The sequence below is a fragment of the Denticeps clupeoides genome, chromosome 12 (genome assembly GCF_900700375.1).
Source record: "Denticeps clupeoides chromosome 12, fDenClu1.1, whole genome shotgun sequence".
In the NCBI taxonomy this organism is placed as follows: Eukaryota; Metazoa; Chordata; class Actinopteri; order Clupeiformes; family Denticipitidae; genus Denticeps; species Denticeps clupeoides.
Genome location: NC_041718.1, coordinates 3,691,138 through 3,812,866, shown reverse-complemented (window position 1 = coordinate 3,812,866; position 121,729 = coordinate 3,691,138). Strand labels below are relative to the sequence as shown.

The following is a 121,729-nucleotide window of genomic DNA, read 5'->3' as shown; positions in this document are numbered from 1 at the left end:
ATATTTAAACTCATGTTATGAAGATAATAATTGAATATAAAAGTCACATTGCGTTTCATTTTTAAAAAAAGGCATATTTCATAAATGAAATGCCTCTGATGGCATTCACACCTCGAACAGCTTGAACCTGGACTTGGACCATGTGTGTACAGAGTTTACATGCTCTCCACGTGTTGCCGCTGGTTTCCTCTGGGTTCTCCCGTTCATCCTGGAATGGGCTTCGGCATCTGCAAACCTGAGTGGGAACCTGAGTGAGTTAGTGAGTGAAAGACGGGGTGAAAAGCCAAGTCTGCCAAGTCTCTAGGATCAAAAACCAGCCAACGCAACCAGTGACTCAATCTTTATTATAATCGTTTGAACGTTGGTCTTTCGAAGCATCTGTTACATTTCCCCTGATGCCAGGTTTGACATTGTATACACAGTTTCATCTATATAAGCCACACGAGTTCACTTTATCAGTAATGTGAAAAACACCATCCCTAAATGTACATTATAGACAACTTGAATCTACAGACAGGTGTAAACAGAAGTCAAGGCACAAACATACAGTAAAAATGTGGAAAGCAACTATGAATAAAAGAGGGAGAGAGAGAGAAGATTCTCGCATTTTAAATATTGGTCAAAGAATGTACAGTGCATATTTCCGGTGTGGATACCCCCTCCCCTCAAATCACAAACAAGTTTAAGGAATGTGAAGACAGCTACAACTAGAGTTTGTCTATGGGCCACATGCAGTACATTTACACAGTTTTAGCTAAGAGTGTAGAATTTAAGTGAACTAAAGATTTAGTTTCATTTTTTTTAACAAGCATGTTTATCTATTTGTCACTTTTTGCTGTGTCAATATACCATTACAAAATAAGCATTATATGCAATAAAGCTTGATAAAATTCACATCTGTTAAAGAAAAGTGAAAATACAAAAGTTTTTTTTTTCTTTTCTTTTTCGTCTTGTGATAATTAAAAAGAAATATCAGAATAAAAAACTGGTCTGTGTTTTAAGTCAACAGACCAATAGAGAAACAGCTTTTCTTTTATAATTAAATATATGACGCATGGAATGGAGAGAAGCCAAGATCGATAGGGTGAATTGGTGATAGTAAATTTTTTTTTAATGATGAGAATTTTAATTAGTCATATGTGTGTTACAAGGTAAAACCAGCATTATGTCATTTTCACATGTAACTTATGTGCTGTGTGTGTGTGTGTGTGTGTCTTAGAACAGTCCACAGTCCTTCAGGTTGTTTTTGATGATGACATCTGTGACGGCGTCGAACACGAACTGAACATTCTTGGTGTCCGTGGCGCAGGTGAAGTGAGTGTAGATCTCCTTCGTGTCCTTCTTCTTGTTCAGGTCCTCAAACTTGGTCTGGATGTAGCTGGCTGCCTCGTCGTATTTGTTCGCTCCTGTAGAGAGCGGATGAAACCGAAACGGTAAATATTGCTGCACTGGAGGTACAGGCGAAAGAAAACCCTACTGCTACTGAAATGATCTCACGTTGGACCGAAGACTTTTCACATCTTGGAAAAATGCATAGACAGTCCTACATAATAATATCATTTATTAACGAAAAATATCGTTTACATTTCTACAGCTGGACAAAAGATTGTTTTGGACCTGGGTATTCTGGGAAGCAGATGGTCAGAGGACTGCGTGTGATCTTCTCTTCAAAAAGATCTTTCTTGTTGAGGAAGAGGATGATGGAGGTCTCTGTAAACCACTTGTTGTTGCAGATGGAGTCAAACAGCTTCATGCTCTCGTGCATGCGGTTCTACAGAGGGAAGAATCGCGCCAACCAACGTCAGCAGAACATGTCTAACACAGAGGACAAAAATGTATTCCACGGCCTGGCCACTTGGGGGCGGTGTTGTTTCAGGCACACTGTCTGATGCAGAGCTTCAAATGGCCACGGAACCACAGACGATGAGGTGAAAACCAGCTACGATAAATGTGCTGAAACGAAAACTCTTTTGATGCCACGTCTCTCTCTTTCTCAGGAGTCAACTACATTGCTTCCTCTACAAACTGCTCCAATGAACAGTCTCCGTCTCCAGCGGACAGATAAATGCTGGAACTCAATTCTGTGAGAAGACCATTTTTTTTGTGGACAAGCGGCAGAATGAATGATGAATATTCCATCTGAAACAAATTAGCGGAGGAGGGTCGTGCTTCTCGGACCACTATCGTCTCATCATGAGGATCCTTGAGACCACACTAAACAGCGGATGGCGCTTCTCTAGTTGAGCTTTAAGTGTTCTGATTAAATTAAATGAATTGGTCAGTTATCCAGCCCTTGATTAAATAAAATCACTAATGATTCTTATGGAAAAGGAGCCATTTGTAGATGAATGATTTTGATAGAAGCGCTTACGTGACTTTATAGACGCCATATTTAAAGATGCAGGTAGTTGTAAAAGCACTCACCATCTCCTCATCCTCGGCCAGCACCAGGTCGTACGCACTGAGGGCCACACAGAATATGATGGCAGTGACTCCCTCAAAGCAGTGGATCCACTTCTTCCTCTCTGACCTTTGACCTCCTACATCAAACATCCTGAGAGGCAGAAATTATAATATCGCTAAGGTTTTACAGTCACACATGCATGAGTCTTTTTTTAAAGTTCTGAAAAGCACACAAACCTGCCAAAAAACAGACAGCTTTCTTTCTTTTAAAGCAAAATTATTCTGGACACTATTTACATGCTGAATATCAAGCCCTAGTTCATCTTCCAAACATTGTTAATCTTAATGCATCTTATTATTTAAAATGGAATACTGGCAACAATGAAGTTTTGAAGTTTTTTCATTGACATTCAAGCAGTTCAAGTTCAGTGAATAGCTTGGAATACAAAAGTGCTGGATAGTTTTTTTCTTGATTACTTAAATCAAATAAAAATTTTAACTACATGAAAGTAGTTAAAAAAGATGTACTTTCTTCAGCACTATTTGGACAATGCTGCACTGACGTAGAAGGTGTGTTGGTATAAAAATGCTGAAAAAAATGGCAATGAACAATGGAAAAGAAACAGACAAGTTAAAAACACATCAAAAGGCACTCTGACAGGAAGAGGTCCGGAAAGCCACAACAGCATCAGAAGACAAGTTTCTCAGTCAGCAGCTTGCATGATAGGTGGCTTCAGGCACAGCTTAACAGTGGTCGTAGTAAGCAAGTCTCAGTTTCAGCAATGAAGAGAAAACCGGTCCAGGAAGCCACTGCTAAGACGTCCGGATAAGAAAAAGAGTCTTGCCACCAAGGGACAACTAGAGGATGGTGTTATGGACTGATGGATGATGCAGAATTTTGTATGCTGCTGCGTAGGTACGAATGGTTCCGCGGTGTGTGACGTCAACTGTCAAACATGGAAACATGGAGGAGGACGTGCAATGGTCTGGGGCTGATTTGCTGGGGTTGATTTTGCCCAACGTTGAACCAAAAAAATCTCCCACAGCATACTGCAGCACCACGCAGCACCCGCTGGTATGTGCCTAGTTGGTCACAGGTTCATTCTACGGCAAGATAATGAAGCTATGTCGGAACTACCTTATGAGCAAGAGCAAGATGGTAAGCTTGAAAACATGGTGTGACCAGCAGAGTCTCCAGACTGAAACTCCATCAAGCTGGTTTGGGAAGAACTGGACAGAAGAGTGAAAGCAAAGCCACATAAAAGTGGCAGATATTTCTGTAGAAAGAAGTGTGTTCAGTGGTTATGTCTGCCAGAGGAACTTCCTTGATGAGTTCATTTTGGTATATAAATGAATGACATTATTTCTTTGTTCCTTTGACCAGGAGTATATTATGATGTTGGCAGTTTTGTCTCATAACATTTTTCAAAATGCCGATTCCTAGAAAGAGTTTGTGTTTGTTATGTTACACCCCAACTTTATTTAAATGTCCACCCCGAAAACAGATTACATTACTGATACACTTTACACTGAAAATATGTGTATCACTGTGCTTAAGAGGAGGACTTACAACAAACCTGAGCAAAACACCGTCCCCACACACTGCTCCCCGGGCACCTGTCATGGCTGCCCACTGCTCTGTTACACATATTTTATATTTTATGTTAAAGACATAAAAGTGTAATATTTGGTTATGTTTGCAATATTTGCATATTGGTAATCATTGTATACTTGCAATACTGTGGTCTGTAGCAGTCTCTAAAACATTTCACTGTATATCATACCGTGTATGACTGTGTATGTGACAAATAAAATTTGAATTTTATACAAAACAATACAAACTAAACTGAAACAGGCAATTTCTCATGTAAAACAGACACAGAAATAATAAAAAATTATGAATTAATCCATTTCAATTTGTTGTATTGGGAATATCAGTTTCAGCTTCATCAGTTTAGTGTAGTTTCCTTGGAAACGGCAAGCCGGACAAAAAAAAAAAACATTGATCAGATTTTTCATTGGCTCATGTATAATTCATCAAGAAAAACGACAGAGGGATTGAAGCTGTCAGAAACAGAGCTTCACTGTCTGCCTATAATGATTCAAACTCAAGACCCAAACGGCACCAAATACAGTACACACACACAAACACTGTACTCACTTAAAATGTAGGTCCTTGAAGGTAAAGTGCGTCTCTACAATGCCAGTGGTCTTTACTCTGGTCCTGAGAACATCCTGCTGTGTGGGGATGTATTCAGGCTTGGCTATCCTCTCCAGGTCATTCAGGTAGCTGCAGCATAAATGCGTAGAAACATATTCAGATTTATATAATAATACATATTTCATAGAATAATACATATTTCATTTCAATGTTCTTCAGGTATGCAAGGTTACTCAATGTCAGGGTGAACAGGGCTTGTTACCATGTTAATGGTACCACATGTATCACATCTGGTACCTGTATCATTACTATTATTTAAAAATATATATTTTTCACTATCACTATGACTATGACTGTGTATGTGACAAATAAAAATTTAATTTGACCAGACACGTTATACCATTTTCCTACAGTAAAGTTATGAATTTTTTTATCTTTTGAACATTTTATCTCACGCTCTTGTGCTGAGAATGCATTACCATCAGAGAGACAATTACAAATAGAAAATAATCAAATAAATTTGAATCGATGAGCAGCAAGGCTTTTAGTGGGCACACGTAGGCACATTGGAAGCCATTATATTACACTAACAATTACTATAACAGGTGGTAATAAACTTAGGAATGTGTTCTCACAATTAAGTGGGTATTTAAACGTAACATTACAGGTCATGATCCATGTAAAAGCCACATTGTGAAAACTTCCTCTCTCCTGCATTACTGCTCTGAGAGGGTCTAGAGGACAGTAAAACGGAGCAGATTGCTCACTCAGCTGTGAGGTCTGGCCCGACACTTCTCTAATGGACGTGGCAAATGAATATTTCTATGGCAACGTCGGCAATTCGATTCCCCATCTCACCAGAGGCGATATTTTAATGACGTCTATAAGAATCATTCGCGACCCTACAGCGAGGGGTGCTATCAGGGAGCAGCAATTCACCATCGGTTCACTGGGAAATGACCAGATGGCAAAAAATAAACTTGTGGGTATGAGAAGGCTTTAAAAATGCTCCTGTCTTGTTTTCCACACTTTAACCAGGAGTTCTTTAAAAGGTCGCCTTTCAGGACACCAGGACCTTCCTCAGTCTGTCCCGCTTCTAAAGCCACTTCCCACTGAGCGAGAGAACACAGCACTCTAACATTATTGGTTTGACATACGTACTTGAGTTGGGAGGATCAATTAATTTTAATACAACTAATATGTTTTGGCAGAAAACTGTCTGCCAATGGTAATTAAAAATGGCAGCTTTTTGGACTATCCGACAGTTCAAGCCAGAAATTCTCCCTCCGTACTGGATGTGTTGATTTTTGTCCATTTAGTGTTGACCCATTTAGTGTCCATTAGCCTTCAAATTGGCATTCAGATGGCTCCCAATCCTTTCTCCAGGGCCCTGATTTGTAGAGGTTTGTATTTTCATAAATCGTCCTTAAAAATTGGCCTTACTATGGAAGTATTAAAAGTGAGCCATCATATGCCTAATGTGTAACACCATTTCTTGCTTTCAATGTATTTTCATGCCCCACTTGAAATAACCCCCATTCCACTGGCCTAGACCTCAGAAGACTCCATTTTAAAACACTGAAGTTGAAATACTTACCGCATCCAATCAAGCTAGATTTAAAGACAAAAAACCCTGACCTGAATACCCTGTCAGTATTCACCAGATTACATAAGCATGTTACAACCAATACAGATTGCACAACATTATCTGCAGTTTGAACCTAACACATGAGATTCTACGGAGATTCTCTCATTCAGAGAGATTTCGACTGATGCTCCAAAAGGGTTGGAATTCCACTGGACATGACCTGATGCCGACTGGACTGTGATATTTAGATGCTGTACAAACATAGTCATGTTGTGCACTCTGGTTCAACGGGATAGAACAAGGAACAAAATACTCTGAAGCCATCCAATAACATTTCTAGTGTTCAGGAATAGTCTGAAGAAGCTTCGGAGATACAGATATTTAATCATCGGCATTATAGTTAACCGCATAAAACAACTGTTTGTATCTGGTGGCTGAAATGTAAAAGAACAACATAGCAGATGGCAGAAAATTACTACAGGAAGCCACAAAATGAAAAGAACTGAACTTTCACAGGATAAAAAGAGTTAATGGCCGACTCGCTTGTGATGGCAGCACTGGGAAGCTAATCCCACACAGAACCTCCTGCTCCACATTCTCTGCATTTGCCATAACATGCTGAATCCATCTGTCGTGTCCGCATCTCCTCCGCCTCGCCTTTCCACGTGAATTAGCCTGGATGCATTTCACAAGATCAAGTCTGCACATGCACGAAGGAACATCAAAGGTTAACGCTTAAAACAATGCTTAACTTGTCTTGCCACTTTGTACCTAGCGCATTGTGGAGACATCCCCTTTCAATTTTCCTGGATTTAATACAGAAGCACAAGACACGATAAAGCACCACCAAAAAAGGACCCGACACAGAACAGACATGAACAAGGCAGCTTGAAACATGCAGGCACAGGTGAGAACAATTTGGAATAAAGGGAACACAGGACGAACATGAAACTCCGTTCCTAACCCTGAACCCAGGGTATCCCCTTCCAGACCGGACCCTGACACACTGTATTTATTTCCTTGACCTGGATCCAGTTTACTTGTCTGTAGATTTTCCTGCCCCATATCGCCAAGCAGGATCACTCATCTGTCAGTACAGTAAATGTAAATGCTGTAAATGTAAATGTCAGTATGTTATTTATTGGTTTCATGTTGGCCATTGTGTAAGCGTCTGCGTTTTTCCAGAAAAAGAAAAAGATCCCCTTGTGACGACATAAGGGGAGAAATTCCAGACCTGGATGACTGAGCTGCCACTCTCTGAATGGCGAAGCACTCTTTACACCTATCACCATTTCCAGCCACTGCAGGACCATAGACAGGCTAGAGGAACTCGTATTAATGTTGAATACTGTAACAAAGTGGAATTTCATGTCAGGGGACCTTTAAGCTAAAGCTAAAACTAGGCGGTGTGTGTCTCAGCCTGTATTTTCACCAAAATATTGCATACACCAGTATATTGCCCATCCCTGTGTCCCTGTCTTGGTCAGAACAGTATCCCAGACGGAGACGCTTAAACTTGTAACTACTGGTTGCATGATGTTCTGGATGGAGAACGTGCATTTTCATTTTCAGCATTTATCAGACACTCTTATCCAGAGCGTCTTACGATCAGTAGTTACAGGGACAGTCCCCACTCAGGGATTAAGTGTTTTGCTGTGCTCGTCTGGTTCCGACCACCAATATTGAACATTAGAATTGTAGGCAGGAGCCTTTGTCATTTGTAAATAGTCTGATGTTGCATTTATAGTCACCCAGAGAGTTCTTTGTACGAAACTGTCTGTAAACCGACTAAAAATGCTTCTTTTTCTGTGCTACTATTTCGTGGGGGTGGGTTGGTCTCTGCAAAAATGTATATTTGGGTCTTTAGCTGAGAATGAGAATTGAATCAGCATGGTGTTAACATTTCCAGCCAGCTTCACTACCATAACAGGGTTCACATGGGCATTGGTCAATGCTCTGAGGAAGAAAATGATTACAGGTCCAAATTATTATCTGCCAAGCGACAAGTCCCAGCAGTAAAAGGCTCCTGCCTGGACCAGCCTGTTGGTCACAAAGCAAATTAAGATTTAAGGGGACTGACACTGTTCCTAAATCTCAGAGCAAGGAGGACTTGGGAGGTCAAGGTGTGTTGTGCAGATGAAAGCTTTCACAGTTGCTTTGTCGCCTGTCTGAGGCTTAGGGACGCTTTTCTCCAGAGGTGCAGATTAGTACGTAAAACCATGCAAACCCAAACTGCCCATCTGTTCGGCAAATGGGGAAAAGAAATTGGAAAAATTGTTCTCCCACCCGGTCCACTTGCAAACCAACTAGATGGTGAACTGCCTATCACGATCCATTAGGACACAAACCCATCGCCATTTGGCTCAGGCCTGATGAAGCAGCAACAACAGGAATACAGCGGTTCTAGTGGGGGTTTTTACTAAGTGCGCCACAATTCAACATAGTTTCATATGGTACACTGGTGTAATGCTTAACAGCAGTTTCAGTAATGCAACAATAAGTAATGCTTAGTCATACTAGTCATTAACACCACTGTACCTGAAAATCGCGAAAAGGGTCATCTATATTTTTTTATTCAAAATTTTAACCTTTAACCTTTATGCTGGAGTTACATTAGAGTAATTCATTGCTCAGCTGTGCAACAGAGACATAACGCAGCATGTCAGCGCCCAATAACCCCACCCCAAATCACATTAGCATAAGTGGTTCACCCACATTCACAGCATTTCAGGACACAGAAGGTTTTGAGTTCAAATCCCAGCTCGGACTTTGTGTTTACCTGCTGTTACCTGTCGATTCCGGGTTCTTGGTTTTCCTCCTGTCGCACTTAAGTGAGCTGGCAACTCTGAATTTTCCATAGGTGTACGTGTGGGAGTAAATGGTGTGTGTGAGTGTGTCCACCCTGCAGTGCTCACCCCTCCCTGCACCCAGTGTCCCAGGATGGGCTCTGGCAGCCATGACCGTAAAGCCGTTAAGGAAAGTGAGTGAGTGAATCATTAAAATAAGGGTTAATAACAAATGTCTTTATGGCTGATAAACTGACTTTAAAATCTTCTTCCCTGGAAAACTACATACTGACTGTATGAATGAATTTTTTTTTGGATTCATTCCCCACGTTACCTCTACCTGTCCTCTGAGCAAAACATATTTAAATTCACGTGTAATGATTGAAGTCTATTCTATTGAGATGCAATTGTATATATTGCTTCAGCAAACATAAATGTAGATTAATTTAGACCCTCGACTGAAATGAAAGCAGTGCTTCATAGTGGCAATTCAGTTGATATTGGATATAATGTCATGATAAGAATCCAGCGCTGTTTATTCTCTTACATGGTCAGCAGTTTGCTGTTAAGAGGGGTTGCTGTCAGTACGTCAAGGAAATCTGTCCCAAATTTGCATTTAGAGTGGTGAGCACTGTTTTTATCCAGATGTGAATTTTGTCTCATTGACATGCAGGCCACATACAGACAGATGCTCCAGTTCAGCTCATCTGGCCAAGCTGCGGAGAAATCCGGCCGCATTAAAGAAACTATTCCCTAGTTCCCTAGAGTGGGCACAACTATATTTCATATAGGCTCCCTCATATTAAAAAGGACTTATTCATTGCGTTTTATAGAAATCAACTGACTTTGTCACTGGCAGGTTCTGTTTTAAACATGTTTTGACCGTCACTGACTGAAACACATAAAAGGGTGACGCCACGCAAGCTTGAAATGGACTTTTTATAAGGCCTGCCTACACAGTTACACTTCCTCACTGTAACTGTCCCACAGACGTTCATTAACGCCACCCCCAGCCCTTCCAGAACGGAGCTGTGAGAAGTAGGTCATTCCATGTCAAATTGCCCGGCCTGACACTGATCTGGGAACTGATTCATCCGCTGTTCTGACTCAACCGTTTTTGATAAGTATGTTTTCGCTGAAAAATGTCTGTAAGATACAGCTCATGGCTTACCAGTGCATTTCTACAAGTCCAGAGATATTGCAGTTATTTTTGAATTGCATTTTACAACAGTGCAGTGATTCAAATGCCACTGGCTGGCCCTACACCTTCAGTCATTCGCTCGCTCGCTTACTCAGTACATCTGTGCACTTGCTCAGTCACAGAAGTAGAAAGGATCTGTGCATGCTTCACTTTGTTCCTCACTGCCAAACCCAGAAACTGGTTCATGTCGTTTCTTCTCTAGTTCCTCATTTCCTTTTAATTGTGTGTTTGCTTGTTTTATTTCACAGGCAAGAACTTAATATCCCTAAACTATAACAATGTATTGCTAAATGATTTATGACCAACATATGAACGAGGCGGTATCATTTGATGTTATGTAACACGTCGTCACGAATCCAGTGAAAGCAGGGAATGCTGGAAAGGTGTCAGTGTGAATGAATGATTGACATCTGCCTTACAATGGCTTCCGTCTCCTCTGCACTTCCCCACTCTCTCAGGAAGGCAAGCAGAAGCATGCCTTCTGGTTTAGGCTTGACCCACATTTGATCTTTCAGTCCCGTCTGTAATGTTCAGGTATCCCTGGCACTCCAGGTGGCACCGTCTCACTGTCTCTGGCATGTGATTTCCATTCATTTGTAATTAGGGTTCCGTTATATGTGGATTGCCTTCCCTCATTCCTTTGTCACTCATGATTTACATTTACATTTACAGCATTTATCAGACGCCCTTATCCGGAGAGACTTACAATCAGTAATTACAGGGACAGTCCCTCCCTGGAGCAATTTAGGGTTAAGTGTCTTGCTCAGGGACACAAAGTGGGATTTGAACCTGGGTCTTCTGGTTCATAGGCGAGTGTGTTACCCACTAGGCTACTACCTGTATGTATCATGATATGTACATACAGGGGATGTTCAGTGCAGACCTAGCCTATGTATTCTGCTTAAAGGCTCACGTGCCTATGTTTAGCTCCTCATGTCATTCACAAGTTTCACTAATACAGAATGTAGCAGCACGACTGGTTTTCAACCTTCCCAAATTCTCCCATGCTCTCTCCACTGGCCCCCAGTAGCTGCCCCCCCTACCTCACAGCCATTAGTCTAGCTCACACTGCACCTCGCACTCTTCAACCTTCTGCAAGTTCTTCTCACCTGATCCCTCCGCAGTGGCAGTGGCGGTAATCAGTGCATCACAATGACAATCACTTCACTTTCACTAGACTCTTCTCTGTCTTGGCCCCTTGGTGGTGGAATGAAGTTCCCCTCAAGGTCAGAACAGCTCAGTCGCGGAGTATTTTCAAACAGCAGTTTAAGACCTTCCTATTTAGAGAATACTTAGACTAACTTGTAACTTTCTTATAGTCTTGATTTATGTCAAGAAAAACTTCACCAGAGTGAATAAATTATTGTATTCATAGTTGTATTCACAGAACTGATTTCTTCACTGATGGTAACATGAAAGCACGTTGTAAGTTGCTCCGGGACCCCAAAATGTACACAAACCCCATGTTTTGTTTTGAGCACAGGTTGTGACCCTGTTCTGAAATAAATCCAGCAATTCAAATTCACTCTTCGGTCCTCATCGTCATCTAAGCATGTCAGAGGGGGTTTGGACTTCAGCCCTCCACAGCATGGGAGTTAAGAGCAGAAAACGTATAGCCTGTCAATGTGCCAATACAAATGAAAATATGGCAGCTGCATTGTGCAACAAAGTCAGTATAAAGCTGCTTCATGGCAAAGTGAAAAACGTCACAAAGCCTATCGCAGTCCCAGTGAAAGGTCAGTGGTGGCCTAGCAGTTAAGGAAGCGCCCCCGTAATCAGAAGGTTGCTGGTTCGAATCCCGATCTGCCAAGGTGCCACTGAGGTGCCACTGAGCAAAGCACCGTCCCCACACACTGCTCCCCGGGCGCCTGTCATGGCTGCCCACTGCTCACTCAGGGTGATGGGTTAAATGCAGAGGACAAATTTCACTGTGTGCACCGTGTGCTGTGCTGCTGTGTATCACATGTGACAATCACTACACTTTTAGGTCATTCAGGGGCATAGTAGTTCTTTAGGATGATCGGAGCAGATTAATGTATCATTAATTTTTTCCTTAACTGAGATTTTCTCCCTTAGAGTATTGGTAGCTCTTAATTGTGGATGCCTTCAATAGGTCCATTACCACTTCTGTGCTCAGTCACATTAAAGGACGAAATGTCTCATGGTCGTGAGCATGCGGCATGACCTCACTAAGGCACACAGGACCTTCCTGCTAGGTGCGACAGATGGAAACTGGTCATGCAGCGTGGACCTGGCTCTGCCATACTGTTGGCAACATTGGTTTACGGGTCCATGAAACATTATGAATGTTAATACTGTGTCCTGTTTATATTGTTTTTTGTAAGCTGTAAAATGACTGGTACGCTGGACTCATCAATAATTCAGCTCAGGTAGAGCAGAATCCAGCATGTGGGCTGATTAAAAAGCACTCAATATGCTCATATCATCCTCTACATGTCCTCAGCCGCAGAATGTGTCCCGGAATGCTCCAATTTATCAGTTCAGGAACAAAATGCATTTGGGAAAGAAAAAAAGTGCAATTTCCACAGATTGCACCACAGAGATTACATTTCTGCATTAAAAATGGGACCGCATTATGACTTCGTGCCAATTTATAGTGCCTCATTCCTTAGGACGTGGCTTATATTTCTGTCAAACCCAAACACACCATCAAGAGAGTAATAAACATAGACAACAATTATTTTTCTGAAGTTCATAACATATATTTTACAATACACTGGCCAGGGCATTGTCTCCCCAAAGCAGATGAAAGTCATTTTTGACTATTATGAACCCCCCACAGGGCGGAGATGCACTTTAGCCTTGTTGCATTCGCTACTTTCTGCTTTTTAATGACTCTGACACTATTGACGCTGACGCCACCGTGACCAAACGTGTTTCAGCATTTGTTGAACAAGTTCATATATTCTAATCATTTTATTAAGGATCACATGAACATGAGTGGTGTTCATATGTTTTCATGTTCATATGTCACTGGTGTGAGCGCCCATGAATCTGGTTCGGGATAAATGAATTCTGAAAGTGGGTGAGAATTAAATGAATTAAGTGTTGTATCTGTTTGCTACAAACCCCTGCTTTACTATTAACTCTGCATACCCATATTGCATAATTCCTGAATTTCTCAACTCTGATCATTTGGTTCTTCACTACTTGCTACGTGAAACAATAATGTACAAATGTGAAATACTTCCTGAGACTGGTCAGTACGTACTACGCGGCTGAATCGTTGAGCTGGTACTCTCTGGAGCGGCTGAAGCAGTTTTGGACGCCGCTGTCAGACCACAGGCGGCGGATCACGTTGGCCAGGTCATCAGGCAGGGCGCCCTGCTCCTCTGCTGTTGCAGAAAGGGCAAAGAGCTGCCGGGCGTCGTCCTGCAGAGATAGTGAAAAGGTGAGAAATGGCTTTAGTGTAAGTGCGCTGGTCTTACATTAGAGGAGCTGTAATATGAAATTGTGACCCCCCTAGCTGGTGTAATAACTAACAGGGCATCTGCTAAATGTCATAAAAATGAATGTAAAATTCATGCTTCAGTCCAAATACTGAGTTTCACTCTCATGTTTTTTTTATTCTAATTTTCTGTGGACTTGATTGCTTAGTCCACACTGAATAAAGAGACATGATTCAATTTTTGATAAAGTCTGTGGATAAAATAAGGTACCTTAATGCTTTGAATTAAGATCAATTTTAAATGGAAAAGCAAGTTGTATTTGTGCTTTTTTCATAATTCAAAATTAATTGAACCTTCTTCAATATTGCTATGATTGTTGTCAGAAATCTCAGAATCTCTACTAGATGTATTGCATTGTCCCTTTAAATATTAACGCAGTAACTGGCCTTTCTATAATACATTTGTCTTACGTCCACTTGAATATGATATAGAGAAGGGGGAGCTGCATAATATTGCTGCAGCCCTTTCTTCTAAAATGGACCCTTCAGTCAAATTCAACTCAATCAACAAAGCAGATGTATTATTTCCTGTGAGTTCATACTACCAGCCAAGCCCCTGTCTTACAGACTGAAGGGTGGAATGCAACATCAGTGACACTGAACAAAATGAAGACCGAGGGGCAAACGCATTTTGAAAATGAGTAAGGGAGGTCCGCACTCTCTTTTGAGAGTGTGGTATTCGACTGCATACAGAGTAGAAATTAGGATGCATATAACCTGAAAAACCCCTCATAAACTTCTAAACCAATAATACTGATACAGCAGCAACATTTCTTTTAATAGTTTTCAAGAGAGAAGGGTGAAGCACATGCTGTCCTCCGGCCTTACCGCTCGGGATGCCTCCCCGTAGTCTATCTTCAGGTTGCCCATGGCCTTGATGATGGCCATAATGGATTGGATGGTGTTGCTGTAAACCACAGCTCTATACTGCTTACATTCATCTTCTGAATAGCCATCCTCGTGGATAATCCTGAAAATAAGTGTGTGGGAAGGGAGAGGGAGAGCAAATAGAAGATTAGCAAAAAACTGGGCCAGTTCTTCAGAGCCTTCTTCATGACACTGTCAGGGTTAACTAAAGAGAACTCAATAAAAAAGGAGAAAACAGGTATTGTACATGTGGGGATCTGTATTCATACAAGAACATCTAGGAGTTTCAAAAAAGAAATAGGTTTAAAGAAATAGGATTTGTGCGACCTTTATAAAGGTAATATTATAGTCATATTCAATTATGGGTCTAAAATACAGATCATTGGAATTTGTGCCAACAATTCAAATGGAATTGCGATGAACAAATATGGGCAATGGATCAGATATGCTTTTGATTAAAAAGAGTGACGCTCTTCTGACTGCACTGGTCAGCAGCATCAGGCAGCTCTGCATTCAGTCCCACTGCACATGTGCAGCAGGATGGTGCTGCAAACCAAGGAAGAGCCCCGGAGGGCCCGTCCCCTACATCTGTCAAGAGCTCCTCAGGCCAGCAGATGAGTCTCACACCTCCTCCCAAAATGCTCAGCTGAACAAGCTCCTATGGTTGGAGGCTCTGTGTATTTATGGACTCAGTCCCACTGTGGTGCAGTTAAAGGTCGAGAGTAACGGAGAGGCTCTGATGGAGAACTGATAGGAAGCCCTGTGATATTAACGGTCTGAGAAGCTCCAGACACTTACTTCATCTGCTTCACAATGGTGCTCTTCCCCGACTCACCCGCACCTGGGAGGAAAGAGAAGAAAAAAGACCATCAGTGCCGAGCTGTGAGTCAGCAAACAACCTGCGGTCTCTAAAACAGGGAACAGCCATCGACCCATGTGACCTTTACTGGACAACTTCAAAACATTCTGGATTTTAGCTATATAACCTGATACTACCACAACCAAGACAAAACCTTCTGGATATAATATTCATAATAAACATGAATCATTTCGATTTTGGATGACTTGCGTGATCATTTTGTTTAGTGACGCACATCACATTTTTGTTAATTTCTGATTCAACAAAACCCCAACACATGACGACAAACTACAATTATGCATGAACACAAATAGATTTTTTCATTATTACAGCATGTTATTAAATGTACAACTGGGTCTAGACCCCGATTCCATGTCTTTGTTCTGTGCATTTACTCCACAATAATACTTATTGAATAATAAACAGAACAATAGAATGCCTAAATAAAATACACATATTTATATGTCCCTCAGAAAAGAGGAACTCAACTTAAACCTCAGATATGTTCCCTTAAGCTGCAGCAGAATGTGTTTGGTGAGGGGAGGGGTCCTCACTTCTGCACATATAGTTACAACTCGCATCGCTGCTGACATGAGTAATCTAGACGTCAGAGTTACATTCAACTGTCATCGGATCACGGGCACGATCAGGTTCTTTTGCAGAGCCGCATTCACCCCACTCATCTCTAATCTTCACATCTTGCCACGTATTGCTTCATTTGTGCGAAAACAATAAGGGGAGAGGAGATTGCATGCTGTGTTTCTGCTTTTATGTGTTGAGCACTGTGCGTCAGTGTGAGAAGGTCACACACCGCCTCTGAATATTGTGTGGCCTTAATAAAAGGAAGAAAGGAAATAAAAATGGGAACCCTAGCCACGTTACACGAACTCTCAATTCTTTGCCACCGAACTGAAAAAGCTCCTTTATTGGAGCTCCAAGCATGCAGTGCTGTAAACCTATTATATCTGCTTATATTTGTTTTTACACTTACATAATATGAGAACCAGAGGCAATAACGCCAAATTTGATAAATAGTGAATGATACTCCAGGGCCCAAAAGTGGTGCTATAGTTCCCACAGTCCACATGCACATACACAGCTCTGGGGAAACAACAGACGACTAAAAAGTTGTTAAAATTTTAACACCAATACACATTCTTCAATATAATGATCTACTGATTGGAAGATTAACTCAACCAAATCTCACCAAACAAGGAACAATTTGAGGAACAATTTGGACCCTCCTAATTCAGTGGGGCAGTGGTGGCCTAGCGGTTAAGGAAGCGGCCCCATAATCAGAAGGTTGCCGGTTCGAATCCCGATCCGCCAAGGTGCCACTGAGGTGCCACTGAGCAAAGCACCGTCCCCACACACTGCTCCCCAGGTACCTGTCATAGCTGCCCACTGCTCACTCAGGGTGATGGGTTAAATGCAGAGGACAAATTTCACTGTGTGCACTGTGTGCTGTGCTGCTGTGTATCACATGTGACAATCACTTCACTTAAAAATAAAAAAAAATTCATCCTGTTTTTACAGTGCATCTGTAAAAACAAATAATTTTATTATTTAACACTGAAAATAACACATTACACTGTGTTAAAATAAAATAATAAAGAATAAAGTGAAGTGATTGTCATTGTGAAACACTGCAGCACAGCACATGGTGCACACAGTGCATTGAACCATCACCCTTGGTGAGCAGTGGGCAGCCATGACAGGCGCCCGGGGAGCAGTGTGTGGGGACGGTGCTTTGATCAGTGGCACCTTGGCGGATCGGGATTCGAACCGGCAACCATCTGATTACGGGGCTGCTTTCTTAACCGCTAGGCCACCACTGCCTTAAAGATGTGCAGCGATATAACCGTTGAAGGGACATGTCCACCAGAATGATGTGAAAATTAATATCAGCTCTGACTATTGTTGTGCATTGAAGCCATGTTGGATTGTGAGTTTGCGAGCAGTACACACAACCTGAAGTGAAAGTGAAGTGATTGTGATGCATCACTGATGCACAGCACAGCATGCGGTGCACACAACGAAAAGTGCCCTCTGCTTTTAACCATCACCCTTGGTGAGCAGTCATAAACCAGACTTGTAGGAAGTCAGAAATTTGTGGACTTTTGAGTTTTACACAGACACGTGTCCATGGAGAAATGAGAAATAAATTATGTAAAGGCGTACATACGCAATGTGCGTCCAGACTGTATGCACACGCATGTAGAGACATGTCCCTATTCAGTCCACAGCGCTTGGGCCCCGGTAATCACTGCTTGCAGCTCTATTTCTAAAATGTATTTCTCAGCAATGAACAGAGCCAGCAGCATGCAGGCTTCACATAATTAATCATGAATAAATTCCACTTCCAGCCAGAGCTGCAGTTCGCAGCCACCGCCAGTCCATTCCTCTGCATTTTTAATGTGACTCTAATGGCTACAACACAGCAATGCAGCACGTGCTTCACTTGAGGATTGACCATGCGTGATTAAAGTACGTCAGCGGGATCTAAATCAGTGCATACTGATTAAACTGGGCGTATATCCCTGGCTGTCAGTCAAGAACCCAACACATTGCTTCCATTTACCTGTGGCTGGCATCCATAAACAGATGCATTTATTTGTGAATGAACAGTAAAGGTGGCGCTATATGAAGTGGGACTGGAAGACCATGTCACAGCCCCACTCTGTATGAAAACGGGAGCGCTGATCTGCTCAAGACCCCCCCCCCACTATGTCACTGTGAATTAGGCTGCTGTAGCTGTGACATCCCAGGGAGGCTGCGGACCAGGGTCAAAGCCTGCCAGTCGTTCCACACCTCGGCTGAGGGAGCTGAGAGGCCTGAATCAGAAAGGAGCAGAAACGTGGTTAAAGGGCAGAAAATGGGAACGCTGGCCGAGTGAGAGGAAAGATGTGAGGATGGATGGTCTTTACTCTTTCCTTCTCCCCCCCCAGCCCCTCTGCAGGATAGTATGGAAAGTGCTGAAGCCAAAGCACCATCTGCTAGACCATCGAACAAAAGAACAGCAGACATTCATCTCCCATGGCCGCTCAGCCGTTAAGGTGCTAGCCGAGCGAGACAGATGTTGTGAAGCGCCGCCATTGATCAGGGAGAACATTAAGTCGCCTGTCTTCTCTGATGTAAACAGAAAACTAACACAGAGGGATTTAGTTGGCACCTCCATGTGGTTATCAAAGCATGATTTGTTGCTTTGATATCCGCACGCGCCCACTTGTCTTTGGAATGAATAATAAGTGTTTGAAGAGGAACTTTTTCAAAAGTTGGAGCTGAAAGCAGAACACTAGCTCTCCATCGGTCAGTTTTACCTACTGTTGGCTTCAGTGGTGGCCTAGTGGGTAAGGAAACTGACCCATGATCGGAAGGTTGCCGGTTCGAATCCTGAGCCTCTATGGTGCCACTGAGCAAAGCACCGTCCCCACACACTGCTCCCCGGGCGCCTGCCGTGGCCGCCCACTGCTCACCAAGGGCGACACTGTGTCACCGTGTGCTGTGCTTGCTGTGATTCACAATGACAATCACTTCACTTTCACCTTTTTCGTTTACATACTGCTGGTTCTGTTGTACCATAGTGAGTTCTGACCTGGTGTTTTGTTGGCTGCAAAAGTTTATTGTTGCAAGAGCCAGGATTATATAAATTACTCCTTTTCTGAAAGGTGTCATTGCATTGCAGTGGGATTTCTATATGGGAAAAATGCTTTAGTTCTCTTCTGTTCAAGTTTTGTGGGGGAGTTGGTGGGGGGAGAATAACAGGAGCTGGGCTTTTGCTCATGAATATTCATGACACGCAAATGTATAACCTCTGATTGGCTCATTGGTGAGTTTATCTTTAGTTAGTAGTTTATGGCCCACATGCCTACTTGATTCATGTATGTTCTGTTTGCTTTGTTTAAATATCACCATGTCATTCATCTACTGTGTCGTGACAGTACAATGCACTGGATATTACTAGCAATACTTACTAATTGCAATTCGCATTTAGATTCTATCAACCTGTAGGCTGGCTGCCATCACCAATAGTGATATTGTCAGTAACACTCATGCATGTGAGCCTGTTCCTAATGAACTCTTAATACAGGTTTTACATTTTAAGTGGGGTTTGAACCTTTGTGGTCTTCTGGTTCACAGATAAGTGTGTTACCAACTAGGCTACTACCACCCGAGAATTCTTGAGTACCATGATAAGAAAAATTTGGTTAAGTTAGGCCTTGTCATAAATATTGAAAAATCCAGAAAAATATTGTTATGTGTTTAACCTGTTAACCATAATGTAGTGCCTAAACCGAGCGAATTAGAAGACATGTGAGAACCACAAACTCCGTGTAAGAGGGAGGGACTGAGACAGAGTGAGCTGGGGGACTGTTCAGGTTTTGTTTATCAGTTTTATGTCTGGGACGTAATGAATGGAAATGCGCAAATGCAATTTAATTTTTATGAAGCTCGCATGTCTCAGGAGTACAAAGCGCATCAATATTCCTCGCTCTCTGGCTACTCCCTTCTCCCATTTCTCCCTCAAGACGCCACTAGTGCCAGGCCTACAGTGAACAGCGCTGTCTGCAGCGTCAATTAATACAAGTAATTAAAGGTCCCCTAATACTGTATTTTAATTCTCTTTCTGACGTTTGTGGTGCAGAATTACAGCCTTTTAATCCCGTGCCACAATGAGATTTCCCCAGGACGCGTCGTTTCGGTGTCTGTAGCTTTAAATGCTAATGAGGAGGAGAGAGGCGGGACGAGCGGCCTATAGAAGTTGAGGGAAGTTCATTGTCACATGTGATACACAGCAGCACAGCACACGGTGCACACAGTGAAATTGGTCATCTGCATTTATCCCATCACCCTGAGTGAGCAGTAGACAGCCATGACAGGCGCCCGGGGAGCAGTGTGCGGGGACGGTGCTTTGCTCAGTGGCACCTCAGTGGCACCTTGGCAGATCGAGATTCGAACGGGGCCACTTCCTTAACCGCTAGGCCACCACTGCCCCAAAAACCGTGGCCAGTATGGGAATTCACCAACCAGGAAGGTGCAACCAGGAAGTCCTGTCTGCGTTTTTTTTTTTTTTTTTTTTAAATAAAAGTATCCCACTGATTCTACACAAAAATACATTTGTGCTCATTTTCACATCCAATCACGAGCAACTGCAATGCTTCACACGTTTGGAAGCCATGACGGTCGGTTACTTTTTTCAGGGGAGGGGTGAGAAATTCTCTGGGCGGACAAAGCATGACCGTCTGTGCTCTCTGCCGCTCTCTGAACGGTGAAGCAGAATGGCCAAAACACGCTTTACACCTATCGCCATGTCTAGCCACCATATGCGGGACCATAGACAGGCTCGGGGAACTCGTATTAACGTTAAATAATCTCACAAAGTGAAACACAGAGAAGGGCAGAAAGGAGCTGGATAGTGAAAGAGATAAATAAACCCTGTGGGCTGATTGCTCGTGATCAGTTTTATCCCTGGCACTGTCCCTTTTGATCAGTGAACCTGACAAAAAGTGATAATTAGGCAAGGTGTTAATTAAACCATGATTTATTGTGATAAAACACAAACTTCTGAAATCCTGTCACTTTACTGTTAGATAAAAATGACCCTTTCACTTAATGGAAAATAGCTGAAATCTAAAATGCTGTTTTTTTTCCAACAAGCCTGAAGCTAAAGCCTATCTGAAATCAGATACGCATCTGGACAGCGGCTGGGACACAGCAGCCTATATGGCTCTGATGGATGGGGTCACTGGCGCTTTATTAATGCAGCAAACTTAGCTGTCATAAATCATACGAAATTGATGTCACAAGAGCCATTTGTTAGTATAGCTGAATAATTCAAATTCAACCAACTCCTGTGAATTATGAGAGATCTTGCGGTACTAGGTGGCTTTAATTTTTATTATATATAAAATGTGTTGTTTTCACATTTATTTCCAACTTTTATGGCTACTTCCCTGTTATGTTCCATCTGGCTCCCTTACCTTTTACAAAATTCCTTTCATATCCACATGCCCATTTCAGAATCAGAATTACTATAGAGCAAAATCAGCTTTGCATGTGGCCATGGAAAAAACACTTAGTTAAAGCTGCAAACACAAAAATTAATGCCTTAAATCTTCATTCCCTGATGCACCCATTCCCAAACGGACCGAGAAGGCTAAATGTAGTCTCTGTGGTGTTCATCTTTACCCTTCTGATTACATCTAATGGGCAATCAGGAGACCTTATAATTAATGCCCCCAGGATTTTAAATAATACAGGTTAACTTGTTTATTCGGGGAGTAACAGGGGACCTTGCCAGGAATAAATGTGATCTGGATGTAAATTAGGAGGAGGCTGCAGGAAACTTTTCCTTGTTATTCCGTGTGCAGAACTTTTCAATTAACAATGTGTTATTGCACAAATCTTCCTCTAGGTAAGAATAATAATGAGTAATTAAACCCAGGTGGGACTGCTGCTATTGCACAGTTTTAATAAACAGTTTTACTGCAATTGTACCACGGTAGAAATGTCACTATTCATGAATGGTTATTGTTACAATAAATGATTTTAAAATGCATTGCAACAAACAATGGATTTAGCTCTCATGGTTCAATAGCTGCATCTAATATTCAGCAGTTATAAATGCTATTTTAGGTCGTTTGCTATTAAAGATGTCTTGTCACTTTACGGGGTAGAATAAGCTCTGTTGGAAAGGAAATTGAGAAAAACACTGATGGAAATACATTTACAAGTATTTTTTTCCCATTAAAAAATGATTTGAACCGATTTCTGATTAAATTTGAAATGTGTTCTCTTCTTCACTTACAAAGACAACTTGATTGTATCGTACACAACTGCACTGCGGAATCAAGAGTATTGTGATGTCATCAAAAGCGGAATCAGTGTTAACTGTTTCCACTGGATTTGCTGTGATTCACACCCTTAATACACAAGTGAGATTCCCATTAGTCATGTAGAACAATTTTCCAATTAGAAAGAATGTTTATATGCACATATTTTAGCAAAAGTCGCACATCTGAAGCCACAATCACACCTAAAAGGTACCTGCAATGGGTTGGAGGTCCCCACAGAACCCATATTGTTATGTCATTGACTGCAACAGTTCAAAGGATGACCTGGACTCTATGACACGTCACAGAACCTTGAATGACTAAAAGTGTGTAATTTATCAGAAGTGGTGAAAGAGCAGCATAAGCGTGACCAAAAAAAAATAAAAAAATCCTTAGAGCTCAGACTAGGCACAAAATGACGGTCTGAAATAATCCCTGCGTCTCTTATATTTGTCATATGGTTTAGGTCCCATGACTGGGCCATGCTTTGTACATCCAAGGCCTTGAACAATAAGTAATTAACCCAGCCCACTGGACCATTTTAATCATGTTTTGCTGCAGCAGGTCTGTAACAGGCTTATTATAGAGTACACCATGTCCTGAAGGTATGGTGGTTGTGTATGACCTGTTCTTCCTACAATGTTGTGATCAAAGCTTTGAAGAGTACAGGCATAGTGTGTTTCAAGTTCATTCTTGCATGCTTTTTAAAATGAGAGATTAGGACCAATTTTTCGCTTTATTACGTGTAGATTTATGGTTGGAACAGAGATGGGAATCACACACCCAACAGGACTGAAGAAAGGGAAAGTGGATCAGTCTTCCCTTCATGTATTTTCTTTCTATTTGTTTGGTGACAGAACTCCCATTGACTCGTCCATTTGTGTGTCATCTCTGAAAGGATCGCAGGGACGAGGTGCAGCGATGAGGCTAAACAAAGCACACTGTGTTTGCCACTTTGGCACCAGGGTCGGGGGGTACAAGCGGGTCCTGTTTGGTGTCTTTAGGCCAATAACAATGCTGTCTTAATGAGATCCTGGAGAGCCTCCCTACTCGCCACAGCAATTAGAAGGGCGAGGAGAACAGTGTGCCCTGTTTACCCAAATGGCTGGATTAACATGGCTAAGGCCAGATAGATACGATAGGATGTGCAGAGGCTGTGGGTTCGCAGAGAGGAAGTAAGAGCGCATTAAATGAGTATTAACCCTGACTGAAATATTTTTAAATTAAAGTAACCATCTGTGGTCTAGTGTCCATATATAAAATCATAAACATAAAGGAACATGAACAATGGCAACCATGACCTAAGGGATACTGACGTATGTCCACTGTAAGTTTCAATTGCATATTTGAGCATCCGCATTCATGTTTGATGTCCTGTCAAGTTACCAAACATGGGTCCTTGGTCTAGGGGGTCTAAACATTATCCTGGATGACATCCTTCAGCCTGATTATCTATCGATTGTTAGAATTGTACTTCCACGTCATCAATTTTTTAAACCCTGCAGGTCCATTAGCACAGCCGTGGGATTAAAGCCAATGATTTTCAGTAGCAACGGAGAGCTGACTTCGAACTTGTATACAGATGTTGTCTCATCTGAAACCTGCTGGATGTGTGTGGACTCTACAGCCTGTAAAATGCACATCCAGGTTAGGACCTCGAGGACGCTTGATTGGGCATTATAGGCCCAGTGGCGGCGCGATGCCTTGGCTGTGAGGGATGGGCTCCTCCTGCAGCTGCTCTGATTCATGGTGTGTAATTACAGCTGAACCCCGGCTCCGGCGTTTGCTGCGTTGGAGAAACGAGCGGCGCTGTCGCACAGGACTATGACTCACGTTTGATGAAGGATCACGAGAGCAGGGAGGGAGAATGAGGAGAGGAGTGGGAAGGAAATATAGATGTCTGGGGTGCGTTGGGGAAAGTAAAATGGAAGGCAGTAGACAGCACAAGGACGGGACAAATGGAAATAGACAGGAGGAGAAAATATAACAGGAGCATGTGTAGCCACATCAACCCGTCTGGATCAGACCAAAATGCAAACAAAGAAAGGCTGACACGACCACAACAGACCAACATGCATGCAAGACAATAGAAATGTACATTTCGGAGACCTATGCATCCAAAGCCAGAAGCATGCATATCATTAAAGGAAAAGAATTACTCCTTCATCAGATAAGAACAATTTTCAGGGGAATAAACAATGAGTTGAGATCTTGCTATCGTTAAAATGCTCTAGTAGAAAACAGGTCAGGGAGTATTAAATAATTCAAGGTCTGATTCTTGCTTGTGGGAAAAATATAGGTTTACTGGAAGGGTCTACATACAAGGGTCTACTAAAAATTATTAACACATGAAGCTTGATGCTTGATGCATAACAACTATCAAACAACCCAAATCTAAACTATCCTAAATTGCCATACGTGAATGAAAAAAACAGGCAAAATGACCTAGCAAGTGGCCAAAAGTGGTCCAAGGCCAATGCTGGAGGACGTACACAAACCATATACTTGAGTTAAAGTATAGATAGTAGTAGTAATTTTACTCCATTATAAGTAAAAGTCATCTCTTTAAAATACTGTTTTGGTATTTAAGTAACAAAAGTAAAAGTACAGTGCTATTATTATTTTTGTATTAGAGCTCTTAGGTAATTTTATGTGAAAAGAATCACTTTTGGCAGAAATAATCTTTTAACAGAATGTCTTTCATTTGCCTGACGTTAATTAAATTGATTATCAGCACAAAACACTAAAGGGAAACCATTAACATTCATCGAAACACAATGTCTATTGAATTAAAGGTTTAGAAAGAGTCAAAGTGAAGTTACAAGTCAGATTTACTATAATAAGATTTTTTTTTTTATTCAACACAGCATAGGTGATGTCAGGGGGCAGGGCTTGTGGTGTTTACCTGCTAAACATGAAGCCTTATCTTGAAGCTCCTTTTGTTGCTCTGACAAAGCATGACTATGTCAGCGCTATTCTGGCTGCATTTTTACACACTGCTGCACTGAACATGTGAGGAGTACCGCATGCACCGCCATGTTTAAAATTCAGTCTGTTTTAAAAAAATAAATCCTGTTAAATTCAGCGAGAGATTCAAGATGGAGCTGCACAGATTGGGAATAAAAAATAACATTATTAAGGGGGTTATGAGATCTCGCACAATGTAGTGGATTAAAAATATTTTTGAATATAATGGAGTTAAAGTAAAACCTTGATTGTGAACTAGAAGCGGATGCTGATACTGTACACTTGTTCGTCTTTCAGTTGCAGTATCTGGCCTTAAAATAAGGAATTTCCTATTTTGCTAAATTAATGTCAAAAAAGCTATAGAAAAGATGGGAAGCAAATACATGATTTACAGGTACAGAATGCTTATTGTAAGAATCTGTCATGTATTACGGATGGGCAATATGGCAAAAAGATGATCACTGAGATCGAGCTGAATTCAATTGCAATCATCGCTCAAGATCATATAATTGCATGGCATCTACATGGCATCTTACTGTATGAATGCTCAAATCATGATAATTTTATTCAGTGTTAGGATCAAACCAGGCCAAACCAGGATCATTTGAAAATGTGAAATGTAGCTCTTTCATAGCAATTCGTTATTAGTGTGTCATCGTCCTCTGAACGCATACACTATTACTAGGCACTACAAAAGCCGTCCCTGCTGACATCTGTGAAGGATACGCAGGATTCAGGATATATACACAAAGCACACTATCCCCGGGTACCGTAAAAAGCAGCAGTAGGGCCTGATTCTATCATTTAGAGCCTATGGAGCTACATAATACCCCAGTATCTCAACTAACCAGTCACATCGGACACATTTAGGCAAGGAGGAAGATAATTAGCATGTCCAAGGCTCGTGTAGATCCAAATTAGCCATAACACTGCAGATTAACCACCTGATACACGATGCCCAATCACGTCCTCGGAAAAAATTGACTCGAGCTCAATCAAGTAACAGCTAGAATGCGCCATGCGACATCAAAGAAATTGGCAGCTTGAAAGCTCTTCCCAACAGGCATCAGAGGATGCTTTGATGGGGCCTTTATTAAATATGCTTGTCTAATCAGAGTGGCATCTAAAGAAAGCAAGAGAATTATGACAGAGTGGCCTTTTTCATCTAAAGGCGTGGCTGGAGGCCGTAGACAAACTGCATTTCTGAAACGTATATTACAGACATTCTGTGTTCAGAATAAGTATGTCACATTAAGGAGATTTTCTGACGCTCCAGTCCCACGTGTTCCTGCCCGGAGTTTTCTGTTTGCTCTGTCTAGTGTTTCACTTATCACCTTGATTGCATTCCTCTGTTGGGATTAGTATAAATGTGTCCCTGCTGTGTCTTTGTTCTGTCTTATGTTGACTTCCTGTGGTTTGTGTGTGTATTTATTACATATTTATTTTGGATGTGTCCTTTCCCCGCCACACAACCCGGAGAAAAAGAGAAAAGTTGTATGAAGCAACAACAACTTTGCACGGGTCAAGTTAGCACAATTTAAGATTATGGGGCAACATATATTATTTTCAATAAAGCATTCTGTTTACAGTGACGCTGAGTCGTGGAAATATGTCTGGAGAGAGACACACTAAGAAACTGACACACTCCTTCTAAGAAACTGCAGTAATCTATAAATCTATTCAAAAAATGTGCACAGCTTCAGTGCATGTATGATCCACATCATTTATATGTGATTGCTCAAAATCGTGAAAGTAAAATATGCTGATTCTAAATTTGATTCAAAATATTTTGTAGTCTTTAAAATACTTTTTTAACATTCATTATGTCAACACCACCACTAATCTGTTCATCGAAAATGTTCAATCTTTCTCCTCCCTCTTTTCTTCCTTTTCCTATCCGTAGATCAGGTACTTCTGTTCTATTATTGTGAATTCCATTATATTCCCATTTCTTTTTTTTTAATCCACTACATTGTGCAAAACCAGTATTTCAGGTTTAATCATGAGTTATTACTTAGTGACATAACTGCTGCACAACTGTTTCTGATCTCAAAATAAAAAAATATTTTGTATTATTTATATGAATCTGTCTATGATGCTTTTTGTTCGCTGAAAGCAGGATTTCTTTTTTAAACATGGCTGTGAATGCGGCAATCCTCACATGTTCAGCGCAGCAGCGTGTAAAAGTGCAGTCAAAATAACGCTGACTTTGTCCGGACGCAAACTACTGACTTACAAACAGGGGGATTTAATAAATACTTATAATACACATCAACCAAACAAAACAGTCCAAATGATCTTTACACAATGATCTTATTAATTTACAAAACAGGTACAAAAGTGTATCGTGTTGGATTTATGTTTCTGGAAAGGAAGGCATCATCTCCAGAATCCCCCAAAGTTTGATTGTTTTGATGCTGGTGGAAAATGCTTAACAATGTCTATGGTTCATAATAATACTGTTTGATTCCGTCAACATGATGTTTAGCTTTTATTTACGGTGAAACATTCGCGGGCTCAGCAGGTGTCATTCAAACCGGTATCCTTCTGAAAGTCACCCCGGTTCACAACTTTGCCCCTTGTTCCCTTATAAATATTACTACATATAAGATCATTTTTCTCAGTATCCAACATAGAAAAAAATGCTAGGAGGTTTATGTCACATGATTCCATCCATGTGACCGAGAGCCACACTGAGATGAGGGAAACGTGACCCCTATAAATGGGCAAGATGGCCACTGCCAGCCGCTCAGTCATTGGCATTCGTCCACCTGACTCGGCTCCTTCTCCGCCTCAAACCCGTAAGAATTATCCTGATCATCTCCTCACCTCTGCACTCTTCCCTCTCATCCTGTCCCTTCCCCAATTCAACCTAAAACGCATCCGTGTGGTGTTGCGGCTCACGCCGGCTCTCGTTCGCATATTAAACCGGAGGAAACTTACCTGCCTCCTTGCGTCCAATCGCACCGGGGTTTCTCGATTCGTCCCACACGCGCTCACGTTCTGGTACTCACGTCCCGCGCTGGTACTCACGGATTAAGACGAGTCCCAGACTAACACAGTTTATTGCGAACTGAAGCTGATGTTCAACCTTTAGCCTTGGACTGCGCTTAATCCCTGACCCTATATGTTTATCAGATGTTAATCCTGGATATTACTTAATAAGGTGGAGTGGACTTGGCTGCTAAATCAGATGTAGATTCTTACTGCATTTTCCATAGGAGAGTTTCGAAGTATAAGCAGTGACTCATAGTTAGCCGACTTTATGGATGTGCCTATAATAAATGTGTGTGTTAAAAGGTTAGATGGATGTGGGTGATCTTGGCAGCACAGTAGACTGTTTCTGAATACAGAGGACTAAGACAGAGAGTGTGTGTGTGTGTGTGTGTGTGTGTGTGTGAGAGAGAGAGAGAAATAGAAATTACCCAGAACCTGCTGACATGCTAAACACCACATTGGAGAGTAACCTGTTCCAAGTATTATTTTATCTGTAGTGGCCAGTCCTGTTTTCCCTTCCTTCCCCTGAGGACGCATGTCTCAGTTTACAGCCAGGCAGAAGGGGGGGGGGATCTTCGGATTTTGGCTCCGGCCGCAGTGGCGGTTTCTGTTTAGATCGATTTGGGTGCTTTTTTGTTACCGAGGTGATTTTACATGAAGCATCCTTATTGCCAAATGTGTGATGAAGATGAACCTATATATGCAGCACCACAGATGAAGTGCTGTAGTTGTAGTGTCCCGTCACACCAACCACCAAAAGTCCAGTGACTAAAATGACCCCTAAGTCACTTGAAAGGGCTCTAATCTGTTATCAGGCAGTTAAGATTAGAGGTCACTTCACATCCTTGGAGAAACTGCAGGCTGCACAAATCCCAGAGTGAAGCCAGCAAGGAGAAAGTAGGTCGGGAATGTCCTGTGGCTTAAGAAAGCAGGTACACTTAAGGAAACGGTTGAAAGGGTAAAAACTGCTAGAGGGATGTGAAAGCGACAGAAAGGGCCACGTACACCCTCGTCCATATACACTCATCTGTTGGTGGTCAGAGTGTGGCGACTGAGCGTTTGAATCACGAGAAAAGTTCGTTCCTGCTGCAGTTTCCAAAACAGCAAAGAACAAAAGCACAATTGCGTAAGGTTGTGTACGGTGATTCAAAACCAACATTCATCAGTTCCTGCCGCTATTTGAGCTCGATGCATATTAACTCAATTTTCACTAAAACGACTGGACGGACTACTACCCCACTTTCACTTCAACTTGGAACCTGGTCTTGTCACTTAGAGAAGCGTTCTGTGTAACTGAAACACCCATTATGCCAGGCAAAAAAATACAAAATAAAAAGCCTAAACGTAATTTTTCTGTGACGTACGCTCAGTTTTGAAGCAGGGGGTCATGCCGACAGATCTCTATTATAAGTACAACTGAAAGGTATGACATTAAATGAAATGTACTGTGATTAACAATCATTTTCAGACTGGAGAGTTGATATGTATTGTGCACAAATCCCTGAGAAATCCACCACACACCACAGGGCGCGTTCGAACAGCATTAAGAGCTTCCAGTAAACCTTGTTTTTTTTTTTGCTCTGCGTGGCTTTTTTTTTTAAGGTAACACCACCCCACCCCCCTTCTCAAATAGGGGGTAAGGCCCAGCAGAGAGAAGCTCTAGGTAATCTGCTACCGCAGATGAATCACCAGCTCCCTCCTCCACCATTCTCACCACCGGCTGCTAAAAAAAAAAAGCTCGCAACACAAGCCCAGAGTTGCAAAAAGGAAAAGAACTCGGATAAACATGGAAAGAAGGAAACGGGGCAGCAGAGAGCGGAGTGGGCTCGTCTCCACATCGTAAACAGCAACATGGTGGCACCATCATGGCCACAATTGTTATGTATTTGTTCTTAAATTATAGTCAATTTATTTGTACAGGTTATTTACATCTTTCAAATTGACTACAGGCACCTTCCATGAAGCTACTAGAACAACCAAAGGTCTAACTAGCTAGTGTAGACCAGCGGAAAATTAAATAGTAAAAGATATTACTATTACATTCATATTGTGCCTGCCGTGTATCACAGTGACAAAACAATCACTTTATAAATCAAATCTCCATCCAGTTCCACAATTGCAATTACGCCAAGCAAGTACCAGTGTTAACAGCCTTTAGAAATTGCACATTTTAGACACTACAGGGCCCCTTTTGTCACACTGACATTTATCTGAAACACAACAGTGGATGGTGAGACGAAGCCCCAGGGGTTGTGAAACTTCAAGTGCTTCCATGTCTCAATTCTTTTCATTTCAGATTCCCTTTGAATGCCTTTTAATCATCCACTGACCTTGACAGGCATATCTGATCCACTCATCCCTGTCAGAACTCATTCATATTACAGGTAGCACGCACCTCACTGCTCAGCCAGGAATACATGGCAGCAAAAAATATTCTACATCAATAATAGTAACAATAAGAAAAAAAAAAGTAATATTATTCCTGGGTATGAAATATTTTCGAGGCGAGCCCTTGTCCTAGAATAGATGTAGAACACAATTGAATCACAGTTTCGCCACAGATAAATACCAGATTTGGCAGAAAGGCTAAGATGCCTTTATCTCTAAAGGCCTAGCAGTTAAGGAAGCGGCCCCGTAATCAGAAGGTTGCCGGTTCGAATCCGGGCCCGCCAAGGTACCACTGAGGTGCCACTGAGCAAAGCACCGTCCCCACACACTGCTCCCCGGGCGCCTGTCATGGCCGCCCACTGCTCATTCAGGGTGAAGGGTGGTAGTAGCCTTGTGGGTAACACACTCGCCTATGAACCAGAAGACCCGGGTTCGAATCCCGCTTACTACCATTGTGTACCTGAGCAAGACACTTAACCCTAAGTTGCTCCAGGGAGACTGTCCCTGTAACTACTGATTGTAAGTTGCTCTGGATAAGGGCGTCTGATAAATGCTGTAATGATGGGATAAATGCAGAGGACAAATTTCACTGTGTGCACCATGTGCTGTGCTGCTGTGTATCACATGTGACAATCACTTCACTTTCACTTTACTTTAACATGTTGCTCACCCCACAAATCACAAGGCATTGTATACATGAACATGATTATACAACTAACATATTATTTAAAATGTATGTCTTAAAATTTACTTTCATTTTCCCATTCAAAACTACACTCCAAATAGAATTCCAATGATGCATTTTTTTTTATTTCTAACAAACTCAAAAACAGAGTAGGAATATTGGATCGTATCAGTTATGTAATAACAAGAAAGGCACAGACAATACGATGAGGCTGTCAGCTGTTTGGCGCTATTGTATACGCGGTGTTTCAACATCATAAAACGTTAACATGAGTGTTAGAAATCGTAGAAATTGTGTTCCTAAGCGTGCAAGTCTGTGCATGAGTAGATTCAACCGAATTTGACGGGCCAATTTAACATCGCAGCAGATACCTGGGGTATGCAGCAGATCGGCTTATCATAAGAGCTTTCCAGGGGACTGTATGTTGGTGAATTCGCACCAAAAATGGTAACAACCAGTCAGATCCTAAAACTCACATTGAAATCAATTTCAAGGCTTTGGTTTCTTGGACAAACTTTCATTGAACAGTTGAAAACGTGACAGTTCACTGCTGATAACTGTTGGTTAATTCGGAAGAGAAACCACACAAGAAACCACACAAGTTTTCCTGTTTTGCCAACAGGAAGCTTGAAACACTTTGAAACATGTCATGCAAACAGCGAGAGAGCTGTGTGCATGCCACTTTCTGAGCGTAAACCTGTAAATAATTCGATGAAATCCCCTCTGATTGGGAATGGTAGTGACTTTGCACCGGCTACAGACCCGAGTCAGCCACCAGCAGGTGCAGACGTCCGATAAAATCTGGCCCCTGCTATTTCCCTCGGATCTGTCACTTGTCCCCTCCAGCATGGGAGAGTGAGGCACAAATAATGAGGAGATCTGTCGGGCAGCTGGGACTACATCAGCAAAGAATCTACTGTTCTCACACACACACACACACACACACACACACACACACTCACTTCCTGTCAAATGCCCAGCGACCAGTAACTGTGATTCTGCACTTCACACGTGACGTCAATCAATCACAGTGTCACACCGATGCAGACAGCAGATGTCGAGAACCCAGCAGAGACTCCCTGTACTGTTAGAATCATTTCTATTCAGGTCTATAAACTGATTTTTTTATTCCAGAATTTACTAAAACTGTAAATTAGTATCCACATGTTCCAGGGTTTAATGTAAATAAATAGGTATTCATAAGAACACAGTTCTTCTTTGTTCAGAAAGAGTATATGTAGGTAAGTGAAGGCCTAGCGGTTAAGGAAGCGGCCCCGTATTGTCCCCACACACTGATCCCCGGGCGCCTGTCACGGCTGCCCACTGCTCACCAAGGGCAATGGTAAATTAAAGACAACACATTTCGTTGTGTCACCGTGTACGGTGCTGCAGTGTTTTACAATGATAATCACTTTACTTTCACTTTGAGAAAAAAACCCACTAATTACTTAAGCCTAATTAAGCTTTTTTACATTTACGGCATTTATCAGACGCCCTTATCCAGAGCGACTTACAACCAGTAGTTACAGGGACAGTGTCTTGCTCATGGTCACGATGGTAGTAAGTGCGATTTGAACCTGGGTCTTGTGGTTTATAAGCGAGTGTGTTACCCACTAGGCTACTACCACCATGGTTAATGGTAAAATGAACATTGGTCAGTTATATTGTTAATTGCAATTATTTGCATGCCAAGTGCAAAATGTCATGGCATTGGCAGCATGGAGCCATTTTGAAGGTGTTCTGTTCATGTTGATGGTGACAGTGTCAGAACTGTAGAGGAAGTCCTGCTTCCTCAGCTGAGCCCACTCCGCACTCCTGTGTGTCTCCATGGCTACTCGGCCACAGAATGCCACTCTGCCCAATGAGGCGTGAGAGAGAGAGAGAGAGCTTACATAACACATACATGTATTCAAATGCACACATACACACACACAGAAAGCTTGTGAACTAGATCCAATTATCAAAGGTAAAAAAAAAATGTCAATTCGTTACCAATCGACAGTCATTAATGGACTCACAGGTAAAACCACGTCTCTCACCAAAGACCGACAGAACCAACAAGACAAGAGCGAACATACAAAATCACACACACACACTGAGAAAAGTAGTAATGATCGATGATCTACATCAGACAGGCCAGCTTAATGGTGCTGAATAAAATCGATACAGCGCACAGTGTAAAGGGAATCCATACGGTGCACAAATATGCGCTCTGGGGGGTCTGGGATGTCTTGTGCCCTCCCGGGTGTTAAAATCCCAGAACCACAGCTCCCTGTCTGACTTTCTAGCGGAGGATGCGGAAAGACGGCGCCAGCTGCCGCGCGATTCACGGATCTTTTTATTATTTACACGCGCCGCTTGGTGGGTGGAAATGACATTACTGACTCCTTTGACCAACCCCCCTTAAAAAAAAATGTATTAAGCAGTCAGTGCAGACTGCGAATGCCAATCACCCACCAGACACAGCGGAATTACTTATCTCCGGCTGAAAAGCATGAAATGAGCCCCAGTGTCAATTTGGCCCCGACGTGGCCCTCGGCTTAACGAGTTTAGCGCACGCCGTTGTTCGGGTGCGGCCGACTCATTACTGCAGGAGTAGGTGAAATGTTCCGCTGGCACACGCGACTCCTTGAATTCGTGTATAATCAGCTTCTCCTTGCAGTGGCCTTTGGCCAACAGGAAGTGTGCACTTTCAGGCAAGTGGGGGGGATGAGAAGAAGATCGAAAGCACTTCTCTTTTGTACACGGACAGCATGTTTCACAGCAAACTGGCATGAAAGTGAAGGTTTTTGTCATTGTGAAACACTGCAGCACAGAGCACGGTGACACAAAGAAATGTGTCCTCTGCTTTAAACAATCACACTTTTAACCATCATGCCTGCAGCCATGACAGTATGTGGGGATGGTGATTTGCTCAGTGGCAGGTCGGGATTCGAACCCACAACCTTCTGATTATATAGTTATATAAGTTACGTTTAGTATTTGATCTAATGAACACTGAATTACTGTCAAAAACATGAAACTATATATATATATATATATATATATATATTATAACAAAGCAGACTATATATTCACATATTTCATAACAGGGGGTGACATAAGCAACAAAAAATCCCTAGGTTTCAACAACAAAAAATCTTTTTAAAATTAGCATTACTGTACATGTTTTACATGTTGCTGTTGGTTGTTGTCTGTCAGGCCAACAGCCAATCGCTATAGCCAAAAAATAACAAATCTACTTATTTATGAATAACAAATAACCACATATCAATATATACAGTTCCTTAATCTTATACTGCATGGAACGGCAATAGTGCCACAAATCAGGAAAAACTCAGGAATGTAAGAATAATATGTATTAAGAGAGCCATGGCAGTGTCTGTTTGCCGGGTTTCAAACTCATCCTTGATACTCGTAATGGTGGGAATAGTGATTATTTCTTGGACAAGACACCTTGATCAACCCCGCTGAAAAAACTGGTCCTGCTGACGCCACTGCCAGCAGCCCCAATTAAGGTCACGGCCGGGAACCTTGGAGTGCCATTGACTTTTTTAAACTGTAAAGCGACTGAACCGTAAAGGCCCTCCAAGCATGGGGTCTTTGATGTACAACCTCTTCCCTTTCCCCTCCCATTCACAGCCACCAGTCAAGAGCTCTAATCAGGGACGGAGTTAAAATTTTTTTGTTTTTTTTTTTACATTTCTGAGCCTGCGCTTCAAAGGGCACTCCAGCAGAGGCTTGTGGAAGCCCTCCAGCGAACGGCCCTTTACCCTCCTGTAGAGACTGGCAGGCGTTAAGTGATCGTTTTGAGCCAGGCCACTGGCTTAAATATTGACGGGAGAGAAAGTGTCTGGATTATTTAAGAAACAAATTCGTTTATTCATAATCGACTGAGAAATGTACACAAAATTCTGAATACCCAAGCCCACATAATTAGATAACTTTTTGAAAAGCAACCTCCAACTGTTTAGGTCATAATGTGAACATGTGACTGTCCATCACACAGATGAAGGGAGACATCTGAGGATCCGATCCTGAATAGGATCAGTTCACTGGCGGTTCAGTGGAACCTCAGTTCACTGGCGGTTCAGTGGAACCTCAGTTCACTGGCGGTTCAGTGGAACCTCAGTTCACTGGCGGTTCAGTGGCGATTTTGGGATCCAATCGTTTCAACAGGCAAGTGGGCTACATTAATAATGAAGGACAAAAATCAAAACAGGTTAGAGAGGAGAGAGGTTGTGTCTCGACAAAGTGCTGCTCTGCCTTCCTCGGCGCCCCCTCTACCAGAGTAAATCAAATGACGCTGTGGACAGTTTACAGTAAAGAGCGAATTGGGCCATTAGGTGGCAAATCATCCACTTCTGAGAGGCATGTGTTCAGATTAATGGATCAATTTGCATAAACAGCAAAATGTACAAGACCCAAGTCTATAAAACTCACACATTGTCCACACGAGAGCTCAGTTAATGCAATGATGGATGGCACAGGGGCAAGTGTCTAAATTAGTCCTTTTGGGCGTACAAAGCAACACGAAGAGATTAAAGGGAACATACGAGGTAACGGGATACAAAATATGGTCCAAATAACCAATTATGCACCCCAAATATTATGCACAATTTGGGTCTTGGTGTCACAGTTTCAGAATAACACATATTTATTCACCGCCACACAAATCACCAGTTTTAACAGCAAAACATCCCTTTGATAATAATAAAAATGAAGGCCGTCAACATTAACTGAGCAGCATTCAATCATTGTTTCTCACTACAATAACTCCATGACTCAATTTACAGTGAATTTAATTAAAATATTTTTGCAATAGTATTACAAGGACAGAATTACTGAATGAACCATTCACTCACTTTGCATAAGACCTTAGTCCTAGTCAGCATCACGGCTGCGGGAGCCCACACTGGGTGCAGGGTGGGAATTCACCCAGTTCGGGATATGTTGCAAAAGCCGATTCAATTATTACTATGTCAGAGATTGGATTCGTTATCTTGATGCATTCCACAAGTTACTTCACATTCATTTTTTCAAATACGTCAGTGAGAGGAGAGTCACACAGTTTGGCTTTCCATAACACAGACGTCTAAACCTGGCCTGCTGTTCGTGGCATGAGGTGAGCGTCCATGTGGTGCTCAGATCAGGCAGCCACAGTCCCTACTGGCACTGCTTTTTAAGTCAAATTTTTATGCTGCTGCCAGAAAATCACCAAGCAACGTCACTATGATGTAATCGATTATGTTGCATCAATGCAGAATCGTCCGCGTCCGCATCATGATGCATTGAATATGAGATTAATTTCAGCACCCCTAGTGGGTTGGCCGTGAAACAATGCCGGATCTACACTGAAACCCACACCAGAACACTTTTTTTTTTTTTACTACAGCCTGTCCATGTAAATGTGTTTACCCAGACACGCTCACACGCATGTTCGGCAGGACACTGAAGGAGCAGAAATCTAATTACAAATTCTTAAATTCTAAAAAGAAATCCACAGCAGCATGGTCTGGGAGCGGTGAATGAAAAAATATGCTTTCACGAAATTCCACAGATATGCAGCAGAACCTTATGGTGAATGTGAAGGTCAAACCGAGATTTGAGTGGAGAGGTGGACAGGTTTGCCCCGTGGGTTGGGATTAAAATAATCTGCAATGTGGGTCACACAGTCGCATCAAAATTGGTAAAGAAAATTCCTTTCCGGTTCGGTCTCATACCGTTTTAATCATCACCATCATGGCTGATCCTAGATCAGTGATTCTAAATGGCATCTTTCCTTCATTCGCTACTGGTAGTAGCCTAGTGGGTAACACACTCGCCTATGAACCAGAAGACCCAGGTTCAAATCCCACTTACTACCATTGTGTCCCTGAGCAAGACACTTAACCCTAAATTGTTCCAGGGGGGGACTGTCCCTGTAACTACTGATTGTAAGTCGCTCTGGATAAGGGCGTCTGATAAATGCTGTAAATGTAAATGTAAATGTCTAAAAGCACAAAGTTGATCTTAGAATTGAAATGGTTTTAGAATGCGGACGGTACCACAGTCCGCATTACCAAGAAGAAGCCAAAAAAAACCCAAGATCTCTGCTTGGTTGGAACCTTTGTTTTTGACCGTTCTAGCTCAGAAAAACGTTGTTTGTGTTTAGTTAACAGGTATGCAAGACCAGGCCGCTCCAGTGTATCTTATCTTTGCGTTGTGTGAGGTGATGCGGTCAGACTAAACCAAAGCTCCGCCTACTCCGCCACGGCAGTGGAAACGAGGGAACGAGGCAGTGCTGTGTTCACAACTGAGTCCAGTGAACAAACAGAATAGCATCGGTAGTGTGTAGAGCTGAAGGTGCCATTGGTCCTGAGTGTGTGTCACCCTGTCACCCTACACAGACGCTCCATCAGATGCTACCCACCGCTCGATATAAAGTTGGGCAAGCTGCAGACGACCAGTGATGGCCAGATGCCATGTCGGTGTGAGCATGTCACGTTTGTGTGCTGATTTATTTATTTATTAGGTTTTTTTTAAGTGTGTGTGTGTGTGTGTGTGTGTGTGTGTTTCTCCACCCCCTCCCTGAAATTAGGGTTGTCAGCGCAGCTCTGTGGAGGCCCACGCCTGTCTCAGTGCAGCAGCTCAGCCGTCAGTCTCTGCCAGTTACCACATTTCCACCACATCTACCTCCATCAGTCACTCAGGCGCACACTGCAGCGCGACTTGTTTTCGACCTTCCCACTGCTCCTCTGCCGCGTTCCCTCCACGGCTTTCCTGTAGCTGCCTGCATCAGATTCAAAATACTGATGAAAGTGAAGAAGTGAAAGTGAAGTGATTGTCATTGTGAAACACAACAGAGCACTCGGTGACACAACAAAATGTGTCCTCTGCATTTAACCATCACCCTGAGTGAGCAGTGGGCAGCCATGACAGGCGCCCGGGGAGCAGTGTGTGGGGACGGTGCTTTACTCAGTGGCACCTTGGCGATTCGAACCAGCAACCTTCGGATTACGGGAAGGTTACCCGCTGGGCCACCACTGCCTACAAAGACAAGGAAGGGTCACACCTTCCTACATCAGATCTCTCATCACTCTGCACCTCGATATCTCCGATCCTCCAGCACCGCTCCACTGGTACCACCATCTCTCATTCGTCCAGACGCTTCTCTGTCTTGGACACCAGGTGGTGGAATGAACAGCTTCAAATGCAGAAACCTTCCTGTTTAGAAACTATCTGGACTAAAAAAAGCTCTTACGTACACTTTCAATATTTAAAAAAAAAAAAGTTGGGTTCTAAGTTGTTAAGCGAACGGTGTCTACAGATCGGCTCCTATAGTCAACCAAACGAGGGATTTCAATGATTTATATTTAAAGCACTTATGTAAGTCGCTCTGGATAAGAGCGTTTGCCAAATGCTGTAAATGTAAATGCAGACACACACTCACACACACGCTAAAGCTGCACAAGCTGCACAGCACTGTACACAAGCAGAACCAGACTACAGAACCATAAAAGTGCATTATTGGATCACCCACTTGAGTGTCAGAACCATGTAATTATATGCTAAACATTACATTAAATTAATACACAATTGCCTTATGTCTATAAGTAGAAATTTTATCACTGTTTGATGGATTACAATCAGACAAATGTGGACATGTTGTCAAAGGGTAAGGCCTGTAACCCTCACCCAGCCACATGATTGGTTCAGAGCAGGGCATACTCTGATTATGATTGGCTTTTGCAATTGACTGTAAAAAGTTCTGTGGATTTAACTCTGCACACAAGCGCTCTTCATTGAAAATGTTGCTGATTATCACTGTAAGTAATCGTACGCCATTTAGGGCCTGTAATCCCAGGCAATTGGCTAAAATTACGGTAAAATCATGTGAGCATTGTAAAAGAACCTTGCCCCGCCCCGCTGTTTCTGTGATGATGACAGTGGGTCTGGCTTTGGGCTTACAGTAATCCTTTTTCTTTCCTGGAATTGTTACTTGTGGACATACCCTGCCGCTTTTCCTGAACTCGGCCACACTGAGCTGAATTGCAGTTTTCCGTGTGGGGAACGACTGCCAGAAGTACCGCCTGCATTGTGCGAGACATGTCTGCCCACCCTCTGCTTGTCATCTCTGTCTAATAATGTGTGATGATGAGAGAGGGTCTCAGTAAAGCACTAGAATGGCGTACAGTGATTCTCTGAGCCCAGTTAATAAGAACAAATGAAAGTGTCGCACATCCAACGACGTTCATCCTGAACTTATTAACCCACACGCACGTTGAATCAGACATTTTTACATCTGAACAGCTTTCTGAGACCGCAGACATCTACATCAAGACAACAGACACATTCCAGCTGATCTTAGGCAGGTCTGGGCATGAAAGGGAATATAAGACATCACACCACACATTTGAGTTAAAAATGGATCGTATGGTCTACTATGAGGAAATAAATTATGAAAGTTGAACACAAATACGGGAAGTGATTTAGATTCACAAAGTGGCAAGGTTTCCATCAAATCAAGCTGTGGAGTGGCATGTGGAGGTCTTTGAGGTCAAAACTGCCATTTGCCCATTCCTGTCTAGCACTGTTCAGTCACCATTTACATTTACATTTACAGTATTTATCAGACGCCCTTATCCAGAGCGACTTACAATCAGTAGTTACAGGGACAGTCTCCCTGGAGCAATTTAGGGTTAAGTGTCTTGCTCAGGGACACAATGGTAGTAAGTGGGATTCGAACCCGGGTCTTCTGGTTCATAGGCGAGTGTGTTACCCACTAGGCTACTACCACCCTACTCACCACACATCACATGTTCATTAACGCATAAGGTTGACTGTCCATCGGGGAACCGAATATCATTTTGGTTGTGCTTAAACTTAGTATTCTGTTATAAGCACATGTCTGGATGACAGACCATGATGTCATATCTTTCATCATCTACAACTTATTGTAGATGATGATGTTATTAATGTTATTAATGTAAACAGTGCAATCAAGTGATTCATCCCTCCGTCCTATTCCAATTCCAGTAAAACCACTGTGGTAAAATCTTCAGCCTATGTCTGTTAGAAGCCTGAGCTGCACACGATTCATCACACCAGTCCCTCAGTCCACTGGATTCAGGACACAGAGTCCACAGATCCAGAAGTCCAGAGAGCTTCACTGTCAAGTATGAACATGATGGCCACGTGTGCAGGAGGTTTTTTTTTTTCCCGCACTGAGAGCATTTTGTTTAGTCTTCCCACACACTGAGCTGGCAGCGAAGAAACACTTACTGGACAGCTACAGTGGGCATGTGGCTGACGGGGTGACGAAAAAAGCTGCTGCAGTTCTGTGGTATCGGCATCCCTCACAGTGGTGCCACAGAAGGTTTGCATGTGTAATTAAAAGTCCAGAAAGGCACAATGTATCATATAATAAACTCTAGATGTTGTTCATTACCCAATAAATCCCAAGGATTTAATTTAATTAATTTAAAACTATTAAAAACGTGTTTCTTACCAACACATTTCAGTTTTTCATGGAGAAGTCTTTGAGTGACGGAAGTGTTGGTGATAAAATTTTGGGGCTGGCTGGATTGCTTCCTCCACCATCACAATGACACCATTTGACTTTTCAGAACAGTCACTTTGTTACCGTGGTTAAACATATTGAACAGTATCTACAATATACTATAATATTGTATCATGTGATTCTGGCCTAATAATCCAGAGTGCATCAGAATGCAATATTCATTATAGCCAATGAATTGCTATAAAAAAATTCACAGTGAAAAGTAAAGATGTGATCAACATGCAGCGCACATCCAGCTACACATGCAATACCTTTAGTGCATTTACATTAAAATCCACAACTTTTTAAATGTGACAATCTGACAGCCATTGGACAAGTTCAGCTTTGAATACTCATATATTATTTGTAATTACAAAGTCGATAAAACAATCCTGAAAATATATGTAATTCACATGTCTTTTATGTCTTTTCACCCATACAAAAGGTCTGATTGTGGAACATTTTCATGCTTGTAACTACTGTGCTGGTCCTATTGTTTTAGCTGGTTTACAGAGTAAGAGCTCTTCTGTCAAGAGTACTGTTGGGTTTTTGCACGATTAGAGATTGCTCTTGAAGACCCATTTAAGACAATCTTACACAATTACACAGCATCTACAGGAAAGTCATTAACACTTCAGCACTATTCGGAAAGATTTACATTATTTGATCATAACTGCTTATGATCCTAAGAAGTACAATTTAAAATTACCATTGTTTCAGTGCAATGTGCAGTACAAAATTATTCAACAAAATTATTCTTCCAATCAAAACTATGTTCCTATTAGTGCTGCACGATTAATCTAATCGCAATCGTAATCGCGATGTCAGTCTGTGCGATTACATGAACGCAAAAAGATGCGATTTAAATGATTAGTACATGGATTGGATCGGCAACATATCCGATCCATTCTCTCATTCTCTCCAAGTTTGCGAGTCTCACTTCAGTCGGATGTGACGTATTTGGTCACATGACTTTCGATTCTGAGACATATGGTTAGACGCCGCATGATGCGCTGCATCGTACGTCAACGTCGCCGCCATATTGCGAGAGGCTCTGCTGTGGTGTGAAGCATATACACGTCTATGGAGAGAAGTGCATAAAAATGCCTCACTCTTGTGCTGCTTGGGGCTGTACAAACCGCTGTATGCTCCAAACCAGGGATTACATTTCATAGGTAAGGCTGGACAATTGTTTTTAATATATTTGGCCATTATAAAATCCCCGTTTTATAAGTCTTAACCTTAGCTAAGATAGGCTAAGCTAGCGAAGCTATGCATTCCTGTGTTCAAGTCAGCCTCCAAACAACGTTTTGGCTAAACGTAGGCATTAACTATTTAGACTGTTCTTAGCTGTTTAGTTAACTTTTCTCAAACTTTGAAGGTTTCCTAAAGAAATTAACCTCTGTTTACAAATCTTAACCTTAGCTAAGCTAGCAAAGCTATGCATCCCTGAGTTCAAGTCAGCCTCCAAACAACGTTTTGGTTAAACATAAGAACTATAATATGGGATTTTATAATGGCCAAATATAATCAAAACAGTTGTTTAGCCTTACCAGGGTTTGTCGTTCAACAGTAATGTAAAAGAGTTTTTTGTGATTTATTTAATTTTGTAGAATATTGTATTTTGAAAGCACTGGGCATTTCAGGTTATGAGTAGTTTGTATGTTTATCATATCGCAATCGCATATCGCAATATTGATCTCAATAATCGCAATATGTCTTTTTCCCCAAATCGTGCAGGCCTAGTTCCTATGATTCTTAAGGTATTTGTTTTTCTCTCTCGCCATCATGGCACTATTACAAATATGTCTTTTTTGTGTTTTAGAGAGAAACTTTGTAAGACATAATATTTGTGTGTTACACTCAACAGTTTGATATATTTCCTGATTTAAGTTCACAATACTGCAGACAAATTATGAATGAAAATGTTCATAAACTGGGCAGAATAACATTTCTGGGCAGAAAAACATCTTATGGAAACAAAAATCGCATTTTATAACAAAAATACATTTAAAATTTGTTAAATTCAATTAGAATAAAATCCTAACCATAACCGTAAATGCACTAAAGGTATTGCGTGTGTAGCTGGATGTGCGCTGCATGTTGATCACATCTTTACTTTTCACTGTGAATTTTTTTATAGCAATTCATTGCCTATAATGGGTTGAACCAAAATGCTAAAAAAAAATCTGTAATTAGTTTTTAAGATGGGTACTCAGATAATGTGGAATATAATTTAATTTCAATGTATTTTAAAAAATTTAAACATGGTTACCTCTTGCAATGTAAAATTTCAATGAAATTCAAAGCAAATTATTATCATAACCCAGACATTCAAAGTTCACTTTATATTTGTTATATTGAATGTGCATCAGGCTTAAGTAAAAGTGAAGTGATTGTCATTGTGATACACTGCAGCACAGCACATGGTGACACAACGAAATGTGTCCTCTGCTTTTAACCATCACCCTTAGTGAGCAGTGGGCAGCCAGGACAGGCACCCGGGGAGCAGTGTATGGGGATGGTACCTCAGTGGCACCTTGACAGTTCTGAATTCAAACTGGCAACCTTCTGATTACTTAACCGCTTTCTTAACCACTAGGCCACCACTTCCCAGGCTTAATTACAATATTCATACAATGTACCATATTTTAACTCTTAGTACTGGCTATCATATGTTAAACTTAACAGCACTCATGTAGCTTTTAGACCAAGATGGTGTGATGCACAGGACGTGATGCAACGCTAGTTATGGGTATAAAGTAACTTGTGTTATCAAAATGCATCACGAAGAGAATAGGGCAATGGCTATAGAACATCCCACACAAATATAAGCATTTATATATATAATCAAGAGAGTAATGGTCTTCATAGGCATATTCATAGGCATATACAATTCTCAAATGAAGTTTTGTTGTGGAATTTGCCTCAAGCAAGATGATTTAGAGAGATATTTTGAGGAAATATCTCTTTGTGCACATGGTTCAGATCAATCATTTCTTTATGGTTCTTCGTATTTGGTGTCCTTGGTTAAACTTTGCCTCCTCTCTGTCAACAACAAATGATGAATGGTGATAAATGATGATTATGGAACTCATAAATCTAAATATGTGGCACAGTAATATACAACATGATGCATTGTTTTGTTTACTGATCATACAAATCATGTTTAATCATGTAGTCCTTTTATCAAAATCAGCATGATCATCATTTGGTCAAATCAGAATATGGACGCATTTGATTGGAAGTGAGGGTGTGGAAAGCCATGTTCTTTACAAATTGTAGCCTTCAGTGAAAATGTCCATTCAAGCATGCAGTCCAGTGCCACATGAACGTGAAAATGGAGCGGCTGGACAAAGAGTGAACTTCCACTTTCATGCTCACATTAGGCCTTGCGCTAAAAGCATGAGTTTGAGTGCATCATGACCACACATTTGTACACAGGAGATGTTTCCCATGAAATTACATAACAACCATTTTTTTATATTATGGGTCTTGGCAGCAACATACGATACACGTCCACTCAACTGAACATTTTTATCTCTCATATGTTTTCAGAAAGAAAATATATTCAAATATTATATAGCTCACTAAAATATGATTTATTTTTTATCTGTCCTTCAACCTTCAGCTTCAAATGCAATTCTACTCATGATTTAATAACAACAATAAACCAGTGTATCAACAATCAGAGCACAAACCTCATACTTTTTGTGTTCAGATTCTTGTAAATGTAAAAATAAATGTAAATTCATTGCCACAGCAGCCACAAGAATGTAGACAGGATCTAGGGAATGTTCTCAGGCCACAAAAATGGGGAGAATAATTCACACAGCTCTAAACGTTGAACAGCATTTGTGCAAGCTTCTAATGCAAATGGTGTGTGTGTGTGTGTGTTTATATATATATAAACACACACACACACACACACACCATTTGCATTAGAAGCTTGCACAAATATATATATATTTTACACACACACTGCAGTACCATTTTGGGCCATAGTGAGTCACTCAGTACATTTACACCACATTCGAAATATCTAATTATTTCGATTTTTTAAATAAGAGGAATTAACTGATGTCATTCTAAACTAAACTTGTCACACAATTCCTTCTCCAGACCATGAGTAACAGAGATGGTTGCACATTTGGAAAAAAAGTAAAGCACACAACTCTGTAAAGCTGTTCAATTCACCACTCGACGTGGCTCCAATTGATCTCTTGAAAAAGTGCAATACTAAGAAGCTGTAAGGTTCCATATTGCCACCTATGTAGTGGATTCTGACATACTTCTGTCAATAGGCAGCGGTTCGACTACACTGTCACACAAAGTTTGTTTTCAGTCGAACATGAGGTGCATTCTGTCTAGGATAGAGCCTTAGTTATATTTGTGAATGTGAATGTCCTGTATAGCCAACATTCCCACTTTCAAATGAATTTGTAATTCAACCATTACAAATTAAAATGCAGTTTGACATTTATCATTCATAGGAGGACTTATGCAGAACTTCAATGAGGTGAAGCCAAAGGGTGGAAATAATCTACAACCTGGGCACAGAATTAGCGTGGATATTAATTATCCCATTGTGTAGGTGTGTGTGTGTCTGTGTGTGTGTGTGTGGTATATAAAGCTGCCTAAACTACTCAGCATGCTAAAACCATGTTCATTTACTCAGTTAATTAAATAAGTTCATGAAACCCTTAATCATCATCCCTGCTATACACGAATCTGCAGTATTACATGTGCAGGATTCCTGGGGATCTAACTGTCACACTAACTGTCATGTTGAGGCACGTGTGCCGCAATCCTGGAATTCAAACACTACCGTGCAGGCTGTTACTTTCACTGAGGCGAAGAATTTGAAACCTGCCACCTGACTCTATCCCCCAGCGAATATGAAAACGTGTCCCCAAATCAAAGCAATTCCCCTGGATTGTATACTGTGTGTGACAAGAGTGTTATAGGCCAGTGTCCTGCGATGACTAATAAAATATTAACAAAATAATGACAAATGAAGCACCAACAGTGTATCAGAAAGGTATTTGTCATAAAAATGTGTGTGTGAGTGTGTGTGTGGTGAGTGGGTATTCTATGTATATGTGAGTGTGTGTAAGTGTGTGTGTGTATGTGTGTTGTGTGAGTGTATGAAGTGTATGTGTTGTGTGAGTGTGTTGTGTATGTGTGAGTGTGTGTGAGCTGTATGCGTAAGTGTGTATGTGTGTTGTGTGAGTGTGTGTTGTGTATGTGTGAGTGTGAGTGTGTGTTGTGTATGTGTGAGTGTGTGTGTTGTGTTGTGTGAGTTGTGTGTGAGTGTGTTGTGTATGTGTGTTGTGTGAGTGTGTAGGGTGTTGTGTGAGTGTTGGGTGTTTTGTGACTGTGTTGTGTGAGTGTGTGTTGTGGTGTGTGTTGTGTGATGTTGTGTTGTGTGTATGTGTGAGTGTGTGTGTTGTGTATGTGTGTGTGTTGTGTATGTGTGAGTGTGTGTTGTGTATGTGTGTGTGTGTGTTGTGTATGTGTGAGTGTGTGTATGTGTGAGTGTATGTATGAGTGTGTGTTGTGTATGTGTGTATGTGTGAGTGTGTGTGTGTATGTGTGAGTGTGTGTGTGTGTGTGTGTGTATGTGTGTTGTGTGTGTGTATTGGTGTGTGTTGTGTATGTGTGTTGTGTGTATGTGTGTGTGTGTGTTGTGTGTGACAGCAGGACAGCTGTATTAAAATACCCGCCTTACCCAGCAGGAGCAGCTTGACCTCCCGCGCTGCCTTCTCTCCGTCCTCTCGGAGGTTTTTGTCGATAATTTTGGACCGCTCGGCGGCCGCTTTATCCTCGGCGCTCACCGTACAGCCCATGGTTTACAAAAACGCGCACCTGCGATTTGCGCAATTTATTAGAAAAACAGCGCGTAGCTGACAGCGTCCGCTGTGGAGGCCGGTGCGACTTCTGCTTCTTTTCTTCCTCAAGTTGAAGGTACCGGAGCAAAAATCCCAGCGGGGAAATCCCTGCAATCCCGTCGGGTCGCCGCGGACTTCACTGATCCATCAGTCAGCTGTCACCACGGGGCGAAGGCGGCGGTTAAATACAAAAAAATGTCACTTCACGCTCGCGCCGTCCCGCGTCGGTCGGCCGATCAAAATCCGCACATCGATCCCGCTCGCGCGCGGTCTGATCGCGTTCCCGAGATTAAAACGAGGCGCGCATCGTCAGCGCGTTCGGGCAGATGCGGAGGCGTGTGGGTCTCGGCGGGTCTGCCTGGCTGCGGGTCTCGGCGGGTCTGTCTGTCTCTCTCGCTGTCTCTCTGTCTGTCTCTCTGTCTGTCTCTCTGTCTGTCTGCAGCTGCGGACACGCCCCTCTCTCCCTCGTTCCGCGGTGCAGAAGTTGGGCGGAATGAACGGCGGAAAATGCACAAGCGCGCGTCGATTACCTCCGATGCTGGGGAATTATGGGAAATTGAGTTTTTTTTTTTAACCTGTGAGGGTCGACTAGCAGTTTAACTCTTGCTCAGAGGGAGACAAGTCATTTAGTAGTAGCCTAGTGGGTAACACACTCGCCTGTGAACCAGAAGACCCAGGTTCAAATCCCACTTACTACCATTGTGTCCCTGAGCAAGTGTCTCCGAGGGGGACAGTCCCTGTAACTACGATTTGTAAGTCGCTCTGGATAAGGGCGTCTGATTAATGCTGTAAATGTAATTGTACCGTGGGTGCAGAAAGAATTCAGATCCCCTTAAAAATGTACATTTCTTTAAGCAAATTTTTTATTTAGCCTGTTTTAGTTTTACCTAAAAATCAGTTGCCCACAAACACATACCAGATCAAGAATAGTCCCATAGAAATGTAGACTGAGGTGAGATGATTTCTTTCCCTGAAAGTCTGTAATTATTACCAGTCTAATAGTCTAATTGAAGCTACGTGGACAATGTGTCTGTGGCGCCCCCGTGCGACCCACGCAAACCTCATTCAGTCTCTGGACATTGATCTAATGTTTGCTTCACTAGTTTTGGTGATTACGGTCTCCCATAGTAAAAATATGAGACAGCTAAACGGTAGATGAAAAAAACAACATTAAAATGTCGGTTTTATTAGTATTGTGTCTTACAAACACAATTCAATCAGTAGATACAGGGACACAATGGAATTATGATTAATAGTTATGCATGGTACCCACTACTACCACCCTTGTTGTTGGACTGTGTGCATCCTAGACATGAGGCCCCTGGGGAAGTGGTGGCCTAGCGGGTGAGGAAGCGACCCCACCAGGCTATCGTTGTCCAGGTTTGTCAACGGCATTTACATAATTTTTTTGGGTCATTATTAATTGAGCCAGCTTATTAAAATTCCAAATTATTATTTAGCATATACAATGTATTAAGATGTAAATGAATAAAATAACTGCAATGGACTGTCACAAAATCACAATGCCACAGGTTTAAAAACAATATGTAAATTTTTTATTGTCTAAGTACTCTGACCCTGATATAATCTACATAGCATGACACGTACAAGAGGGTAACACTAAACATTTATGTACATAATCCCCATAATCACAAAACAATATAATTATTTGCCGAAAAGCATAAGGAAATTCAGATTTTTCCAAAATTTGGCACTTAAAGGCTGCAGCAGAATTCCATAGTGAGGACCAATAGAAAACTCCCATCATGAACCACACTGCGGTTATAAATAACCAAACATAATAACAAGCCAACATATGTAGATTTGTTTTTACTTCTATCATATTTTTTTACATACACTCTCATTAAAAATGTAGAGTCATTTACTTATTTCCTTGTTTGGTTTGACAAAAAACAACAAAAGAATAATAAATAGTCATTGCCAAAGTTTGAAATAATGCAACGCTTCAGCAGATGCACTAGATTCTGTGCTAGTGTGAATTTGGCCAGTTTTATTGCTTCTTTAATCAGTGCAGCTGTTTCCAGCTACATTAAGATCATTGAAACGAGTTTTCAATGAAGTGTTTAAAGTAACAGACCTTAAAAGTCATGATAATGTTCTACTCAAAATGTCCGCTGATTTTCTCTTCATTAACAGTCATTTCTAAATTACCCTAAACTTTTGAACGTTAGTGTGTATAATTATAAAGAAATTTATAATGACTGTATAATTAAGACAACCTATGTTTCATTCTTGGTTTCTGTTGCCGTCTAACACAGACTGGTGTACAATTCCTACTGTTTATAAAAGACCTCAAATGTTGTCACTAATATAAACCGATTTGTTCTGTATAATAGGTTAATCTGTCCTGCATAAAATGTTCGCTGATAAATAATTATACAGGGTAACAATGCACTGGTGCTTAAGGTTTTGATGACCATTTCATTACATATTACATTACCACTGCAAATTACATCAGTAATAATTCATCATCTTGAAATACTTTCTCTGTAGCTCTTGGTGCCATTAAATGCATGGTTAATGTTTTATGCAAATAATCTGGCAAAACATCAGGATGCACAATGGGATAACAAAACACTGACAAAAAAATCCACATAGAAAATAAAAGGCAGCTTTGTAACCTTTATGGAATATTTCACAGGCACATTCTTTCCTAACGTATATAATAATCATAATATTGGCAGTCAGTGAAAAAAAGGTTCAAACCAGAACATATTTTAAATACCACTCTCTGCATATAACTTGAATTTAAAAACATTTTAATACATATTTAAATAAATACATACTCCGTTTTAAATGTTTAGGTTCTCCCCAACACGTGTGAACCAGCCATTAAGGCATTCCATCCTGGCCTAAGTGGGTGCAGGTTGAGACACTGTAAGGTTATAGTATTGGATTAGGTAGTAGCAACTACAGCGCTGTCCAAGAAGAAGCGACATTTACAACCCCCGACCGAGCCCTTCCTGTCCATTCATACGCAGCTCAGCTAACATCTCACTACACCTTATTACAGCAATGCCTTACAGTAATAAAATAATGCTCACACTAAAGCCTTTGTGCACATAAACGTAAAAATACCTTATCACAGCATTTCATTCATATCTGTGTGCTCCCTCCTCTGTATATAAAAGTCTACCAGGGTGTCAGCACTATTACTTTTAAATTACGCATTCAAACCCAAGTTTGTGGGATCAAGGCTCAAAGGAGGATCTGGTGGGAAACAAACCAAAGCAGTGCAGACCAGTGAGGATGGAAAAAGATGCCACTGAATATGAATATGTCCACTTTCCAACTGCTTCAGCAACATAAGACTGCACAAATGATTTCCACCGGATCAGCTCTGAGGACACTGCATCTTCTACATGATTAATGATTTATTGAGGATTATTCTTCATGCTCTACCCTACTGACTGTTCCACCAGGTCTAACACACTCATGTGCATTTACACACACACACACACACACACACACACATACACAAACAATCAAGAGCAGTCCCCAGGCCTAGTGGCCACCTAGTGAGTTGCTGCTTCCGGTTGTCCAGTCAATGATAATAAAGCTCAAGCTCATGATCATGAATATGAATCCCAGCCCAGCGAAACAGGCCGCCTGCAAACATAAAAGACATAAACCAACATGAAACTAACCATGGACTATAGTAATAGGCTACAGCCTCTTCCATACAATGATATCATATGACATCATATGAGTCAATAAGGTGTTTGACTGTTACCCACCAGGATTTTGGGGGTCGAAGACATAGGTTCTTCATCCTTGGGTACAATGCGAATATAGAAGACAGCAGGGAAGATAAAGATCAGGCATGGAGCAGATGTAGCACCTGCAGGAGCAAAGACAAGCATATAATCAACACATAATGTGTATCAAACCGTCACTCTTCTGAAGGAATGGAACATCATTTGGTATTTTAATGAGGAAAGCTTGTCTAAGATAAAGGACCTTGTCACACAGGCATTCTGATAGGTTTACATGTTTTGTAGCATTTATAGCAATTTTTTACTCATGAACCATTAAGTGTACAACATGAGTTATCCAGTCCCAGTAAAGAAATGTTTTTATTTTTTGATCACTGTTTTTCCTCCCAATTTTCACCCATGTACAGCTCTGGAAATAAATGTCCTCTTCTAAACAAATACCACTCTATTTCTATGACAGCCATTCCATGGTCTGACACAAGTTGTTCAACATAAGACCATCATGTTAACCAAACCTCACAAAACAATGAAAGTGGACTTACTTTTTGCTGTTGACTTTAAACTTAAATTATGATTATTGTATTATTTAATAGTGCATAGTTGTTCAGCATTACTGGGGAGGTGAGACATCTGTCCTCTCTAGGGTAACCACAGAGGTTCCACAAGGCTCTGTCCTTGGCCCCCTTCTATTCTCAATATACACTCGCTCACTTGGTCACATCATCCAATCACATGGCTTCTCCTATCACTCTTATGCTGATGACACTCAGCTCTATTTGTCATTCCCACCAGAAGATGCTACTATAGCAACAAAAATTTCGGCCTGTCTCTCAGACATATCGGCATGGATATGTCTGAGCGACACCTCCAACTCAACCTATCCAAAACCGAGATTCTGATCTTTCCGGGCAACAATTCCCCTCAGCAAATCCTCTCAATTCAAATTGGCTCACTACTGTTAACACCCACGGCATCTGCAAAAAGCCTTGGAGTTTGGATAGATGACAAACTGAGTTTGAACCATCACGTTGCTGCGATCTCCAGATCCTGCAGGTTCACTCTCTACAACATTCGCAAGATTAGGCCTTTTCTCTCGCAACAGGCTACGCAGCTCCTCGTCCAGGCAATGGTCATCTCCAAACTCGACTATTGTAACTCTCTCCTGGCTGGAGCCTCTGCAGTCACCATAAAACCACTCCAGATGATCCAAAATATGGCAGCCCGTCTCATTTTCAATCAGCCAAAATACACCCATGTTACACCTCTTCTTACCTCCCTCCACTGGCTCCCGGTAGCTGCTCGCATTGAGTTCAAATCCTTGTTGCTGCCTACAGGGCTGTAAATGGAACTGCACCCTCCTACATCAATACAATACTACCTAGCTACACTCCTGCACGCTCTCTCAGATCAGCAAATGAAAGGAGACTAAAAATTCCTTCTTCACGGGGTCTCCGATTCCAATCATCTCTGTTCTCCGTTGTTGTCCCTGGCTGGTGGAACAACCTGCCCTCCTCCACACGACTAGCCGAGACTATCACCACTTTTAAGAAGCAGGTGAAAACCCTCTTGTTCAAAAAGTATTACAGACAAATCTAACACTTACACACGCACATGCGTACACATTGCACAAAACAATACAAAAATGTATATATACATTATAATTTTTTCTTCGTCTAGCATTTAACAATCTCTGAGCATGCTCTTCGCTGACAAGTTGAGCCTTATCAGGGCTCTTAGTTTGCAAACTCAATATTCTATAGAAATTGAACAAGAATTGCTGGTGTCTTCCTCTTGTAAGTCGCTTTGGATAAAAGCGTCTGCTAAATAAAGTAAAGTAAAGCATTACTGATTCATCTTTACATTTGACCAATTTCAGCTAGTAGAATTTTTAATTGACAATTAGAATCTTGATTCAGAGGTAATCAGTAGTTCATTACAGATTATACATAATATGTTATATTTTACAGAGGCACAAAGACTGGAAATTTAAATGAGAAGGACCTACAGTAAAAATGACCTGTGGCCATTGTTTGAATTACTGGGGAACTATTCAGAGTTCAGCTCCACTCTCTGTTCCTGCTGTGGCATCCAGTTGTGACAGTTCTGTGGTCAAACTCATTCTTGAGTGGGCATGGAAAATAATTGTTCTTATCCAGTATTTTGGGTCTTTAGTAACAGTATAATGCTGTTAACATTAACCCTGTTATTTAACACAATGACACCTCCAATTTCTATTACATTTACCGCATTTATCAGACGCCCTTATCCAGAGCAACATACAATCAGTAGTGACAGGGACAGTCCCCCTGCAAGTGTCTTGCTCAGGGACACAATAGTAGTAAGTGGGGTTTGAACCATTGATTTTGGTTTATAGGTGAGTTACATACTTCTACCACCCATGTATGAGGGGACTCGTGACTTGTAGCCTTGTCTGTGACACTGTTATACACAGCAGTTCGAGGAGTTTAAATTCTAGAACTGTGATTTTTTATACCTGACCCATTAGCCCCTTTTCAGGGTAGTGCAGACCAGCAAAAATATTGACTCATCCCTTTATCTGCGTCAACATGTTCAGAACATGTTTTTTCAAGGCCAAAGAAGGAAAATTCATCATAAACACAAACACTGATGTCAATGAACCACAAGACAGGAAAACATATGAGATCATTAGAGGACAAAAACATTTCCAGAAACTTTAATCTTTAACCGGGCCTATCTGAAATCTGTTTTAATCAAGTCAGTGCTAATTAGAGAACTAGAGAACTTATCTTTGGTAACAATACCAAAAACTCACTGTATGACAATATCACAATAACAGGAACAGGGTATCATATTTAACACGATAAATAATATAGAGTACTAAAGCTATTACATTTATTAATTATTAAACGATTAATTATTAAATTATTTATTTGAATCAAAGTTTGGTTGGTTTTATAAAACTACACTTTTTATTGTTTGCTATAACCTACTCTGTGCCGTCCAGTACTCCAGACATGGACAGATGATGTAGACTACACTTAAGACTTTTCCACCACTACACTTGTTGGAGATTTTTTTCCCTGGACAAATCATCACCAACCCTGCACTGACACCAATTGTAGGCTCACTTGCCAATAATGATAAAAGTGTCTCTCTCTGTTTCACCATTTCCCAAAGTTTCTTCCTTTCTTTTTCTCTCTCATAGATTTTTTTTTCTGGAGTTTTTTCCTTCTGTGTAGGAGGGTGAAATGTGGGGGGTGTCAACTCTAGGGCCTGTCAAAGCCCATTGAGACATACCGTATGTGATTATGGGCTATATAAGAAATAAATATTGTTGTTGTTATAGCCAGTGTGGTCAGTATAGTGCAGCCACTGCAGTCGCATTAATCTGTGTGCAAACACCCATGGGTAGACATCATGCTTGCCAGAAAGGGCCAGTTGCTCTTAAATCTTTGCTTGGTCATCAGTTTCCACTTTTTCCCTGGCACTTGGTGGCTTTCTTTATCGCGATTTGTTTTAAATTATTCTGTCCTCAAATGCCTGCAGGTTTTGGGTATGGACTCAAATTTTGACATGAACCTCCATCTTTCACTATTCCCTAATCTTTCTTTCATAGATAATATGATGACAGTCAGTGTTCATTACTTTATTGCTCCCTCCTTCTGCTGTTCAATCATATGCCATGATTACAGCAATAATAATTGATACTACTATTTGCAGTATTTTAACGTATATATTATGGTTTTCAATATATCGTTACAGTAAGACAGCCTGCAGCATTAATAGGAAGAATTGAAGTTGACTCTCTTTTCCAAGGCAATCTCACTTACCAATAACACCAAATATGCCGAGGATGTTGGGAGCAAAAATGACAAGCATGTCGATGAGGGTGAGGAGGGTGACAGCAATGCCAATGTGACGGAACCAGCTGAATGTCTTATTGGGGAAGAGCATCTGTTGGATGGCCCTGCGAACCTGGAAAATACAAATAACAAAGACAGACACCCTTAAGTAATGTAGTTTAAAAAGAAGGTCATTTAATTGAAGAGACCAGATCAATAACAGAGCAATAAAGGATATCAAAATTCTAAAAACTTTCAGCATCATCTGGCTATATTGCTCCATTATTTCAGTATGCTGACCCCACCAGCCCCAAACTACATATTTTGGCTAAAGTAAAAATGTTTAGTTAAATATTTGTTAATACAAGAGAATAATTAAACTGTTAAGGTTTCTTTATAGAGGCATTTCTATGCAACTAGACAACCAGATGTGATAAAATAATTTAAGAACATAATCTCTACTATCATAGACACAATGCATAATAATGCTGGCCTGACACAGGAGTGTCTGCCTGCATGAGCTATATTATACATTTATTTGCTGCAACTAAACCCTAAAAGTTAGACTGTCAGTACTATGGAAAGCAACTATGCAAGTCTTGTAACATGCACATTAACATCCTGTCAAAAATTCAGCACTAAGCTCATAACTCATTTTCCAAACCTGTATTTGGCAACATGTCTAGAGCATGCAGTCAAAAATGTTCACCTCACCACATCACATGTCCGCATGTTTATGATTCACACCAGATCCTGTTCCACATTCTTTCACTGTTTAACACTCAAATCACGTGACAGGAGTGGTGGTCTAATTAATGAGCACTTCTGAGAATTCGATGATATCACACAGTACACTCCAAACCAATGCGCAATAAGGATGGGTTTAAATAGCACAGAATGAGGCTTCTGTGAGAGCTGTCAGTCCTCAAGCTCCTCCCACTTTAAACTCTTTTAATATAAAATGATTAAAGATTATGTTCTTGGTGACAGAAATAATTACACGGATATAAATAATTACGCGCGGATTTATGCCTTTGACCTTTCTCTAGTGAATAAGCCCCACGCTTAGACTGTAGCGTTGCACTTGAAAATAGTCCCCTAAGTTGCACAACCTACCACTCAAGAACAACTTCACCAGTTACCTTTTATCAAACTGCATGACTGCAACATGGGTATAGAGAACTCACCGGGAACAGCACGATTGGCACAGTCAGAGTGACAGCAGTAAGGACAGCTACTCGGACACACAGGATCAGTATATCGTATGGGTCAATGCGGCTGTACGTATGCAGAAGCTCTGGCTCCACTTTGCCTGAAAAGGTTATATGAGGAATTGTAAACCAGTTATAGGCCATTTACTTGAATCATAAAAACTGTGTAAAATCCACAGATCCTCCAGTCATCTGCAGACTCATGAAAAACTCCTTCTGCTGTGAAAAAATAATTGAGGTGCCGTACTTTTTGTAATTTTTTCACATTCAATTGAAGCAATGCATTTAACATGATGTCAGTATTAAAACCTACTAATCATCTGCTGTAGTTGCAGTAAAAGGCCATCTATAAGTGTTCAAATGAAAAAAGAGGAGATTAACGGTCATGCAGAATTCTCACCGTAGAAGGTCAGGTAGCCGAAGAGAGCTGCCATGAAGTACATGACATACATGATGAGAATGGAGAGGTTGGAGACGTGCTGCATCCTCCTCTGGGTTGCACTGAGGTCAGAGATTGGTTCAGGTTTACATCACCAGGGCTCATTAATCGAATATTAAGAAATCTCCTCTTCACAAAAACACCAGCATGAGCCACTGGGCTATTGCTTAAGAGACACTCACTCGCGCAGCTCTGTGTAGATGGGCAGGACTTCAGGGTGGCAGACAAAGGCAAAAGCCAGGATGGGGATGGTGTAGGCAGTCTGGAGACACAACCAATTGTGAATTTATTATTCCAACAAAAATCAGTAGAGCACAGGACCCACCACCTTTCTGTAATACATGGGTAGCACAGACTTTTACAGAGCAGTCAGTAAAATACTGCTGGACTCTGCTCTGTTATTTTGACAACGTTCTCTATAGTTATGCACAAATATCCCGAACCGCCAAGGTGCCACTGAGGTGCCACTGAGCACTGTCCCCACACACTGCTCCCCGGTCGGGTTAAAAGCAGAGAACATTTCGTTGTGTCCCCATGTGCTGTGCTGCAATCACTTCACTTTCACTTTCAAGTGAAATGCTGTAAGTGAAATATTTTAAAAATGTATATGAACTGTTTTAATGACGAGAGTATTATGTGAATGGTATGATGATTGATTTATAGCTTGTTAGACAAGTGGTTTGTCTAACAAGCCCGTGGAAGCAGAAGAGATGAGAGGTGGTTGCCGATTTTAGAGCGGTTGACTGACGTTTTATTATTTATATTTTAAAACTGTATTCATTGAGGGTTTTTAGAATATAATTTAATAACTGCAGTCCGCCTCCGAACAGCATCCACCATGGTGTCGTCTACCCTGCCACCATCACCGCTCAGCTTTCCTGCACAGGGGATCTTCGGGGGGGACCCATTACAAACTGTCATGTTTCCGCCTTCTGCCGCGAAGAGGACAGAAGTTTGTTTTACCGCCCGAACCTTGTTTACTCTGCTGCATGCCCCCACTTTCCCAGCGTACACCAGAGTGGCGCAGTCTGCCCACGCTCTGCTTATTTGGCTGCCCCCGCGCGCACGTTCAGCGCTGTCACCACCGCTCCTGCCTCCCCAACGGCCCAGGCAGCCCAGCATGCGTGCTGTGCATCTATCCTATAGAGCAGAGTCTGAAGTCTGCAAAAATAATTGCGGTTGTTGCGATTTATAAAATCGTTTTTTTATTATAATCCCGAGTTTGGTTAAAATTCAATAAATTATTCAGCCCTAATAAGATTCTTATTATTACAGAGTCAAGTAAATATTTTACCTGTGAGTTTATAGTAATGAAGCCAGGACTGCAGTGAGCATCATCCTCCACATGTCCATTGTGGTAGGCATGACTGTGATCGACCAATGAGAAATTAGAATGAAGATGCGTTGCTGTGGCATTCACAGCAAACTCCTCAAATGGGCAGGGGATCTGGAACTTCTTGAAGATGACCTGTGGATTTCAAATTTTAAGATATGAGGGCATGAAGACAGATCCTGCTGACCACAGCAAAAAGCTGATGAAATAAAGATGAATAAAAAATGTAAAGGCAATAAAAAATGACCACCTCTGCAGACGCAGGTGGCTGCCATGTATAATGCACAAATCCGTTTCACACAGGATTATCAAGAATGCCTTGATGTCAGAGCCAATCTTAAAATCCATTATGTCACTACACATCAAGTTGTGCCAAGACATCCTACACGCCTGTATCCCACCAGACTTGCCAAAGTGTGGGAGAAACACGCGAAGCATTTTTAAAGGCTTAACAGATTAGCTGGTAAAGTTAAGTAACATCTTTACGGTCATGATGTGAGGTGACAGTGAGGACGTACCGCACTAAGGAAGAAGACCATGCAGCTGAGAGAGAAGCCGCTGGTGTAGCCAAGATATCCTGAAAGATGCAAGCAAAATCAGAATGGAATTCTATTATATAGACCTATTTATTTCAATGAGATGAGGACAAGAGTGTGGATACATACCAAGTTGCTTCATCAGAGCGAGAGGCAGGATTATACCCATAGAGACCAGCACCACCAGATAATTACCATTCAGATACCATTCCCTACAGGAAGACAGAGAGATTCTCCTGACATCAGTGACGCTTTTCATTCAGTGTCTAATATAGTTCTATTTAGCCTGATTTATTAGGGGGAGAATGTAAGACATTTAAAGGTCCAATGGTAGGATTTAGGAACCAGGCACATTTATATTCCAAAAACAGAGGGCAGTATTTCCCCAGAAACCTGGTGTGTCCACCCCGATCATAAGAAACAAGGACAACCACTAGGGCTAATCAGAGGGTGCCACTGAGCAAAGCACTGTCCCCACACACTGCTCCCCGGGCTCCTGTCACGGCTGCCCACTGCTCACCAAGGGTGTTGCTGAATACATGGGACACATTTTGTTTTGTCACCGTATGCTGTGCTTGCTGTGTGTGTGTGTGAGTGCAATAGTCATTCATATTTAGCCATGCTCTCGATGATTTGTAGCTGTTCACCCCTTTGGCCCCCAGCACCTTAACCACGGTGCCAAAGGCAGTGTGCATGTCTATTCCCAGCTTCATTCCTCCCCCCAGACGCCAGCAGCAGGTTAGGCACCACCCCTTCTCTGTCTAATCAATATGTGGAAAGTCACACAGAACTACCATTCCAGAAAACACAATTTTTTAACAATACATACACAAGACTGAAACTGTACTCAAAACTACTTATATTTCATCATATATTACTTTATGATGATTTATAGGCTTCACGTCTGCCCTGAAAGTTGAAAGGGAATGGGAAACAGGAGACCATTTTGGCTGCCCTAAGTGCCTATTGAGCTGTGTAGTAGCAGCAGGCCATAAACAGACAGCACATCTGTGCTTATGTAGCGCAGGTAAGCCAGGTCAACCAGTTCGCAGTAGCCACAACACAAAGAAGACATGCTAGCTGCAAACCCACGCCATTTTAACTCTGGGCACAGCGACCTGGCATCAGTCTTAGGCGAGGTTGTGTGTGTAACAAATGTAACATTTGTGTGTCAATTCAAAAAGTACACCAGAAGTAGTGCTAACTATGACTTATGCAAATGAAGAACATCATTTGGAGTCTGGGAGTCTGAACCCATCATTTTTTCAAATGATGAACGGAATCAAGTTATACACGAACCAATCAAATCTGCACCCTCAAAAAATCTGAATGAGAATGTATTGGCCATGCAGAACATTTATTAAAAATGTTGAATTTAGGAAGCATGAACTTAGTTTTAAGTATGAACTATTACAAGTTTGACACTGGCCACTGAATCTCAACAATATTAATTCATTACCTTTTTGTGTATTGACATGTTGCTATTATAATATAAGGAAAGATGAATGAAAGAAGGCAAATCTACATTCATGTGAGAGAAATACACATAATCAGGTCCTAAACAGAAGAACTAGCAGTTTATGTGGAAAAATCAACAAAGTGGGCCACAACCTCATCTGGCTTCATCTCATTAAAGTCTATGGAAGAACGGAAAGTTACTAAACTCCCTTTCTCTCACACGTGGACGCGCTATTTTTGGTTTGTAGATAAACACAGCCATCTCCCATCTCTGAGGTTAAACCCAGAGCGGGCGCTCTGAAAGCTAATATCCAACACCTCTACCCCCTTCAAAACTCCCAGGTCACCCGATGCCGCCTTAACCTGCTGTGACTTGGGCTCGGTGTCCATGTTGTAAATTTCCACACAGAGCTACACACGGACACTGGCAGTCATCTGGGATAAGGGCTGCTGCTGTTAGGAGGTGATAGTGGAGCCACATGGCAGAACTCGCTGTTCAGCTCACGATTTGTTTTTAGACACGGGACACCGGAGGGAGGGAGAGAGAGACAGAAGGCAACCAGAACCAGGATTCCACTTCACCATGCCAGCAGGATCCACAGACACACACACATACACACTTAACCATCACAGTAACAACAGCATTGTTTCAAACAGCCTGGCAATAACGTTAGAGCATTTGAATAATTGTGAGCGGTGGTACAGTCCATGTTGACAATCCGCACCCTCCACACACCCGCTCTTCTCTTCCAATCAGTGTTCTCCACACTCCCACCTCCTCACGTGTCTGCTTCACACACCTGCTCCTGTGCCAGACCCTTATGCCAACCTTCTGTGCCAGGTCACGTTCAACACTGTATTGTTCAAGGACACTGTTTTCCCGGCTGATGTAAACTGTTGGTTGTTCTGGTTTTATCATCTCATCCTAATGTTGCTCTGGACCAGCAGGAATACTTACGTGGATGAGGGATCTGCCCTTAGAAAGGCCTGGATGACCAGTGGGAACTCTGATTTGACAATAAACATGTAGCTGGACATGGCTGTGGACATACGAAAGTGAACCCAGCGTAAATTGGTGACGGATAAAACCAGCACATAATACATATGAAAAAAAAAATGTAATACTATATTCATATTATACCATCACATGTTATACCACTTTGCTCAAGACAAGGGTTCCTCACCTCCGATGTTTTGCAGTGTGATTGCAATTCCGGCCGCCAGCTTGCCTGTCATTCCAAAGGCCCTGTAGCCCAGCTGCTCATAGGCCCTAATCCCTGTAGACATAAAGGCCATCTCAATTCCAAAAATCTGTAGTGCAGTTGTTCCTTCGTATGTCACATAGCATACTTGATATGACATGACCCATGCACTATATATATTACAGACTTGTCAAATTCCACCAGGAAATTTGATTAGAAATTGGCATTTAATTAAATGTGACATCATCAGAATATTTTACCAGATTTAAGATCATCAGCCTGAAAGTGTTGGGGTTTAATCTTTTAATATCATTAAAGCCCGGTATGAGCACCGTGCTAAGCCAATGAAAAGTCAGAATCTAATTCCAGCACCGCTGCTTGTTGAGTACTTTAGACTAAAGCTTACCTACAACCCCAGAGGCTTTGAGGAGCAGGTGGATTGAGTAACATGACAAAACTGCCACTGCTGTCAGGAGGAACCTGGGAAAAAACACACACATACATATAAAACAGACAGTCATCAATACAGATGAAAGGACTGAACTATAACAACATTGTACTGCATTTTTTGGCATCTGATATTATGAGCATGTGATGCTAGACATCACAGAGGCCCAATGGGCTATCACATTGGTGAAAATGAGTAGAGTGCCCAGTAGTAATGTCCCAGTTCATCATAACCTTCAATCCTGAGCTCTGTTCCAAAATAAAGAATCAGCGATTTCCCAAAGTCCTTTGTTCCTAGCACCCAAGTGCCAAAAAAAACTCAGCGAACGTTAACGTTCATTCCCCTAGATGATCCAGCCAGGGTGTTCAACACTTCTGGTGGAGTCTGGCACCAGAGTTTGGCCCATGCTTGCCAGCTGAAGACTTCTGCCTGAGGGATGCTGATGTTTGTTAGTGAAAACAAACTCTGGACTTCCAAATTCCCCTGGGCACTCACATGAGTGTGTGACCTTCGCGGTGGCTGGGGCACTAGAGGTGAGCTTTGGTATTATGCATCTGCATGTTCTGTTTGTGTTCTAGAATGGCAAAACCTTCTGATGAAGGCCTCTATTCATAATCTTCTCCACAGACAACATCTGCGGGTTAAAGGTATTACTGGTATCAGTTCTCAGGGTCTTTGCTGGCAGTCATGACATCATATAGGAACCCTGTGAGAAACCGAACTTGAAATTCAGCCTGTTACACCAGTATGTTGACGGGTTCTGATTTAGAACAGACACAAAACCCACAAATGAGCAAACCATGGAAATATTTTGACTGTTACTGTTACTAAAGATGAAAGGTTCATTATTAGACTAGGTCTTGCACCAGGAATAGCTAAAAATCTAGGCACACTAGTGGGTATATTGCCGAATGTGTTCAGAAATGTCAGATTCGCTAGTTCACCAATCAGAATTCTGATTATGCATTTCGTTGCCCTGCATTTTGTTGCCCGTTCGCTGCATTTCGGTGCCCTGTACTTGTACATGTGTAATGACAATAAAGTTGAATCTAATCTAAAAAAAAAATTAAACTGAGATCATGTTTGTGATGTGAGGCTCTGTGAACAAGTTTTGATATGAGCACAAATTGGCACTAAAACAGAGGAGGTCAGAGACTGGATCTTGCACTTGGTGTTGCCAGATTGCTAGTTTTGTATTTGGTATTTGGTGGGAAAATTACTTGTCATAAACTGTGCATTTTTGGATGATGTTGTGCTAGAACCAGGTGCCTGAAGTGAAAGTGATTGTGAAACACTGAAGCACAGCACACATTGCACGCAACAAAATGTGTCCTCTGTATTTAATCAACACCCTTGAAAGGGGGAGGGGGGTAGTGTGTGGGGACGGTACCTTGCTCAGTGGCACCTTGGCAGTTCGGGATTTGAACCAGCAACCTTCTGGTTACGGGTCCGCTTCCTTACCCGCTAGGCCACCACTGCCCCACTAAAACATGGTTTGCATAGGCTCCTCCCATTTTTAAAGAGCAGCACAAACACATCTTAGCACAAGGGGTATTACTTTGGATTCAAACATCCATCAAAATTCCTAAAGATATAAAGGTTGATTTAACACACACACACACACACACACACACACACACACACACATATATATATATATATATATATATATATAATTTAAATTTTCTTTACCTTTAATAATCAGGGACAGTAGCTGTGATGTCAATAGGAGGCCAACACATTAACAAAGTTAAACCCTGTAATATATCACCCCGCTCTTTCTCTCACTTCCTGTGTATAATAAAATTACGTCAGCTTTAATGGGAGTTATAACCTAACCCAGGGGTATGGGCTGGTTATTCTGATTTCATTTTGACTGTGACAGACATCTGGAAATATTGGAAATGCAATTCAACTAGGCTGCTATCAGCCAGAGGTAGCAGACGAACATGTGAGGCATGAAAAAAGTGAGTCTGTTTTACAAAATTCCCAACACTGGTTTACGCCGAATTGCCCACGAGACAAATAATTGAGCTCCAAGTTAAACAAGACTGGGTCAAAGCCCACAAACTCACTGCCCTCTCATAAAATGAGAAGGAATACTAGACTGGTTGGTTCTAGTCAGATTTAGTCTGAGCACAATTCTCCGGTTGTAAAGAGGCAACATTATACTTAGTTTAAGGAACGAATGGTCAGATAAATCCTACAAGTGCGGTCAGAAGTGAAAAACAAGACGTTGGTGCACAGGGTGGAATTGATGAATGGAACAAAATGAATGAATGAATGCCTTGAATTTCATGCTCATTAAACCTCTGACCACAATTGTATATCATGGTCCTTTACATAAATTGCTCACTCACTGGTGCACCAGTAGAGGAGGAATCTCCTCATGTATCAGCGAGGAGGCATGGCTGCGGCAGCTACTATTTTTACTGGCCTTGTCTGCGATATGAGGCCCTGTTCCCTCTCTCAACCTGCAAAAACTGCATGAAAATATCCCCACATAACACCCAGCTAAACAAAGCGAGACAGAAGGCTGGGCTTAAATAAGCAGGAGTCTGCATTTGGCCAGGAGGGTGGGTTTTTGATTGATGGAGCATAGTGATTGGTGAGATGGGTGGGCCTGGACTGGCACTAGGTGTCTGCCCTTTTTGGCATGACATTTTATAGGGCACAGCTTGAAAATCAGAGGTAACAGAGGTAACATAAATACAGTAGGATCACTGTCTTTATCATTCTGAACACTGATATACAACAAATATTGACATTGTCCATGAAATGTAAACAAGTGAAAATAAAATCTAATGTGACTTTGCTGTTTAATCATTTCTTCTGAATAGTACCTGATAAGAGCTTTGGTATCATCCAAGAAAATTCTAAAAATAATTTAAGAATCCTATCTCACTTCATCTGATGGTACATTAGGTTAGGAAATCCTAATTGATCCAACCAGTTTACTTTATATGTTGTCAGTTGCTCACCTTTCAAGGTTTAAATTAAACCTCTAATGCAGTCAAATGAGACACATGTTCATGTGTTCAGAGAATTTCATTAAGAGAGGAAACATGTTAGTAGTTGATATTTCTTCTATACCACAGTGTGTATATTCCAGTATATCATCCAGCTATACAGCATTTATTGGCAGGTTTAAGTAGCCACCTTTAGTGTAGTTCAGTGGAAGATGTTGTACATCTTTTCTTTTTTTTTGACATCCCTGGCTTGGGTCATCTAAGTCCTCTAAGGTGGCAGTGGTGGCCTAGTGGTTAAGGAAGCAGCCCCATAATCAGAAGGTTGCCGGTTCGAATCCCGATCCACCAAGGTGCCCCTGAGGTGCCACTGAGCAAAGCACCACCCTCACACACTGCTCCCCAGGCGTCGGTCATGGCTGCTCACTGCTCACTCAGGGTGATGGGATAAATGCAGAGGTCAAATTTCACTGTGTGCACTGTGTGCTGTGCTGCTGTCACGTGTGACAATCACTTCACTTTAAGAAACTTGATTCTCTCTAACCTCATTAGGTTGCTTGGGTAAACTGTCCATCACTCCTATAGCAACTCTGGTATTAATAGAGCAAGAGAACATGAGGGAACCTTGTGTCAGAATCCTCTGGCTACAGTCTACATTTATTTGGCAAGATTCAAAATTCAAAAGGTGAAGAGTAGCAATCAGTGTTATATAAGTAATAATAACTTGGGGGGGGGGGGGGGGGGGTCATTTATAATAAAAAGCACATCAGGTTTCACAAAATAGTCACAGTGTAAGATTGTAAATAAATATCACTCACAAAAAGAACATGATTCCAGTGTTTGCCATGGCATATGCCAGCCCCAGGATTCCACTGCCCATGATGGCATTGCCCAGATTGAACACAGACATGCCAAAAGAGGTCTTCCCCTCAAACTGAATTGAGAAAAAGGAAATTTGTAAAGTTAAACCTAAAAAGTCAACACAGGATACACACACACACACACACACACACACACACACACACACACTACTTACATCGGTGAAACGTATGGGCTTCTTCCCCTCTCCGGTGGGAAGGAACTCATCACTTTCTGCCATTGGGCCTTCAGGATCATCAAATCTGCAGAGCAAATTAAAATGGATTAAACAGCAACCCCACACTACCAGCCTAATACGTCCACGCTGTTCATGCCGTTCACATACCTGCTCTTGTGAGTACCATTTCTGAACACAAAAGCAGAGAAGACAGGCCATCGCCCAGAAAGAAAGAGAGAACATGCACTGAAACAAACACACTTAACAAACACACGCAAAGTCAAAACAGCATTCCACCGTGTATGAACCTTTCGTTACTTTGCATGCAATATCACAGTCATATGCAGTACACAAAAACAGACCAGTGCTAGTTTGGACAGATCACCCTTGTGATGCGGTAAGTTACAGGTCAGTGTGCTTGGCATGTGTCCATCTGTATTTATGGAAACATGCAGGAGATGTCATACACAGTCAGGGACTTGATTTTCCATGCAAGCTGGCTTGACATAGCGTGGTCAGAACCACTGAGTAAATTTATCAAATGCGCTTATACACTGGGCCATCGATCTGGTGCTTCTTACCACGTGTTCAATGGTAACCCTGCTAAAGTGCACACCGAGGGCCTGATCTACTAAAGGTTTGTCTGTGTTAAGACATCTACATTTATGGCATTTATCAGACGCTCTTATCCAGAATTGATAGCATCCACAAACAAATGTGCAAGACAATATAATAATGGTGGCCGCTGAGGATGGCACGTTGTAAATGTGACACACAGATCTTCATTTGTGTGTTACCATTAATACAATTATTCTCAGTTCCTTACCTGCTACACGGCCTGTAAGTCCATAGCCAGGATTCAACATGACAACTTGAATAGACAATAGTAGAAGAAAGTAGTCAGTGCTTACTGTTCCTCCTGAAACAAGGTCTTCATAGGTACACACATATCTTCTGCAAGATCATGACCTTTCCCGTTGGGAAGGATGCTCATCTCTGACTGAGCAGGCTCCATGCTCTAAGGAAGAAAGGCCAATATTCTGTGCACCACCGGTTCTGAGTCTGTAGCAGAGACAGAGAGAATTTCAACTAAATTCCCCAAAACTTTGAAAACCGGTACATCCTGACGTGTGTTTGCTCATGGCGTCCTATGCTTCCATGGAACAATGAATACTGACAAATTACTTTGTCATGGCCATTATGTGCACATACTAGAGGTTGGTCTTTGTCAGATCATGTCCAGGCATTGACCTCTGGATGTTTTAGGTATAAAGTGAAGTGAATAATCTTTGGGTCGCTTTAAGGCTTTAAGAATGGTGTGTGGCCATTTCAGGGTTATAATGCATTTGATAATGCATTTCATTTCACCTTTAAATGTGTATCCTACTCTCATTAAGTTTCCAATGCAACAAAAAGGGAAGCATGTAAGACAGAAATATGGGATGAAATTATTCTAATTGGGATGATGTTGACTACTTTGCAATAAACACAATATGAGGTATTATGGTTTGTTTTATTGTTAGTGTCAGGTTCATACAGAGAATGCAAGATGCAATAACTGATTTGAGAGTCTGGAAAAGATGAAAAAAGGGCCTGGTTGGTATTTAACTTAAAGGATCAAATAACAGCTACTAAAGCAAAATAATCCAGAAAGTTTTTCTCTTCTTTCTTATGAGAACACCAAATTCTGCATAATGCTGTTTAGTGTTTACCTTCACATTCTTCAGAACAGATATTTTAGTACAAGATTGGGTGCACTGTATGAATGGACTTCATACCAACAACTATCACACCTTTGTTTACCCATATCAAATATACAATGAAATTAATACATAATAGTATTCAGAGCACAATTAATTCTGCATTCAGAACAGGTGTCATGCACATGTCCATTGTAAAAGCAACTCTCACAAGACTGTGATGCTCACAGCAGGTGCAGATGCAGCAGATGAACGAGTCCTGATGAGATCAGCGGGCAGGTCAGCGCCAGCTGGAGGTGATCAGGACTCATCAAATACCATACTGCAGCGGTGAAGGACAGAGCTGTTCTCCAACACAAATTCCGAGGTGTTCCCCCTTATACTCCCCAAACACTGGAGCGGTCTGAGCCGTGAGTGTGTGTCGCCTTCGTGTGTAGGGGGTCCGCAGGGGGTCCCTGGGCCGTACGTCAGCGAGTGAACTACACTGAGCCCATCAACCCGTTGTGCACTGTGAGCCACACGAGCTGTCACTCTTCACTAGAGGTGTGAACCTACACTGGTCCCATGATTCGATTACAATGCATCGTGATGCATCCCATAAATGCCTCCTGCAATGCATCCCACAATGACAATCACATCCACATAAATGTGGATGCTTTGATTTGCAGACTGTTTTTCTGCTCATTGGAGAAAATCTAAGGACGATTTAAGACGATTTCAAAATTGATGGGATGAATCGGTAATCAAGGCATTGATGATCATGATGATCGAATCATAAGACGAGTGAAAGTTCACACCTCTAAAGAAGACCTCCTCCAGATACCCAGGACCAACCTGAGGACTATGGGAGACAGGGTTTTCTGTGATGTGTCCCACGCCTGTGGAAATCGATCCCTGAGATCCTGAGGGCTCCACAACCCACTGAATGTTTATAGAAATGTCTTAAGACAATGGGAGTTTTTTTTTTTATGTCTGCCCATTTTTCTCTTTTTAACCTGTTGACTGTTGAACACAAGCTAGCACCATACTGACTCATAACCACCAAACGTTAATTTAGTTAAATTAAAATAGTGTAAAATAGTATATATTTCTGTATATAGGTTTATTGTTTCAACAAATGCACATACAATTTATTTATTTACATATATGTTATCCCTGCAGCGTGAGAAGTTTTGCACACAAGAATTTCACTCATATGCACTGTACCTGTGTATCAGTGTCATGTGATTATGATTTGATTTCGATGTATTCATTAATTTTTGGTTTGTGTCTAGCCACACAGATCAGATGTAATCATTTAAACAATGTGGACGGTCTGGAAATTGGATTTAAAATAGACACACAAAGGCATGACCACTGTCAGAGCACAGAGTAAATTATAGCAATCAGCGGGTTTTGTTGCTTAAACTCCATTCACAGCAAAGTTGGCTTTCCTTCCACAGAGGGTGCTTGATGTCTATTATTATAACCCTAAACCCTTGCCGGTTCAAATCCTGAGGTGCCACTGAGTAAAGCACCGTCCCCACACGCTGCTCCCCGGGTGGCCGTCGTGGCCGCCCACTGCTCACCAAGGGTGATGGTTAAAAGCAGAGGACACATTTCGTTGTGTCACTGTGTGCTGTGCTGCAGAGTTTCACAGTGACGATCACTTCACTAAAACTAACAATTTCTTCACAATAAACAGACATGTTACAAACATCTACACAAATTTCTCGCACATTCACTCCTTATGACCGACACTCAAAGGGGCACCAAACCAGTTACTACAACTACACTGCACGGCACTCGGCTGTAAATCAGGAGCCATTAAGTGAGTCTCAGACACCATGGACAGGTCATAGCTGTGGAGGACATCCAGCTTGGGAGGTGACAATGACGGCAGCTGGTCAACACAGGCCTAACGCAGTCAGACCAAGGCTAATTAAACAATATTTGTATTAAAACAGTTGACTTTTTGACATATTGCTGCCTCTTTGTGTATATATTTATTTGCTGGAACAGTACTTTAATAACAATGCCTAGGTAACACTGTAACTAGTCCGAAGGCTGAAGACAAAGCTCAAGCAATTTTGTGTTTTCATTATAACAGAACCAAACTCTGGACTCTAGAAGAGGTCCAAAAAAGTATTTTTTCTAGCTCTATATACTGGGGTTGTGCACAGATCCTACTGTTTGCTGAGGCATTTGAGTTCTGACAAATGAGTTAATAGGTGTAACAATCGTGTTTCATGTTTATTTTTGCGGGTTAAATTGTGAATTCTGTTGATGCTGCCGCACCTACTGAAATGTCAGCACCTCCTTGTGTAAGCAGTCAGGCTGCAATCTCCACACTGACCTTACTTTCAAGCAAAACAGAGTTTGAGGCTCTACCCACTTCTCACACAAACCCTGTAATGCTGTCACACCCGTAGGGTCAAGCAGCTCAGGCCAGACAAAAAAAAAAAAAAAAAACGAACATTTTTCTTCTACACCTATGAAATGACAGTGACAGGGGTCGTTTAAGGTAAAGTCGGGCTGAAGGCCCTTCTGAGCCCAGGCTTGATCCAGCAGGACACTTAGCAATTACTCTACCCCTCCGAGGTGCAGTTAATTTTACAGAGACAGAAAACACCGCCTTCCACGCAGATAGATTCCTAAACTGCAGAGAAAAGAGCTTTCCAGCCACTGCATGGAGCGCCACAGCCTTCCACTAACCTCATGGCATATGAGTGTTAAATGACAGCGGCCATTACATTAATACACGGGCAAGTTTATATTTAGCCTTTATTACTAAATAAAGGATCTGATAGAAAATGCCAAAACAACAACTGTGCACGATCAGGGTTGTGCTAAATTACTCATTAAATGTGACAGTAGTGAATAATACAGGACGTCCCATCTAATACACTATTGGCCAGTCACATACCAGCACCAACATATTGCATCAAATGCATTCTAAAAGTATTTTAAAGAAGAAAGGAGTAACTGTATTTCAACTGTTTGGGATGTTTGTTACATCCCAAAACCTGTAGATTCCAAATGATCAGATGTATTTTGGCCTGATTGTCCTACTGTCCTTATAGATGATTTGAGGGCAATTCTTCCAGACGCTGAGTAATTCAGAATTAAAACCCTTCTGCTTCATACTGGTCCCGGCATTTGAGTTCCTGCTTCAGAGGGGCATGGTGAAGCTTGTTCATCTCAAATCATCTACCACAAACATGAATTACTCACACTACTTATTTAAACCACTCATGGCCCACGGTGGCTCTAATCCAATCGCCGAAGCAGGAACTCAAATGCCGGGACCAGTATGAAGCAGAAGGGTTTTAATTCTGAAATACTCAGCGTCTGGAAGAATTGCCCTCTCAGTTTTGAGTGTCAGGTTCGACCCAGCTAAGCATGTGTGAATGGCATCTGTCTTAGGGGCAGTGGTGCCCAAGAGGTTAAGGTTGCCGGTTCGACTCCCGTGCCGCCATGGTGAAAGTGAAGTGATTGACACACAGCAGCACAGCACATGGTGCACACAGTGAAATTTGTCCTCTGCATTTAACCCATCACCCTGAGTGAGCAGTGGGCAGCCGTGACAGGCGCCCGGGGAGCAGTGTGTGGGGACGGTGCTTTGCTCAGTGGCACCTTGGCGGATCGGGAGCGACCTTCTGACTTCGGGTCCTTAACCGCTAGGCCACCACTGCCCCATGGTGCCACTGAGCAAAGCACCGTCCCCACACACTGCTCCCCGGGCGCCTGTCATGGCTGCCCACTGCTCACCAAGGGTGATGGTTAAATACAGAGGACACATTTCTTTGTGTCACCATGTGCTGTGCTGCAGTGTTTCACAATGACAAGCACTTCACTGTCTTTCTGTGCCAGCTGAGATGCGAGGAGGTGCGTTGCAAAGAGACTGGGTCCGTCAGCCCATGACAAGACAGTGTGAAGTTCAGGTTCATATTGTGTTGCAACAATTTGCCAAACAGTTCCCGAATGTTGCACAAAATCCTGCATTTGACGTCACGGAGTCTAGGTGGGATTCCTGTAGCCCTGTCTCTTTTTTTCTGTTGATTTCACGGGCCACAGGCAGGTCAGAGTTTCACACACGTCTCCATTTACCATAATAAAAGAGGGTCACTTTAATAGCTGACTTCGCACCTCTTGTGCCTTTAATGCCCCTGACAATAAAACAACGATTAGAAAATTTTTGCCCATATGCACCGGGACGAACGACGTTATTCGTATGACTGGTATAAACGTGTCCATAATAGTGGAGACAAAAAAAAGCCGGCATACGATGGAGCGTCGGGACGTGACGCAATTTAATGAACGCACGCGAGACGGTGGGAAATTTCCACGTGGTCCCGATTCAACAATGAAGCCCTAAAACAGGAGCAGCGGGACCTGGGCTATAGGCAGGTAATTACTGAGACACTAGTTGATCCGTGACGTGGATCACGTCCACTACCACGATCGTGTCCTATCTATTCAAAACGCATTTTACGTTTAATTGGATGGTGGTCCTTAAAACAACACATTTTCACAACTTATTATTAAAACTGTGATAATTCTGATCCCCGGTGCGTAGGCCAAATAAACAGGTCAAGGGTTTAAACCTGAAAACTACGAATAAAATCACTGTCTAGTCACACAAAAAAAGTCTCTGTCGGTAAACAAAGCGCGTTCACGGAAACGTTGCGGCTCCAGCAAACAAAGTGGACATGAGGATAAAGCAAACTGGGACCAGTTCCGCTACAGAAGTCCCGTTAAAAGACGAAACACGCACGCATGGACCGTGTAATAATAAAAGAAACAATGATGACGACAACAATTCACAATTGGTTTTTAAAAAATGAAGGAAACGTGTAGTTTCACGTGCAATTGATTTCCTTTTCATCTAAAATGATGAACTTAATTACTCACGACTACAGTCCATGGCACGAAGTCCTATTATATGTATGAAATGTACTTTACTATGGTAAAGATAAGAGTCTTACCGTACAGGGGAGCACTGCTGTGCCACTCTGGCTGTAAATAAATTCCTCCTGAACTGCTGATATTTTGTGTTGCACCTTTTTTTTTTTTAATACAATAATATATTTTATGTGCTGTTTTTTTTTCGGTCCTTACTCGTTGCCCTCGAAGGCTCGTCTGTTGTTACTCTCGGGGCGCCGGGTATGGGGGAGGTCTATAACCGGCCTGTGGGGGTCGTTCCGTTCCCGCCCCGCTCTCAGCTGTGCGCGCGCGCGCACGCACGCGCGCCGCCGGGCGCGCTCCCGCGGCCAGACCCCCCCCCAGCGGGCGCGCTCCCGCGCTCTACGCGCGAATAAGCGGCGTTTGTACCTCAACGAGTTGCGACACAAGGTACGGGTGCCGGTGAATGAGCTTGTCACGGTGGTGTCCGCCTGTTTGTGGGACGTATTGTGTAACAAGTGAACATTTTGTCCTTCGTGTTGACGCGCTTTAAGCGGGAAAAAAAGTGGCCAGGTGTGACGTACCAGCGGCACACGAGTCCATTTCTGTCCTGGTCTGATCAACCATGTTTTCTTTTATAAAATGTAGATTTTTATATACTTTTTAGTGAAATTGTTAAGCAAAGCAAGCATAGCACACAGTGATAAACGCAATCGTTTGCATTTAACCATCACCCTTGGTGAGCAGGGGGCACCCTTGGGAGCAGTGTGTGGACACGGTACTTTGTTCAAGGGGACCTTAGTGGGATTCGAACCGGCAACCTTATGATTACGAGTCCGCTTCCTTACCTGCATTCATGTGGATGCAGGTCTCATTCCAGGACTCTGGCCACAGTGAACCCACACCAACACGAGCAGAGCATGCCAGCTCCAGGCCGGGATTCAGACTCACAAGGTGTGAAGCCAATAAATTTCACTTTACAGTCACTTTACGGGCACAGTGATTCATTCTATTATTAATATATTTTATTAACTTACAAAGGGAACACTGGGTGAAGAACTGCTCACCCCAAACTGTCCAGTTATTATATAGTCAAATGAACCTTGCTAGACAAGTGCTACTAGCTGTAAAATCTCAGCTGAATGAACCGGGTGGCACGGAGCAGTTTCAGTGACATCACAGTGACGTCGAGGTGTCAATATTTATTCATTCGGCAGACGTGTGATTCTTTTAAACTCTGTGTGTCATTTCAATGTAAACGGCACGGTCCTGGCACAGTAGCAACGGTTGTAGGCGAAACAGGAATTAATTATCAGGAAGTCAGAATTCAATGCGGGGCTGAAGACCGCGCTGGGGCCTGCAGGGTCCTGATTCCGTGTCCCGTCTCCAGTGCCTCTTCCCAGGTTTAATTTTAGCAGGAGGTGGGACAGTTCAAGCTGTGGAGAGGGGCAGAGGAGGGATGACAGATCTACGTAGAAGCTGCTCCCTCCTGCAGCTGTTCATCATGCCTCCTGCTATTTGTGCCAAGGAATGCTGCCTGCGATCAGCGGGAAGCACTGTACAAGTAAGGTGAAGACAGAACCCAGCCTGAGTGTGAACGTTACCCCTTTACCACCCTACCACTACTCTGCATTATGCATATTAAAATATAGCTGCATTCAAAAGTCTGGGCACCCTTGACATGTCTGTTACTGTGAATGGCCTGAACAGAAGATGAACTACTAGCCAAAAGGCATAAAACTAAAGATGCAAATCAAATGCAAAAAGCAGCTGAGCTTGCTGGTTTATTATGCATCATCTTTGGATGGGCCAGGTGATCCAGGGAACATTTCATTTGGAGAGGGGGAAGAATTTGAATAAATACCAGCCATCTGTAAAAATAAATAAATAATGTATTTGTAATGGGAATAGATTCTACAACAAGATAATGATGCAAAACACACCACAAATCCTACAATGGAATACCTTACATCATTGAAAACAGGTGGCTAGAGCTCGAAAAGAGCATGCATCCAGCACGGCTGAAGAATCTTGCAAAATTTGAAGGCTTCTGCAAACACAGATGGTAAGAACCGAAAAAAAGTTTTTAAAACTGTCATCTGGATTAATATATTTTAGAATTGTCTCATCTTTTGACTTGAAATAATGGTGGCCAAATCTTTTGCATCTCACTGTAGTGTTTGATTATATCTTAAATGTATAAACATCATCCTTTCAATGTATTACTACTATTATTTAGTATTCTAAACCTGTATTTATCAAAGTAATGTAATGTTAGCCATGTTTGTCTCTGGGCCTTGCAACAAGTGCTCAGTAATTACACCACTGAACTTGAGGAGGTGAACAGATGCATCACTGCTCAAGCCTTCTCGATAGGAAAAGAGCAGGAGAAGCATTGGGATTGTTACAAAGGAACCAGGGTCTCAGCAGCAACAAGTTATTTGTGAGAAGTATGCTGCCAAATATTGAGATTAGAGTATAATTCATTCATATAGTCTCCTGGAGTAATTCTGTTTAAGAGACTTTGTCATGGAAACTTAATTAATGGTGTCTATAATTATTGAGGTTAGTTCTACAATGGGCATGTGAAGATCGGAGCATTAGAAGAAGGTGGCCTGCTCTGATGAATCATCTTTTTTTCTCACTGCTGATGGTCGTGTGTGTGTACGTTGCATAACTTTGTGCAATATTCTGCTGGGAAACCTTACATCCTTCATGTGAATGTTACTTTGACATGTAACACTAACCTAAACAATGTTGCTGACCAAATAAACCCCTACAGTTAGAACCGGAGGAGAACGATGACTTCCAGATATGAACCAATGAGCTGGATACAAGTGCTGAACTTTAGGTACGTTTTGTTTAGCTAATTAATATTCAACAGTTTTAAGTAAATAGTATCTTACATACTCAACCAATTAGGGTAAAATGTTACTAATGTATTAGTTACATTATACATAATGTAATACATTATGTAATCTGAATATTATTAGTAAAGAGTACCTTATTTACAAAGTTAAGAAATACCTAAACACATCTAACTAACACTTATCAGTACATTTTGAAAGTAACTATTCATAGAACTTGAGTAGACATTATTTAGTTAAACCTTCTTAGCAACATTTACTAATAACTAATCTGTTTAATTTATTAGCCACCTAATTCAGGTAGTTTTAGATTTACCCCCCAAAAACTGTCAAACAGGCGATAATGTTAAAATCTTTAATCAATAAAATGAAAGTACATTGCACAATTAAGACAGGTATATTCAACCAAAGCCATAAAATAGTTTGGACAGAGTCCTTAAAATCATAAAGTAACAATCCCTGCAATCATCAGTCATCAACCCTTCAGCCAAACTAGCAATCAAACGGTGTGTAACCTCCCCCAGTAACCTCCGTGTTCGGGTCCTCCCTTCCCTTTCTCCAATGCTAACAGTGCAGTAATGAATGGTACTGTCCTCACAAACATCACCAACAGTAGGCGTGCACATGCAAATTAACAAACGCCCCACTTTTTACTGCTCTTACACTTAACAATTTGGGTAGTGTGAGTATGATTTACCCAATTATTTTAGATTTAGTTCAATGACTCATATAATTAAGTATAATTTACTCGAATTATATTTCAATTTTGAAATGCACCAAACTATTGAGAAGGATATGAGGATATTTCTAAATAGCCCTACACATTTTGTCAGGTGCAAACGTTGATCTGTCATTTGCTTGGAAACTTTGTCAATTTATGTTTTTGTATTTTTTTTTATTTTGTGGTTTATGGTTCTACTCTAAGGCCAACACCCCTAAGCAGTCACATGTCATCACAGAGACATGCTTTTCAAGGTCTGATTTAGGAGCTGGCAATAAAAGCGGCTCACCGTTCCACCTGTGTCAGTCTGACTTTCACAGAGTTATATCTGACCTTTCATGAAGAAAAAAACAACACACCGGAGCACATTGCACTGACACTGTTGCCTAAAGCAGATTTCACTACTGGATTGGATTTAATGCGTAAGGCAGGGCAAGCAAACATAAATATGATGGCCGGGGCTTGAAAAACCATAACCAGAATGAAATTGTTTATATCTGGATCAGAGGGGTTCTTGCCATGATTTATGACTTCAGTCATGGTTGTTCCCAATAAGAAACCGATTACCAGCTCCAAAGATATTGTGCCACTGTGGGCATTAATTTCACTTGAACTGTTAAGTATTTCTCTAAGTTAAAGTAAAGTGAACTGATTGTCACACGTGATACACAGCAGCAGAGCACACGATGCACACAGTGAAATTTGTCCTCTGCATTTAACCCATCACACTGATTGAGCAGTGGGCAGCCATGACAGGCGCCCGGGGAGCAGTGAGTGGGGACGGTGCTTTGCTCAGTGGCACCTCAGTGGCACCTTGGCGGATCAGGATTTGAACCGGCAACCTTCTGATTACAGGGACGCTTCCTTAACCGTGGCCTAGCAGATGAGGAAATAGTGCCGTAATTTGAAAGTTGCCGGTTCAAAACCCGAACAACCAAGGTGCCACTAAGGTGCCACTGAGCAAAGCACCGTCCCCACACACTGCTCCCCGGGCGCCTGTCATGGCTGCCCACTGCTCACTCAGGGTGATGGTTAAAAGCAGAGGACACATTTTATTGCAGTGTTTCACAATGACAATCACTTACACTAGGTTGTATAAAATGGCTTTATCTAATTTAAATGATCAGAATGATCAATGCCAGGAATTTTAAGACAAAACCCAAACATGACTGTAAACATTTACTTTGTTACAATTCTCTCATCTAAGTCCATTCCACAAGTTAATATTCTACATCCATTTACCTGTTGCCATGAGTCACTGGCCTCAACCCTTATGTTAAATTGCTGTCAGTCAAGCCCCCAAAGTTTGGTGGTAATTTGTGACATAGTTCTTCCTAGTCTCCAAAAATATCAGAATGTCAGTTAGAATATCAGTCCTTTGTCAGTGAACAGAATGACTGAATGTGGAAGTGTTTTTGTTCTGTTACCTTCCCGACCAAGTAAACCAACCAATGGGTGACCCTGTTAACATAGAAAAGAAAGTTTCATATGTGGAAACTTCTTTTTGAAGTTTTGAAGGCAGTGCAGTTACTTTTCAGTCATTTAATCAAGTTGTAATTGCTGTAATGAATGCATTTTAAATGGTTCAAGATCTCTCATTCCATGAGTGCTAGGACTTAATAAACCCCCAAGACTGAAAAACAGTGAACAGCAGCACTACGCCATGTTCCATCATAAAGTATTTATTTCCTCATTAAATCCCTCCATTTAGCAAAGTGACACTAACCAAGCTCGGCATCCCCTCTTTGTCCCACTACTTTAAAAGCGAACTCATGGGATGATGATAATGTGACCACTCAGCAGGTGACACTTTAATTGCATTGCATTGCTGAAGATAAACTGTTTCACAAAAACCATCTGTAACCTAAACATAATGTGTTAATGATCATACATTGTTCAAATCCATAATGTTCTTCCACGTCCTTCACCTGCCACACAGCCATAGGCTCATTTCTTCTACACTGTAGGAGTAGTTATATTATTCTAACTGATTATTAATTAGATTGAAGAAATTGGACTTGTCTCCATCTGCATAATAACTTCTTCAAAACATTTAAATTTTTTAGAATAATTAATTTGCCTAAACAGGTTAATTACATACATTACTGTGTGCCAGTCACACTGTGGAACTAAAAGTGGTAGTAGCCTGTTGGGGTTAGAATCAGTCAGTTGCTAAGCAAATAAATAATTCGGATGTACAGGAATTTTGTTTATTAATAAAAACTTCTCACCAGTGAAACTGCAAGAGTCAACTCTTGCTGCTGTCTGACTTGACTTGACATGCTGTCAGAACATTTTACAAAACAAAAGTTAGTTATAAATCATAATAAAAGTTATAAATCAATAATAAATGTGCTGCAATAATAACAGGAGCATAGAAACTATGTCTTAAAATGTCTGAGCTTTAGATAAACAGGCTTCCTGGGCCAGGTTAGAAGGGAAGACGAGGCTCAGGTACAAACTAACACAACCAATAGGCCGACCCTTTGTTGGAACCCACCATGGTTCCACATACTTGCTGTGAGCTAACATGGTCCACATGTGTGGGACATGTAGTCAAACCCAAAAGGTGTGTTAATGCTGGACCTGATCCAGCCTATATCACTTTCTGTCTGTTTAATTTAATAACAACCAGAGATGTGGGAAACTGTACAAGGTCACCAGAGATAGATTTCTAGAATTTGTGGAGGTGTTCATATGAAATGTCTTCTTCTTGTGCTGCTAGGGGTTGCTAGGCCAGTATGCAGAAAAAAACTCTCAAAATTTAAACTGAATGCTACAATAGGGTAAAGCTACAGATATAAATGCAGTAAATGTGGTATGTTTTGTTATTGATAAAGAATAATTTGACATTTAAATGTTTTAATAACTGATTAAAATACTAACTTGGGTTCATGTAAAAAATATACCGTTTGCCTTTTTTAGCAGTTTTTCTGCTGCCAGCGTTTCACTGCACTTTGTTCCAGTATTTTTTTCATTCTGCTTTTATAATTGGTCTGTGCTGTGAAGCAGTCTAATACATATAAATACATTACACCTGTAAACTGTATTGTATCATTACATACCACTAAAGTGCCTTGATAGCTTCCTTTAAGTGAAAAATTTACCTGCTTGAATATTAATATGAATCTTAAAGTGAAATGTGTGAGAGGGGTATTCTCCAAGTCATTGGGTCCAACTCAATGCTGCATTTTAATATCATTAGATTGAATTAGGGCTTGACACATGAACACAGAATACACAACAAACCAGACCTACCTTCCATGATCTACCACATCTCATTCAACTCAGTAGCAAAGAGAGAGGTTGAATCAGGTGAGTTAAATGCGGGTAAACCCAAAAACATGCAAGATGAGAGCGCTCCAGGACCAGCGTGGGTGACCCTTGGTTTGCTCAGAAAGCTAACTGTGCTTTAACAGAGGAAACAGTATGTCTGTCTCACTCAATTCTTAAGTAGTATTCTGAATGCCCCCTTTCCACAGAAACATATTTCAAAACATGTTGTGTTCTGTGTTCAGTTTGTACTGAATGTACCTTTTTTTGCAGAGTCCATTGTGGGTGCATGATGCAAGCTGTTTTGAAAGATCATGTGTTAAACAGATTTTTCACAGACTCAGATGGAATAAGGACGAAAAAGTTATTAAGAGTAAATAAACATTAATCAGGCCTTTAACATTCTCATTATTTTACTGAAGGACATTGTGACTGTGGAACCTGGACACAGAAGATACAAATTTAATTATAATTCTAAATTATTAATGCCTGAAATAAAACAGGAAACAATGTTCTAGATAAAAATAGGTAAAACCTCCTTATGTTCTACCTTAGAAATTACATTTAAATTGATTTTTTAAATTTTATTTTGTATTACAAGTTGCAGAGGAATGTCACCAGTTACAGAGGACAGACCAAATATGGAGAGCCATTTAGAGTGTCCTGTTCAGTTTGTTGTTAATGCAAATACAGTGGGTTGCAAAAGTATTAGGCCCCCTTGAACTTTTCCTCATTTTGTCACATTACAGCCACAAACATGAATCTATTTTATTGGAATTCCAGGTGAGAGACCAATACGAAGTGGTGTACTCTTGAGAAGTGGAACGAAAATCATACATGTTTCCAAACATTTTTACAAATAAATAACTGAAAAGTGGAGTGTGCGTATTTATTCAGCCCCCTTTGGTTTGAGTGCAGTCAGTTGCCCATAGATATTGCCTGATGAGAGCTAATGTAATCTAATGTCAGTACAAATACAGCTGCTCTGTGATGGCCTCAGAGGTTGTTTAAGAGAATATTGGGAGCAACAACACAATGTCCAAAGAACACACCAGACAGGTCAGGGATAAAGTTATTGGGAAATTTAAAGAAGGGTTAGGCTACAAAAAGATTTCCCAAGCCTTGAACATCCCACAGAGCACTGTTCAAGCGATCATTCAGAAATGGAAGGAGTATGACACAACTGTAAAGCTACCAAGACAAGGCCGTCCACCTAAACTCACAAGCCGAACAAGGACAGTACTGATTAGAAATGCAGCCAAGAGGCCATGGTAACTCTGAACGAGCTGCAGAGATCTACAGCTCAGGTGGGGGAATCTGTCCATATTAGTTGTGCACTGAACAAAGTTGGCCTTTATGGAAGAGTGGCAAGAAGAAAGCCATTGTTAAAAGAAAACCATAAGAAGTCCCATTTGCAGTTTGACACAAGCCATGTGGGGGACACAGCAAACATGTAGAAGAAGGTGCTCTGGTCAGATGAGACCCAAATGCAAAATGCTATGTGTGGTGGATAACTAACAACTGCACATCACTCTGAACACACCATCCCCGCTGTCAAATGTGGTGGCAGCATCATGCTCTGGGGGTGCTTCTCTTCAGCAGGGACAGAGAAGATGGTCAGAGTTGATGGGAAGACAGATGGAGCCAAATACATCTTGGAAGAAAACCTCTTGGAGTCTGCAAAAGACTTGAGACTGGGGCAGAGGTTCACCTTCCAGCAGGACAATGACCCTAAACATAAAGTCAGGGAAACAATGGAATGGTTTAAAACAAAATATATCCATGTGTTAGAACGGCCCAGTCAAAGTCCAGATCTAAATCCAATCGAGAATCTGTGGCAGGATCTGAAAACTGCTGTTCACAAACATTGTCCATCTAATCTGACTGAGCTGGAGCTTTTTTGCAAAGAAGAATGGGCAAGAATTCAAGTCTCTAGATGTGCAAAGCTGGTAGAGACATACCCTAAAAGACTGGCAGCTGTAATTGCAGCAAAAGGTGGTTATACAAAATATTGATTCATGGGGCTGAATAAATACGCACACCCCACTTTTCAGTTATTTATTTGTAAAAAATGTTTGGAATCATTTATGATTTTTGTTCCACGTCTCAAGTGTACACAACTTTGTATTGGTCTCTCACGTGGAATTCCAATGAAATAGATTCATGTTTGTGGCTGTAATGTGACAAAATGTGGAAAAGTTCAAGGGGGCAACCCACTGTATCATATCAGCTAATCACGTGGCAGCAGCTCAATGCATTTACGAATTTCAAACCGAGCATCAGAATGGGCAAGGAAAGGCAGTTTTTCTGAATCTAATCTGCTGGGATTTTCATGCACAACCAGCAGTAGGGTTTACAGAGAATGGTTGAAAAAAAGGAAATATCCAGTGAGTGGTAGTAGTGTGAAAGAAAGAGCCTGATTGATGTCAGAAGTCAGAGGAGAATGGATAGACTGGTTTGAGATGCAACAGCCTCTGAACACACAACACATTGAACCTTGAAGCAGATGGGCTACAGCAGCAGAAGACCACACCCAGTGCCACTATTGTCAGCTAAGAACAGGAAAGTGAGGCTACACAGAAGACTGGGGAAAGGTTGCTTGATCTGAAGAGTGTTAATTTAAGATGCAACATTCAGATGGTAGGGTCAGAACATGGCGCGAACAACATGAAACCATCCATCCGGCCTTCAACATGCTGGTAGTGGTGTAATGGTGAAGGGGGTATACTTTGCACACTTTGCGCCCATCAGAACCAGGGCCATTGTTGGCCATGTGAGTAGGTCCATAATCAGAAGGTTGCAGGATCAAATCCCAAACCACCAAGGTGCCACTTAGGTTCCCTTGAGCAACGTACGTGCCCACTGGGTTAAAAGCTGAGGATACATTTCGTTGTGTGTACTGTGTGCTGTGCTGCAGTGTTTTACAATGACAATCACTTTCACTTATGAAAGTGATTGCAATAGTGCAACAGAGCACTTTTTGGGATGTGGTGGAAATTGCATTATGAATGTGCAGACAACAAAACTGCAGCAACTGTGAGTGTCAATATGGACAAAAATCTGATTAATGTTTCTAAAATGTAATTCTTTGCATCATAGGTTGAACAAAGACAAAAGCAGTTCCATATAAATTAGTGAAGTGATTGTCATTGTGAAACACTACAGCACAGCACATGGTAACACAATGAAATGTGTCCCCTACTTTTAACCCATCACCCTTATTGAGCAGTGGGCAGCCATGAAAGGCACACTGGGAAAGGCACCTCAGGGGCACCGGTTCAGGTTTGAAACCCACAACCTACCGATTACAGGTCAGCTTCCTGGTTGTCCACCATTACCCCTATATGTATGATGAGGATAAAGGCGGTATCTAGTATTTTTTACTAGAATATTATTGCATACTATAAATCAGAACAATTTGTGCCTTGTTATGTCCTCTGGTGATTCCTCTGAAGAAATTCAAGTTGTGTGAGGAAGAAAGTTAAAATAGTCCCCAAATGGAAGTGAGGATATGAGCCAAAGACAACAATGACTCAGTATAAAAGAGTGGCACTGGCCTTCAGTGCAGAGGGTGTCACACGCCAGGAAAGTTCAAAGCACAGAGGAATTTTTCTAGAAGGCAGGTCAGAGTCTGGTCCATTCTGTCTGTCCAAACAGACAGGTAAAATTTCACACTAAGGGTCCCATATGTGAAAGGAAGCTTTCACTTGATTAGTTACTTATATATGACATGTATGATGGTTGTTTTAACAATTTGGATGTATGTATTATTTCGTAAGGCATTTATGTACATTATTCGTTGCATATGATACGTCCGTAAGTGACGTTCACTGGCATAAGTTCTTCTTATGAAACGTTTTGCTTCCCCCTGTTGGCTACACTAAGCATTGTGACATCTCAAACGTAAGATAGGCAATACAACAAAACACTGAAGGTGTGTTAACAGTAAAATCACTGTATGAATATGATTTATGGGTTCTCTTTAAAAGTAAAGTGTCAAGTGTCAGGTTTCACACAAATATCAGATACACAATTAGAATCAAAATAAACTTTTTAGTGCATAAAAAATGTGGATATTTAAATACATAAAAGTTAAGCTTGCAATCAAATGTGTTTTGCTCATCATTTTCTGTTTTCCAAACCGGCAGAGATGTAAATAATTATAGGAGAATATTGTAAAAGTCAGCCAATCATCATTCGTGGTCAGAACTGACTGTCACATAATGCAGCGTTTTTGTACAGTTGTTAAGGTTATTGCTAGAAACATTAAAACCCATGTATATGTATAACACAATATGCTTAATTATTAAAACATAAAGCTAATTTGATCAAATTCTTAATGTATATCAGGTTGTTTCAGGCTCAGTCGGGCGTCAAAACGGCAATTAAACAGAATGGGTGGCCGTGGTCTGAATGTTTGAATGGATCCTTGACATCTCCCCTCGCCTGCTTCCAAACACAGAGGAGCTGGACTCCACAGCAGGAGCCAGGCGAAGGGGCAAACCTCCCACGGAGCTCCACCACCAGGCTTCCCTCCTCAGGCCAAACCACCTGCCAAAAGGGCCGCCGAGGATCCTCTCTCTCAGGAGCTGCACATTCCAAAGGATAAACTGGGACGCAGGGATGAAGAGCACATAGAAGCAGAGGACGAAAAAAGCAGTCGTGAAGGGACGACCTATAAAGTCCAGCTCCCTGTAGATATAGGGCTGGCCGCTCAGGGTGGTGATGCTGGAGAGCCAGATAATCAGAGCGAAAATCACATAGAGGCTCCAAGCTGCCATCAGGTAGACATAGTGGCAGAGATGAACAGGAGTGGATGACAGGAGGATGTCCAGCGCTACTAAGCAGGAGTTGATGTAGTCCAGGTTCATGTTGAAGGCTCTGAGGGGGTACCGGGCGAGTGGGAAGTGGATGGTCCAGTAGAGGAACGAGACGATGAGGGAGAAGGCTGCGCTGACCACCTGGAAGAGCCACTGAGCACGCAGTGATTTGGCCAGGGAATCGGGGAACGGAAGAGATGCCCAATTCTCACGACTGCCTCCTGGTGGACACAAGAATCGTTATAAGAAACAAAGGCCTTTGGCTTTATGATTCTCTTAGAGTACAGAAAAAGTGGGACAACATTTATCAGCAGCTAATTCCCATTTATTCGTGATACTTTAGAACAAGTTAAATATTACATGCTGTCCATATATGACAAGCACAAGCAGTATACTGCGTTTTATGAACTATGACTGCACCTCATTTAAGGACACTGTTACATCCAAAATGCCATTTAAACAATGCCATTACTAAAGACTTATTTCAGATGCTGTTCAGACTCAGTCTTTATATTTAACATTAATCTCATACACACTGTGCAATCATCTGGTCTCCAGAATACATATATGTCAGGCCAAGGGGCCACTGGCTCATCAGGTGACACCCTTACCATGTCACGGCTTGTGTTGATTGTGTTGGCCCGAAGATTGTTCTCACCCAACCATAGTGTGTCTCATTAGCTCGGTTTCACATAGACCCTGGTGTTTCTGTTCTCTGGGTAGATCTTGCTGTTCTCTTGTGTTCTGTGTTTTCAGTCTTTGTTATATTGCTGACATTTACTAAAATAGTTTTCCCCTCATTAATGTGCACACATCAACCCATATTGACAGACAAAGACAAAAAAAAATCTGAAATATCACATGGTCCTAAGTATTCAGACCCTTTGCTCAGTATTTAGTAGAAGATCCATTTTGATCTAATACATCCTTTTTGGGAAAGTTTTTCACACCTGGATTTGGGGATCCTCTGCCATTCCTCCTTGCAGATCCTCTCTAGTTCTGGCAGGTTGGATGGTAAATGTTGGTGGACAGACATTTTTAAGTCTCTCAAGAGATGCTTTGATACCTTCGATATTATTAGCTGTGTGCTCACTGTCTGAGGTCCTGCATACTAGTCCAGCATATTTTATTCCAGGAAATCCATGTACTTCCCTTTACTACATTCATCTTTATCTCAATTACTACCTGTCGTCATGTCCCTGCAGCTGCAAACCTCCCCCACGGCATGATGCTGCCACCACCGTGTTTCACTGTTGGGACTGTATAGGACAGGTGAAGAGCAGTGCCTGGTTTTCTCCACACAAACATCTTAGTTCTATCTTGGTCACATCAGACCTGAGAATCTTATTTTAGCAAACTCCATGCACGCTTTCATGTGATATTTCAGTTTTCTTTGTTAATAAATCTGCAAAAATGTCTACAATTCTGTGTTTGTCTGTCAACATGGGGTGCTGTGTGTACACTAATGAAGGAAAAATGTATTTAAATGATTTTAGCCAATGGCTGCAATATAAAAAAAAATGTGAACAATTGAAGGGGGTCGGAATACTTTCCGTACCCACTGTATATAAAGATTTTTTAATTCAAAACCAAGTTACTTTATTAATGGAAAAATATATTTCCTTACGGGGTGATAAAAACATAAAGCAATAAATACATATTTAAATATAATAAATATTTAGCTAATAAAATTAATGCAGTCTCAGCCTGACAATCTACTAGCACGATATGAAAATACATTCATTCAACATTTACATCATTTATTATATGACAACTGAACTCCAGACCATCTGCAACTCAGCAAATAATAAATTTTAAATTTTAGGGCAAATAAAACGTGTGAAAAATCTGCTGTTTTACACGCTTATGTGTAGCTTTGTCTGCTGCACTAAACCTTTACTGTATCCAAAAACATGAACCCATAAAGAATGATGAAAGAAACACACTCTTCAATTCAACTGTTTCCCTCCAAGAGAGTGGAAGAGTGGTGGATTGGGCTACTGTACTACATAATTCCATAGGCCCAAAGTAACAATTTCCATTGGCAAGCATGTACCCTGAAGCTGGTGCCATATATCAGGGGACACACCAGTACACACATCGAGACTGGTGACATAGTGGTTTGATGAACAAAGTCACAGTGTTCCAGTTTTTTATCTTAGGAAACCAAAACATGAGGCTTAGCTTAAGTTTGTTTGTTAGTTGCTGGTGTTTGTAAAGGTCCATAGATCTTTACAATTTCAATGTGAAGAAATCAGATTTGTGATCTGTGCATTCCTAGTGTTTCGTAATCATTCCTGTTGTATTACAGACATGCTGCAAAGAACAATCAACAATGAACTTTGTGACAACATGACGTGTCATCTTACCCGGACGAATTTCTTTGACCACCTTCTTGAAGAAGCCTTTAATGATAATGTAGGCTGAGATCAGGTTAATCAGGGCAATGAAGGAGTACAAAGCCAACAGACAGTAGGTCAGGTAGCTGAGTAAAAAGAGGCATTTGGGTGAGCCGAAGAGTAGACCGGAGTGCACGCACCAGGCCAGGGTCCAGGCAAATGTTGAGAAGCGATAGAAGAGCCAGATGCTGGGAGGAATGTGCCACTGAACGCCAGGAAGAGAGAACAGGACAGGAGAGAGGGACAGTGGATAACAAGCAGAATGTGGAATTAATGTTTGATTTTCTTTTTTTACACTTCCATAAATGTTTTGGGCAATTTTTCATACTAAAACCTAAAAGAAATGTACCCCTTAGAGATAGGTTATACTAGGTATACAATACATTTTTTGGCACTAGCCGTGTCACTAAACTTTTCACAAACATCCATTTTTTAGTTGAATGTGACAAAGGAAAAAAGAAACTGTACAAGACTAAATTCTATACTTTTCCATACATACATTCACATTTGCTACATTTGGCTGTCTATCATTGTAATCCCTCATTTAGGACCCGATCTGCATATTTGCACTCCCCAAATCTTTTTAATTAGTTAAGTGACCAACAAGTCTAAAGTCTTATTCCAGGGACTGAGAGTTATGGGTTAAGGGTTGTCTCACCCGTGGCTGAAGCAGCACCTCTGGTGTGGCTGAGGTCAGGGAGACTTTCTGACACTTAAATTCATCTCTCCAGCTCTGAGTCCAGCTGGCCCCCATGTCACCCTGTCAGTTCTGTAAGGACAGTTGGTTTAAAGTCGTAAGAACAAAACCAGTTTGAATAGCAAAAGTTAATCTCACATCTCTCTATTTCAGTTTTGTTGTACAGTATAAACAGTTTGAAAATGAAAGACCCACAAGTAGGTGCGTCAGAAAGTCTGGCTGGTAGTGTGCATGGCCACCATGTCAGTGCCAACTTCATCATAACTTTCATCATAACAAAAAGCATATTCATGTTCTCCACAATTTGCTTGTATCATTCACACCCACTACGACCTTTGTTCATTATTTGCAACCAGAAGGTCAATAAAATGCTTCATGTCCCTACACACATTCCCTCGTCACGGGGCGCTGTCCAAACAGGAGAAGTTCAGCCTTCATACCATCCGCCCACTGAATTCCAGAAGCAACCTCAGTTACGTCTCTCTTCTTCTGGCTCTGTACAATAACAGTCCATAACATGGACTCTGCAGTACCTGACAGATTGGCAGCTTTATTTTGCACTGCAATAAGATTAAAGTCAGTCTAAAAGTAACTACATGGCGACAAGTCTGATCTTCTGTAGAAAACTCAAGAGTGTTAAGGACAGTGCATGTGCACTTGAGTATAGCATCAGTCTCGACATGTGACATTGTCCTTGCCATAATATTACATCATCATCACATGTATTTAATTCATTCATGGACCAACATAAAAGGAATGAGTGGGTTTTCCCTCTCAAACAAGACATGAATGATTCGTATGTGTAGGTGGAGTAACGGCATCATACAGAGCCTCCAGAACCAGAAACGTCTGAGCATGCCTTGTCCATTTATTATATACCTACAAACCAGTGGTTGAATTCCATGTGTTTGTAATACATGAAACCGTTGGCACAACGTTTTCTTGAACTGCATCTTAAACCAATCAATTTTTGGTATATTGCTTGTGGATATTATCTTTCATATTAGAGGCTATGGCACAGTAATGGTCATAGAGCTGAAGTTAAAATTAATAATATCACCACGGTTCCTATTCACTAGATGTTTCACATTCAATACAATTTCACAGTTTTTACAATTATTTGGATTAGAAATGAATTATTAGGACTGTCGAAGAGACATACTTACCTTTTTCACCAAAGGTCCCTCAGCCAGCTTCTCATTTCATGTCACTAAGAGCCAATCTGTCGATAGTTGATGAAAACTGTGATGTGCATGCTGTAGTTCCAGCTACCTCAGTACTTCTTACACAGCCTCTTTGTCAAGCAATTTTATGACGCGTAGCCACAGCAACCGAACACTGCAGCTTTAGAGCCGGAACGACGTAACCATGTCAGGGGATGTGTTGTGCAGCTGCCATTTCTTAAAACCTAGTGTCCATATGAGCCACGGATCACACAGATCTCCGGCATCTGAAAGCTCGGGGATATGGTGAATGGGCTGTTTACTGGAACATGCTGCGGGATTCCACGGCGCGAACAATGAAGCTTTGTTCTTCACAGTATCAGGCCCAGTTGTGTCGTACCAGGCTGGAACGGGTGTGGATCGTTTCATCAGCGGGCGAAGATGACTGTAAGGTGATGGGCTGGCACCCATATCAGCCACTTACTGTGATAAAATGTTCAGTCATGAGGCACCTACCTTTGATGCATGATTGTGTAGTGGCATGATTCTAATCATGCTCAGGTTGTATGCAAATACTGCAGGAGGGACCTCCTGCAGCAAGGCTACTTCAGCAAGCCTGCAGCAAGGCTACTTCATTCTTCTTCATGCAAACTCGTACGTTACACATGAAAGTATAAATGTTTACAAGAGTATATGCATGTTTTAGACCAGATTTGAGACTAGAATTCTCCGTAATCATGTCAGATTTAGACTTGTTCCCATTTGGTCTATAGCAGTCGCTAAAGCATTTCACTGCATATCATACCGTGTATGACTGTGTATGTGACAAATAAAATTTTAATTGTGAAATTAAAATTTGTGTGAAATGCTGCCATCACAACAGCTCCCTGTTACGGAGAGATGCAAATGTTCAATTTGTTTGCTTGTTTATTGTATGTAATATACATTTACATTTACAGCATTTATGAGACGCCCTTATCCAGAGCGACTTACAATCAGTAGTTACAGGGACAGTCCCCCCCCTGGAGCAACTTAGGGTTAAGTGTCTTGCTCAGGGACACAATGGTAGTAAGTGGGATTTGAACCTGGGTCTTCTGTTTCATAGGCGAGTGTGTTACCCACTAGGCTTTCTATATTTTTCATTAGCACAATCAATAAACTACTTTTAAATATATCTGCGTTTGAAACGCTAACTGAAGCGCCCAAAGCCCCCAGTGAGCAAGCCCAAAGCAACAATGGGAAGGAGAATCTCCCTGAGAGGAAGAAACCTCTTCTGGTCCAAATTCATTCACGACACAGAGCTGTAATAAACTTACTTTAGCTACTTACTATTTTTCCCATGCATAATGACTGAAGAAGAAACTGATTCATGTTTACATTCACAAAACATTTTATAAACTGCAATAAGAGTGGACTTCAGTACAAAGCAGGAGAGGAACTACCAGACCCCTGTCATCAGCAGGAGCCCAGTGGAGAGAATGGACAGCTTCCGTTACCTCGGTGTTAACATCACGCAGGACCTGTCATGGTCCTGTCACATCAACACCATGGTGAAAAAGGCGTCTCTACCACCTCAGACGCCTGAGAGACTTTAGACTGCCCTCCAAGGTGCTCAGGAACTTCTACTCCTACACCATAGAGAGCATCCTGACGGGAAACATCTCAACCTGGTTCGGGAACAGCACCATGCAGGACAGGCGAGCCCTATAGAGGGTGGTTCGATCATCTGAACGAATCATCTGTACCAAACTCCCTGACCTTCAATCAACCTACAGCAAGCGGTGCTGGACCAGGCCCAGGAAGATAGTGAAGGACCTCAGCCACCCCAACAATGGACTCTTCTCTCTGCTGCGATCAGGGAAGCGCTTTCGGTCCCTGAAGTCCAACACAGAGAGAATGAGGAGGAGCTTCTTCCCGCAGGCTGTCCGCAGGCTGATCGGTAAAAACAAAAGTACAATTGTAGACAATTGTAGATTTTAGACAATCAGCTATGTAACTAATAAATAAACAAACAGGTTGACAATGACAATTGTTAGGGAACAACAAATAAATGAAACGTAACCTAATTCTCAAAATTATATAATAAATATTGCATTTTGCTCCAAAACCAGGATCCTCAGATGCGTTTATTAAACAATCCAGCAAATTCTTGGAAAGAGAGACAGACAATCAGTTTGCTTACAATTCTGTGTGTGTATGTTTATGTCTGCATGTTTAAAGTGAAGTGAAAGTTAAGTAATTGTCATTGTGAAACACTGCAGCACAGCACACGGTGATACAACCAAATGTGTCCTCTGTATTTAACCATCACCCTTGGTGAGCAGTGGGCAGCCATGACAGGTGCCGGGGAGCAGTGTGTGGGGACGGTACTTTGTACCTTCTGATTACGGGTGTGCTTCCTTAACCGCTAGGCCACAAGACAGGTTTGGGGTTTGGCTGCAACCTCCCTGTCTGCAACCTCCCTGTGTGAAACCTTCCAGACATGTTGTCTTCTCTGCTGTTACGTGCAACATACTTGGGATTACAGGTCTAGGACAGAGACTTATGTTCCTTCATGACGTACATGAACATGGCCCTGAAGACTGGACAGCGAGCTGTAGAAGGAGAGAAAGAGAAGGATCCACGTTAGATTACCTGACCACCAGTCACTGGTTCAGCTTCTGCGCATGTGAGTGTGTCATCTGCTAGTAACACAAGGATGTCAACAAGCCAACACAGCGGTTACTACACTTCGCTCAGCTACAACATCCACACACACTCAATGGAGGTGGTGGACAGTAACACTGTCAACGTCTAATTAGAGACACCGTTACTGACATGTCTGTCAGTCTAATGTTCACTATGAGATGTGTTCAGTGTGCTTATGCAGACAGAACATACTTCACAGGGTACTGTCAACTCATCATGCACAAGAATTCCAGCTTCCTCGTCCACAACGTTGTCCCATCTGACGAACGTGTAGAATCCAAAACGATGAATGGATTTCATTCCAAAAGCGATCTTTATAAAGGTGCCATTTTTAAATCATTCACCAAGTTAGAGTTACAATTTGAAAGAAAATTGAGACATTTGGAAATATTTACAGATCAGACACTTTATAACTATAACATTTCAATTAACTCAACAAGGTTATTTAGTTGTTGATTACTTTCAAAACGCATCTAATCATAAGGCATGAATATTTTACAATAACTCAAAGTCGTCAGCAGCACTAGTCAGCAGCACATGTGACAACATGAGAATAGTCTGGCAAAGAGACCTAAATTGGGAATTCGATAAAGACACTTGGGTAAAGATCGTGAGGGATAATGGCAAATATATAAAGGAAGTCAAAAGTTAATTTATTCAACATAGAATTGTGCATCGATACTCTTGGACCCCATGTAGGTTTTTCAAGATTGGATTGATTAATAGCAATACATGGGTGGGGGAGACCCAGCCAGTGTCTCCACGTTTCTGTCAGAAATACCGAAACTGCCAAAAGATAAATATTCAGTCTTGATGCTCAGCTGCAAGAATTATATTGAGGCACTGGAAATCACCTATGGGTCCAGCATTACAGGATTGGAGAACTTTAATGAGGGAGACTGTGTCCTGTGAGGTTATGCTGGATTAAAAACTCAGAGTCCTTGGGAAAACAGGACTACTTTATGATATATCTGACCTCTAACTAGCAAGCCTGGTGTGTACATAATGAGGAATGAAACAATGTTTCTCACTCCTATTCATAGAACGTTATAACATTGGGTTTGTTTTGTGAAATGATTGTAATTGTGCACCACAGCACAGCACATGGTGACACACCATAATGTGTCCTCTGCTTTTAACCATCACTCTTGGTGAGTAGTGGGCACCATGACAGGCGCCTGGGGAGCAGAGTGTGGGGACAGTACTTTACTCAGTGGCAGATCAGGACTCGAACCAGCAACCTTCTGGTGACGGGCCGCTTCCTTGACTGCAAGGCCACCACTGCCACCACTGTGTCTTCTATGTTACATGACCAGGAACACATCTCAGTTAATAAATCAAAACTTTAGTTCTAAAAAACAAGACCCTATCCGACAACTTGTAGACTCTGCTGAGATCTGCAGAACACAAAAAGTGCAAGAACGTTCACACAAACCCAGCTAAGTGGAGTTCTCAGCAAAACATTATTTGAAATATGTCCATTTAGATTTGTTTGAAAAATGTAGTTGACTATTTGTAAAAGTAATACAAACACTTTTTTGATAAGAATTTTTTTATCTTTAAATATAACAATGATAATTAACAGTTACATTGTTTTAAACAATCACAGCTTGTGTTCTTTTTTAACTTGTGAAATTAACACATCTGTGAAGGTGACAACAATAATAGCACTATTGGAATTTATTGCTACCTAAATTACCAACAATTATGCATGTTGACAAATATCAGTAAATGAACAGTTAAAAAAAACTATTTGAGCTAGCAACACCCAGACGGGTCCCATGACTCGTATGAACGCCTCATTTGAACGCTTTTGCCGGCACACAATAGACTGGACCCGCAAGAACACACGTGACGACCTCTTACAGCCAAAAACAGAGAAAAGAAGGAAACTGCCAGTAGGCTGATGCCAGGGGTGCTTTTATTGTTCTGTGTGCCGAAAATGGAGAAGCTCCGTCTGTTCTGGGTTAAGTGCACACGCGAGCATGTGGAGGTTCCAGGGACAAAAACGCTACTGATAAACTTCCGCTGACTGATTAAAAAACGAATGTTGGAGCCATCACCAAGGAAGCGGGAGTTTGGCTTGCAACATGCAACTTTTTTTGTTGTTTTAGTGCCTTCTGCTTCTCCACAATTTCCTTCACCATCCTCTCTACATCGTCTTTTGTCAGAGATGATTCTGGCACTGGGGGACTCCTGGTGGGAGGGTTAATTTCTGCTGGTGGCAGGGTAGTGAACGTAACCTTGATGCTGCCACAGGTTCTGAGTCTCTTGGAGCATCTCCTCACTTGTGTTCAGTGAAGAGCTGGTGTTCTTAGCCAGGCGCTTCATATACTTTGCAGAGCTGTCCTTTCCACTCAATCAGAGCAGAGCTGATACCTCCAATGTGGCAACGATGAGCAGTGTATGGGGATGGTTCTTTGCTCAGTGGCACCTCAGCCACTGAGCAACCCCATGGCATTCCCAGACCAGACTGGAGATATAATTTCTCCAGCGTGTCCTGGGTCGACCCAGGGGCCTTCTGTAGGTAGGACATGCCTGAAACAGGGAGGCACCCAGGAGGCATCCTAACCAGATGCCCGAACCACCTCAACTGGTTCCTCTCGATGTGGAGGAGCAGCGGTTCTACTCGGGAGTCCCTCCCGAATGTCCGAGCTCCTCACCCTATCTCTAAAGCTGTGGCTGGCCATCCTACGGAGGAAACTCATTTTGGCCGCTTGTATCCGCGATCTCGTTCTTTCGGTTATTGTTGAGGTAAACCGAGAGCCTTGCTTTCCAGCTCAGCTCCCTCTACACCACGACAGATTGGTTTAGCGTCCTCATCACTGCAGACGCTGCCCCAATCCGTTGATTTCCTGCTCCCTTCTTCCCTCACTCATAAACAAGACCCCGAGATACTTAAACTCCTCCAATTAAGGCAGGACCTCTCTCCCGACCCAAGACCCAAGGCAAGACACCATTTTCCGGTCAAGAACCATGGTCTCAGATTTGGAGGTGCTGATCATCATCCCAGCCGCTTCACACTTGGCTGTGAACCTACCCAGCAAGAGCTGAAGGTCAGAGCCTGATGAAGCTAGGAGGACCACATCATCTGCAAAAATTAGAGACGAGATTCTCCTGCCACCAAACTCGACACCCTCCACACCACGGCTGCGCCTACAATTTCTGTCCTTATAGGTTATGAATAGAACTGATTATGGAGGCCAGCTCTGGTGGAGTCCAACTCTCATCGGGAACAGGTCCGACTTACTACCGGCTATGCAGACCAAGCTCACGCTCCTCTGGTACAGGGAATGAATGGCCCTTAACCAAAGGCCATCCACCCCAGACTCCTGGAGCGTCTCCCATAGGGTGCCCCTGGGGACATGGTCATAAGCCTTCTCCAAATCCACAAAACACATGTGGATTGGTTGGGTAAACTCCCATGCCACCTCCATTACCCCAGCAAGGGTAAAGAGCTGGTCCACAGATCCACGGCCAGGATGAAAACCACAATCTGCCCACACAATGTTGCAGACATGTATCAACCATGACAGCCCTACAACATCCATAGCCATGAGATACCCAGGATTAGAGGCGTGAACCTTCACTAGTCTCACGATTTGATTTGATTACGATTATCAGTGCCTCAATATCGATGCATCGCGATGCATCCATGAAATACGAAAGTCACCTGCCCCCGACTTCGAGAATTGCCTGACCCCCTTGAAACCACGAAAGAACCCCTGGAACTTCCTGGCCACGACCTCTGCCTGCCCCTGACCTTGAGCCTGCCTGATCCTTCGGTTAAGACGTGAGTCCTGCAGACCAATACGTCCTCCCGTCCAGTCCACGCTCCCGGATCATCCTGAAACCCGCTGTCTTCCGGTTCTCCTCTGCCCCGGTACTTCCCACAGATCCCGAACTCACTCCCCACTGCGCAGCAGCACATCCACTGCTTCCTCCCTGTCCTCATTCCACGCCAGTCTCTCCCTCACCGACCAAACGTATCCAGTGTCCTCTCCCGGTACGACGGCTTGTCCCCCCGCCCATAGTATGTCTGCAAGTGCGTCACAGGATTCCCCTTGTGACAAAAACGTGTCTAAAAACCCGCATTCCACAAGTCTGAGGATGTCTGACCACCCTATTAGAACCCTTATTCAGAGCGACTTAAAATCAGTAGTTACAGCGACAGTCCCCCCCCTGGAGCAACTTAGGGTTAAGTGTCTTGCTCAGGGACACAATGGTAGTAAGTGGGATTTGAACCTGGGTCTTCTGGTTCATATGCGAGTGTGTTACCCGCTACCACCCATTCGAACTAACGCTCCAAACCCGAGTCAGTGAATCGGACGGTTAATTCCTCCACAGCCGAAAACATGCAGGTGAATATGAATCGCCTGGAGCAGTTTAGTGAATCCCTCAGAGGGAGATATTTTAAACAGTATTCTTTACAGGGAGTGCAGAATTATTAGGCAAATGAGTATTTTGTCCACATCATCCTCTTCATGCATGTTGTCTTACTCCAAGCTGTATAGGCTCGAAAGCCTACTACCAATTAAGCATATTAGGTGATGTGCATCTCTGTAATGAGAAGGGGTGTGGTCTAATGACATCAACACCCTATATCAGGTGTGCATAATTATTAGGCAACTTCCTTTCCTTTGGCAAAATGGGTCAAAAGAAGGACTTGACAGGCTCAGAAAAGTCAAAAATAGTGAGATATCTTGCAGAGGGATGCAGCACTCTTAAAATTGCAAAGCTTCTGAAGCGTGATCATCGAACAATCAAGCGTTTCATCCAAAATAGTCAACAGGGTCGCAAGAAGCGTGTGGAAAAACCAAGGGGCAAAATAACTGCCCATGAACTGAGAAAAGTCAAGCGTGCAGCTGCCAAGATGCCACTTACCACCAGGTTGGCCATATTTCAGAGCTGCAACACCACTGGAGTGCCCAAAAGCACAAGGTGTGCAATACTCAGAGACATGGCCAAGGTAAGAAAGGCTGAAAGACTACCACCACTGAACAAGACACACAAGCTGAAACGTCAAGACTGGGCCAAGAAATATCTCAAGACTGATTTTTCTAAGGTTTTATGGACTGATGAAATGAGAGTGAGTCTTGATGGGCCCGTGGCTGGATTGGTAAATGGCAGAGAGATCCAGTCCAACTCAGACGCCAGCAAGGTGGAGGTGGAGTACTGGTTTGGGCTGGTATCATCAAACATGGTACCTTTTCGGGTTGAGGATGGAGTCAAGCTCAACTCCCAGTCCTACTGCCAGTTTCTGGAAGACACCTTCTTCAAGCAGTGGAACAGGAAGAAGTCTGCATCCTTCAAGAAAAACATGATTTTCATGCAGGACAATGCTCCATCACACGTGTCCAAGTACTCCACAGCGTGGCTGGCAAGAAAGGGTATAAAAGAAGAAAAACTAATGACATGGCCTCCTTGTTCACCTGATCTGAACCCCATTGAGAACCTGTGGTCCATCATCAAATGTGAGATTTACAAGGAGGGAAAACAGGACACCTCTCTGAACAGTGTCTGGGAGGCTGTGGATGCTGCTGCACGCAATGTTGATGGTGAACAGATCAAAACACTGACAGAATCCATGGATGGCAGGCTTTTGAGTGTCCTTGTAAAGAACAGTGGCTATATTGGTCACTGATTTGTTTTTGTTTTGTTTTTGAATGTCAGAAATGTATATTTGTTAATGTGGAGATATTATATTGGTTTCACTGGTAAAAATAAATAATTGAAATGGGTATATATTTGTTTTTTGTTAAGTTGCCTAATACTAAAACTAAAAACCACTTGCAAAAACATTCAGCTTTGATATTAATTAGTTTTTTGGGTTCATTGAGAACATGGTTGTTGTTCAATAATAAAATTATTCCTCAAAAATACAACTTGCCTAATAATTCTGCACTCCCTGTACAGAATTCCTTTTTTTCAAATTCAACTGAATTAAACTAAACATCCCATTTCACACGACTATTATTTACGACTTTGGTACTGTGTGTACACAGTCCCACACAGTACACAATCTGCGTGTTTTCCTAAATGTCGTGTCGTAGATCTCTGGACACTCAGAGGAGGGTCCATTTCTCCTCCGTTCCCGCTTCGTGTGTGTGTGTGTGTGTGTGTGTTTCGAAGTGGCAGAAAGAAAACGCGGCCGCTGGGGTTCTGTTTGTCACGCGAGAATCTGTCATGGCCGCCGGGTGCTGCGCAGTGTTAACATTCCGACCCGGAGCGGCGGCGTGCTCTGTAGATCAGGCCGCCACAGTCACTACCGGCACTACTTTTTTAACGAGAACATTTATGCTGCCGTCAAAAAATCCCAAAGCAACATCATTATGATGGGATCGATTATGTTCTACACTGCATCGATGCAATGTGTGTACCGTGATGCATCGATTATACGATTAATTTCAACACCCCTACACAGGACGGATCTCATACACCCCCGGGGCTCCACTGCTTTGTAACTGGATGACTACCTCTGCAACTTCTGCCCATGAGATTTTACAGTCCATATTCCAGCTGGCAGTGGTGGCCTGGCAGTGGTGGATCAAAGCACCGTCCCCCACACACTGCTCCCCAGGTGCCTGTCATGGCTGCCCACTGCTCACTCAGGGTGATGGGTTAAATGCAGAGGACAAATTTCACTGTGTGCTCAATCACTTCACAGCTCTGATTCCTCCTTGGAATGTGCGTTGGTGGGATTGAGGAGCTCCTCAAAGTATTCCTTCCGTCGCCCGTCAGCAGATACCCATCCCCACTGTAAACAGTGTGAGTGAGTTGCTGCCTTCCTCTCCTGAGGCATCGGATGGTTTGCCAGAACCTCTTTGGAGCCGATCGATAGTCTTTCTCCATGCCCTCACCAACCTCCTCCCATGCCCGAGATTTTGCCTTGGCAACTGCCACTGCTGCATCCCGCTTGGCTGTCCGGTACCTGTCTGCTGCCTGTCTGGAGACCTACAGACCAGCCATACCATGTAGGCCTCCTTCTTCAGCCTGATGGCTCCCCTTACCTCTGGTATCCAACAGCAGGTACAGGGGTTACCGCCACAACTGGCACCGGCCACCTTGCGACCACAGCTAGCAACAGCCGCCTCAACAATTGAAAAGCGGAAAAATCGGACTCAATGTCCCCCACTGCTCTTGGGATGTGGTTAAAGCTCTGCCAGAGGTGGGAATTGAAGACCATCTTGACAGGTTCTCCTGCAAGGTGTTCCCAGCAGACCCTCACTATACGTTTGGGTCTGCCAGGTCTACGTGGCATTTTCCCCTGCCATCTGATCCAACTCACGACCAGGTGGTGATCAGTTGACAGCTCCACTCCTCTCTTCACCCGAGTGTCCAAAACATATGGTCACAGGTCAGATGATACGACTACAAAGTCAATCATTGACCTGTGATGTAGTCTGCCTAGGTACCAAGTGTACAGATGGGCATCCTTATGTTCAAACATGATGTTCATTATTGCCAAACTGCGGCTTGCACAGAAGTCCAATAACGAAACACCACTCGAGTTCAGATCTGGCAGGCCGTTCCTCCCAATCACGCCCCTCCAGGTCATGCTGTCATTGCCCACGTGAGTGTTGAAGTCCCCCAGCAGGACAATGGAGTCCCCAGTCGGAGCATTATCTGGCACTTGTTCCAGGGACTCCAAAAAGGCTGGGTACTCTGAGCTGTTTTTTGGTGCATAAGCGCAAACAACAGTCAGAACCCATTCCCCAACCTCTAGAAACACCTTGTGAACCTGAAATTATTGGCCATGGGGTAGTAGTAGTAGCGGGGGTAGGAGGGGTGCACCTCATAAGAAAGTTTTTAAACATAATTATTTAATAGGCCTTGCTACGCTGATGGATTCTTGTTGGCTGAAGAACAGAGAACATGAGCTGCTTTCCTTTCCTTCTTAGTCTAGCAAGCCTTTCTCCAAAGTGAAGGGTGATCAGCAACATTTACATTTCACTGGAACTGAATGTAAATATCAAACACTGTAATGCCTTTTCTGTTTATGTCTGATATGTATGCATCTGATGCTGGCCTGGCCCGTCTGTCAAACTTGGCACAGTCAATGTGGCGCCTGAGCTAAAAAGTTTGCCCACCCCTGCTATAGATGCACAACACCCTGTGGGAGCAGCACTCAGATGCCTGGACATAGAGAGCAATACAGTACCTGGTCATGTGGAAGCAGGTCCCACCTTCACCTGCGGCCCATTCCATCATCTGTCTGGCACCTATCCTGAAGCGGCTGTAAGAGTACAAGACCAGCATCTATGGATCCCGCTCGAAGGTGATTTTGGGAACAGAAAAAAACGAAATTTAAAAAGGCAGGTGAATAGGTTATGCTCCTCCCGTGAAGTAAATTCACACACAAACAATAAAAACCTAATTTTGTCCAGGTATTTTGGTCACGGCCACCAATGTCAGTACACGAGTACGAACATGAGCAGGTCCTCATCGGTGTCCTCACCGTCTCTGAGGACCAGTCCAGGGACTACTGGAACCAAGACAGCAATAAACAGCTGCCATGTTTCAGGTATTGAACCGAGGCTGCTGTACTGACATTAAAAGTGCTTTAATTCTACTGCTAATGCACAGCTTTCTGTTTTTTATGTGTCAGAGAAGAGCTCATCGCGGTGGAGTACCTGTTCGAGCATACAGGTCTCTGGGTTACGCTGCCAGCATCAATTCGAGAAGGTGGATGAGTACAATATCGTGGACGATGTGGAAGACCCCACCAGGCTGGACGCCCTGGTCAGGTGATCCAGCTGACACATCAGGTCTGACTATTACAGGTCAGACCTGGACTGACTATTACGTCTGTGTATTACAGGTTCGTTGGACCCCAGAGGTGCTGGGAGAGTTCTGCGCTGGACGTTCCCGAGGAGCAGCCTGTGCCAGGGTTGAGAAGACTTCCAACCCAACCTTCCTCTGCCCCTGTTACTTTAGTCCTCTGTTCCATCCCAGCAGCAGCACTCCAAGGCAGCAACCATCCCTCTGATTCTGCGGCTTAGCTGCCTTGTCTTCCTGGACAACAGCACATTCCCAGGACATCATGCTGGTCACACCTTCAGGGTTCACTGCTGATTATTGTTTTTATTTAGTTGATCAAATCTTACATTTTTGTATTTGCCACAAGGGGCGCCAATCTTCATGTTACAGCTGCCCAAACATTTTCCATATTATCGCTTAACTTGAATAAATACACATGTGCTTTCTTTCTACGAGTTATCTGGCGATCCCTACGTCATGATCTGCATGAACCAAGTATAAAACGGAAGGGATAGAATTTCTATCATGTTTTCACACTGATGTGAAATGACTACTGAACCCCATAAACCATTAGCATATTAGCATTCTTTTGCTAAAGCACAGAGTTTTAAGCCTGTAATATTTTCCAAGATATAGACTAAGAGCAGCTAGTAACGCATCATCATCATCATCTCCGTCGTCTTCTCTCTTTTAGTGAGTTTTGTCTCATCTGGACACTAAGAGCCAGCTTTTTGCTGGAAAAAGCTTTGCAGGAAGTGGAATGTGGGGGACGAGGGGGGTCTACAAGGCTGCCCAATCAGAGTGTTTCAAGCATTTCCCATGGTGCCCTGCTCAGCGCACACGTCTGTACAGCAGTGAGTGTTAATGTTAATATTGCGCGTATATACAGCTCATTACAGCCCTGTAATAAAATATATATTTAAAATGTTTATGTAACAGGTTACAAGACCTTTAAAACGTATGATAGAAGAAACAGCATTGAAAACGAACGCACAGTCCCAACCGTCCTTGTGACAGATTGCCCAGCAGCCTCGGTTAAATACCGCTGCGTTTCTGAGTGTAGACGTGCTTGCTTCGGCAGCACATATACTAAAATTGGAACGATACAGAGAAGATTAGCATGGCCCCTGCGCAAGGATGACACGCAAATTCGTGAAGCGTTCCATATTTTCTTTGCTCACGAGGGACACTAAAATGTCACAATTCTCTCTTAAAAAACACCTTTAGATACAGTTATTTAGAAACAGCACAAACTAATTCCACAGCTTGTACAATAACATTTACACACATCCATGCACATTGTTGTGTTGGTTTTTTTGTTGTTTTTCTACTCTACTTGAGAGACACCATTTACCGGAATCAAATTCCTTGTATGTGCTTGCTCTGACTTGGCCAATAAATACGATTCTGATTCTGAATCTGATTCTAGTGGAGTAAAAAAAGTGCTTGTCGCAGAGCGATCGTACGTGCTGTTACCTTTTAAGAAACAGCGCCATCCAGTGGTGACATAAAAAATTGGCAGGTATTTGGAGCGGTGTTGGAGTTTTAAACGTTAAACTTCTTGTCTAGCTGCTCAAATTTAGCTCCTGAATACTTTCAAAGAGGACCATATAAACGTTTGACGCGTGAAATGCACATGGCGTAAAATGTTGCTGAAATGGATTTGGATATTTATTGAGCTTGGCTAAAATTTTGTTCAGGTAGGTGAAACAAGAATCCTGTAGGAAACTTCCAAAATCACCACGTTTGTAGCCGGTACTTGAAATATTGCCTGCAGGACACTGTTCAAAAATTCTTATTAAAAAACATCTTGATAATGACCGTCTGCTGGCCAGTTATAAAATCAAGATTCAACATTGGTTTATTGTCAGTACAACAATATACACAGTATGCCATGTATTGAAATAATGTTTCACACAGACCCCCCATAGTGCAATCATAAAAGATGGATATTATACAAGACAAGACAAACATTCAAAATGTGTAAGAATGTGAAAAAACCAGGAGCATAAGGCTGGAAGTATAATGTTGTTGAGTTTATCAGTGTTCTGGTGATGGCGGTGCATTGAGAGCTCTGACTGTTTGGGGTGAAGACGTTCTAGCAGTGTCTGGCAGTTACAGTTCTGATGCTGCAGAACCATCTGCCAGACAGTAGGAGGGAGAAGCGGGCATGTGAGGGGTGGTGAGAGTCCTTCATTATGTTCCGAGCTGGACAGATGAGGTAGAGCTGGGAGATGGTGGAAGTGGAACCCCGATGATGTGCTCTGCTGTCTTCACTATCCGCTGCTCAGCGACAGTGCAGTTCCCGTCCCAGTCAGTGATGTAGCAGCAGAGAACATCTCAATGGTCCCTTGGGAGAATGATGTGAGGATGGGAGGAGGGAGGTTGGCCTTCTTCAGCTTCGTGAGGAAGTGCAGACTTTTCTGGGCTTTCTTGGTGGTGGAGGTGGTGTTGAGGTTCCAGGAGAAATTGGCATATTTTATGTTTACATTACTTTTAAATGCCAGACATTTCTGGAATTTCTGAAAGTTCATGCATATTGATAGCGACTGCTAGATGCCTGCAAAGTGAATAAAATATTCTGGAAACTAGAGCAAGCAGACACAAGCATGCACATTGGGACATTAGCATGTACATCCGGAGAGAACGTGTGTACGTGTGGATCACTGCGTGCTTACGTCACAAAATAAGCCAGATTTCATTACGGCCAGGGTTTTATTTAATTTCTCAAGCGCCGAAGTTATGATAACTTTGAAAACTGATAACTGTGTTATCGCTTAACTGCATCATGGCAGAGGGAGAGTGGCCCAAAAGATCTAAAATGCATTTCATTTACATTGACAGCATTTACCAGACGCCCTTATCCAGAGCGTCTTACAATCAGTAGTTACAGGGACAGTCCCCCCCTGGAGCAACTTAGGGTTAAGTGTCTTGCTCAGGGACACAATGGTAGTAAGTGGGATTTGAACCTGGGTCTTCTGGTTCATAGGTGAGTGTGTTACCCACTAGGCTACTATCACCCTTTTTTCACAAAATCATTCAGTTTTTATCAAATTGTTCGAGCTGGGAAAAAATATATTTATGTAAAATATATGTTGAATTGTTTTTCTATATGACCCAGCCCTAACTTTAGGTCAATCTGATACAGTCTTGGAGGTTAACATTAAAAACTGCAAACTCAGTTTTGTCTCTTACCACATGGTGGCGCCACACATCATCATCATCATCTTCATCATCCATACAGACTATCTGGATAAAAACCGTTTTAAATGATTGCACCGTGCTTCTTTTTGGCCCACACTCCTGCCGCTTGACCCCTGGCGATACCAAGCAGAGTAAATTAGCATAAACTCATGTACAGGACACAGAATTAGCAAACACAGACATGTTCTAAATCAAACTCAAGACTGTGACGTACACTTAACGGGCCTCATTTATTAATCCCCGCAAATAATCGGGTGTGATTCATGAAACGGGGGAACCTGCGCCGACCTGTGCGTACAGCCGCAGCCCATGAGGCACCTGAAGGTGGCAAAGATGCTCCGAAGAGAAGATTTCTTCTAATATTACTATTGCGCTGAAAACACAAAAATAACAAAGGTGTTAATTTATTCAGGTGCAGATGAATAAAATGGTGCTGCTGAGCGAAATAAAACAGGCTGATAAATTATGTTCATGGAAGCAGATATGAACAACATATTGTGTCCAAAAAGGCCTTTAAAACAATACAACGCATCTTTTAATTGCAACGTGAGACAAATAAGGTGTTTTTTAAGAGAGAATTGTGACATTTTAGTGTCCCTCGTGAGCAAAGAAAATATGGAACGCTTCACGAATTTGCGTGTCATCCTTGCGCAGGGGCCATGCTAATCTTCTCTGTATCGTTCCAATTTTAGTATATGTGCTGCCGAAGCAAGAACGACTGCACTCAGAAACGCAGCGGTATTTAACCAAGGCTGCTGGGCAATCTGTCACAAGGACGGTTGGGACTGTGCGTTCGTTTTCAATGCTGTTTCTTCTATCATACGTTTTAAAGGTCTTGTAACCTGTTACATAAACATTTTAAATATATATTTTATTACAGGGCTGTAATGAGCTGTATATACGCGCAATATTAACATTAACACTCACTGCTGTACAGACGTGTGCGCTGAGCAGGGCACCATGGGAAATGCTTTAAACACTCTGATTGGGCAGCCTTGTAGACCCCCCTCGTCCCCCACATTCCACTTCCTGTAAAGCTTTTTCCAGCAAAAAGCTGGCTCTTAGTGTCCAGATGAGACAAAACTCACTAAAAGAGAGAAGACGACGGAGATGATGATGATGATGATGATGCGTTACTAGCTGCTCTTAGTCTATATCTTGGAAAATATTACAGGCTTAAAACTCTGTGCTTTAGCAAAAGAATGCTAATATGCTAATGGTTTATGGGGTTCAGTAGTCATTTCACATCAGTGTGAAAACATGATAGAAATTCTATCCCTTCCGTTTTATACTTGGTTCATGCAGATCATGACGTAGGGATCGCCAGATAACTCGTAGAAAGAAAGCACATGTGTATTTATTCAAGTTAAGCGATAATATGGAAAATGTTTGGGCAGCTGTAACATGAAGATTGGCGCCCCTTGTGGCAAATACAAAAATGTAAGATTTGATCAACTAAATAAAAACAATAATCAGCAGTGAACCCTGAAGGTGTGACCAGCATGATGTCCTGGGAATGTGCTGTTGTCCAGGAAGACAAGGCAGCTAAGCCGCAGAATCAGAGGGATGGTTGCTGCCTTGGAGTGCTGCTGCTGGGATGGAACAGAGGACTAAAGTAACAGGGGCAGAGGAAGGTTGGGTTGGAAGTCTTCTCAACCCTGGCACAGGCTGCTCCTCGGGAACGTCCAGCGCAGAACTCTCCCAGCACCTCTGGGGTCCAACGAACCTGTAATACACAGACGAAGTTATGGTTAAAGGTGAATGACAAAACAAACCTGAAGCATCATATACTACATTCACAACAAATTCTTAAACAATTGTGACCTGGTCTGTAGGTCTTGTCTCGAGCTGCTCCACACCGCCTCTTATGGCTACGAAGTCTGTGAGGACGCAGTGGCCAGGTTCAGGCTGTCTCTGAGAATCCAGCTGAGAGATGAGCAGGCTAAAAACCGGTTTGATGCGAGTCTTACTGTTGGAGAAATTTGTGAGGAGTAACAGCCAATTGCTTGCTCATTTTAAGAGGATTTTTTGTTGCATAACACACTACTGATAGTTGTTTAAAAACGCAAAAGTATGATTTTATCCGATTATTTGATTAATCGATGAAAAAAAAGACAGAATACTCTATTCCAAAAATATTCGATAGTTGCAGCCCTAATTGCGTTGTTGCTATGCTGCAGTGTTTCACAATCACTTCACTTTCAATACGCACCTAATATAATATCACATGATAGGAATTCACAAATTAGAAAACACAGAAATGTCTGTTAGGCAGTCAGATGTGCATGTTTTTATTTCACGGGATACGGTAAAACAGTACACAAATTGATCATTGTGGACCTGTGATTGTGGACCTTGTGATTACGGGTCGGGCTTCCTTAACCGCTAGGACACCTAGTCGTGAGGCCGGAATACACCCGCACTAGACCGAAGAGAATTATTGTGCATTTAATTAGTGAGACGTGAACAACCAACCAAGACCTAGAGTGCTGCACCTAACATCTGACCGGAGGATGTTTACAGTACACTAAACGGGCGAGTGTGTTCCATAGTGACACACTGTCGATTGAAAATGATGCCGCAATCGATTGGTTTTGGCGCCACTGCTTTAACCATGTATGGTGGGCTTTTGACGGGAAGTACCAGTGTGAGGGCAGTACAGCTCCAACATCTGAACATTTAAATTTAAAGCATTTATCAGACGCCCTTATCCAGAGCGACTTACAATCAGTAGTTACAGGGACAGTCCCCCCCCCGGAGCAACTTAGGGTTAAGTGTCTTGCTCAGGGACAGTAGCAAGTGGGATTCGAACCCAGGTCTTCTGGTTCATAGGCGAGTGTGTTACCCACTAGGCTACTACCACCCACATTTTGACAAGGTTTTTTATACAAAATTAAAATTGAACTAAAATGGTGATCATTAATCTTTCAATAACTGTAATTTAATTAAAGCGTTTCCTACAGTAACGTAACACATTAAAATAAAGTTTTTGTTGCAGTGCCACGGAACTCACAATGTGTGATGTGCGACTGACAAAAAGGTGATTTAATACAACACAAGGCAGGTACAGAAACAGGGAAAACGACCAATGACCCAAAGAGGACATGACAGCGGGCATATAGTACAGGCCAAAAGTTTGGACACACCTTCTCATTCAATGTGTTTTCTTTATTTTCATGACCATTTACATTGGTAGATTCTCACTGAAGGCATCAAAACTATGAATGAACACATGTGGAGTTATGTACTTAACAAAAAAAGGTGAAATAACTGAAAACATGTTTTATATTCTAGTTTCTTTGCTCTGATTACTGCTTTGCACACTCTTGCCATTCTCTTGATGATCTTCAAGAGGTCGTCACCTGAAATGCTTTTCCAACAGTCATGAAGGAGTTCCCAGAGGTGTTTAGCACTTGTTGGGGTCCAGCTCACCCCAAACCATCTGGATTGGGTTCAGGTCCGGTGACTGTGGAGGTCAGGTCTCCACTTTTTGTTAAGTATATAACTCCACATGTGTTCATTCATAGTTTTGATGTACATTTACATCAAAACTATGATGATGATATACTATGATGTACTGTACATTTATATTCAAAAACAGGAGTTAGGAAATCAGGAAACATCGACAACATGAAACTCCAATCCAAAGCGTGGAGCTGCCCACCCACAACCAGATCATGACAATTTTATTTGTAGTTCAATTACATAACGCCGTTACACCAAGCTACTCCCCAGGATTTACTTCAGCGTGTACAGTTTGATGTCTGTTGTGTTCATTAAGTGTTGCAAAACTTTTAGAGCAAAGACTGCAAACGTATGGCTTCTCTCCAGCATGTCTTATCTGGTGTTTTTTGAAGTATGAAGCGTGTGAAAAGGTTTTTGAACAATGTAAACATTGATAGGGCTTCTCTCCCGTATGGATCCTCTGGTGTACTTTAAGAGCTGACGCTCGTAAAAAACGTCTCCCGCAGCTTGCACATTGGTGTGGTTTCTCCCCAGTGTGTATACTGCGGTGTGTTTTTAGATGTGATCCGTGCGAAAAGCTGAGGCCGCACTCTTCACACTTGTAGGGTTTCTCGCCGCTGTGTATCCTCCGGTGTATTTGAAGGTTTGATGCGTGTGAAAAGCTCATCCCACACTGTAGGCACTGGTAGGGCTTCTCTCCGGTGTGCGTCCTCAGGTGTTTTTTAAGGCCGGATCCGGTCGACAGGTCCATCCCGCACTGAGCGCACCGGTACGGCTTCTCTCCTGTGTGTGTCCTCAGGTGGATTTTAAGGTTATATCCAGTCGAGAACCTCCTCCCACACTGGACACACTGGTGGGGCGTCTCTCCAGTATGCATCCGCTGGTGTCTTTTAAGCTGTGACGTGTATAAAAAGCTCAAACCGCACTGAGCACACCGGTACGGCTTCTCTCCTGTGTGTGTCCTCAGGTGGATTTTAAGGCTGGATCCAGTTGAAAATGTCCTCCCACACTGGAGACACTGGTGGGGCGTCTCTCCAGTATGCATCCGCTGGTGTTTATTAAGCTGTGATGTATATAAAAAGCTCATCCCGCACTGAGCACACCGGTACGGCTTCTCTCCTGTGTGTGTCCTCAGGTGTATTTTAAGGATGGATCCAGTTGAAAACTTCCTCCCACACTGAACGCACTGGTGGGGCTTCTCTCCACTATGTATCCTCTGGTGTCTTTTAAGTTTTGATGCATATAAAAAGGTCGTACTGCACTGAGAACAGCGGTGAGGCTTGGGTTTCCTTGGGTTCAGTTCCTCTTCGGTTCGCTTTTTTGTTCTTACTTTGAGAACGTTTTGATCAAGCGCTGTAAAGAAGAGACACATAACAAAGTTCACATGTTAATACGTCAGATTAAAATCACATATCCAGAGTTGTATACAACATTGGTTACCAAATAATTACCAAATAATAATGTATTACATACATTTATGCCCAATACTAAGTAGAATGTTTGGCCGGCAACACAGTCTTTGAAGAGAGAATTTGTCTGATTCTGTAAAAAAAATTGAAAGAAAGAAAGGGCAAAGACAGCCACTTCCAGTTACCCATTTATCTCAATGGCAACATCAAAAATCCAGGTTTGTTTGTATGGAAATAAAACTCAGCTTGATGGCTCTACTATACAACTTCATTGACATAAACACCCTGAATCAAAAAAAATATAGATAATAATTGAGACTTATAGTACCTTTTCTACCTTTCTACAACTTCTTTGAATTTGTAATTGAAATGTGTTAAAGACTCATACACACGAATGCTGTTCACAGACTTCAGTTCAGCATTCAACACCATCCTTCCTCAGCACCTGGTCGAGAAGCTGAGCCTGCTGGGCCTGAGAACCTCCCTCTGCAACTGGATCTTGGATTTCCTGACTGAGAGACCTCAGTCTGTCCGGATCGGGAACATCATCTCCAGCACCACCACACTGAGCACTGGAGTTCCTCAGGGCAGTGTGCTCAGTCCAGTGCTGTTAACCCTGTTGACCCACGACTGTGCAGCAAAGCACACCTCCAACCACATCATCAACTTCACCCATGACACGACCATGATGGGTCTCATCAGCAAGAAAGATGAGTCAGTGTACAGGGAGGAGGTGCAACGACTGACAGACTGATATAAGGTCATCAATCTATTTCTGAACGTGGACAAAACGAAGAAGATAATTGTTGACTTCAGAAGACAATGGAGGGACCACTGTCCACTGAACATCCACAAATCTTGTGTGGAGATAGATACTCTGTGTTCATCTAGAGGAGAACCTCTCCTGGACTCTCAACACCAGCTCATCAGCCAAGATCAGCGTCTCTACTTCCTGCAGAGGAATGCCCATCTCCCCCCACCCATCCGACCCTACAGTGGATAGTGAGGACATATGAGAAGATCATCGGAGTCTCTCTTCCCTCCATAACAGACAAAACAAAGCCACCAGCATTGTGAAGGACTCTACACGTCCTTCACATGCACTCTTCAAACTCCTACCATCTGGGAAAAGGTAATGAAGCATTCGGGCCCTCACTGCCATCCCACAGGCATTCAGGCACCTGAACACTCAGGGACTTTCCTCTCTGGACTGAGACACAAACTCTACCTCATATGTTTAGAAAATATTATCTATTGAAAGCGAAAGTGAAGTGATTGACATTGTGAAACCCTGCAGCACAGCACACGGTGACACAACAAAATGTGTCCTCTGTATTTAACCATCACCCTTTGTGAGCAGTGAGCAGCCATGAAAGGCACCCGGGGAGCAGTGTGTGGGGATGGTGCTTTGCTCAGTGGCACCTTGGGATTTGAACCCGCAACCTTCTGATTACGGGGCCGCTTCCTTAACTGCTAGTTCATCACTGCCCCACTATTACATTTTTGCATTATTTCTACTGTGCACCTTCATTATTCGTTTCTCTAGTTAAGCGCCACATGCTTTTTTGCCCTAAATGTTATTCTTGCTCTGCCTGTCCCATGTTTGTATTTTATGTAGCCCAGTTTGTCAATGTCATACATGTGCAATTCATGTCAGTATGTAAATGTGTTTAAATGTAGAACCTGGTTCCAGAGAAACGTTGTTTCCAATTTTACAGATCCATTAACATATAGCATAACCATATACCAGATAAAACTATATCTGGGCAATTCTGAAAGTATACTGTCACACACAAGACAGTGAAATACCAGGTATTTGTAAAATGCAAGCGATTTCAAATTTTTGGACTTTCTGTATTCAACTGTATAGTTTACATAAAATATATTGTCAGAAAATATTTAAATAACACTATGCTTCTTATTTTATCTTGCAGTCCCTCTAATATTGGTGATTTTTAAAATCACAATGAACAAAAGGGAACAGGGAACAAAACGGGCTAGGATAGTCCCTGGTCATTTCCTGGTTCGTAAACACGGAGCTGACTTGCTTTATTTTATTTATTGGGTATGCAGTATATATAGAAACCTTTAAATTCATACTGCAGGTGGGTGTGGTTCGTGCTGAAAGCAGGCGGGGCTCATATTGTAAGTGGGCGTGGTTCGTGTTGTGAGTGGGCGTGGTTTCGCGCAGGTGACGCGACTTAGTCATTGGATATCTCTGCCATGGGCCACCGTTTATACCGCGCGGCCCTACTTTAACTCGTTGTTACAGCATTTCACTCACTACTCACCCGAAGACAGAAATGTATCGAAATCAGTCTTCTTATCTTCTCGTGTTGCTTCCAGCGTTTTCCCAGCACAATCCAGAGGTGAGCCGGTGTCTGATGAAATATCCAGTTCAGCATTCCTCACGTCAGCAGGTAACGGTGACAGGCAGGGATCCATCTTAAGAGTAACAAAACGACACAAGGCCGCTTCATTGGCCAGGGCGCTCGGGTAACAGCCTCGCAGGATTTAGTGTGTGTTGATTGTGGAGGATCTGAACAGGTTCACTCCGTTTTATGGGGAGTGACGCATCAGAGACTCGAGTTCTAATCAAATCCCTGCAACTGGGTTCCGTCTTACTACTTTTATGTCCTTCTGTTGGTTTAAACGATGCGTCATCCATAAAAAATCTCATCACGAAATAAGGACAGACAGCAACAGAAAACCAGAGATGGAGCACATAATCACCCCTACAGGGGAAGTGACTTCACTGCCTTCTTCTTCTATTTATCTTCACCTTCCTTTTCAGGGGTATAGCGATGTCGCCAAAGCGCATACCGCCATCTACTGGACGTCAATAAAACAGTTTCAGGGATTGTAATCTACAGTCCATCCACAGGAATATAATGGTGTTCTGAATTCTTCACCATTGACCTTACACACCATGAGACGTGAAACTGGGCCAACACAGTTTCACAACACAACAATATTCAGGCATGGTGACCACCTGGGCATGGTGACCACTGCTCACTCAGGGTGGTGGGTTAAATGCAGAGGACAAATTTCACTGTGTTCACCGTGTGCTGTGCTGCTGTGTATCACATGTGACAATCACTACACTTTACTTTAAAATATATACACCATGTCATTTCTGCCCACTGCTCACCCAGGCTAATGTGTTAACACATTTCGTTGTGTGCACCGTGTGCTGTGCTGCAGTGTTTCACAACGACAATCACTTCAACTTCAGACCCGCTGGATGTGAACCATGAGGAAGTAGACCATATACAGTTCTTAATGCATTCATGTAATATTTTAAAGTTTGCGGTGTAATGTCACAAAGATTAATTAGCATGGAGACCACATTCCGCAAACGTCAGGAACCTAACAAGCTTACAGCGTCGTAGCTACATTACATTACCAACACGCCAAGTAAACGTTGCATTGTCACATGACCTCATCGCGCGGGTTTGATTCGCGCATGCGCGTGCGTCTGACCCCCCCCCGCCGAACCACGCCGTAATAGGGTGTGGGTTCACGTGATACGCGTCCACCACTGAAAATAATGCCGTGGCGCCCACGGTTTTCGTGACGGCAAGAGGCCGCAGAGCAGGAGGGATAAAGCAGCCGCCTGTTCGGCGTTCGGTTTCGGCTAGCTCTTTACTTCCGGGCGCGGGGCTGAAGCATGTCGGTAGGATACCCCGGATGTAGAGGACAAAACTCGTTTTAGCGTTAAAAGCACCGTGTGCACGTTAAGTCACGAGCGTCTGTTGTATCGTTTTGCAGTTCTCCAACGCGGACTCCGGTCACCGGCACTCTCGGGTGAGCAGCCGGGAGAAGCCCGGCTTTCTGGAGCGCCTGAGCGAGACCACCGGCGGCATGGTAGTCGGCCTGGGCCTGTTCGCGCTTTCCTTCTACGTGCTCTTCACCAACGAGGTGAATTCGCCGCGCCGTACACGCGTCACGCTATGTAAAACGCGGCCAGACAAGTCCTCCATTTGTTAGTTTCTGACCATCTCTGACTAAATGTTCGATGAAGCCTTGGTCCATCTTCCGAATACGACGAGCCATGACCAGCACCACTGGGCTACAGTGTCTTGTCCAGCTACGTGGTAACCTTTTCTAATGAGGAGTAAACTCTGGATTCCCGTTACCTAGGGCCGAGCTTTACGTACCGCTGCTTCCCTGGACGAGGGTCTCGCTCAGGTGGTTTCCCTGAACAGCTTCTCCGGCCCGGAGCTCCAAAACGACCATCGCCTGGTCCACCTGTCTGCACCACTGCACACTGCTCAGGTGAAGCAACTGCACCACCACCAGCGTGTTTTTCTCTTAAACACTCTCAGGGTAGTGTTTGGATGCAAGTTTTATTTTATTCCTGTCAGTCAGCATGCCCTCATGTCCTTCCCTATCCAGCCTCTGTACGACCCCAATTACAAAGTGGCCGTGCACACGGTGAAGCTGAAGAGGGAAGTGGAGATGTATCAGTGGGTGGAGTCTCAGGAGAGCAGGTTTGTCAAATTTGAGGTGTGTTGAGGCAGGAATACTGCTTTCATGATTGAAAACAGCTTGTGAATTATGCACCCTTTGAAGTTCACCATCATTATACCGTGTTTTAACCCTGTAGGGATTATGAAGAGAATGGCGAGAAGAAATCTGAGACCACTTACACCTATAGTAAGTGCCTTCTTTTCCTGATTGTCACATGTGACACACCACAGCACACATCGCATGTGGGTGGTAGTAGCCTAGTGGGTAACACACTCGCCTATGAACCAGAAGACCCGGGTTCGAATCCCACTTACTACCATTGTGTCCCTGAGCAAGACACTTAACCATAAATTGCTCCAGGGAGACTGTCCCTGTAACTACTGTAAGTCGCTCTGGATAAGGGCGTCTGATAAATGCTGTAAATGTAAATGTAGTTAAACGTGTCCTCTGTATTTAACCATTTAACCTTATTCATCTGGTGAGCGGCCCCATAATCAGTTTGCTGCCAATGAGGTCCCCTTGATTATAACACCGTCCTGCTCGTGGCTGCCCACTGCTCATCAAGAATGATGGTTAAAAGCACTGTCACCTTGTGCTGTCCTGCATTTGTTTCACAATGACAATCACTTCACTTTCAGTTACAGGTTATGTTTTATTTAAACTATGCATGTTATTCACTTTAGTCAAGATTCTAGACTTTAAGTCCGGCTTTTCCCCCCCTTACAGATACAGAATGGAGGTCAGAGGTCATAAACAGCAGACACTTTGACAAAGAAATTGGCCACATGAATCCTAGGTATTCCATTTACAACATCAAGACACATCAGTTAAGCTCACTAATGGTTTCTGTACTCATAACTTGAATATGTTTGGCATTGTAGTGCAATGGCGGTTGAGGCTGTGACTGTGGTGGCGCCGGAAGTCTATATTGGGCCATTTGTGTTGTCCAAAGGTAAGAGAAAATGCATTGCTATGGAGAAAATGTTTGCTGTGGACCAGATCATGGGGCCTGTTGTGAACGTTCTGCTACTTTTCAGGACTGGTGGATCAGATAAATAATTTTCAGACTCTGAGCCTAAAGGGCCTGCCTTGGACCGACCCGTTCCTCACTGTGGATGAGGATTACTTCTACCACACGCCAAACCCACGAAGCCCTCAGGTGAGCAACTTCTCAAACACAAAAGCCACCTGAATAAATATTATAAAGCCACGTGAAACAGACCTTATTCATCTGTAGAATTATAGGTCTACCATCACAACAAAACAATATAGGAATTATAGTTACTAACCCTTTTGGATTAGACTACATTCAGTTCACATTGTGATGGTTTAAGAGATATAGTAATGTTGCGCTAACTGTGACTCTCTCTGAACGTGCAGGTGGGAGATGTGCGTGTCCGGTTCACCTATGCTGGGCTCAGTGGCGAAGGCAGTTGGCCGGGACGTGCCCAGGCTGTGAGTGTACTGAGGACACTGGTCTGAGATTTTTTGAGTATTTATGTGAGTTTTGTTGTTTTCATTGGACGTGGAACATTTTTAGGCCAGTGTGGTTGCCATGCAGAGAGGAGACCAGCTAAGGGCTTTCAAAACCAAGTCTGGAGACACCCTGGAGATTCTCTATACAGAGGAGCTCAGTGCTGAGGTCAGTTTAGCGTGTGTGTGCATGAGAGAGAGAGAGAGATTTTTCACTTTCAGTCACTCTGAACTCAATTGTTTTTACTTTTTTACTTTATACTTTGACTTCATTCATTTGCACACCTCCACCCTGTTACACATATTTTATGTTAAATACATAATATATGTAATATTGTGTAATATTTGGTTATGTATACTTGCAATATTTGCAATACTGTGGTCTGTAGCAGTCGCTAAAGCATTTCACTGCATATCATACATATGACTGTATGTGACAAAAAAAAAAGAAAATTGTGAGATTGCTGAGATCTGAACCCCATAATTAAATTGTTGATGGGCAGGCCCTCATTTGGCCCTGTGCTGTTCCTGCAGGAAGTGTTTGCACATGAACACGAGTACAACAACATGAGGACGTGGGCTCTGAGGGCTGGAGGCTGGGCTCTCATGTTCCTGGGTATCAGCCTGACTACACAGATTCTCTACACGCTGGGTATTACACACCTCCGTCATCAGCTCATGTCACTAGGCACAGGGAAATAATCCTAATCATAGTCAGACAAAATATTTGGACATTGCCTATGTGTAGTAAGCACAAACCTGCTCAACAAAACTGTGGGGAAAAAAAAATTAACATTACATTATTTTGCTTTTAGTGGACTGGGTTCCAGTGCTGAGGGAGCTCGTCTCTTTGGGGCTGAAGATCTTTTCTCTCAGTGTCTCCTGCTCCCTGTCCTTGTTGACAATCAGTGCGGGGTGGCTGTACTATCGCCCCCTGATGGCCGTTTTTCTGTCTGCACTGGCGCTCGTCCCAATTGTTGTTGCACGCTCCAGAGCCCCAACCAAGAAACACCAATGACTACCGCCTTCACAGACTTGTGGGAGTGTCGGTTCCAGGTTCTATCACATGCAGGAATCGATCAATTATGGAATGAGGTGTGCTGCTTTTGTCGTCTAAATCCTGCTCCAAAAACATCTAGTGTCTCCAAAAGCACGCAAGCCATCTGCATTTGAATGAAGACAAACCTCAGTCATGGTTTGAATTGTACTGCCAAAAAGAATGCCAAATATATTTATTTTCATAACGAACTGTTACATAATAATGTTTGTGAAAGTGCTTTGTATCATGCCAAAACCTGATCCATGTCCTCATGGATGAGGAAAGTCCAGGTTAAATAAGTAAAAATACAAATATTGAACCTCTTGTTGTGGGTGGCCACCACATCCACTTCGGGGGGGGGGGGGGGGGGGGGGGGGGGGGGGGTATTGCTGCATATTCTGCTAATTATGCATTTCACTCATGTTCGTGTGAAGCATCTTAACACGTCTCTATGCAAGTATAAGCTAAAAAAAAAAAAAGAGTAGACTACATTTTGAGAGGTAGTGCAAGATGTTGGTATTCACCTCATTGGTAGTGCAAGTAGCTTGAAGTGCCCTCCCCCACATGGTCACCCTCTTCGTAGGCTGTTCATGTGTGAATTTATGTCAGACTGATATAATACCTAGTCCCACCATCCACATATGCAGCTTAAACTTGGTTTAGGGTTCCCCTGGTGTCTCCGCATTAGCCAACATGTCACTCATTTGTTAACCTTTCCTGAAATACATATTTTTAAGTACTTTAAGGAATTTATTGACTTAATTAATTCGGGTTGGTTTGTTGTATTAAAAAAAAAAAAAAAAAAAGAGGCAAGAACAGCTTCTTAGAAAGTTTTTAATACACAAAGGTACCAAAATTGCTTCTATCTGTTTTAAAGCAAAACAAATCTTCAAGTCTTGTCCCTGTGTGTGCACTTGTAAAGCATGTTGGTCCTGATTATTTTCCAGCTGTAAATTGCATATTCTGACATCCACAAGAACGGTAAGGTTTGGGGTTGTGTCACAGTGTACGGACCGCTTAGCCTGAGCCTTAATGCGGACTGAAGCTCGTATAGTATGCCTTCCATGGCCTGAAGGAACACCATGGTGACTGGCTAGACAAGAATACAAAAAAAAAAAAAAAAAGAAGCAAATAACAGGTGGACACACGTCCAGCCCTGGCTTGCCAGACACATGCAGAGTTTGGCGCCCCCCTGGCTACAGCCAATCAGATTAGGTGGAACTGGAAGAACTCCAACTCTCTGCAGGAGACTGGCCTGCCAGGACTAAAAGTGTTGGCCCAACCATTCCCCTCATTAAATACTGACAACCCTTACAGAACTAGTCGTTGGCCTAAATGTTTCCTTTAAAAATACAGACTAAATAACAAGCGTCTACACCATTAATAATAATAAATTTTAAAAAATGGTGAGCACAGTCTTTCCAGGCAGGGGGGGCGTATCGCCGCACTGATGTGATTTGCCAGGAATGAGTCCACTGTTTAAAGCAGGAGGCATTTATTGCTCTTCTTGCTCCTTCTCGCCTGCAGCGCTGCCCTGGTGGCCATCTCAAAAACCTCCCGCACGCCATCCTTGGTCTTGGCGGAGCACTCCATGTAGCCGAAAGCACAAATGCGATTGGCCATGTCCCGACCCTCCTCTGGCTTTACAGGCTCCTGCATTTGGGAAAGCAGAAAGAAATCTATAAAATAAATATCTAGGGCTGACCGTTTATTTCTTGTACATATTGCAATGTTAATTTAGCACTTGTAGCACTTTTTAATTCAATTACTTGCTTAATGACAACTTGAGGAAGGATACGCCAGCAAGGAAAGAGAACTGGCGTTTACGTGTACAAACCTGTTTCATCTTAGCGAGCTCACGCCGTGTATGCTCGTCATTTCGAAGGTCCTTCTTGTTGCCCACAAGAATTATGGGAACATTGGGGCAGAAGTGTTTAACCTCAGGTGTCCACTTCTCCGGGATGTTTTCTGGACCGCGTGAAAAAAAAAAAAAAAAAGGGGTGGGGGTGTCAATTTAACAACACCGCTGCTGCAGATTTACACTGATTTTTGTGTGTCAGCGAGCCAGTCCTCACCCAGACTGTCGGGGCTATCAATAGAAAAGCACATGAGGATAACGTCGGTGTCGGGGTAAGAGAGGGGTCGGAGCCGATCGTAATCCTCCTGGCCAGCTGTGTCCCACAAAGCCAACTCCACCTGCCACGGCAGTTACAAGCTCGGATGGTTAAATACGTTCACACTTTAACATCCTCCTCTACTTACATGCAGCGGGACGGATTCTCAACATTTATTTGTCGCTCACGCTGACATTTAAGTGCTATATTCAGTATATATATGTATAAACAGAATAGACATTCTACTTCTTGTACAAATAACACTCACACACATTCCTACACATTGTTGTTTTCTTCTACTCTACTTGAGAGACACCATCTACCGGAATCAAATTCCTTGTATGTGCTTGCACTTACTTGGCCAATAAACACGATTCTGATATGAGGGCAGGTGATTTCAAGTGTAGACAGAAAAACGCACATTGCACATCTCATGCGCCATGAACGCATTCTTAATGTGTAGTTGTGACATTATAACTTGTTTATTCAGAACAGTATTAAATATGTAGAACATTTGAGGTTTTACAGACTGATATAGAGATGCAATTAAACTGTCAGCATTATATTATTTATTTATTTTTTACAAACAGTAAATGGCTACAGCAACATATAGGTTGTTCTACGTTACCCAGATACTAGATAAGTTGTACAGTAACAGGCCGGCTCAAGAACAATGGGTCGAAACGCAGGACCGCGGGCGGTCGCTCACCTGTTTATTGTCAACTTCGATGTCGGCGACGTAGTTCTCGAAGACGGTGGGGACGTAGACCTCGGGGAACTGGTCCTTGCTGAACACGATGAGCAGACACGTCTTCCCGCACGCCCCGTCCCCGACTATTACGAGCTTCTTGCGAATAGCCGCCATGTCTGCACATGCGAAACAAGCAAAGCGGCGATGAAGGAGGGGGGAGTGGGACGCGGACGCATGCGGCCACCGAAGTGTTCTGTTGTTACGGTGGACCGAGTACCGGTGTCGTCTAAATTTACGGGCGGATTTAAAAAAAAAAAATTATATATATACACACACATTTCAGAAACGTTCCACCCCGTTTCGTTTTGCAAGGTGATACTTGCAGGGATTCGTTGTACAATCTTTAACATGCCGTGACCGGGCCGAATTAGCTGCTCGGGAATATAAAAATTCCGCAGAGTGGAATTTCTTGTAAAAAAAAATCTGTGTTCGGCCACCTCGGCCTCCGGTTCAAAATTCAGCTGTTAGCCTGTGCGCGAACGGGCTAGCGGGGTGAATACCGAGAACGCGGGCCAACACGCCGACAGCGACCAGATATTTTACAACAAAACGGTGGCGTCGTCGTTTTCTTCACCTTAACGAGCTCAGGGGGCGAAAACAAACCTCGGCGAGATGCAACAGAACTCGGTTGAAAAGTAGCGCCTATTCGCTGCGTTAGCTTGCTAGTTCCATAGCCGGCTAGCATCGCGCAAGGCGGAAGTGGTGAAAAAGAAGGCGCAGCCCCGAACCGTCGCTTCTCACGCCCGGTTCCGATTAACAGGCGCCCACCGAAGCGCCCGACGAAGCGAGCACGCTTACCAGCAGTCGGCGGCCGGGTCGGGTCGGTGGTCGGTCGGTCGGCTGGCTGGCGGGCACTCGGCTGTCTGCGGCAGGAGACGCGGCGCCCTGGCGTGAAGGAGGGGTGATGGGGGCTGGGGCTTCTGCTGCGCCCGCTCCCGACACGCTTTATGCGGACGAAACGGACCGATCGCGCCGACGTCTCCGAGTTATTCCAGCGGGTCCAGGGCCGTTTCCAGGCAGGAGAAATGGCCCGACTTGCTATATCAGGGCTTTTAGTTGGGTTTTAATGAACGATCACTGAAGTGTTTCGTGCAAAAAAAAAACTGTGACAGTACGAGCATTTGGCATTTTATCTAGCAAACTGTTTAATAGTTTATCCCCTGTGCCCTGTTCCTCAGGACTATACTCAGGTACTCAGAAATGTACACGCATAAAATCCTGTTTTGTTGCTGATCTTTGTCATGACCAAGACTCAACTCATAACCATTGCCTCAGCTCCCAATTATTTATTAGATGAAAAAAATATTCTTTTTTTATATAATGTGAATCGCCAAAGGATTAAACTGACATTTAAAGGGTTAAATCCTGAAAATGACTGAATGTTTGATGTTTTTTGAAAAAATCTGAAAAAACTTTGATGTATGTACATTTTTGGCCAAACTGCATACCCAGGTATGGATGAGAGTAAAAACTTTCTCAAAGAGGGCACAAGGGTAAAATGTTACACGCAGCAACGGCCTCCAGAGAAACGTTTCATCTCACTATGCTCACATGTATGTTGCTGAAATGACAATAAACTTCAACTTCATTTCCACACATGCAATGCATGAGTTTAATAACTCAAACCCCTTTATGAAATATTCATAAGAGGCCTTTTTAATCTAATTATTTCCTGATGAAGATCTTTAGTGACTCAGCTGTTTAAAGCATCTAGTGGAAGTTCATTCCACCACCTAGTCTCCAAGACAGAGAATTGTCTAGATGAACGCTGTCCTGGTACCATGAGACATGGTGGTACCAGTGGAGCAGTGCTGGATGAGAGATCTGAGGTAGGAGGGCGTGACCCTTCCTTGGCTTTGTAGGCCAGCATCAGTATTTTGAATCTGGAGGGGAAGTAGCAATGGAGCGGTGTGGGAGAATTTGGGAAGGTTGAAAACAAGTCCTGCTGCAGCGTTCTGGATCAGCTGGAGAGGTCGGGTAGCGCTAAGAGGCAGACCAGCCAAGATTGAGTGGCAGTAGTCCAGTTTGGAGGTCACCAGAGGTTGGACAAGTATGGCAAGTGTGGATAAAAATGTTGTAGAGAAAGAATTGACATGAGTGAGAAAGATTGATCGTTGAGGCTAATTAAAATAAAGGCTTCAGCTTGCTAGGGAGCATTAAGATTGGTCTCTGGACCAATGAAAGAAGGTCATGTTGTCTGATGAGTCCAGATTTGGGGGCATCAGGGTGTTCCTACCATACAAGCTTTTGGGGGCGGTGCTATGATCTGAGGTCGCTGCAGTTGGCCAGGTCGAGGTTTAGCAACGTTGCAGTGCATTCAGACTCCTTTAATTTTGCAACCATTTGTCATGTTGTAAGTTTATGCTAAAATTGTTCATTCATAAATCATTCCTCATAAATCTGCTATATGTCCAAAATAAAAACAGCCATGAGTCTTCATGATTTTGTGCCACTCTACTGTCCTCCCCAGCCCTGTCAGGTTTGATGGGGAACGTGGGTGTACAGCCATTTTTAGTTCTCTCCAGAGATGTTCAGTTGGGTTTAAGTCAGTTGTTCCTAAGCCACTCCTGTGTTGTTTTGGCTGTGCTATTAGGGTCGTTGTTGTGTTGGAAGCCCAGTCAGAGATCCTGACCACTCATTTATCTTACGACCGGTCACCCAGTGCCTGCAGCTGGAAAACACCCCACATCATGATGCTTGTGTCCATGTGATATATCAGTTTTTCTTTTTTAATAAATTTGCAAACAATTCTAGAATTCTGTGATTGTACTGGGGTAATTCTCAATGCACTGTGTGTCCCACAAGAATTAGGTCAGCTGACTACATGGATCTACTAAAAGACCAGGAATTTCTTCTTCCCTGATGGTATAGGGGTGGTGAAGTGATGTGGTTACACTAGATTTATAAGTGTATTTCTTTTAATGTGTGCTTTTATTTCTATATTTTCTAAAGACTTTTATTTTGGTTACCTGTATTTTGGTGAGGGTAAGGAAATTCTAGTGACTACCTGGGTGTTTCATTAATTGTGGAATATCTAAGGGTGTTAGTGTTTTCTGTTTGTTTAATTCATGGTTACTGTGAAAAGTTATGCGATTTGTATGGTAGCGGCCGTTCCCTTGGGTTAGTGGGACCTAGTCGGGGACCAGGTTCCATTCTCCATTCTGTAAGAGGTACGTGGGGTTGGTGCGCAGAATGTTATTTTAATTATAAATGATGTACATATTAGGAATATTCTGTGTGTGCATGTTCTTATAATACTGTATATTGTAGAGAGAGACGCAATGCTGTGACGCGATATTCTGATGCGACTTTGCTTTTTTGCAGAGAAATACACACGGTTAAGCAATCTCTTGGTGTCATCTCATAATTTGCTGTTCGAGGAGCAAAATAAAAATACACAACGCAGAAGAAGAACTGCTACACAGGCACATTCCAAGATGGCAATGCTGGACTCAAATTGTGAAAGAGGGGTTCGGGGACCACAAGGCATCATTTCCCCACAGAGTCCAGACCCAAACTGCACAGAGAATCTTTGGGATGTGCCAGAGAAGAACAATCCCATCATTTCTACAAGATCGTGGGCGAAATTCTCCCAGACTGAATGTGGATCTAAGCTTTTATATTTCACCAAATATAGACACAGATTCACATTGAAATAGTCTCTACTGGTATTCCGCTTTTCTCATTCCTATTTCAACACACAAGGGGGCAGTGTAGTTTCAACAATAATATTATTGGAAGCATAGTTTAAATGATTAATAAGATCAGCGGTATGAATCCCAATAACCATTCCACTCCCTCACGTAGCACCTAGAGTTAATGTGGCTTTTCGTTAAGGTTCGTTGTGACTATTTTCTGCCTAATCAGCTGTTCATTTTATCTTCTTCTTGGGTGTAGCCGCACAAGCTCTTGCCCCCAAAATAGCCGTGGCTTTTTACAGGTCTTCTGTGCAGAATGAGCCAGTCACCCCACAGCATCTGAGCAAATTAACATTTTGAGAAGTGTACATTGTGCACATTTGAGAAGTGTATTATGCAATTGTTCAAAATCTCCATCTGATTTTCTGTAATACAGAATTTTACAGCACACAGGCTTTCAAGTGCTGAAGGATTTTATAGGACTTAAAATATTACATTGAGTTGGGAAAAAAAGTGTGACACTTAAATTTGATTTAAGCTGTTTTTGAAATGGTCAAATGTTTAAAGCTGTGTATGCCATGGCATTTTATGAATTTCACGTGTACTATTTGTTGAGTAAGATGTCGCCTAAATGCCATTATGTAAAAATGCCAATATGAGGTTCCTATTTTTTATTTATGAAAATGTTTGACAAAACCCCACAAGAGCTGATCAGGCTTTAATACAACATGTTAATGAAATTAAGACCATCATATACTTAATTCAAGTATTTGATGGTGAGCAAACACTCACAGCTATGACTCTCTGACCGAAAATAGAAGGCAAGCTTGGTCGCATGTGTGTTTTACAGCGTATACCTCGTCCTCTGCTTGTGTATAAATAGCGAGGGTCTAATCACGATAAGAGGCTTTCCTGGGAGCTTGCTCACGTCTTCACGGAAGTCCGCTTCAGCATTATGTCCAGAGCACCATTTCTCAGAGAGAGGATTAGTCCGGCAGTTGGGTTTCCCTGAAATAGTCATCATGGCTCAGTATTGTGGATCAAATTTGCCCAGAAAAACTGATCCGTGGCAGCTCCCAACCAGCTACAATGGATCTCGACAGATTAACGAACCAGTGACTTGTACTTTTTAATATTAAGAAAAAAACAGATCAGTGGACGCTCCCAGGAAGCAAATTACCAGCTAGATAACATTTTTAAATGGGTTATCATTATAAAAATATCGAGCAGTCACAACATGACACATCAAGGTCCCCTTTTTTTGCTTTTATATCGGTCTTGTTGGTCCCCTAATACTGTATCTGAAGTCTCTTTCTGAAGTTCAGCCTTTGATCCAGTCCCAGAATGAGATTTCCCAGGACCCAC

General features: G+C 42.4%; 6 protein-coding genes, 1 long non-coding RNA gene and 2 other non-coding genes across 14 annotated transcripts; 3 read left to right on the top strand and 6 right to left on the bottom strand.

The window, feature by feature from the left end:
- Positions 1–1,093: 1,093 nt before the first annotated feature.
- gnai2b (guanine nucleotide binding protein (G protein), alpha inhibiting activity polypeptide 2b) lies at positions 1,094–47,123 on the bottom strand. The gene is made up of 8 exons (XM_028999017.1): positions 46,477–47,123; positions 15,274–15,316; positions 14,437–14,578; positions 13,372–13,532; positions 4,565–4,693; positions 2,425–2,554; positions 1,618–1,771; positions 1,094–1,406 (listed from the first exon to the last, which is right to left on the bottom strand). Exons 1-8 carry the CDS (start codon positions 46,592–46,594, stop codon positions 1,216–1,218), a joined length of 1,068 nt encoding a protein of 355 aa, XP_028854850.1. The 5' UTR covers positions 46,595–47,123; the 3' UTR covers positions 1,094–1,215.
- A 1,046-nt stretch (positions 47,124–48,169) lies between these two features.
- Positions 48,170–71,651, bottom strand: slc38a3b (solute carrier family 38 member 3b). Of its 4 annotated transcripts, none has more exons than XM_028999013.1 (18): positions 71,627–71,651; positions 65,738–65,888; positions 65,653–65,664; positions 64,995–65,015; positions 64,827–64,911; positions 64,609–64,724; positions 60,783–60,856; positions 60,359–60,451; positions 60,133–60,214; positions 57,846–57,928; positions 57,699–57,757; positions 57,142–57,315; positions 56,030–56,109; positions 55,809–55,909; positions 55,385–55,509; positions 54,186–54,330; positions 50,395–50,498; positions 48,170–50,266 (listed from the first exon to the last, which is right to left on the bottom strand). In XM_028999013.1, exons 2-18 carry the CDS (start codon positions 65,839–65,841, stop codon positions 50,162–50,164), a joined length of 1,563 nt encoding a protein of 520 aa, XP_028854846.1. In that variant the 5' UTR covers positions 65,842–65,888; positions 71,627–71,651; the 3' UTR covers positions 48,170–50,161. The 4 variants fall into 4 exon arrangements, with proteins under 4 accessions (XP_028854846.1, XP_028854845.1, XP_028854847.1 ...); XM_028999012.1 differs by having other exon boundaries at positions 71,494–71,632; XM_028999014.1 differs by lacking the exon at positions 65,653–65,664 and having other exon boundaries at positions 71,494–71,632.
- Positions 71,652–71,781: 130 nt separating this feature from the next.
- Positions 71,782–85,466, top strand: LOC114800818 (uncharacterized). Its single transcript, XR_003751438.1, has 3 exons — positions 71,782–71,860; positions 81,501–81,582; positions 85,403–85,466. It is a non-coding gene; the product is annotated as an uncharacterized LOC114800818 (long non-coding RNA).
- LOC114800817 (uncharacterized) lies at positions 82,249–87,779 on the bottom strand. Its single transcript, XM_028998628.1, has 4 exons — positions 87,354–87,779; positions 86,149–86,259; positions 85,461–85,695; positions 82,249–83,312 (listed from the first exon to the last, which is right to left on the bottom strand). Exons 2-4 carry the CDS (start codon positions 86,242–86,244, stop codon positions 82,657–82,659), a joined length of 987 nt encoding a protein of 328 aa, XP_028854461.1. The 5' UTR covers positions 86,245–86,259; positions 87,354–87,779; the 3' UTR covers positions 82,249–82,656.
- Positions 87,780–99,863: 12,084 nt separating this feature from the next.
- Positions 99,864–99,970, top strand: LOC114801525 (U6 spliceosomal RNA). Its single transcript, XR_003751562.1, has one exon. It is a non-coding gene; the product is annotated as a U6 spliceosomal RNA (small nuclear RNA).
- A 2,641-nt stretch (positions 99,971–102,611) lies between these two features.
- LOC114801526 (U6 spliceosomal RNA) lies at positions 102,612–102,718 on the bottom strand. The gene has a single exon (XR_003751563.1). It is a non-coding gene; the product is annotated as a U6 spliceosomal RNA (small nuclear RNA).
- A 2,771-nt stretch (positions 102,719–105,489) lies between these two features.
- LOC114800283 (zinc finger protein 664-like) lies at positions 105,490–109,627 on the bottom strand. Of its 2 annotated transcripts, XM_028997448.1 has the most exons (3): positions 109,168–109,627; positions 106,941–107,009; positions 105,490–106,820 (listed from the first exon to the last, which is right to left on the bottom strand). In XM_028997448.1, exons 1-3 carry the CDS (start codon positions 109,319–109,321, stop codon positions 105,727–105,729), a joined length of 1,317 nt encoding a protein of 438 aa, XP_028853281.1. In that variant the 5' UTR covers positions 109,322–109,627; the 3' UTR covers positions 105,490–105,726. The 2 variants fall into 2 exon arrangements, with proteins under 2 accessions (XP_028853281.1, XP_028853283.1); XM_028997450.1 differs by lacking the exon at positions 106,941–107,009.
- Positions 109,628–110,376: 749 nt separating this feature from the next.
- Positions 110,377–114,070, top strand: LOC114800285 (transmembrane protein 43-like). Its single transcript, XM_028997453.1, has 12 exons — positions 110,377–110,552; positions 110,648–110,797; positions 111,020–111,154; positions 111,275–111,369; positions 111,486–111,535; positions 112,076–112,145; positions 112,231–112,301; positions 112,387–112,508; positions 112,730–112,804; positions 112,890–112,991; positions 113,357–113,474; positions 113,638–114,070. Exons 1-12 carry the CDS (start codon positions 110,547–110,549, stop codon positions 113,838–113,840), a joined length of 1,197 nt encoding a protein of 398 aa, XP_028853286.1. The 5' UTR covers positions 110,377–110,546; the 3' UTR covers positions 113,841–114,070.
- Positions 114,071–114,681: 611 nt separating this feature from the next.
- Positions 114,682–117,749, bottom strand: LOC114800290 (rho-related GTP-binding protein RhoA-B-like). 2 transcript variants are annotated; one of them, XM_028997459.1, is made up of 5 exons: positions 117,525–117,749; positions 116,685–116,842; positions 115,937–116,057; positions 115,699–115,829; positions 114,682–115,514 (listed from the first exon to the last, which is right to left on the bottom strand). In XM_028997459.1, the coding sequence occupies exons 2-5, from the start codon at positions 116,838–116,840 to the stop codon at positions 115,341–115,343; spliced, it is 582 nt and encodes a 193-aa protein (XP_028853292.1). In that variant the 5' UTR covers positions 116,841–116,842; positions 117,525–117,749; the 3' UTR covers positions 114,682–115,340. The 2 variants fall into 2 exon arrangements, with proteins under 2 accessions (XP_028853292.1, XP_028853291.1); XM_028997458.1 differs by lacking the exon at positions 117,525–117,749 and adding an exon at positions 117,330–117,460.
- Positions 117,750–121,729: the final 3,980 nt, after the last annotated feature.

Excerpts from the sequence above, each read along its gene's own strand:
- LOC114800817 (XM_028998628.1), bottom strand. The coding sequence starts at position 86,244 with ATGGGGGCCAGCTGGACTCAGAGCTGGAGAGATGAATTTAAGTGTCAG. Across the intron at positions 85,696-86,148 it reads AGGTGCTGCTTCAGCCACGG|TGGCACATTCCTCCCAGCAT; the intron begins GTGAGACAACCC and ends CCTGGCGTTCAG. Across the intron at positions 83,313-85,460 it reads GGTCAAAGAAATTCGTCCGG|GAGGCAGTCGTGAGAATTGG; the intron begins GTAAGATGACAC and ends TGTGTCCACCAG.
- slc38a3b (XM_028999013.1), bottom strand. The coding sequence starts at position 65,841 with ATGGAGCCTGCTCAGTCAGAGATGAGCATCCTTCCCAACGGGAAAGGT. Across the intron at positions 64,725-64,826 it reads AGCCCATACGTTTCACCGAT|TTTGAGGGGAAGACCTCTTT; the intron begins GTAAGTAGTGTG and ends TTCTCAATTCAG. Across the intron at positions 57,929-60,132 it reads AGGGCAGATCCCTCATCCAC|GGAATGGTATCTGAATGGTA; the intron begins GTAAGTATTCCT and ends GTCTTCCTGTAG.
- LOC114800283 (XM_028997448.1), bottom strand. The coding sequence starts at position 109,321 with ATGGATCCCTGCCTGTCACCGTTACCTGCTGACGTGAGGAATGCTGAA. Across the intron at positions 107,010-109,167 it reads CGATACATTTCTGTCTTCGG|AATCAGACAAATTCTCTCTT; the intron begins GTGAGTAGTGAG and ends TTTTTTTTACAG. Across the intron at positions 106,821-106,940 it reads ACTTAGTATTGGGCATAAAT|CGCTTGATCAAAACGTTCTC; the intron begins GTATGTAATACA and ends TCTTCTTTACAG.
- gnai2b (XM_028999017.1), bottom strand. The coding sequence starts at position 46,594 with ATGGGCTGTACGGTGAGCGCCGAGGATAAAGCGGCCGCCGAGCGGTCC. Across the intron at positions 14,579-15,273 it reads ACCATTGTGAAGCAGATGAA|GATTATCCACGAGGATGGCT; the intron begins GTAAGTGTCTGG and ends ACTTATTTTCAG. Across the intron at positions 2,555-4,564 it reads TTCAAGGACCTACATTTTAA|GATGTTTGATGTAGGAGGTC; the intron begins GTGAGTACAGTG and ends TCTGCCTCTCAG.
- LOC114800285 (XM_028997453.1), top strand. Across the intron at positions 112,302-112,386 it reads GCCATTTGTGTTGTCCAAAG|GACTGGTGGATCAGATAAAT; the intron begins GTAAGAGAAAAT and ends GCTACTTTTCAG. Across the intron at positions 112,509-112,729 it reads CAAACCCACGAAGCCCTCAG|GTGGGAGATGTGCGTGTCCG; the intron begins GTGAGCAACTTC and ends CTGAACGTGCAG.
- LOC114800290 (XM_028997458.1), bottom strand. The coding sequence starts at position 117,411 with ATGCTAGCCGGCTATGGAACTAGCAAGCTAACGCAGCGAATAGGCGCT. Across the intron at positions 115,830-115,936 it reads TGATAGCCCCGACAGTCTGG|AAAACATCCCGGAGAAGTGG; the intron begins GTGAGGACTGGC and ends CACGCGGTCCAG. Across the intron at positions 115,515-115,698 it reads AGCTCGCTAAGATGAAACAG|GAGCCTGTAAAGCCAGAGGA; the intron begins GTTTGTACACGT and ends TCCCAAATGCAG.